Consider the following 144,179-nt stretch of genomic DNA (forward strand, 5'->3'; position numbering starts at 1 on the left):
ATAATTTGAATTAGTTTAGTTAGTTGCGAGCAAAGATAGAGATGTTTAAGAGATGATATATTAAATATTTTACAATACAGAGTATCTATAAATATTTAAAAAAATAAATTTATCTAGAAATTTTAATATTGTTTAGATCAATCTATATAATAATATATAAATAACTGTTACGAAATACGAGAAAAAATAAAATGAGTAACATGAAAGTAACCTGTTTGCAATCAAGTTTAAGAAATAAATAGAGTCCGAATAAAAGAAAGTATTTCTAATTAATTTTATACGCAAGAAGCGAGTAATGTTTAATATTTACCAACTACTTATATCAGTATCATATTAGCTATTTTTGACATATATTAGTCTGCTGTAGGCAGTTTAACTGAAGTTGTCCTGTCTTGGATGAATGGTCAGATGGATCGAATCACTGCTAAAGCGCTTGACAGCAACTACCAAAAAACTATAAAAAAGCGAAAGTTGACTTACAGACTGAGGTTAAATTTTAACTTCTTGAGAGTAATCTATCAGAGAGTTGAACTTTCTCGATTCATGCTGCCATTTTCTCTCTATATATATTTTCACTAAATGTTTTTCTCTTCATTAGCCAATCTATCCTTTTAATATTAAATTGAAAACTTTTGGCATTCAATCTATCTTTTTTAAATTTTTTTCTTCTTAATTATTTCATTAATTCAGATTTTTTGGTAAATTTATTCAATTAATCTATTTTATTTCAAGACTGGAAAGCTAACTTGATAGTAACAATATACAGTCAAACCTCTTAACAACGGCCACTGACAGGAATATAAGAAATCTACGTTGTTCGGAGGTTATTTTGTATGCATTTTTGTTCAAAAACAAAGTTTAGTTCTTGAAAAAAGTCCAGCAACGAGTTGCTTAACTTTTCCGGCAACATTTGTGGCGCCATCTGTTTTAAATACTTTTTATATTTTTTAACGATTATAAAATGGCAAAAAGCTTAATTTTGAGGGTAGGAATAGTTCTTATAAAAAAAAAGAAAGAAAGAAAGAAAGAAAGATGGAATGCTAATGAGTAAAATCATCATTAAGTTTGATCCTAATCGAGATACACACGACCTCTTTTATCTTCTCACCCCTCGACCTATAACTACCAAAATTTAATAGCATTAATTCCGCTAATAAGCAAACCTCCCTGTAAAATTTCAGAAAATTTCGACAAAAAGCACACCAGTTATTAGACACGTGAAGAAAACCTGTAAACTCCACGTGGCCAACTCACTGATTAGACCAGTGGTTCCCAACCGGTGTTCCGCGGAACACTGGTGTTCCGTAAGCATCTCCCAAGTGTTCCGCAGATTTAGTCGCAAATCGGAAAGTGTACAATCGTATTCGAGCCGCCGAATATCAAAAAATTAAAATCATAAAATTTTCATAAACTTAAATATATATGTACGACTCGTACTTATGGAGTGTACTACTGTTTCGAATAAGATAAAGGCAATGATAAAAACTGAAGGAAATATGTAAAAAACATCAGGCACAAGTTTCCCATTAAAGTTATTTAGGTATATTTTTTCCTGTCTTAGAATTGGCGTTAATAATATGAGTAGAGATTTTGAATTATAACTGCTCAATTCTAATAAAATAACTGATGACAAGCTTATGTATTTCATATTAACTTAAGTAAGTGTTCCGCTAAAGAAAATTGCTCACAAAAGTGTTCCGCATCCCAGAAAAGGTTGGGAACCACTGGATTAGACCAACGTTTATTTATAATTAATCTTACTGTAATATTTATTATAGCTTAAAATTTTATTCGAATAGATCTAATTTGTATTGAAATTATACGAAATACAAAATGAACCATTAATAAATGCATACATTTTTGTTTCTTTTATGAAGAAAATTATACGAAAAATTAAATTTGTGTATTTTTAGGTACTGTACTTCTAATTCTCTGATAGTGCCTTCAACAAGTACAATACATTCATTTATAACTGGATTTAATTCCTATTAATTGATAAAATAATGTAAACATAATTTAAATCTTATAAACATTTTAGAAAAATACTTTTTTGCTTTTCACTAACAAATAGTGGTATGTTTCATTTCAATGTTTTAAAAGTCTTAAATTAATAAATAGATTTATTAACGCTTTATATATATATTAATATTTAATGCCAATGAATCATTTATATGATGTATCGAAATCTAGTGTAGTTAAGTAACATTTAAAATATTTAATAACATCGAAATAACACCAAAATCTTCGTAATTAACTAATACTTATTTTTTTAAAAAAATTTAACTGATTATAGTTATAAGGTTGGTTTATTCTCATGTCTTAGATAAAATATTCTGTAAGAAATATTAAATTTTATTTGAAAAGTGTGAAGTTTGGAAATCTATTCTTAGCAAGTCTTCAAGGTCTTTTATAGAAAGAATAATATCGCTTGAATAAAACTTTCGTGAAAGCTATAGTATATTTTTTCGAATTCATAGCTTTTCGATTGAAGCCAGAAAACAGCTTTATATATCTTACATATATTATTGTATATTTATATTTATGAGTTTTTAAAAATTCTATTTTACACGATGTCGGGTTGAAAAATCAAATAAGTTGTATCCATTCCACATATATCCAGATAGTTCATTAATTTTCACTTTTAAATTTGAAAATGGAAAAAAAAAAAACTCTGAAATATTATTCTATAATTTATTACTCCCTCTGCACCATAATATGGTATATATTTATGTAAATGTTTCTGAATAAGGACCTTAGTAAAAAATAATGTGTTTTGATTAGACGATGTTAATTAGATGATTAGATAATTGTTTCGTGAGAGATTGCTCATTAAATCAGTGCAATTGAATTTTAAAGTTGTTGGTACAGCATTGAGCCGTGGTGTAATCAGTGAAGTTTCATCCTAATTTGGAGTTACTCATTTAACCTTTTCCAGAATTTGGCATAAGATCAAAGAATTTGGCATATGAAAAGATATTTGTGCTGGTGTTTTGTCTTTAAAAAAATGTGGCCAAACAATTAGTCCAAAAGGGGGAATTACTCTGACAATTTAAGAAAGGTTAAGTATGTCCCTCTCAATTGTAATTCGAAGTTTATTTTTTGTGATTGGAATTCCCAAGTCGACGAACTTTCGGATATTTCAGCAGTATAATCAACTTAAGCCATACATCGACCATAAGCCATTGTCGATGATCAATAGATCATCGACAATGAAACCAATGCTGATGAATCAAAACAAGAAAGCCCGACTGAAATTTTGCTTAACCAAGATAAAAATAAATTGCTTTTTCGAAGATAGGGAGGTTACATTAATTAACATTAAATAAAATTTAAATAAACTTAATATAGAAATTTCCAGTGTAAGACTTCTGTATACTACTATATTATGGGACAGAGGGAGTATTATTATAGCTAATTTTGTGATGTTTATATATAAAACATATCTATAAGAATTTTTTTTAAACTGAAACAAAGATTTAGACGAAATAAATTTCGGTGTCAATAATAGAAACAAATTGGTACTATTTTAGGGAAAATAGGGTACTATAAATGTCAGAAAATTATCAGAAAATGTGTTAGAGATTTTATATAATGTAAATTACTATAGTTCTAAAGAAGAATGCTTAAGTTTTTGAATTTATCATTTTCGAATTAGTGTCAGGGTAGAACAATGTTTTACTTTACATTTACAGTACATCACCTGTGATTATTGATATTGATATACAATGTCATACTTCTGTTAATATCTTTCGCCTGGTTTTATGATAGCAATGTACGTTTCTTATATGTAGACAATGTAATCTATACATACATAGATTACACTGTTACAGAGCATGTCTGCCTGTAGGCCTACTCTACCAGCCACGTTTTAATCGGCACTATGCAAAAAAGATGAATTCGGGCCACTCCACTATATACTTAATAACTATCCATAATTACATATTAAGTAAAGCAATTGCACTTAATACTAATTTTAGGTTAATTTATTTACAATGCAATAACAGCATAATAAAATTAGAATTAAGTTCATGTTTTCAAGTTCCTATGAACAATTCTATTATTACTTCCTCAAACGCAACGTTTTTCGTAATTCCCCCTTCGATAAATGATATTGAAAGTGAACGTAAGCCATTCTGTACTATTGTGCTGCTCATTTCACTCTCTAAAGTTGCAAACGACCTTCTTTCACTAGCGTTACTTGCGGGAAGTGTAAGGTAAATGGGTAGTAAGATGAACAAGTTCGAGAACGTGAATTCACAGTCTTTGATAAGCTTATATAATTCGACTAGGTTAGAGGTTATTTTTCCCTCAAAGCAAACAAATTGCCAAGATCATCTTGAAATTCCTCTTTCTAGACATTTTTGTAAAGCGTTTAATAAAATTCTGACCTCGCATGGATAACTTTGAGGAATGCAAAAGCACGGAAATATTAATTCTAGTTTGCCTGTTGGGTTAGCCAACGGGCCGAGGTATTATTAATTCAAATGTAATTAAATTGCACAGTATATCAGACAATTTATTTAACATTTATTAAAAGATTTCATAATTTTTCTTTTTTGTAAAAGAATATTGATCGTATGCCTTTTACATTTTCGGAAAGCTGCCCTGTTTTCCGGACCTTAGGCGTACCTAGTTGTTTGCCTAATAATTAAAATGGTCCTGGTATACACTTCTAAACACTTTGATTAGCTTAGTTTATTCGTATACGACAACGCGACATGGGCAATCTACCGAGAAAGGATGTCTCCCGGAAGGTCTTATGTGTGAAACAGGCCCCTATTTAGGTGTTATTAACGTAAAATAAACCCGGGAAATTTCACATGGCCAGAGGTGCAAACTCATGATCAGTGTTCTGTGGTTTTATCGAGTTTATTCGAGTTTTCTTTTGAAAATTTTTAAGAATAAAATCTGTTGAATAAATATTACTTATAAAATTATCGATTTTTAAATAGAAATTAAATTGAAATTACCGTTATTTAATATGTAAATGAAATCCTTTTATCTATTTGTAATAATTATTAGTTCGAAACATAACTTTAAAACACTTCAAATTGGTTAAAATTTTAAATATCGAAATAAAAGAGAAACAAAAGCAATTAAAGTAATCCTGGAATTTCAAATTAACAAACCAATGAATTCAGATAAAGATAGTGTTAAGTCTGAAATCGGAAAAGTAATAGAAAAGAGGAAATGCCTATTCAACAGAAGCATGCTTTTATCTATCTGCAAATAATAGAAATCCTGCCAACAAACTTTTTTGAATTAAATCCATTTATTTAAATCTCGGAAATATAACAAATCACTACTCTTTATAAATATAATTTATGTGAATTTTTGTCAATTTATTACGTTCATTCTTACAAACATGAAAATGCCTCATAAATTGGCACAGCTTGCAAATAAAACGTGTTTTTAAAATATTTAATAATATTCATTTTTTCAAAACATACTTCGTGAAATTTTATCTGCTGTACATTATACTATTTACTTGTAATTTCTTATTACTAAGTGTAAATAATAGAATTTTATAATTATAAAGTAAGGTAGCCCATTATGGCCACCAAGTTTGGACTATTATTTTGATAAATACCAATGATAGCTTAGCCATTTCTTAGAAACAAAAATTGAAATTTGTCAAAATAATAATTCAAACTTAGTGGGCCTCTATCTTACTTGAAAATCTAAAATATTAATAACTATAACTAACTTAAAATATACAACTTCAGTTGATTTGAACGCAAGTTTTAGAAGAAATTGTCACAAAAAATTAATGTATACATTTCAAATTATTATGTATGAGAGGAAAATTTTATTAAATTCATGTAAATACAATATTACTTTCTAGAAAAATAAAAATAGTAGTGTATTTAAAATAATTCAGTTTTGTATTTGATAAATTTAAGTACAGTCAAACCTCGGTTTTGGAACATAATTCGTTCCTAGAAGTTGTTCTAAAACCGAAACAAATTTTCCCATAAAAAACAATATAAAATGGATCAATCCGTTTCTGACCCTCAAAATTAAGCTTCTTTTTACCTTTTTAGCTATATTCCATGTATAAAAATGCCTACAAATGCAGTATAATATTATATATAATACATTTCTGTTATTTAATTTGACTTAAGCACTTTAAAGGCAAAACCGGTACAATTATGAATTCGAAATTTTGTTCGTGAACCGATTTGTTCGAAAAGTGAGTCGTTCGAATGCCGACATTTTTGTCTGTAATTATTGAAAATATATTTCTCAGTAAGTTTATAATCAATAAACTAAAACTACAATATAAGCTTCATACGGATCGTTTATAAATTACATAACGCTTCTTTTATACTTTTCAATTACCATTCCACCATTCGTAACACTGTCGGAGATGAGGGACTGGGACCGGCGCTCCCGAAACCGAAATAAAAACGTGAATAATTTAAAATCGACGCGAAAGCATTTTGATTATTAATAAATCTATATGCCAAAATTCAAACTGAATAAAAAATTTATTTTCGAGATAAAAATATGGAAATAATTTATTTCTATTTCGAACACGGCGCCACCCAACAGGGAAAAATAAAAATTCACATAACGTTTCAAAAAAATGGCGAAATAACAGTAATTGACTGATACACGTGCTCGATGTATTTGAATAATAAATGCATTCGTAATCTTTAATTTAGCTTCGTCTTAATTAGAAACAACATATACACGTTAAATTAATTAGAGACAACATACATGCATCACCTCTAATTGAAATTAAACATAGGTATAACATACTTATATTGTCTCTAATTAATTAAACGTATGTACTGTACAGTACATTGTTTCTAATTCAATTGTACCGTATAAAAATTCAAATTTTAACTAAATAAAATTTAATATAAGTCTGCAAAAAACGACAATCATCCTTCGATACTTATCCTTCTCTATGGGCTAACAGGAAAAATTCCTTTAAAAAACGTTAAAAATACTTTTTAAAACACGAGAACGAAGGTAAATGTCATCAAAGTATAGTTCCGGAATAGTATTTTGGACTTGTCTTTAAAATATTTCAGTTATTTCGAACGTAGAATAACATCATTTTCACAAAGGGTTTAAGCGGATGTCAGCGTTAAAACAGTTGAGATGCAGTAAAACCTGTCCAAAACGGAACCTTAATAAAACGGAAACTTGCTAAATCGGTACAGTACGAGTCCGGCTTACACAGGTTTCACTGTATTTGGTATATCTTGTATGTCACCTTCAAATATACTAAAATCAAGACAATACAGTGCTTCTACATTAGCCAGTCTGACGTATACCATAATTACGATTAACTAAGCCACTATATTATGATAATTCTAATTAATAAATTTTGCTTTCTTCTGTAAATTTTTTTCACGCGAAGAATAAAGCTGGACGGAAAAAGAAGAAAACAGAACTATCGTCAAACTGATTTTTTTTTTACTGTGACGTTTAGTCTCATCTGTTATTGACTTTAGCTTCAGTGTTAATTTTCGCTGAAAATTCGATTTGAGTTTACTTAATTTAATAACTCTTTTTATCATTTCTTTTACTTTGGAATTATTATTATTATTATTATTATTATTATTATTATTTATTCTATTTGAAGTTTCAGAATCAAAATTTCTTATTGTCGAATAAATAATATTTAATAATATTTCAGCCGCAGTAAACATTGGTTGAATTTAGCTGCATCATCATTATTGTTTATAACATGGTTACAAATAGAATATACAAGTTTTATTTGTGTGGACAATACACAAACGGTGGAAACAATCGCCCTTTGGGCATTTCTTTCTAGAAACAAGAATAAATTGGCTTCTGCTTTCAAAGCGGAAATAAAAGATTTTTTGATATTATTTTATATTGAATAGGACATATTTGAATAGTTTAGGAAGTTATAATTTAAAAGATATAATAAAAATGATCCGTTTTAAAAAAAACTTTTAACATTAAATTGTATTTTTACACTTACGTTTGTTAAAAATTTATATCGTTTTACTCGCATATCCTTATTCTAACAAGGCATGCAACAAGCACGTTTAGAATCAATACCGAAATCAAAACAATATAACAAGTAAAACTACACCTCGTTAGATTTATCAAAAATAACGCTTGGTCACTTACTTAATATTCAAGCTTGGCTGCAGTTCGTGTTGTTATTATTATTATTATTATTTTCTTGAAAAAGACTCCCTGTATATAGGGATCACGGAGTTTAAAGACGACTGTGTTAAGAAGATAGAATGATGCCACTATAGATCCTAAGAAAAAAAATTTAGGCACCCCTGTACACTCTTTATATACATATATACATACATTTCAGCCTAAAATCGGCTTTAAAAACTTTAGAGTTGAAACTTCGTTCTGGATTCTCATTAAAGAAAGCGATTGGTTTAAGGCCATTATTAATTGAAATTTGCGACAAATAATAATAAATTTAAATATAGTTAAAAATTAATTTCTGAAACAACTATAAATAGAAATTATTATGATCCCAAATTAAATTTCTTGAGTAATATTTAATAAAAAGATGTAATATTAATCAGGTAATTTCATTACAATTAATTATTAAATTGTAATAATTGAGTTAATGATTTTTTAAATAAACAAATACTCAAATTACAAAAGCGTTATATCGAACATAAAAGCGTTATTACGAGGATATAAGTTCAAATTTCATTCAGTGTTACATATTTATTTATTTATTTATTTATTTTTATCTGGGTTTGACAAGAGATTAAAATAGTGTATGTTATTTGTATATCTATTAAATATTTTACAGTATTTGAAATATATATATTAAAAGTGATGAAAAGTAATTTGACAGTAATAATATTGATTCTTTCTAGAGTTAAAAAAGATTCCTTTTTTTACGTTCTTATTTTTAATGTATAATTTTTCTAGAATGATTCACACATCAATCTTTCAGCTTTTGTCACATATCAGTTATTTTTAATTGTATTTTTTACATAATATAATTTCTGTAATAAAATTGTCATATACCCTGTTAAGATAGCTTATAAATAAACTTTTTCTTTGGATATGGCATCAATACGGGCACTAAAAAAGGTCTTTCGGAAGGCCCACCGTCAGTTCCGTCAGTTTTTAAACCCGAATTGTACTTTTAAAATAACTTACAAACACTTTAATCGAGTTTACGAACGGTGAATTAATTAAAATGAATACGTCTTCTCGGAACTTACTCCGAAATTTACAGAAGAATTACGATATTATCAGCAAGTATAGAAAGCCAAGACGAATATACAGAAACTTAACTTTACTATTATAAATATGTTTATCGAGCACAGTCGACAGCGACACACTATTTATCAAAATTATTATTATTTTAAACTGTGAAAGCAAAACTTGCTTTCTCACGATTGATGGTTGTATCGTGTCAGACATTTTGAAATGTAAATCAGAACTTCAAACTGAAAAATATCAGAAATTTGTCGGGATACGTTTCATGTTTTTTTTTTTTTTTGTGAAAAATGTTTTCCTGAATTTTATGAATAGTTCAATATATAATTACTTTTTTTCGTTAAATTTCTTTTTTTAATCGTAAATTACTTTAAAGCACAATCTCATTGTATATTTGACAATAATGAGAATTCATAAATTCAAAATGTTTGAATGATGATGCATTTTGAACATCCTGTTTTGTCATTGTTAAAGTTGCGATACATGCCAACATAATTATCGAGTGTGAGAATAATTTCCGTGAAACTATTAACCTTGATGGCAGGAAGACAATTTAACGATATTTTTCGACGGAACAAAAATGAGAGCAATTTCTTTTCGGATATTTATAAACTTTTAAAATTATACATTCTATGCAATTTTCTTAAAAATTCTTTATAAAATTCTTTAAAAACAACTTTTATTTATTGTCGTTAAACTCTAAACTACACTATTTACATTTTTTTTTCTTTTTTTCTTTTACTTCTCTGGCTCTGTTATATATCAATATATAATAGAGGGAAAGTATGGCGATCGGTCAAAAAATGATCCCCCAAAATTTTGGGTATCGATGCTATTAAATTTTGGTGGTTAAAGGTCAACTGGGTGGGGAAATAAAGCGGGTCGCGTGTCAGGGTCGGTCTTAATGACGATTTTATTCGTTATTAGCATTTACAATTTTTTTTTGATAAAACCCATCCCTACCCTCAAAATTAAGCTTTTTGCCATTTTGTAATAATTAAAGATATAAAAAGTTTGTTTAATAAAATAGCGTAACAGATGGCGCTACACGCAGTTTTAAATGTTGCCGGGAAAGTTAAACAACTCGTCGCTGGATTTTTTTTTTTTTAAGTTTGAAATCTATATATCACTCGGAAATCAGAAAAGATAACAAGATGAAATAGAATGCACTAAAGGATAACTGTTGCAGTACCATTTTTTTACAAAGCTATTTCTAGTAATTTACAATATAATAAATAAATATTGTTTATTCTGACGTTCAGTTAACAAAACCATAAATTTTAACATCTAATCGGAACAAGTAGAACTTTAATCGTTACTTTTGTTTTCCAATTTTTAATCAAGCGTACAAATTACACATTCCATTTAAAAAAGTTCGAATTTTATTACGTAACTTAGATCAAAAGTTTTAATTGAATTACTCAAATAAATCATTTTATAAATCAACTCTCATATTTAAGTATCGATGGGTTTTTTCGTATCTTTTTAAAACAATGAAAATAACCTCTCCGAATCGTTTAAATTGAATTTTATTTTGAAGAAGAAAAATTTACTCGGTTATTACTGCATTTCAAATGCTTTATAATGACGATAAAAAGAAATCAATATGGAAGAACGGACATAGATTCCGTGCCATTGATTACTTATAACCTGTCCAAAAAATAAGAATAAATAAATATTATTTATTCAGTGATAATTTATTTTAGTTTTTATTATTGTAGTTCGTATAATTATAAAATTATTTATTTATAAACTTTTTATAATTAATTAATGGCTAAATAATTACTCATTCAAGTCAATCAATAAATTATGCCGTAGCCTTTTCTTTTTCTTTCTTTTGATATTTCGAATCTTAGAATATTACTTTCTATAACCCAAAATTCTCTTCATTGATTTTCTTAAATGTCTCCAGACTTCTTGAGAAAGAAATGAGGATAATCCTCATAGACGTAGTTTAATATTATCTCGATAAATAAAGTTATTATATGATTTCTCGACGTAAATAGATGATACATACATTTTAATCAGCAACGAATACAAGTATCTTGTTAATCTATATATAAATATTTATTGTATAAGTTGAGATAAATGAATTCGTACCGAACAATTATCAGTTTTAATCTTCTATTTCACGTTATAATATTCGAGATTTAATTATTAATTTTATTTTTTTGTGTAACTTATAATACATTTTCAATTGTAGAGCATATATTTTTCGTGTTACTAAGTTTTGTGAGTAATCAATTTGATATGTGTTTAGTAAGCCTACACAGATGGTTTTAGGAATGAAATGATATGATTTCTCATTATAATATAACTAGAAATTTTAGTTCCTTAAAGAAAATATGGTAAAGGACCCTCCGATGGTATAAAAATTTAATAAAATTTAATATAGAACAAAACGGGAAAGAAGAATTCCAAAAGACAAAATAAAAATTACGAAGTCATAAAGAAATTATAAAAATAGGCAATATATTTCGCTAATATACTGTTATAATTATAGTACCGTTACAAAATATCTAATGGGATAAACTGTAAAAATCGTCTAAAATAAACAGTTTATATTCACTTAAAATTAATCATGAAAACAAGCCAAAAAAAATATTAATATTTTTCTTTTATATAATTAAAGAATTCTCATATTTGTATCGTTCCGTAAAAATTGTGCCCAGGGTCTGGTCTGAGCGTCATTACGTAAGGGCCCTTGGGCGTTGTTTAAGCGCGCTTAATATTAGTTACGCCACTGTCGAATCGAGATAAATTTAAATAAAATATTTTAAAATTTACACTGAATCTTTTAAATTTTAATTCGACAGAAAAAAACATTTTTTTTTTTGAACTTTTTAATAAAATACTGTACATCTACGTGTACTTTCTAGATCCGAAAAATCTGGGTTTTTATATGAAAGTAAACAAAGAGTAAACGTCCTTTCGATTTTAAATATTACACGTACTTTGTCTTTATCGATTATTTTTAAGCAATCGCTTTATATTTTTTATAAAAAAAAAGTTTAAAAATTGGACTTTAGTAAATTGAAGAACTTTTTAGTTCTCCAATTTTCTAAAACAACTAAAAAACAAAGAGTGTCAACTTGCTTGGTAGGCCTATACATTTTAAATTTATTTCCAAATTAAATCGTTTGTGAAAATGGCTAAAGATAATTTTTTTTTTCTTTTTTGGCTTGTATACAGTAGATTTTTTGATAAGGTTAAAACTGTTGAACATTAAAGCAGCGGAGTGTGCTTCCGATGAAATTGCTGAATGGGAAATACTTTCTACACATTCCCATTTATAATGTATTAATAAGAGTATAAAATTTAAATGATATTTTTCTAATACTATATTACTTTATATGTTGAAATTTTAAATATAATTTAACGAGTTTAAATGTGTTTTGGGAATTTTATTATTAATTTTACAAAATATTTATGAAAAAATTCAAAAAATTTTATTATTTAATAATGTCAATTTAAAATGTTTCGTTAGTAAATTCAATCATGGAATAAAGAATAAAGTATGGAATATGTAATCGCTTAAAATTGCACTATAGATAATTTATAATTATTTTAAATATATTTTCCATATAATCTATTATCAAATTTCTCACGTAGTAATCAAAGCAGTTATCTAGTGGAGCCTAGGTATTGGAATTTTCAAATAATAAGACTATATAACGGATACTTTAATCATTTTATGTTAGAATCAAATTGAATGTTATGTAATAGAAAATAATTTATTTCTGAGAAATACAGTCAAAATTCTGCACAATTGGCCAATAACGGAAACATAAAAAACGGCCGTTGTTCGAAGGTGTCCGTTATTAGAGGTTCGACTGTATTTGAAACAAACTTGCAAATTATAAGTTGTAATGTGTTTACATTAAATGTAAAAATAAATCTATATAAAATTTTATTAAGTTTAGTAAATTATTTTTTTTTTAACTGAAAAATTTCAATAAAAGCAAGCTGCATTCGATATTTAAAGATAAAATTTGGGAGAAATTTGATTACTTTGTAAATATAAAAGAACACACTTCCTGTTTATTCTATGAATAGATCAACCTTTAAATCCTGATTAAAATCCAAAAATGGTTTGAATTTTAATCAGAATAATAAACAACAATGTAATTGAATTTTTAATTGACTAAACAGCTGCTCTTCACTAAAATAACGTTCATATTTTAAATAATTCATAATTTAGTTAATAAATAGAAAACATTTGTAGCCAAAAGTAGAATAATTGTATTTTATTTATTGTAGAAATGTTTGTGGATAAATAATAAAACGTACGAATCCTTTCAAATTTAATCTTTTGGCCCTTTATTTTTTTAAAAATAAAATCAGTTTGTAAAGTAGTAAAAGAAAAAAAATTTAAATAATTTTGTCTTTGAACTAATTCATTTCAATTTACAGTAAACTTTTCCCGTTAAGATTTTAAAATTCTAGAATCAGAATTTTTTTTTTTTTTAAATTTTCGGTCGAAGATGCTTATGAAGAATATATGAATGGAGATAGGCTGATTTAAAATTTGATATGTCTCGCTTCAAACGGAGATGCTTTCATCCGTGACTGCATTTGCAGACCAAACATTACGAATATTAGATTCTAACTAAAATATTTCTTCCGCTAAGTATTAAAGTCTAATGGTATATTGGTCAAAATAGAAATCAGTTTTATCTCTTTTGTTTGGGATGTTGATTTCGCACAATGTAACAAACAAGGAACAAATGGAAAAAAGAAATAACAATTCCTCTGCCAAATGTCAAGTTCACTCGCTGCTGATTCTATACTTGATTTAGCCTCTTATACTATATTATTTGTTTTTGTAATTAATATATAAAAATAGAAAAATCGCCACTGATCCTACGCATGATTTACCCTCATCTGCTATTTGTGTTTTATAATTAATGTATACAAAAATAAAAATAATTAATATAATAAAATCTATATTAATTATTTAAGTGTTTTCTATAAGTAATATTAAAACTTTTATTTCACAATCAATGTTACAAATTAATTAATAACAATTAAAAATTTTAATTATAACAATATTATTTAAACATTTATAAATTGTTTTCACAATGGAAAAGTCCCAATAGACCTAAATTAATTATAAATAAAATTTAAAATGCTTCATAATTTATTATTATTATTTTTTAGTTATGTTACTATATCTTATTATTGTTTTCTTATTATAATTTTTAAAATTTTATAAAGTTTGTGTATAAAATAATAATAATAATAATAATAATATTTTATTCCAAAGAAAAATTTTCAGAATTTATTCGAATATTATCAATAAAAAATTCAAAATATTTTGGCTTCTACTAAGAAATGCAAAAGTCAGACGTGTATGCAGCATCACATTTTGATTTTTGTTTCAAATTTCATCCAAATTGGCTTACATTCAAAAGTTATTGGATAGATTGACAGGCGGACTACTTTAATAAATTCTATTTCAACATAACAAATCAGAACAAATTGATAAAAATATATATATATTTACATTCTTTTAACCTATGGACGAATTACTATTCCTTTCGTTTATTCAACTATATTCTCGTCTTATATAAATCATGAATACCAATCGTATTGCTTACTTCTCTGATATTACTTTTAAATTATTCATAAATGCTCCATTTCATTTTCATGTTTTCGTATTCCACCATTTTTTATATAAACTATAATATGTATTTTTGTATATTTTGCAAATAACTCGCGAATAATGCATCGAATGAGCAAACTCTCGGGGCGAAGTCCTATAAAATATTTTCAAATATTCAATTATAAATGAAAAATATTAGAAATAATTTCGCTTAGAATTGAATTCATAGCAATGTTTTGGTTTGTCTTAATCCTATTTTAAGTATTTTTCTTTTCACTTGGAAGAACTTCTCACACCAATTATGTCGATAATAATTTTATAAAAACAGGAAATAAATCTATTCAAAAATATATTCACATTCTTTACAATTACAATGAAAAATGTATTTATTAAACTAAACAAATATACTCTTTAAATATACAGGAATAAATGTAATTGTGATCGATTTTATTTTAAAAAGTTCTAGTATTTAGATAAAAATCTGTAATAAATTTACTTGCAATATAATTATATTTTGACTTATTAAAATATACTTTTAAAAATAGTTATATCATGCTTTCCTTTTGTTTCTCTCTGCTCTTATAAGAACTGAAGAAACCTTTTTAATCATATCAGTGTCGGATTGTCCATTAGGCGAGTAAGGATAATGCAAAGACTCGACCCGAAATTATAAAAAAGAAAAAAATAAAGCAAGTTTGCCGTTACAATTGTACGTCATAAGTTATAAATAATTCTGAAGCTACAATTTATGTAATTAGTTTGTCATAAAATTTTATGTAGGGCTCTCAATTTTATGTTCCTAGAGCCTCGAAAGTCGATCACTGGTCATACCCATTACGGGTTTGGCCAAGCCCACATTGGAAGCAAGTGATGAGTAACGTGGCCCGACATATGCTTGACTTACCACATCTGAAAGATTCCTGAGGTGTTACTCGCCTGTATTCAATCCCGAGTCCCACAGAATGGTTCCTAGGCCATCCGGCCTTCTAAAGTATTATATATGATGCTTTGATATACTTCCTACATAGGCCTACGTTTTATAGATGCAGCATTTTTAAAAGGACGTGCTCGTGTATACACAATAAGTCACAGAATCATAAAAAACACTCTTAAAAACGTAATTTGCATATTACAGGAAATTTTTTACAGTTTATTTGTGCAATTGTAAGAATATTTTCAAAAGTTTTGCAGTAAAATAAGTATAACAATAACAAAATTCGGTCAAGGCTAATTGTTTTCCGACAGGAAAAATATTCATCTAAATAAAAAAAAGAGAGAGAGAGATGGTTTTTAGACTCGCCCATTTAATCTAAAGTTGCGATTTTTTTTTTTTAACCTGATTGTATATAAGTAACGTGTTCATACGCTTAGAAAAATTGCTCTACTTACTTAAACTGTTAATTATGATAATGTTTAAGGTTGTTATCGGAAAATGTTTTACGACAATGAGCTCTACCAATGAATAATTTACGTACATGTTATTAATGGAATTCTAAATGCAATGATATATTTTTTTATGTTATACATTCAAATGTTATTGATCTGCTTTTTAATATTTTGCTCACATATCTCGCTACAACTATTCTACAATATATATATATATATAGGCCTATATATGTATGAATAAAAATTTGCCAGTTTTTATGATAAGAGGACCTAGAATTTATGTCATTTTTTTATAAGAAAAAGTTACATTTACTAAAAATTTTATATAGAGCCTAAAGCATATTCGATACATTATAATTTATTACCTTTAAAGTTACAATTCGGTACTTTATATTAGAATTTTATTAAAAATCTAATGTATGCTTACGTAGCGTAAACTAGACCAAAGGTTAATTTTTATATAAGAATATTTACTATAAAATTTTTGTTTATAAACTTATTCTAAGATATTTATCAGAAAAATCTTCGAAATAATTCAATATGCAAATATATTGCCTTATAGTCAGAGAGATAAAACTACGAACAATTTTTAAAAACAATCCTATTAAACATGATTTAATGGCGATAAAAACGTCATTAGAAGTAATATTTCATAGTAAGAAGGATTTTATTAAGATTAATAAATTTTTATTTTATCTTTCAGAATCCTGATAAATGACTAAAACTATAAATAAAGTTTAGTTTTATTATTGTAGTTTTCACTTTATGTAACGGTATTTTTACTTAAATAACATTGAGTCGTTAAATAACTTCGCAAGTTACGGTTCTTATACATAAGAGATTTGTAAAAAAAGAAATAAAATATTGAAAATTTACATCCTTTTACAACTTTTTTGAAAGACTGTAAAGAAGTTTATATCGTATTTCATCCAGAAATATAACACCTAATGTATGATCTTTAATTCAAAAGGATATAAGAGCTAATATCCATATATGATTTATACAAGTTACGCATCATTTTCTCCTTTGTTTCCATTAGAAAAATATGTATATATATATATTTTAATTTTAATATTTTTTAAATTCGTAGATTTTCCTTTCCTGTAACTAATATTAATAAACTTACACACGTAAAAAATATCAGTTTTTTTTAATCAAAGAAAAGTAATGGTGTAGATACGTAATATTTTTACACGAAACTACACAATCGATCACATTAAATTAGTTAAACGTGAGGAAAATCGGCATCAGCAGAACTTAATAGGAAGCAAGCGAATGTGCGTTATCAGCAAAACTCTAGAAGTAATAGATCTATCGTTTATAAATGAAGATAACAATAACGTAACCTGGGTCGACCCCCCCCCTTACCTTTATAAATAAATCAAGAAAAAAATCAAATAAGTACAGGAAGATTTGAATGTGAAAAACGTACTTATACATGTGTATATACAATATCTAGCAGTTTGCTCTCTTCTTATCTAGTGGCTACATCCACAGTTTGCACCCTCTAATATCGGTTCTATTGGAAGATGTTGATTTAAAAATTTTACATTAAATATATATATTTAATAAGATTACAAGAATATGCAACTATATATTATGAATTATTTTATTTAGTTTTACACGTATAGTACCAAAATCGCAATAAAAAATATCAATAGTATCGGTAGTTCGTACGGCATAACATTTCGCAACCATAAAACTCAGAAATATTGAGTTTAGTGAAGAAATTTAGAGCTAACCCAACATCAATTTAGTTTACGTCAGCCAGTCTAGCGACTAATAAAAATAAAAAACACTTCTGAGGATTTCATCTTATGAATATATGCATTAACATATTATGAATTTGTTTTTATCATACATGAAAGGAACACTTTTTAAAGTGATAAACAGTTTTTATAAATGATACTCATTCTATAATCCCAAGAAAACAATGTATTCTTTTTTTTTTTTTAATTATTTAGAAATCTCTGTTTGTATTTTGTAGAAATTTTAGTAAAATTTTATATATTATCAGAATTGTTGTTAAATTTATAATTTCTAGTGTTCAAATCATTAGCTTCTGATGATAATAGCCTATATATAACTGATCTATATCGGTTTTTCCTAAACGATGGGAACAATTTACTGTATTGTTTTACTTGAAGAAGAAAGACTTTCACTTATAATAAATCCTACCAATCTGACGTGAAAGTTATTTTCAAATAAATCACCAAAAAGGGAAGTCATTAAATCTTCTATCTATTAGAAAATCGATCGATCACAATCGGATAAAGCTGAAGAATTTGACAAGCTGAGAAAAAGAAAAATGGTCGCTCAGTAATTAGTTTGATTGTGCTTTGCCAGTTTGTTTCCATCGCTGTAATTTTTTGATTAATTGAGTTTCCTTAAAATTACCGATTGTCAGTTAATGCGGATTTTGAAATAATGGAAGGATGTGGTTTATTTTCTGGCTCTTAAGCAATAAATTATGCTTTCTGCGATCGATTAGAAGCGTTGGTGCATAACCATACAATTGACTACCATACATTGAATGAATAATGAAGATGTAGCAAATACAGGCTTAGTAATTAAATATCACCTTATAATTTTATAGATTATAAATCGAAAACATTCAAGAATGTTAATGAATTATGTAAATTTTATCTTTAATTTCGTTCTTAATTACATAAACGGTCGTTTTGTCCTTCGCTTCGACAATTATATAATGATCCAGCTCGTTAAATGTTAAAAGAATAAAAAGTTCACTTTTATGATAATTACTTTTTCGATTATTATTATATACTGCCAATAAGTGCGTTTTTCACTTTAATATCTCCATCTACAAAATTCTTTAAGGCAGAGAGAGATCCATTTATAAAATAAAAGGGCTTACATCGGATGTTGATCGCCGTTCTCCAAATAAACTTGGAGACAGTTCCAATAAATGATTCATCAGACAAAGTCACCGGGGAGTCACAAACCTATTATACTTGAATTCATCCTTATTGGATAAAATGAGAATCGTCTTCATTTAAAACTTTTCTCCTAAAGAAATGATGTATGATGTGAAAATTCTGAAATAAATGACCCTTCTCCTATTATTAATTCCATTAAATATTCAATAGAGGGGGTCAAACCTATAACTTTTACTTGTTGACCCCGCATTAAACACCGTACACAATGCCTTATAACTTTATTCTAAACATTGGTTACGTTAAGAACATCACGTCATTAAAGTTATTCTTCTCTATTATTTGAATTTTAATGTAGATTATTCAGACTTCCATTTAAAAATTTTATAACGAGAACCTTCATTAAAATAATTTTTGAAATATTTTACTGGCAAGAATTTAGAAAAGTAAAAAATTAGTAGCATTTTTAAACTTTATGGTCCATTATATTTCGGTAGAGTTTCCAAATATAGCGTATTAAGTTTGGCACGATATATTCTAAATTCGAGTAATAACTTATAAAAATCCTTCTGTGACACAAAATAAGTCTAATAGAGAGGCATATATCTGTTAGAATTATTCAATAAAACCCAACCTTCAAAGGAAAAAATGAGAATTACTTATATAACTATATTTTAAGTAGCCGAGCAGCTGTTGTTATTCAGACATCGGTTTATATTATATTTACGGGAATAATATAAGAAATTCTGTTCATAAATTATTTGAAGATAAGTAGGGTATCTCGATGTTTAACCATCAATCGATATGTAGTTAATATTTAAAGATATTTCGCGTTTAATTCAATTTTTTTCCAAGAATATCTGGACACGCCTCGGAACACTACGACTCATTTCGTCTTATTAATAATAAACAAATTAATTCACTTATGGTAAAATGTTACGATGAAAGAGGATCACGTATCGTAACCAAACGTCATACGTGTTAGACGTATCGGTATTGAATTGCATCAAATTTCTGGAGTATTTTAATTAAATTTTCCTCAAAAAAATAAGGTTTTTAGGTAATGTTAACAGTGTTTCTTTCCTTTTAAAATACATCTAGTTTCTAAATTTCTAAACAGTTGCTTCGATTTTTTTTTTTTTTTTATTTTTAACGTGAATCTAACTAGAAATTATTTAACTGGTATATAAGTAATTTCGATGAAAACAATTTTCTACTACAGAAGATATAAATAAATAAATTAAATCGATAATATAATAGATTCTGCTATTCAATTTTTTAGAATTTTTCAATGGAAACCTGTGCATCATTTCGTTCGATCCTTACCAAAACTTGATATGAGAGTGTTACGTTAGATCTCTAAACCTATCCCGAAAAATTCCAGTTCCCATTTCTAAAGGTATTTTCAAGATATTTTTCGAGCAGATAGAGATAGACGAATGAAGGAAGCGTTAACATAACCATGTTTTTAAATCGTCAAAGTACATATTTATATAAAGAAAATTGCGAACGAAAAATTTATTTTCGTCCTAGTTTATATAAAAGTTTACTTGTTGAATATTTGTTTTGTGGAAAGAACAAGAGGTATCCATTTACGATTACACGATAATGATACGGTGTTATCTCCATTAAATTTAATTTTATTATATTAAAGAATTCAAAGAGGAAGATAAAATTTTCAGTACATTAAACGTAACTTAAAGGGAAAATATGCTTGGTGTTGCTTAGAGATAACAGAAATTCGAAGCAAGAAAACCGTTGACAACTTGACAGCGCTAGTCGACAATGCTGTAATAAATCGACTAGCACGATTTTAATAAAATGACGTTTCCTTAGATTCTTCATTAAATTTTTTAAGATTTAATTTGTATTTTATGTATTATTTTTACTACTAAAATATATATATATATTAAATGAGTTTTCTTTAAATTATTTACACGAGAAACTGCAATAATAAGTTATAACTTTTATTACATGTTTATATAATAAAAGCTTACAAATATTTGTTTTTAACATTCGTATAAAGACAACTTTGTCAGTATAAAATTTGCTTTTTCTTATGTACCAATTTGTATATTTCGAAAAATAAACCATGTTTCGTCGTGCGATAAAATATCCGCTGTTAGGAATGACCATTAAAATGTACACATTTTGAATTACTTATAAAATTGCCGAGATGTCGTTCAAAAATTAAAAAATCATTTAATTATGATTTACAACAAAATAAAGTTTTTTTTTAATCCCTGATTATTGCACATTTATGTATCTAATATATAAGTACATCATGTTACATATATATGTATATATGTATGTGTGTATGTATATAATATCTATGATATTTCAGAAAATAAACTGCAAAAAATCACAATTGATATAACTTAAGTTAATCTGCATTGATCGATACAAACGTTATTTCCATCATTGAACGGATTAATAGATCATTAACTCACCTTTCCTTCGATACTTGGTCCCTATATTAAATAAATTCATTCCAAATTATTTGCATTTTAAACCAGGATTTTGTAAATCTGTCCATATTTTTCTCATATCTTTTACGCTAACGTGATGTCCCGTAATGGAATTAAGAAAAGAACAACCAGAAACCGCTCTCTTGCCGTGTGTGAAACCTTTAATTCCTAGTCTTTTAACACCAGCTGATTGAGCACAGAGACCTGTGATGTAAACATCTTCCATTACCATAAATGATGTTTCCAAAGACGAGTTAAAAAGTGGATCTACGGAATCTCTGGTCATGGCATACGCAGTACCGGATAAATAATCTGGAAAGACTGTACCAGAAAATTGTGCTTTTGGTACGTACCATTTTGAATTAGGATTTCTATCTGGTTTGGCTTTTCTAAAAAGAACACCAAATAGAATTCTCGAGCGTGTCCCCAACCTCTTTAAAGACGCGATTAAATTCTGTACATTAATATACATATCATCATCAGTCTTCAAAATATATCTGACATTCGGACAATAATTTTTCACCCACTTTAATAACATTACCGATTTTAAAGTTAAATTATTGTAAGAATCGATAAAATCCTCCTGGATGATATCATTATGACGTTTCGATTCTTCTAGCAATTTGGAAGAAGTATCATTTTCTGCAGCACCAATTAAGAATGCCATCCTGAAATCTTCGTTCTTGTTAAAAGTATTTGTTGCTAGCGATCCCCACGTTTCTCTAATTGTTTTCCTTTGTTCATAATTTTTTACGGAGCTACAGACCAAGATCAATAACGTGAAACTATCATTAGAACATAAATTATCATTATTTAAAATGAATTTATAAGGATGAGGATGTATATGGGATTCGGATAATTGTTTTTCCGCCATTTCGGTTGCTGGTTCTTTCGCTGGTTCAGTTTCTGTTGTGATGTTAAGAGTTGTGTAAGGAATGATTCTTGATGTTCGAAGATAAATGAATCCAGCCAGAAGATTAATGAAAAGAATTGTTGCTAAAGTCAACAGACAAATTCTAGGCATCGCCAACTATGAACCTGAAAAGAAAAAAAAATGCCGATATTAAATACCTGAAAACTTTCAGACGAAATTACTCGTTTCCTCTATCAAATTAATATAAAATTCTAATGAAAATAATTAAAATTACGACGCAAAATTTGACGAAAATTTACGAAATATCTAACGCAGTTGTAAAATATTTCAAACTCAGCATATTTTATTAGCATTACTTTTTAAAATATTTTATGTAGAAAAGCTTCCTTACATCATCTCTCTTTAGTTTCGCTACAGGTTGCATGATTACCTGTACAGCTTGAAAATGGGAGCTATCTCCACCTGATACTGTCGTCATTAGAGGTAACGAATCTCAACTACAAGACATAATTACACGATGTATCTGACTTGTGTAAAAAGTAATCTCTTTAAATATCGAAAAGACCATTTATATTTTACTTTCACTCGAAGAATTGATTTCTTTCCTATTATTATTATTTTTTCCTTTGGAAAAAATTGATTGAAGAAAATTCAATGAGAGTGAAAGAGCGAGAGAGGAGGAGGAGCGGATGAGTGCCAAATGTTAAAAGCCATGTTAACTTAATTCTAATCGTTTAGTGAAATTAAAATAATTAGTTTAACTTTAGATTTAGACTTTGATTTCAACGAAAAGCAGATTTTTAAATATTTCAAGTACTCAAATTTCACGTAATTAACTTAAATTGTAATAGAGTTATTTAATAATTCTAGTTAAGAATTATAAATAATTAAAATACGGTTAATAACCTTATAATAATAATAATAATACAAATTACAAGTATAACTAAGCAGATATTCCGCAGATTAATATTATTAAATTTGATTGAAATTTTCTTATTGTACGTAACAGAATAATATTGTAGTTAAATAAATCTGGCAGTGTAATCTGATTACTTCAACTTACCATTAGATCAATAAAAGGTGTGATGTATAAATTGACTTCCCGTTTATTAAGTGAAAACTAAATTTCATGAATATGTATTACTTATAAAAGGTAGCTTGTAAGTCAGTTTCGCATCTTTATTTACATTAATAAATACTAAAAAAGTATTCCTGGCTCTCCTCTTAAAACGTAAGTAATTAAGTTCATAACTGGAAGTTCTGAGTAATAAGAAACCAATATTAAAAAAAAATATTTGATAAATATTCCAAGAACGAATGCAAATTTATGCAAATAATAATACAAAAATTGCAAACGAATGCAGAAGAAATTACTAAGTTGGTTGGTTTGTTAATATTTAAATATATATATATATATTTCTTTCTTTTTTTAGTTTACGATGGAATAAAATAAGACACAATAGTGACAGCGATGGAAAAATGAATTTTCTTCAAAATTACATCCAACATCTGTCGAAGGAAGACAAACAACGAACAGCTGTTCGAAAATATCAGGTTCAATGGCATTCACCCTTTCACGTTTGTTCTAACAATTGTTGCAATATATACTGGAAAAAAAAACTGAATTTATTATTTTCTACCCTTTCATTACGTAAACTTTCAAGCAAATGAAATGTTTTCATTATTCTCAGCTCTAAAACCCATTAATTCATTAAACGAAGTTATAACAGTTGGACGATAAAACAATTCGGTACGTCAGACAAGCTATTGTATAATAAAAAACGTTTCTGAAATATTCATGTAAGACAAATGTAACAAAAGAAAATGCTATACAGACTAACAAAACAATAAAATGTATATATATATATAATATATATTTATATATATATATATATATATATATAAATGCTTTTTTTTCAGATACAGAAACAGCATGGTAATGCATATGTTTGAAAACAAAAGTGACAGAATAAACCAAGATCTCAATAAAATCAATACTCAATACTGAAAGAAAAAAAAAATATACAGAAAATTCGATTTGTAAGATTAAGTACCTGCCTATCTGACAATACGTTCTGTTCTGAGTGGCTATAACTCACAGTAAGTTCCCCCCTTTCTTTTTTATAAAATAAATCGGAGGAAGACGTTCTCGGAACTGTTTCCTATATAGCTTAAAAGCTGAAATATGGAGTTGTAAATGGTATGTTCTATCTCAAAACTCGAGATATTGCTGTTTGTGTCTAGATCTCGTGAAACGTAAAAATATAAAAAAAAAAAAAAAAAGTTTCATGTAAAACAATTATTATAACATTTATCTAAGGTTTCATTTAAAATAAATGCCTGAAAATTTCGAAATATGATGAGTAGTGATGTTTAGAAGCTCTAAAATCGATTGTCGTTTAAAAGTGTTATGAGTTATAAGCCGTACATTTCCATGGCAACTTAAATTTGTTTACTTCAGTCTTATTATTTAATATTTCCGAATTTTCTTTCTTTTAATTTGTACAGTTTTAATAATACAGAAAATATAACAAATTAATATAAAAATCTTTTTAAAATTATTAAAAAAATATATAAACTGGCGATTAATTAAATTAATAATTTTTAATTAAATTGGAAGCGCGTAAAAGAAATATATAAATTTAGTCGAAAGTATTCAGGAATACGTCACTTAATTTTAATGAAAGTGGTAAAGATTAATGTGGATAATTTATTTAAACAAATATTACACTTGGTTGTATTAGTTATTTCGTACGTTTAATGAGTTTATTGTGTATACAATGCTTTTTACATTAACAAGGTATAATTAGTGTATTAACATTTGCCACCGTAATTATTATTTTCAATAACACTTACCGAGTCGATATCAACCTCTATAACTATATCCAGAATCATCATAATTTATTTTCAGTAGCAGTTACAATTGCAATAGTCTACGAAACTTATTACTGCATAACGTACGAACAATACAATTCAACTAGGTTACATTATTAAAGGCAGAGAGACTAATTATTGGTAATTTAATTTTCTATTATAAATGTAGGTCCATTTATTGCATATGCTAATTATTAAAGCCTCATTAATAAAACTTTATCGCATTATTTTTCTGTGTATAATTTTATGATAAAAAAATTGTAAGAGAAAAGAAAAATAAAAGGTGGTCCTTGCTGTTGCGAGTAATCTCCAATCTTCTGCATTGAGAACTTAATATTTTCTTTTTTTTATTTTATTTTTTTAAAGAAAAGACGGATTTACTGTTGACACTTCAATCGATTCGACTTTTTCCTGGTCCGAAATTGCTTTAATGCTCTTTCTGAAAGAGCAAGATCAGCTTTTCATTTCTTACTTTTTCACGTATTCTAAAGCCGCAAGCAATTATTCGAATGCATTTTAAAAGTAATTCAAGGGAGAATTTTTGAAAAAAATAAAATAAAATAAAAAAAATTATCTTTAGTTATTTATCCTCTCATAAATCCTTATTAAATTATTTTTAAATGTAAAGAAATAATAAAATAATAATGACAAGAAACTTAAAACCAATCATGTCCGCCTTAGTTTTATGTGATTTTTTTAAAATAATTAATTAATATTTTTTTATGCGATATTCTCGATTTTTGCAAGATTTTGATACATTTCTATGCATAATTCAAGACACGCAATTTTTTTTTTTTTTTTTTTTTTAAAGTTTCCCAAATACGTTTTCATTCTTTGAATAATTTAATACACGAGCGAAGAAATTTAATTCTTAAACAAATTCTATCAAATTTTTCTTAATAAATTTACCAAAAAAAACCCTTTTTTAAATATATATATATATATATATATTCGATGCTTTAAGTTTAGAATTAAAATGTAATTATATTACATAAACTAATATTTTTTAAATTTTATTACTTTTAAGTCTATTTAGAAACTAATGCTGGAAAGTAAATATCCTTGATACACCGATCACCAATATTGCATAATATACTATTTTTTTTAAAAAAAAGAATGAAAAAGAAAGACATTAGGTGCTTCGGATTTCCTTTTACTTGCCTATTTAGAATTTTATTATCCATACAAAAAAAAAGGGGGAGGAAAGAAAAAGCAAATGTTAATGGAGTATTATCTATCTTGCTACGAATCGCATGCAATAGGAGAGGTTTTACAATTGTGCTCATTTAAAAATGAATCTACTTTGTGTCGCGTGAGTTCATTCAGTTAGAATCACGTGATTTTAGCAAATTTTAAATAATTTTTTTTTTTTTTTTTACATTATTTAAAATTTAATACTGTATTTTGTTTAAATTAATTTTTCATTGCCTTATTTATGAATTCTAGAAATCTCTTATGTAGTTTAAACAGAATTTTTTTAAAAATTGAATTACAAGTGAAATATTAGTAAAATAAATTAAAATTCCAATGCATATTTTATAATTATTGCTTTCGATGTTTATTATTTTATAATTAGGAGAAATTTTTATATATATATATATTTTTTTTTTAATTAACAATGAGGCAAGTCGGTGTTAAAGCACTCATCAAGCGAGGACATCTCCCAACAAACGAGTCAAGGACAGTGTGTCCTTGTGTAGTAAAAACTATATCACGTTTCTTATAGGCGCCACAATGTTGATGGGAGACGTAGGATAATAAATACATTATCTTTATACTCACGATACACGAAACTTAAAATCGAAGTAACGCGTTACACAATATGGAAAAGTTATAAATAATAAAATCAAATGTACTAAGATGAGATAAAATAATAATAATTACTATGGGAGGAAATTGAATATAAATTCGATATAGTTTATTTTAAACTAAATAATAAAAGACGTAGGCAATGAAGTTGTATAATTTATCATTTAGAAATTTGCTAGAGCTAAAATTTGATTTGTTTTCCATTTTAATTAATAAATAAACTAAATGGTCTCTCGTTAAGCAATTGCTGATTGCAACTCTCTATTTATCTAACGAAATAATACTTTACAGGATTATTATCCTGTAAGATTTTAAATACGAGTTACTTTCCTTAATTTAATTTTTAATTAAAATCAACTTCACTATGTTTTATTTCATATTCTATAGTCTATTATTATTAACCTTTTGTTTATTAATATTCTTAAATTTCCATTTAAAATATAATTTTATGATATTATAAATTACTTTTCTTTTTATCGCCTTAAGATAAAAAGAAAAGTAATTCTTGAAGATAAAAAAAATTGTTTCCATCTGTTAACATGTGTAGAAAATTTGACATATGATAGTCTGGTTTCCTAGGTTTTTTAGATACTTCTGTCTAGACCGGAGATGACTAAAATCAAGACGAGACAATTATAAAGTATAAATTAATCTTACTCATTCAGATTAATAAAAATAAATTTGCTACAAGTATCTTTGAAATAAGTAGTAATATTTTCAAGATTTTTCTATACATATTTATTATGTTTATTAATATTATAAATTAAAAAAAATAAAAATACATATAGCTCTACACCTCTTGTGTATAGAAATATACAGGGTCGGTTTGTACTGTACGTAAGCTAAATAAGGGCCTTTTCATTATTTGGTAGAGGAGAAAGGCCTGCTATATGTTGCAGCCTTGGGTGACAACATGTCTAAGACCGTAACAGATAAATATATTATGTAAAAATATATGTATATAACAAAGATGTAATCTTAAATTTCCAATGAAATTTGTACTCGATTGTGACCAGGATATCCTTAATTAAAACATAAACTTTGTGTTTAAATATTAAATTACTAAATTATTTATTATTGTAACCTATTTCTATTAATTACACTCGTAAACATAAATAAATATAAATTGAAAATTTTTGAATAAATTCGTAAATATAGTGTCATATTAACCTTAACTATATTATTATTATTGACTTGATACTCATGTAATTTGTAGAACCATACATTATACATAACGTTTGTTATAATCTGTAAACTGTATGACAATTTTATGGACCATTAACGTAATGTTCCACTCGTGATAAAATAAGAATAGACTAAATAATAAACGCATATACAGTCAAACCTCGATATAGCGCCACCATTTGTTTGCCTCTGAAAATGACGCTAAACCGAAAAATTCAAATAAAAATGATTTGAATAATGAGAATTTGGTGATAAAAGGTCCTCTGGTTAATTCAGAGATAACGAAGAATGGTTCTAAATAGTTACGAGGAAGAACTGTTTTCACGAGCATTAATTAGCGCTGTAAGAGCGTGGCACTATATAGGAGGACGTTATATCGAAGTTTGACTTTATAAGCTATATATATATATAACATTGAATTTAAATATCAATCTAAATTTGCCATATTGATTTATTGTTTGAAATCCAAGTAGCATTTCTTTTTATCTTTAAATTATAGAAGATAACTTTCCATTAACTTATAAAAAAAAAATATCAAAAATAATAAAATATTAAAATAAAAATAAAAAGAAATATGAAAAATGGATCAATTCGAAAAATATTATTATTATTTTTTTTTGGAATCTGAAAAAGTGTCGGATTTCTTTTTCCGCTCGAAACAAACTATTCAACAGAATTTTTGCAAGATTAAAGCAGATTTGCAACAACATCAAATAGGATTACCAGTACTATAATATGGTATTATAATCGAGAAAGAACGAACAAAATAAATTAATAATACAAGTCGAAAGTTAAAAGAAATAAAATTGAAATTCAGTTATTTGATAATGTATTTTTAGGAAAATCAAGCACTTACATCTTTCTTCTTCTTCCTCTTCTTTTTTTTTTATTATATATATAAAGCTTTGCTAAAAGATGAAAGAAAGAAAGAGAAAAGAAAAATCTCATCACCTGTAGAATCTCAAAATCGATTCGCATGAGCGATTACTATAAAAATATATATATATATATTTCCCTCCTATTTTCTACACAGTAAAAAGGAAGAAAGGAAAGAAGTTTATATAATTATATTGATATTTTTAACCAAGATTGATTTTTAATAAATTATTTCTAAATTATACATGAAAGTAATGTATTGTTTTCTCAACTAAAAGACTCAAAGATCATAAAATGTTGACGTTATTTTATAAGTTAAAAAGAGTTTTAACTTATAAAAAATGAATTCAAAAATATAATCTTGTATTTTATAGAAAAAAAAAAACACAACTAAAATATAGAAGTTTTAATGCATTTTCTAAAATTGAAAATTAGATTTAACAAGATTAACTTTTAGTAAGTATTGATTGAGTCCTGGTAAAATTTACATATCATTCATTATTTTATATATTTGTCGGTGTTTCCCTGTTAATTTATTTGATAGAAAGCGTAGGTCTAGGAATTTTCAATCATGTTAATGCCAATTTATTCAGTTCAAGAAAATTTATGATCATTTAGATAATTTGATAAATAGGCAATAAGCCGTATCGACCAGTTTATGATTTCTTACACATTTAAGAAAGACGATATGAATAATTAATTAAGGCAAAATTTCTTAGATCCAAATTTCTTTATTAACACATTCAAAAAAGAAAAAAGTTTCCTGTCATAACACTTTAATAATATATTTAAATATTAATTATATCTAACCTTTGATCCTAATAAGCGTTACTGTTAATCATCACAAGACAAATTAAATTTAGATTAATTAATGATAATGCCATAGAACTGCAAGATCAATTTGGAATTTCCTTGGCTAAAATGTAAAAAAATGAAGAAAATAGAGAGAAAAATGTATAAAGTTTTGCATATTTTTGAAAAAGGAAAATTTAAATAACAGTCATTTTTCTAAATTAAAACAATTTAAGATAAAAATGACTTTGTCTGAAAATAAATCTGGAAATAGTTTTATTGCTTGATAAACATGATTTTTAAGCAGACAATTTTTTTCTTTTTGTGGAAGCGAAGCTTATTTGCATTTGTTTTGTTAACTTCCCTTATAAGCGTATAAAACTTGTAAAAATTGAATAAAATTTCAAATGAATTTACCAGATGGTTCTTTGCCATTCTACTTTATTTATTTTCCTGCAAGATATGGGAAATTTTTGATTAGAAATATTTAAAAAAAAAGGTTCATTTTTAGTATGAAATCTTGCTTTTTAATTAAAACTGAGACTTTTATGTTTACAAATTATAATGTAACCAAATTTCCAAATTTTGACGAACTTTTCCTAATTAAATTCGGAAAGTTAACGATAATTTTTTTATTTTTTTATACATTTAATTGACTTATTTTCATTAAGGAATTTGTTTAAAGTTTCTTCAAGTCTTAAATAAAAATTTCCGCATTAAAAATATTATTTAAAGGTAAAATTTTAATTGTAATTTAATAGCTTTTCTTTCGTAACAGGCAGGATTCGTTACATGGTTTTAACTTTCGTAATTGTTATTTTTTTAACGCGTAATAAGTAAACTTTTAAAAAACAATTAAATATAATTGCTGAAAATTTAAATTTCACCAAATATATTTCATAACAAATACTTAACTCTTAATCCTTTAGACTTTTCGAGACAATTTACAGCAGTAATTTATCGACGTTAGTCCACAACAGCGTGTCTTATTCAACCGCACGTATCAGGTGTCTGTCCGCAGTGATAAACAGTTTATGTCGAATTTTTAACATATTGACTATATTGCAAATTATTTATCATATTGTGTCATCATTTTAATATATATGTTAATACTTATACGGTCATGTTTAAGTCATATAAATAATTTTAAAATCGTGTTTTTAATACTGTTGTTTATGTACGATTGCTTACGTGTATATCAACATCCGTACTTCGTTTTTTATGTAGTAATGACTACCTTCGAGGCTAGGATGCAAGATATTATATTGTACTGTACATATATATTAGCATATTATTATATACTACCTGTCAATATTTCTGGCATGGTCATATTTCAAGAGTTAGTTCGTCATCTATTTCCTAATTCTGTCATTTTTCCACGCATATTTTAAAAAAAAAATAATTTAAATACATTTATTGTGGGTGGTCTGTTTAGTGTTTGTTATATTATCTTTTACAAAAGGAAAAAAAAAAAATTAAACTTTACTTACAAACTGCATACTAAATAATTTCTTCTTTACTAGACCTTTTTTTTTTTCCTTTGACAGCCGTATGGTTTATTTATAATGATTTTTACTTTCAATTATTCTTATGAAAAAGGAAATTATAATTGGAGTAGAAGAAAAAATCAATTATGTTTGTTATTTTTAATGATAATTTATCATACGACTGATTAGTCTGTGCCTGTTAAAATACATGTGTTATATTGTCGAGGGATTATTTTTGTATAACGAAATAATAGCGTAAGACTAATGAAATTTTTGCGTTTTCGAGAATAATTACGTCTAATCTGTAGATTTCCAAGCAATTAGGAACACTACAATCTATTTACAGACCGAACAATTGATTGCAAATGAAGTAACTAAATTCATTTAATTTAAAAAATATATATATTCTTTTTCGATCATTTGTGTAAATTTTGATATTCTCATCTCGTTTGGAAGAGATGAAAGTAAAGCATGAACTCAGGCTAATCTTATTAACAAGTGTCAATAAGCTGAGTAGGCTGTGTTACTTAACGTGGTCTACTTTCGCAATTTTTAAGAAACAGAACGCAAGTCATCGAATTTCCTGACACCCGAATCCTAAACAAACACTTACTTTATAGGATACGAAAGAACACAATACTATTGCTTGTATTAAAACTGAAAAACAAGATAAATATATAGGCCTAATGAAGAATTCCCTACCTAATGAACCGTGAATCTGTTAATTATGAAATAGTAAATAAAGTTTCGTGAATGCCTGCTCGAATTTTGAGTAAACGGAAATAATTTTTTACTTAACTAAGATAATATTTACATTCACTGCGATACTTCTTCGATATAGATATAATTAAAACAAGTTAACTGTATCTAGTGTCTCCTTTATGGGTTTACAAGTACTGAAGATCAAAAACTGGTTGTTACGCATAATTCGACATTCACAGTAACATGTTACCGAAACATTAAAAACGGTTAATGATTTTAAGTATTTAAAGTTCTCAGTATCTGTTGAAATAAGTCGATTTATTGATTACACTTCATGTATCCGAAGCACTATCTCGATCCGATGGCGTTACAGCTTTAATGATAAGTCAATTTATACTGGTAGTAGACTAAACTGAATTTTATTTTTATACGCTTGTTGAATTTACTTTATCGTGGTATGTGTTATTTTTCATAACTGTAAATAAAATGCTATTAAATATTCATTTTTCAAGCATTTCTAACGTACACGTCTCTCTTCTGGGCTCGTTCTTTTGAATCTTTGAGCGAAATTTTAATGGGTAAAAATGCATAAAATGATGAATAGTTTCATTTCCTTCTACAGTTTACAAACAGTAGCATTATTAAATAACGGATATGAAGCAATTATTTCCTTTTCTCGAAAAATAAAAGGAAAACAAAGATATCTAATACGGAACTCACAGGAATTTATTTTCTTAATTGCGGTCACACGTCCAAAAACGAGTTAAAATTAATGAATTCAAGCAATGAAATTCTTAAAACTAAACGCGTTACGATTATAAAATCAGATTAAATAAAAAAATATATATTAAATTAAATTAAATACGCAACGGGGAAAATTAAAGAACTTCCACTTCCTTAATTTTCTCAACATGTTAGATGTCAAACTTTAATTGATTTTTGTAATAACAGATTACATAATATAATTTGTAAAAAAGAATCCCATTTTTTAAATAATGTATTGTTATTTAAAAAATGGTCGATGTAATAATTTTAGTATATTTACTAAAATAATACGTAACACATAAGTTAACGTGTATATATGAAATTTTTTAAAGTTTTACTTTAGATAATCAGTAATTTAGCTAATGCCAACAGCGTTTCGAGTAAGAAATAATTGAAGAGAAAATACTAATTAAATATCTATACATAAAAGGAAGATTAAATTATTTACGTAAGCTGGAACATGACCAAAACATAATTACTTTCCATTATTTCGAATACTATATTTAGTTCCGGATAGTTAAATGGACAAACGACAAAACTTTCGCTAGTCTTTAAGGCATTGACCAATTGTTTGGAGGTTGATGGTGCAAAACTTTACAAGCATATCTGATGTCACTTTATACTTTACGAGGCACCTGCCGGTTGGGAGGGGTCGTAGTACGACCTTTCACCACAGCCTCACTGGTCGTATGACAAGATCGATGGAAGATCCACCTTACCAAGCATCAGATAAATATCAAAGATTTCGATTTATGCTTTGAGAGACAGGACAGTGGTTTGCGATCAAAATAAAGAGTACAAGGTATACTAACCTGATACTTTTTATACCCGAGTGACGGTAAACTTGCTGCTTTAACCGTCATCCTAACGACAACATCCCACCAGAGATACACATGGCTCGCACATCGACTCCAGACAGTAGCGAACTGGAGAGGTGCTTGGTCGTTCCGCGCGGAAATTGTACGTGTTTGAACGAGTCCACATTTACACTGAGGGGTGGCAACACTTGCTGAGAACTCTAAACATCGTAGGGTGAGACGATTCCGCTAAAATAACCTCTCTTGACTTTGACCTAGGAGATACAAACAACAAACGACGTTCATATTTACTATGTCGTTTCTATGTCATAAGTGACAACGTGTCTCGAAAAATACCAATAAGACATACATAAAACCGTGACGTTTTCGTATAGTCTACGGCACGTAACAAATACTACAACATCGTGAATTTTTTTCATATTTGTGTTTAGTTATGGCTAAAAATTTACGTCAATGCTATTCAGTAGATTCGTGTATGTTTATTATTATTTAGAGTAACCGCTTAGCAATCAATCGCTATTTATCAGATTGCGTACGCTCTACTTTAATATAAAAATCTTTTTCTATATGTTTAAATGTAATATTTATTTTTAAAATTATATTTAATAAAGTCGAATTATATTTAATTTTAATATATTTATTTATTAAATATTAATCGGAAATCTTAATATTTGTAAAGGTAAAAATCGATTATTCTGAATGAAAATAAAGAAGGTATACTTGGGTATTATTTTTTTTTATAAATTTTTAAATGCTTTTTTCTTTTTAATCTTATTGGATTTATGTGTTTATAACATATAGCTCCATCTGTTGATATAACGATTAAATTATATATGAAAATCTGGAGTAAAAATTAAAATATCGGAGTAATACTATATCTAATACAGTTTGGATTCGGTTTAATGGTGAAAAAATTATGTCTATTTAAAAATATAATTTTTCATTGCATTATTTGATTTAGCGAGAAAAACAATTGTTCAACGTACAAAAATTTAGTCCACTTTACTTTTAAATATTACTGATAAAAAAGAATTCTAAGTTTATAACATCTTTATACATTTCAAAATTATAGTTTTTATGCCAAGTTAGCTGTGAGATTCGTCTCCTAACGTGTCCTGTTTACACTCCTCCTGGGTGCCTCTTCGTGTTTCTACATCCTGCTTAAATAATTTAGGATCCAAAGGTCTTCAGCCGGTCCTCAATTCATTTTAACAGAAGCTGTTTTAATTTATATACATTACACGTTGAAATATTTGTTGAGATTTCTATATTTAAAAAAAAAATGTTCTAGAAAAATGTTATTGACACAAGCATTATTACAAAACTTATAGAAAAATTGTTAGATTTTTTTCTATAATAAATAATACATTGTGCTAGAAATACTTGCAAAATATTACTATATTTTAAAGTTAAAAATCGAATATTTCAAGTCTTTTTTACTTGCTGAACTTTATCAACTTTAAAAATTAATTACCAATTACAATTAATTAGAAAATATTAAATTATTTTATGATTTTACAAATAATTATTACTTAAACTTTAATCATTTATTAAAGAATTTAGTTTGAAATAAAATATTAAATTTTATTTAACTTATAGTAACTATTTAATTAAATATTGAACGGTAATTAAAAACAAATATTTTATGTATAAAATGGCTGCTTTAATTACTTATTTACTTAAATAATTTAATTTTAGGCAAACTTTTGGCAACTAGTAAACTTTAATTTTTTTGAAAATAATCCTATCAGACATTTACATTATGTTCTAGCATCGTAGAAGTTTATAGTTTCAGTGATATTTAACCTGGCAACTCATTAAACTTTGCTTCTTTTTTTTTAATTGATGAAGCTGACATTTTATAAGATTACAGCTTATCGAATAAATTTGTAAAAATTAAATATGCTGCAATTATTTCCTAAGAATAAAAGTGAACTTCAATCTTTAATTTATGTGAAATAAATTACCATGAAAAGTATTACTATCAATGAAATGTTAAACTTATAAATCTTTATTCTGCAATAAAACTTCATGTAATAATTAAATAACACGTAATACAGTCGAACCTCCAATAACGTCCAAATGCATACAAAAACCTCCATTTCCTTCGGTGGCAGTTGTTCAAAAGTTTGACTGTATTTAATAATTCAGCCATAATAAAATATTAAAATATTATTTAAATTATAATGTCTATCCAATATTAAATAATCATATTTGAAATTTAAATCATATTCCGTTTCTATGTTTAGCATATAATTATGATTTAATTACTTGAATATGTTTGAAATGGTAATTGAATATTTTTAATTGGGCAGTTAATATGGAAGCTGAAGAAGCTCTTTATTGAAAAAAATTTATACATTTTGTTACTATACACGCAAAAAAAGGGGGAAAAGTATGATTTAGTGAATGCAGAAAGTATGACACACGATCAGCGATCGTCATCAAAAACATAAATTCTGGAAAAACGTGCAACTCAGAAACATGTTCAGGATATCCGGTACAGCTGGAATTTAAACGTAAAGTAATTTTGTGCCTATCGTAAAATAAATAAAAAAATATTATAAATAAATTTTTTAAATACAAATAATGGCTTAAAGTAAATGATCAAGTTTAATCTTTTACGTCACGCAACGGAGGAAAAAAATGATACAAATTATATTTATATTTACATAAGAATAATTAAGACACAATGATAGATTTATTACATCTCATAAAATTTATTACCATGCCATAAAAATAAGATGGCTCGTTATCATAAAAAAAAACAAAGAAGGAAAATATTTTTAAGGTGCTTGGTTTAATACATTTCTTCTTCCAAAAAGTAAAGAAAATAATGTATAAAGCGGGCATTTTTTTGTGTGTAATCATCTATACAAGAAGCATTTTGTCAAAAAATCGAGAAGCGTGCTATTTAGTCTTCAACAAGCTATCCACCTACCTACTCACTACAGAATGTTGGATAGAAACCACGTGATCAACTGTTCTAATCAATATAATATCCGGAATATTTTGACAGGATAAAAACAGTCGCATCTTATAATAAAATCACTTAAGAAATTATTGTTTAAATATATTGAGAGATCAAAATTAGCATATAAAATAGACACTTTAGCACACTAATGCCAATATAAAACGTGAGCATTAACCTCTCCATGCTCAGGAAATTATATTGTGAGGAATTCTTACAAGGTTTTTGCCGCTCTATACATTATTTAACACTAATTTATTAAGTGCAGGATAAATGAAGACGTATATAGATTAAGAGGAGGATTTTCCACTAAAGATAAGCTTTTGTATCGGCTTTTTCGTGTCTAAAATATGCAATGACTTATCATTCATACACACCACCTTTAAATAAAAAAAAGGTAACAATCGCAATGAATATTTATGAGATTATCTAGTTTTCTCGATTATAATACCAATAGCGTTGTAATTATAAATAAAGAGGACCATCGACCTTTATAAATAAATTGTATTATCTCTTTTAATAAAGAAAAAAACTATGTACTAAATTAGAATACTAAAGGTAACAGGGGTATAATACATATTACAATAATTCCAAATATTCATGAGTTGCGTCGTGTCTAGAGATAAGCTTATTAAAATGGATTGAAGTAACTTAATTTAAATATAATGATCTAAGTAGAAGCTTTAAGAACGTTTTTAACGTTTTAATAAATCTAATTTATAATTCTAGAATAAAGAAAATGAATAACCGACTCGAAAATCTTGAAAGTTTAGTGGATGAACGTGCCCAAAGGGTTTTCGGAATAATAATTCATCCGGACAGTTTAACATTGAATTCAACACAATAGCTTACATCGAGAAGAACGGGGTTTTCTTAAATTCTATACCATTTCAGTTAGGCCCCTCCTCCTTTTTAACAGTAGAGAGGACCCTACATTCTGAGAATCTTAAAGGAAAACATCTGTAGAGTGCCCATTTCAAAGCACAAAACAACGACTTTCGATTGTTGATAATTTTATTATAGTTACTCCAAATTTCATAAAAAATATATATATTAATTATTAAAAGTAAAATATATTTTCCGGTTGTAATGTTAAACAATACAATACAATACATTATCGCGGGTAGAACCATCGGTTCCGCAGTTATTTATAGAATCTCTTTTATTTGAAGTATCCGACTTGTTATACAGATGAGGGTCAATTTTACCTTTCGGGTTTAAAATTAGTGCTATTCTTCCTGATAATAATATGAAATATGAATTCGCTTTATTAAATTTTAGTTTCATCTTAAATAGTACTCTAATTACAATTAGTATTTTATCTATAATGTATTTAATTAATATAAAAAAAAGGCAAGAACGATATTTCTTTATTTTTAAATACTACTTTTAGAGATATTTTCCGGCAGCGCCCGGCTAGCTCAGTCGGTAGAGCATGAGACTCTTAATCTCAGGGTCGTGGGTTCGAGCCCCACGTTGGGCGTAATTTTTACCTTTTTTTTTTTTTTAAATCAAGAGTAATTCTTTTATATTTAATTATATAATATCTATTCTACAAAATAAAATTTAAAAAACGGATAATTTTATATATAAAATAAACAAAAATATCACCGAAATAAAATCTAGCCTGAGGAAAATTTCAGTAAAATTTTCCTCATATCAATTTTTTTTTTGTGTGTGTGTGAAAATAGTTAAGAGCTTCTTTTATTATTGTAGGTTATTGACCAACTTCGTGTCTCGAGCCTCCAAGGGATAATACAAATTACTTGTTTCGTACCTCATATATTTATAGACAAACAATTGACATACCCGAAATTAAAATAAATGAAAAAAAGGATACCACAATTTAAAATTTTAATAAGAAAAAGGGTATAAAATATTGATGCCATCTAGTGAAGATAAATTGAATTTTTATAGTTATTTCATTTATTTTAAAATTAATTATAGACCTATATGTATTATTATTTACGATAAAAATATGCTTAATAAATATGTAAAATTCGGGTCATTTTTTTTTTAAAATGAATAAACGAGATCCTACTAACACACTTTACATTTTTGTATGTAAGAATTTTACAAATATATATATTGATAAAAGTTTGGAAGTTATAAACATTTATAAGAGTTTTTAATAAATGTTTTCGCTTATAAAAACCTCGCGATATTTAATAAACCAATTGAAAATTGACGTTTAGTAGATAAGTTAAATAAAAAATACATACCGTATTGGAAAGAGTTCAAGTTTAAAGTTTTATTAGACGATATATCTGATGTAAGTACATAACTCCAAAGTGGATTTTAAAAGCCACGTTGAATAGTACATAACACTTGTCTAAGCTAAAAGCTGTCGAACAGCTGCAAGCAACAAAGAGCTGGACACCTTTACACGCATTTAACTGCACAAACAGAGAGGGGAAAACAACGATACATAATCTAGTTCAACCATTGGCCCATTTAAGTTTTTTCTCCACCCCAGAGAATAATTTAAACTTGAAATGCTTAGGAAGTTGATGTCAATTCAGAAAAACTAGAACTACTTATATTTTTACATTGCAGACAACTGGAAATAAGTGTATGTATATTTAATTTTTCCAATTACAAAATGCCTTAATGCCTTAATAATTATATAATGAAATAATGTTTAAAACGTTCTTAATGATCTGTTTCTTTAAAGGCTATTTTATAGAGTTGTGATATTTATGAAAGGAGAAATTACACGCCTGACTGATAATACATAACTAATTATTTTAATGATTGTTACAAAATGATTCATGCAAATTACATAATTTATTTATTTTTAAGTATTTCGTGCCCAAAATAATTTATTTAATAATATTGTTATATAATAATTTATATAACAATAAAATTTTATTATTTCCTCCTGAAATTACTTAATGATCATTCAGTATATTTTTAACGTTGTTCTACCAGCATGACGTAATATTTACTTGTTTTCTCTTCGATCGTAGCTCGAAGGCAAACATTAATCTGTAGATAGATCGAATTTTATGTAGAACGACCCGTTTTATTCAATAGTTATTTATGAATTTTCAATTTTTAAGACGTTTTTTTCTAAACCAATCAACGATAAATATAAAGTTAAAATTAAACACTTTTATTAAATTAAAGTAGAATAATTCTCGTATAATTTCAATTCGCAATATTTATTATATTGTTTTATTTCTATACGAAATTAAAAAGAATTCTTGCAGCGTGAGACGATTTTCATCACGCAATAGCCCCATTTTTACATGTGTTTTCTACATTATGAATATTACATTTAGTAAATTTTATTTTAATCTACACATTAATGTTCGAATTAACATTAAAACAAAAAATATATTTTTAAAAACAATAATAATATATATTAATATGCTTGTAATAAGTTTTTTTTTCTTAATTTCTGTAGTAAAATAAACACTCCCTTATCTATAAATGACATCCTCTCTCTTATTATAACAAGGAAGATACACTTTTTTTGTTATAATAATAAAGAAGTAACTTCACTGTTTTTAGTGTGCGTGATGCACGTGTATTCACGAAAAAATGTATATATATATATAAAAGCAAAAATTCAATAATTTCCAAAATAACCCCACGTGCATATGTATATACAGTATAATTTAACTAAAATTAAATTATTGTTATAATAAACTTGAATGTTTTTGCTTTAGATGTGAAGTTTTCAACTTTCTTCTTTCTTAAAGGTGTTGGAAAAAATTGTAAACAATCGACAGATTGTTGGAACAATTTTAGAATTTAAAGAAGCTAACTCTCCGGAAAATAAATATTTGCTTTTCTATTTTGTATTCACTTTAGGATATGTAGTCAGTGGCGTAGCCATGGCTCTATTGACCCGTTGACAAGAATTTAACTCAGGTTTTTCTTAGTACAGCAGCAGGTAAAACCCATTTATTTTTAGGCACGTTTACCAAAAACTTTTTAAAGCAATTTAGTATTTCTACTATGGCATGTGTTTTTCTTTTCTTTTTTTTTTTTGGCAATATTTTTAAGATAACTAATTTTCAGTAGCATAAAAAATTAAAATATGAGTAATTGTTTCTCGTGTTACTTCATGATAAGTTTTAATATTCACTCTCAATATTATAATTAGGCTTTAGAGAATTTTATTCAGAAAATTTGTTTACGTTTAATATATTTAAAATGTACTGTACATAATTACCGGAGAAGGATTATAAAATGTATAGAAAATGTCTCCTCAAGTTATTCAATAATTTACTAATATAACGCCATATCGGTAGCACGACCGGAAATGATATTGGAGCATGCCAACCTAAATTCATCCTTCATCCACAGTACAGTGCTATCACTGTACTGTAGATGAAGAGTAAGCTTCTAGATATTGTACAGTAAAACCTGTGTATACCGGATTCGTACGGTACCGAATATTTTCCCTTTTAGGCAGGTTTCCATTTTATTAATGTTCCGTCTTGAACAGGTTTTTACCGTGTTGTGTGAAAATGCGTTTATCATATTGCAATGTTTTTTCTGTACTTATTTGACGTTTCTCCATCTATTTACAAAGATAAGAAACACCGGGCCTCCCGAGCCCCTAATTAATCTCCATATTACTGGGAATTTAATAAATTCTATGAAAAATTATCATATTTTGTTCCATAAATCATGTAATTTAGATAAATAATTATTTATATCTGATAACTATCTGCATTTGTAGTTATGATGAATCGAGTTAACGTGTTATTGCTTGAATAATTTGACACGATATAATTATAGACATTGATATCTATTAGACATTAATTCAATCTTGTAAAAGAAATGCAATTCAGCAAAATAATTCCGTGTAAACTTTTTCTTTTATACAAGATATCGATCGAAAGACTAAATACCTGCATTTCTAGTAATGAGATTATTGTCAATTCAACAACCAAACTTCTTATTTTCTACTTTAAAAAAATATATTATCTATTTTTTACAGAATAAATTATAAATTTTAATTAAAACTTTCGGATTTAGTTTGTAATTTTAGTTAATTATAATAAATAACTTACTTGACATTATCGGCTTTTTAATTATTTATTTTTATTATAACTTAACAAAATAAAAATTTTTAAATTCGGTAAGAAAATAAATAATCTAATATTCTGATAATTAAGTTTAAAATATAAAACATTACAGCTACATTTATATGTTTAGATAAATTATTTTCATATTAAAAGGATTAATAATGATATGTTTATTATAGGCCGAGGCGATTCGGGCATCATCTGCCTCTGTGAGGGGGGACCCGGATTCGAATCCGAGCAATAGAAAATTTCAAGAATTCTCCAGAGGGCTGGTCTGTCCTCCTAAAGATTCCATTAACTTCCCTCCTTCCGTGTTGACCTAGCCGAATTTACCATGGGCTTGAAAAAAGGGCACTAAGAGGGCTTGTAAAAAAGATCCTTTTATATGCCCGAATAGTTTCTTTTAAATAATATTTTTACTGCCGTTATAACATTTAAATTATTAATTTTGAAACTAAAAATTTTTATAATTATAAATTATTCTATGAAAGAATTAAATTTTCAATTATTTCCGTAGATTTTATCTTTTCGTTTTTCTAACGATAATAGAGTTTTAATAATGGCAACTTATTTTCTACTTGTCATATATGATATGTTATTACAATAGAAGTGAATTATTCACGTGGAAGAGGAAATATTAATGTAAACAGAACCTCGTTTGCGATAACATATGACTTTTGTTGTAGTTTTCATAGTTCATTTGCCTTTATTATACATAATACTACGCAAAAATCTTTATTGTTGCAAGATTTCTTTGAAATAAAAGATACGACCCGGCAGTAAAATACATTAACGTTGAAAATAATCAGACTGGAAAAAGTGCATACTTTCTCTACCATTTATACACGGTCACTGACACACGCTTAAATGTGCTGCCATCTGTCAATAAACAGAATAACTACATTTTACATTTTTACGCGATTTTAATTATAAATGGAACGTATAAATGATAAATAAATACAAATATTTCACTGATAAATAAATGTATTTGTTAATTAACACTAAAATAATGCATTAATTTTATTTATAATGTTTAAAATAATATTTTCAATTGAGTGTAACAATTATATAATATCAATTATTTAATACTGTATTTATAATAGTGTATGCATAATGCCATTGTTCTTTATTGTAATTACCATAGTTTTCTATTATAAATTAAGTAAATTATTCAAATAGAACTGTTAAACCTCTGAACAATGGTCACTGATGACTCATAAAAAAATGGCGGTTCTTCGGAGATAGTTTTGGCTTAAAGGTTGTTTCGTATGAATTTAAAAAAAGAAACACCTGAAAAAAATGGCCGCCATTTAGAGGTGACGTTTATAGGAGGTTCGACTGTAATTATTTTTATAGCTTTAACTCTATACTTATGCATATTTAAACATTTCAGTTATAAAATAACCGATATATTTAAATATTTATATTTACATTTAATAAATTATTAGTATGTTAATTATTTTCGCAATCACATGTTTAATGCGATTAATTTAATTAATGAGAAAAACTTTTTAAATATTTAATAATTAAAATTTTTTCTGAAAATTTAAGCTCAAAATAATGGTTTAGATTTCTTATATGAAAATTAATATTTAAAAAAATTATATAACGTAGAAAGTGGATTAAATGTAGCTATTTTTCTTCAATTGATCATCGATAAATCGATACGTAAGAAATTTTTAAAATCATCCATCTTACGTAAATTTAAGCATATATATAGTTGATACGTATATATAGCATTAAATTATAATACAAAGCCTTGTTTAACAGAAAGTATTAATTAAAAATAAAGCTTAATTATAATGGCATATAATTTATTTACAACTTGAGATTTTATATAATGTGGCTAATTTACACTTACGAAATTTTCGTAGGAATAATTAACTTTCTGACCAACAGATGGAAGCATAATAGCATATTATACAAAAGATTAAAATAAAATTTTTACACAATATAATAAAATTATTAAACAAATATTAATTAAAACTTATTATTTATTAACTTATAACGCAATTAAGCGAGTTTATAAATAAAAAAAACGTAATTTAAATTATACGCTGTATCTCCGGGTGTGATGTCATAGTGGGTTTTAGAGCATGCGCCACGCCGTACTATAATGTCATACCAGTACGTGAATCAAAATACACATTTACCTTCATTGTCGATGTAGGAGCTTCTGTTAACGAGGCAGGGAAGGTAGAAAGAGTTAAGCCACTCATCAAGCGATGTTTTTTGTCGATACGGACGACTAAAAATGATGATTTACTGATGATTGTAAGTATGTTATTATATTATTAACCAGTAACATAATTTAATAGTAAATTTGGTCGTAACACCAAATCTTCGTATTGCGGATCACGTTGAATATAGGTCAAAGAGGAGGGTTTTTGTTTTTCTTTATATACTAGTAAAATTGACCGCATCTGCTTTACGCCATATCCCGTTTGTTAGCGTTAATAAGCATCTATTGTTATCATCCTTTGTTTAGAAATTTCTTAATGGTCTCTGTATTTTACTCGCTTCGTGTTTCACGTGAATTTTCAAATCGATTTTTGTATAACATAAATTATGATTGGTTATTGTGGGTGTCGGAATGTTCCGACACTTTCGATTTATCTTTATGTTGACATCTAGTTTAAATAGTGGTTTTTGAAGGTTAAATTAATTGCTTCAGATCCTATTATTGTTTTCTTTTGTTTAAAACGAGTGGAGAAATATAACTAGCTTTAAAGAAAGGAATGCAGCTTTGCTAATGATGTCAGAGAAGATGAACGAGCATTAAAAGACGAGTATTTCAGGTTTGTTTTTAACGCTTTACTGGTAAATTTACTTTTGAATTTTTATTTTATTTTATATCTTTGAAAAGTTAACTTCCAATGGGTAACGCCCTAAAGTTGTAGATTGCGTGAGTTATCCAGCAAACAGTATTAATTCCGGAGTGAACATTTGGTTGAAAATTCACGAGTTGGTTTTGATATTTATATTTTAATTCTAATCATTTCTACTTTTTCCAATTAAGGTCATGGTTAGACGTCCTTTAATTCACCAACATTGGAAATATTTCGTTTTATCTGTACTCGTGGAATTTTTCTTTTATCGTATGATTTTAAGTTTTTTGTTTTGACAGTGAATGTTTCGCGCCATTTAACACCATGTTCAATAGATTGTAAATTTTGAACTTTTATAACGTTAACACATGGCTTCTTCTAAATAAAGATACGCTATTTATTTCTAGTGTAAGTGTAATTATCTTAATAACAACTTTGGGAGTCTCCTAGCTGATAACAGTAACCGATTGTTAACATTAAGCGGGATAAGTAAATAAGACTACAATTAGAGGAAGTGCTGGTTTCACTGATGCTAACGTTAAAACAATTTAAAAACGTATAAGTTGAAAACCTTAATTATAATTATTAATTAATAAATACTTCGTACAGTAATTTCAACAATAGCTAGCAATTTAAACTATTTTATTGTGAGAGAATAACGATTAAAACGATTAAAGTACTGGTAGCATAAAAATCATTATCATTTATTGTTATCAGCCACATGTTCAGGCTGCCAGAGAAAGGAAAACATAAAAACACCACGTATTTACCCGAAGATGATAACAATAACTGAAGTTTTATGGTTTATAATAAGTTGGAACCTGTTAATTTTGATAAATAACTGGACAATCCGCGATTACAATAAGCGGAGTATTGTATATATGATAAGTGTTTAAACTTTACTGTATAACATGTAAATGGCCCTCTCGTGTGAATTTAGTCATGGAAATAAATCTCATTTAATAATTTAAGTTTCGACCCCATATATTTCGGTTGTAATTTGTGTCAGAGTTAAAAGTTGAAAATTATTTTGGTTTAAACGCTTCATCATTTTTATCACTTTACGAATTTTAATTTCGTTATTTTTTTGAAATATATCCAAGTTTCTTATCGAAAATGCCGCAAGAAAAAAAGGATAGTTTTTTGGAACTAATCCAATAATTTTAGGCGGAAATTTTCACTAGGTAATTACTACATAATATTCTAACGAGGTTTCAACTACTAGATTAAATTATTAATGAAAAAAAATCATAAATATATTATTAAAAACTTTTTAACTATTACAAAATATAAATATATTGTTTGAAATTAAAAATAAAAATTACAATTATACTCTTTATTTTTTATAATTCTGAATGTATTGGTAATTATAGAGTACAATTCTATGTAAACAATTGTATTTTCCTTTTGTTGGAACTACGCAAACGATATATTTTAATTTAAAAAGTTCCATTTAATATAATATAAAATTCGAGTATTTAATCATATTTTCCGTGCCAAGAATTTTATTCATTTTTTTTTAAATTTAATTGTTATTTGTATATAAAGATGACTTTACAGAATTCCTCATTTTCAATTCATAAATTTTGAGCGAATTAATTAAATGTTGCAAAGTGTGCTTACTAATTAAATTTTTGCATTTCTCAGGAATTATGATTGTTATAAAAGTAGTTTTTCATATTTTACATATTAATATAATAGAATAAAATCGCATTATTTTATTTTATTGCAGTTTGGCATGTAATAACTAAGCTCATAATTTATTAAGAAATAAATCAGAATGTGTTGTTTAGTTTTATCGATCAATGATGAGCTGCTGATAAATTGAGTAATTTTAGTTGTGGTTTTGATTTTGTTTTCGTGATTTTTATTGTTGTTTCTTAGTATTTAGAAGTTGTGTAGATGTAATTTCTTCGTACATCCGGTTCAAATTAGTTTGTCCACCTCCCAACAGATGTTTCATTTGAAACTGTTCTGATCAACGCTCTGTAAAACCACCTCATACTTTAATAGGATGAATTCGGTAAATTTCGTTTGTTTTGTTTCGAGTTTGGGATGAAAATTTTAACATTTTCTTTGAAAGAATTAAAAAAATACTTTTAATTCGTTTTATTTAAATTTTTAAAACATTTAAAGATGAGATTGGCATTGTTAGTTGTAGGAAACTTCAAAGCTTAAGATATTTTCCTTTAGACATATTTTTTAAATAAGAGGAAATAATTTTACAAATCCCAAGAAAATGATAAATTTTGAAATGTTTTCTTTTGGGATTTGTAATTAATTTTACACAGCATACGCTTTTACCAAGAAAAATATTAATAGAAAATTTGTAGGATATTAAAAAAAAAAAAAAAAAAATTCCAGTTTTATTAATTTTTTTTTCTTTTTAATGGTTTATAATTATAAATATTAATTGATATATTGATTCGTAGATCATTCGTAAACATTTTTAAACTGAAGTTCGAGTCTTTAAATTCGATAATCATCATCAATTTATTAGAATTTTTTAAAATCATTTTAACAGTATTATAATAAAAATATTATTGTTTTTATAATGTAAAGTATTAAATTTTTCTTATATATAAGTGAAATTTACATCATCGATCTGTATTTAACGATCTCATGTTTTTACATTTCCAAAACTAAATTGATAATTTTTTTTTTTTTCCTTCAATTTAAATCGTATTGTTAAATTTCCTTCAGCAATTTTTAATTTTTACACCAAATCAATTGTACGATTTGTAAAGATTTCCTCAGTTTTCTTGATATAGCTCATGCAATTATTCTCAATACAAATTATATGTTTTGCATTGGTGGATAAATCTATTATCTGAAATTTTCATGTACAGTAAAACCTGCGTAAACCGGAATTGCACGGCACCAAAAAGTATATTTTCGGTGTTTTTTTAACTTAGAAAATCGCTTCGTTTTCATGATTTTTTCCCCTCGTTTTGGACAGGCTTTACTGTAATTATTTAATTTAGAAACTTTTTTTCCCTCCCCCGCGTAAGTTGAATCGTCTTCATTACTGAATAGCAACAATATATAATCGTTTTCTATGTAAATTAGGTAAAAATTAAGTGTATACCAATAAAAAAAATTTATAGATTAAATTCAATGATTTTGTTGTTATAATAAGCCAAAGATTATTGGAAAATGGGAGATGCGCTGGCGTATTGAATAGCGTATTATTATCATCTTTGATATTTATTTATAATGCTTAAGAGTTATTTTTTTCGAATATAATCAATACAGTTAAGAAAAACAACTACGATTCTGGATTGGTTTGAGTCTTTTATTTTTACTTCTGTTTTAGATTATTTCTATTGTCATTTCATATTTCCTCGAGGCACTTCTATTGTTTGGTCTCGAGCTTTCTTGTGTTTACTCCTTTATTTTTCTTGATTTTAAGAAGCGAAGACATGGAAAGAAAGTTGTTTTTAATTGGTTCAATATTTGGTTAATTTCACGATCCAACAAATTGACATGCGGGTGTGGAATTTCTATTTGGATAACCTTAATAGAATAATTGCGATATATTCAGGACCCAACCTAGCTACGATGTAAATGAAGCGCATCATTTTCAATTGCTTGTTTACACTGCACCGCAGTGTATAATTAATTTCCCAGCAAAATTACTTTATAATTATTTTTCCAATATGATTCTTCACGTAATAAATAAAAATTCATTTTCGTGATCCTGTTTCGTGTGTAGTAGATTTATTAACAAACTTTGGCTCTTAGCCATACAGCTAGTCAGGTAAACAGTGGTTTTTATTATTATTATTATATATTAATTATTCTAATTATTAAATGGAATATTTTGTAAAAACTGTATGGATGTGATTTTATGATGAAGTATTTGGAAAATAATAGATTCTGACTATTCAAATGGAGTATTTGTAAGAGTTTTGAATCGTTTGGAGTTGATCCAACTTTAAATCTTATTATTCTTTGATTGGATGCGCTGATTTAAAACGAGCTGTAAGCTTAGAAAATATTGATGTTTCCTTTCTTAAATTCGTGTTATCATGAACACGAGTTTTTAATTTTATTAATGTATTCGAAAGTTAGATTATTTTTTGAGAATATTAAATCGCCTTTTAAATTAACTTTTAATCAAAACTAAATTATAAATAAGAGGTTCGTGTTAATTTTACATTCCGAATTTATTTAAAAATCGTATTTATAATCGTTTACTCTATATTTTTCATAATTGTATGGCTACAATACTAATAAACATAAAAATTTAACCATTATAGTAAATTGTTTTTTTAGTTTAGAATAAGATAATTTTGTTTCAAACTGATAACATTTCTTTTTTTTATAATGTTAAGAATTCAGGGAAAAAACTAAAGGAAAAAAGCATTATTGTAACATAAAAACAAACATTTTAGTCAGTCGAATGAATAGTTAACAACAGATTCTGAATTTCCCACAGATTTGCTACCCATTCCTATTTATTTTCTAACGATTATAGTTGAAAAGTCAAGTTAAGGCACGTATCTAAATTCGAAAAATATCTGTGGATTTTCAAATTTATATACTGTTTTATATAGTTTAACGTTTAAAAAATTGTATTTTTTACTATGATTTAAAAGTATTCAATCGATATTGCAAGGAAGAATTCTACTGAAGTTGAATATACTGGGTCTAATAACTGTAGTTAACATTAAATTATTCATGAGTTAAGAAAAATAAAGTTCTAATTTGTGAAGAGATGCAAACGTGTTATTTTTGAAGTAAAGTGATTTTAATTTAAATATTTATTAAGATTTTTTAAAATAATTAACTAAGAACAGTAAAGATTTAATCAGTTGTAAAAATTTTAATAAAATTCTACTTTATGAAATATTAATATTTATGATTTAAGAAAATTGTTATTTAAATTGTTTTCAATGATTCTTTTATACTTGGATTATACATTCAACTGTAGGTAGCGAAATTAATACTAATTTCCCATAATTAATTTTAATTTATGCAAATATAATTATAGATAAAATAATACCTAATTAAATGATATAATTAGCTCTTATCTATATGATCTTATCTCAAATTTTTCCAATCAAACTGATTGTATTCTATGATATTTAAGTGCGCTCAACGTTAGCTATATCATTTTAATATGAAAGTAAAATATATTTCCTAGAAAATCTCCATTTAATATATGCAATTATTTTAAATCTCCAGAGAATTTTAATTTAATTGATTGTTATAAAATTACGCTACGCTAGAGTTAGTTGTATATTAACATACATTTACTGGAGCACAATGTTTCTGGGATATTTAAATGAAAGATTGTTGAGTATGACAATGTTTAATTAGCTATTTTAATTTTGTTTACTGCAGCATCTCTCCATCGTTGACCTTTGAAGTGAACATATTTGAACGATAGTTATTATTATTATTATTATTATTGCTTACAGCTGTAATTTTTCTTCAAAGATCGACAAATGCTTTACGAAATTAACAATCTCTCATTAAGTAAATGGTGCAAAGAACAGTTATATTATTCATCGATTATCATATTTTCTATTATAGCTGTGTTAATACAGGTTTTGTTAACCTAATTTACGTAACAGTACTGTATTTACGAACTCTGGTATAAAGGTTAAAGGTTAATTCCTACTTAAGACTTAATTTTAATACTTTTCGTATGAAGTGTTTTTATTTTATTATACATGAAAATTCATACGACTTGTTATAATGTAAAAATGCTGTATAATGACCTAAAAAGTGAGGAAATTCGAATAGTTCTTCTAATTTAATAGCACCTATGCTTTTGATGGAATCAATTATTTCGTGTTATAAATTGAGTTTTTTCTAAGAAACATCTTGTATATTACGAAATTTTAAACTAAGTAAACGATATTGGAAGAAAATAAACACCGTGTACTCTATATAAACAGATATTTTGGGTTTAGGTTATATCAAGAAGAAGAAAAAAATCATTCTACTATACACAGATCTATATTTAGTTGCTGATGCCATTTTGGTCTGAAAACATTCTGGCTTCCCTTAAAAGAGACCGCCTATGTAAAGTTAGAAGACATTTTTTTTTTTTTCCTATTTGCCGAACTTCTTAAAAACCAGAGGGTTTTTTCGTGTAAACAAAGTTATTTACAGTAAAATTTCTCTTAAATTATGGCTGTGTAAAGAGTTAATTAAATGCGTACCAAGTTGTTAGCATTTTCAGCGCTCCAAGACCTAAATAATAGAATTGAATAGATTTATACTCTCGTTTATATTTATCTCAACTCTTAAGTGGAGAAATTAAATGTATCTTAAATAAGGTTCATAAATTTTTCTCAAATTTCTCGAGTCAATTAATATATTTATTGTATTTTCTTATGCTCTATATTACACAAATTAAATCATTTTACATTTTTAAATGAGTTATTGCTTGATCAGTGATTTGATTTCTTTTATACATAGAAAAATTTTATAAAAGTATAATTTCATTTATTAAATATTAAATTTTAATTCAATGAATTTTTAACTGTTAAACTACAGTATTAGGATAACGTGCCACCGTCATTTTCCAATGGACAAGAAGGATAATTGCCTGGGGCCTCCACCAAGAGGCCCCAAACGAATCTTTTATAAGAAAATATTTCTCCAAAAAAATTCCCTGGAAGAAAAATGTCTAAAGTCAACGCTGTAGACTGCAATAGGCTTCAAATTCAAATTTACCTGGGCCCCATGAAACTATAACGTGCTACTGGAAAATGAATTAAAAAGAATATCTGGAAGACGTTTCTAAAATATTCTTTTACTTCCATCAAATACATAAATAAGCAGTTTCAGGAGAGAATACCAATGCTTGCTTCTCCTATCGATTATATAAATTATTAAAATGAGTTGAATTTTTATTGATTTATTCTCTTCTATAATTTACTAGTATACAAGACTATATATTAAAATAATAATAAGTCCTTGAAAAAATAATTATTATTCTGTAATAATAAATCTTTGTATTTAACAAAATTTATAAGTTAGATAATTTATTTTAAAGGAATAAAGTGAAAAATAATTAAAAATAAAAAGGAAATTAGTCAGTAGATTTGGTACAATACAACAGCATTTTAAAATTTTAACTGCCATCTAAATTGAATGCTTAATTGAAATTTTATAAATATTTAAATTAAATTCAAACTAGTAAATTTTTTAATATTTAAATATATTCAATTCCTTTTATTATTTGTTACAAAACAAGCATCAATATTGAACGTTGTTCTTTACATAAGCAGACAATCGATTACCCGCAATATGGATCCTTAATTTTTAGAGTGAAGCTAATAAAAGCAAGATGATTATTTTATTAATTAGAATAATAGTGTAGGATACGCAAATTATTGATTAACTTCCTCCGTAGGTTGTACATAAAGGATAATGACCGCTTATAGAGGGAGCTAGTCATCGTTTAATTCCTACATTTTCCCGTATAGTCGGCTACTCTGCTAGACAATCGTCTTGCCTGGCGTCACATTGTCCCGCCAGTTCTTCTAATGTTGCAGGACAGTTCTGTCACCAAATACACCGGTAAGTCAATAAACATTGCTGTTAATTACCGATCCAATTAAATGCTGGATGTATCAGTTACAGAAAACTTAGTACAATATACTGACTTTTCGAGCCTTCTATAACTAATATTTAGGTAAAAAATGAAATAAAATGTTCGCATGTAATAGTAATTAATCGATTGTCTTAACTATAATTGATCAATCGATTATATAAACGCTTTTATTGATCGATATTTCAACTATTCTTTATCAAGGTGAAATATTTGCATTGCACTATTTTTGAATTTCTAGTGTTTTATTTTGTGTTTATAAAAGGAATTTTTTTTACTAATTAACATGTTTTCAAGTATTTAAACTGTTTCATTTGATTAATCAATCGTTTCAAACTTTATTGTATTTTTTTAATGAAATGTTTTTTATTTTAATAATGTTTTAGTTGCAGTTCCGGTAATTTATTGCATCCGGTCTGTAAAATATGTAAATTTATGTTTCCAGGATGATTATGATCGAAAACTTTAGCTTTTTGAATGTTTTTTTTTTACATTATTTTTCATTATATTTAGACAATTTAAATATACTTGTTTGGTTTTAAAAAATTAGAGTATAGTTAGAGTACGTTGCAAATGAAATTACTTAATTATGTAATCGCCAAGAAAAACAATTTGTAATAACCGTTACTCGTGGTTACTTTGCTTCCTTTATTGCTTGATGAAGTAACCTTTCTTCTCCCTTCTTCGGTCAATAAGTTTTATCAGTTAATTCAGATGTTTTGCTAAATGTTAGCAGAATTTTCATTGGATATTAATATGTTCATTTCATTTTGATTTTCAATGAAAATTACTATTTTTTCGTGTCTTTTTATAGTAAAAGTTTTCAATTTTATCTTCGTTATTCGGTGTATAATTCATAATTACCGAAAAGATTTCTTATATATATGATGATCTCCTACAAATTTATACTAAAAATATTTGAATTTGACATAAAACTAGATTTGCGGAATAGCTTTATTCCCTTGTATTTGGTCATCCATTTTAATGAAACTGGATTCCAGTTAATATCGGTATCTTACATTATTATAAGAATTTTAAAGATGATAGTGGAATACAGAGTAGCTTATACATTTTAGATCAGATGCCCCCAAAGAAGTCGATAAAGCATTTTCGGGGGGAGGGGTCAATTGAAAAGGTTCATTGAAAATTATTAGTCCACTTGGTTGTGTATATGACAGTTCAGGATATTGTGAATTTGTAGGAAAAGAGGGTTGATAGAGGTCGAGGAATCCTCAAGACGTCAACAAAGCTTGGTAATACCATTGTTTTTGATTGTAATGCTTATAACTTTTTTATAGAACAATTGAGCAAGCTCAAAATATTTATAGGGTTTCATTGAAAGTTAATAAGAATCAGTTAATTATTGTGATTAACCTGTCGATGTTCCTGGCAGATTTAGACTTCATTTTCATACAGATGTCTTTTAAAAAAAGGACAATCGTCAAACCCCATATTTTTGGCTAGGTTCCAGTTCTTTATACCAATGAATCTTTTATAGAATGTTTTTTTACTTTTTACTGAAATTTGACCATTTCAGAACTCTCGTGTCACTGATCAAATTCTTCAGGATATTTTATATGAATAATAAAATAACGTTTTTAGTGTTGAAAAGTACTTATGAATAACGTATTGGAATATTATTTTTAGTTTTTTACCCGATGTGTATAAATCTTATATTTGGCATTAATTTATAATTAATTTTTTGAAAAAAACTCATTTGAGATTGATTCTATTGGATTTTTTGTTATGAACTATAAGAATTTTTAAATTTTAAATTAATAAATGTAGCAAGTTCTGTTCTGAAAAATTGTTAATTCAACTCGAACAATACAAGAAAGTGTTCACTGAATTATTATTTTTCTTGGCATGTTGTTCCATGAGGTTTCATTCGTATGTCAATGATGCATGATGATATTTCGTCAGTTCATTATACGATCGTTTAATCCTGACGATAGAAATGGATGGATAGCATGTAAAGTATTGTTAAAATAAAATGCATAAATTGAAAAAATTTAATTGCTCTAATTTTATGATTCGTTTATTTTAACGTTTTATTGACAAGACTGTCTTGTTTATAAAATCGTGCTGCCTGCTGTCTTATCTGCTTAGAGGTATGAAGGAGTACATGTCAGGAGTTTAAATTTGGCAGAGAGTATTAGGTGCCCAAATCATGCGCGCATAAAAAAAAACCAGACTCTTAGATAGTCAGGGGACCGAGAACCGAAACACAATAAAATACAAAATGGCGACACTCTCTACAAACAGGCAGTAGTGCGAGATTTGCGCGTGCGTTGCTGGTTGGAAATTCGAATATTGTGAAATCGAATTTTGACCAACACGTGCGTTGGGAAGTTCGAAAAGCGAATGTTGCTAAATCGAATTTTGACAAACGAATCTTTGAAAAAAAACCCATCTACCTGTCCCGTGTTATTTCCCACATATTTCTGGTCGCCACGTGCGAACTTTCACCAATTGACCGGAGATACCTCGTTTCATCATCTGAACTTTTTGAAACTAGATGGCGCGTCGTTATAATTTTATATTAAAACTAACTTTCGAAATATAATTTTTTCTTTTTACGTTTATTAGTGTATATATATATCGTTTGTGCAAAATAAAAAGAAATAATTGCGAACGATACAATAGCCACCATTATTTTTTTTTCAAAAACGGGAAATTTTCGCATTGACAAAAATTCAACCTGGGGCGTCATGCAACGGAGAAAAATTTCAATATTCTATAGGTTAATTTCGATGAAAATGCATCGTGAAAGACCTCGTGGTCGTCGCTGTGGCCGGCGAAGTTTGAATGATCGCGCTCAAAACCAGCGATACCAAAGATGATTGGAGAATGAGAACGAGACCCGCCGGGAGCGTCGAAATGATCCCGCTTAATAGGGAGTTTCCGAGATAGTCTTGTCCCAAATACGGCCTTGCCGTTTTACTTGTTTATTTATAATTTGGTGTATTCGTTTTAAACCTTTCGAATACAGCTTTACTCGAATAAGAATTCAGCTTAATTTTTTCATGCAAATACTTAGTTTTTATACAGGAATTATATACTGGAATGAAAAATTACAGCTAACCTTTATCATTAATAAATTACGTCCTGTGTTTTAGACTTAACTTAATTTCCTGATTTTAAAATTAGTTTTTTTTTTATAAATGCTAAATTTGTGATTAATGTTGAATTACTAATCGCTATTATTATAATTTTTAATTTATTGAGAACATTTTTCTCTGAGTTTTAGATTTTTTCAAAAATATAATTCTAATGATTTAACAAAGTTTTTTATATATTTTTTTAAAATTTGAATACATTTATGAAGAATTATTGGTTTCTAGCCTAAATACTAACATTAAAAGCATTCATTGTAAAGTTTCAAATATTAAAACACTAATTTATATTTTGTCAAAGAATTGATTAATTTCAACCACTTTATTTTGTTTTTTCGACATTACAAAATACATATATTGGTTAATTATGCATATCATAACATCTGCTTATGATGTGAATAAATATTACTGTATATAATGTTTTTATATTTTTTAAAACCTTTCTGCTCTGTGGGCACAAGAAGCCCTCATCTTGAAATCTCATTTCGAATTTGGCAAATTCCATAATGGGGGCGGCAGAATGGTTATGGACTGGGCTGACGTATCCCAAAATTCCTCCTCGGCCATCCAGCCGTTATGTTTACAAGTATATTAAGAAATTCGACCTTGTATCATTAGGATTATTGGTTGCTTGATTACATTTCCATATATCGAGACCTATAATCATAAATACTACTAACGTAATCAACTAATTAGAAAAGTTTAGGAATACTTAATCGATTGAACGTTTTTATTCTTTAATATTATAAATATTTAGTGAATGCAGACCTGTTTTTAATATGCTAATTTTCAGCTATATTTCATTTGTTTTTAATTGGAATTTTTAAGTCGTTCCCTATTTTGTGATTTGTGGTTAATTCTGATTGCAATCACGATAACCATTTGGATTGGCGTATGAAATGACTGCCGTAACTCGACCCGATAATACTGACATATATAATTGAATATCGGCCTGCTGTCAATTGTTTTGAAAAGGTCTCCTTCGTTTTATCGCTATCGGCGAGACACGTGTTTTTAGCACAGTCGAGATTTTTAAAATGTCACACACAAATTGGAAATTTTCGTCTATCCAATATTTCATTTTTATATTGAAAATTATTGATTATTATTACACACATTTTTCCAGTTTTTTTTTAAGGCTTAGAGCTATCCAGATAATTCTTAAAATAATGAATATTGTGCGATATATACATACATATTAATTTAAATCTAGAATACTTCATTATTTATTTGTTTAAACCTTAATGAGGAATTATAACTATATTCCTGGCACGAGAATTTTTCATTAAAATACAGCACTTATGTAGGTGAAAATAGCATAAAAGGAAATTAGTAAACTTAAGTAAATGTTTAGCTTGGGGTTTTTGTTTTTTCGAGGTTTTTATTGCAATTAATTTACTCGTGTGTCGGTTTAATTGATGAAATGAAATCCTGTTTAACTTTTTTTTAATACTTCGGACTGTTCTAAGAATTAGAATTAAAAATTATTAATTATTATTAAGTGTAGATAGATAATAAGATCGATGATAATTATTATTACATCAGAGGGAGGTTGCCATTGGTCTTACGACATTGCCAAATACACTGTAATAAAGAATAGAATCTGCTTTATCTGATCTACTTATGATTTAATTGATTGAAATGATAAATTTAGTCGCCTAATAATTGCAGTTATACAGAAATTCGTGTGATATAAGTATTTATAAAAATTATCCCTATAAAAGGCTTGGTTTTAAAAGGAGATAAGAAGAATATACTACTTCTTATCACTGTTTCGAAATAATGATAAGAAGTAGTATATTCAGATGACAAAATAGTATGAAAGGCGGGATAAAATTCCTCAATCACGAGCTTCACTTGGGTCACACTGACGCCTTGCAGTGTCCGGAAGGAAGACGAGACCTTTGATATTCACCAGCATAAGTTTTCTGGATCAGCTCATTGTGAAGAAGTTGCAGCTGTACCTAGAAACTAGTACTGTAATTTGTTTGTCCGTAGAATGGGAATCCGAAATAGATGTTAGTTGTATTCCGTCAATAGGCAGCAGACTCTTTTGTTAGTAAATTACAGACTTCAAACGGAAATATACTCGGATAATGATGATATAAACCCAGAAAGGATGTCAATTTGTCTAAATATTAGTTATAAACTGCACGAAATGTTTTTTTTTTTCATTCATTCGATAGATTATATAATTTGTACCTTGTATTGTATATATCATGATCCGTATCTGAATAGTCGCCGTTAAGTGTACCGAAATTTTATGGCATTTTTAAGCATTCAGAATAAAATCTATAATCTCTAAAATAGCTTTTGATTTCAAAAATGTCCTCTTAAGTGTAGAATAAATTAGCGTATCAATGAAATGGTTAAAAATAAGACCAAGGAAACCTCCATTTTTCTCCGTTTTTAAAGAGTAATCTTAGAATTCATTCAAAAAACAAATAGTTGTTTTGATAGGCCTCTCGCTTATTATAATGGTTTGCATAATCGATGTCGGTTTGTTATTTAATGTGATTGGGCAATCGATGACGATCGAAACACTATTTATAGATTGAAATCGATCGATCAATAATTTTCCGAGAAACTCTCAAAATTTCAAGTTTTCATGCTTTTAAAATTAAAAAATAATGCAGTAATTTTTATTATAAAAATCCATGTAAACAGTTATCGATTGAAAAGTACATACCGTATATGTCGTTCATTCATAGATAACAGAAACAGTTGATTATTTTATACATGACTTATTGAAATCTTACAATACATAGTTAAAGTTAAAAATTGAATATATATATATATATATATATATATATTCAATTTTAACTTAGCTATTTATAATTGATATTATATAAATATTTATAAAGTCTGGCTTATTTTCTATGTAGTAATTTTTAGTTTTCCACTTTTATGCAGGTTAACTTTGAAAATATTAACATATACAACGCCCTTTTTGTGAATTTATTTTAGAAAATCATAATTATACATCGATATTTTTTAAGTTTCAAGGATCTTGTTAAATTAACTCTATAATTTTTTTTTTTTTTCCTTGAAAGTATATAATGTATGAGAATCATTTCCATAACAATTTCTAGAATAGATTTAACATAAAATCACGTTTAAAAATGTATACGATTTTATACACAATTCTCAGAAAAGTTTTTGTATAATAAAAGGTTTATTAATTTACGTAAATTATTAGTATTTATTTATTTTAAAACATTTTTTTATTGATGCAAGTGTTATGTAATTGTGATAAATTGCTCTATTAAATATTGATGTATGGTGTGTCATATTTTACAATACGAAATACGTAATGAAATAGTCAATATTTTAATAATTACTGACTTTTAAACTCTAATGTAGCGTGTATTTATATAAATATACTTCGTATATCTTATCTAGACGACCTGCAAATACATAGAAACCTATTGTAAAATTTTATCATATATTTTATCATACATTTTAGAAATTATTATTCTTGATTACAGAATATTTAACTATAGTACAACAGGAAATCGTAAGTCGATAAAATACAGAAAGAACATTGAAAATTTTTATTGCTTTGATAACAAAGAATTTTTCAATTTATTTTCTGATTAATTTTTTAAATATTTTAGATAAGACTAATTAACTCATCACATTTTTTTTTGTTTTCTATAATGAGATTTTAATACGAAATTTATTTATGTTTAGACGAAACTTTTCGATACTTTTATGCAAACAATTATATAGAAATGAAATTTAACGTCACGTAGTAATAGATTAATACTATAACATGCCAACATTTTGATATAGAATTGATATAATTCATTTATTGATGATTTGTTTTCCTCATTGCGTTGCCTCAAATTTAATTTTATTCGAAATTTCTTACGTAACATTTCTCAGAATTCTGTGAGAATTAAAAAGAAATAGAGATTGACTTTTGTTTGTTTGACGCTTCCTTGTTGTCAAGGTGAATTTTTTTTTTATATAATTTATTTATCCAATTATAAACACTCAAAAGATACCCTTTTAAAAATTTATTCTGTAGAAAACTAATAATTAAATGCAGGATATTTCTATTATTAATCTATATACTTTTACGTGTACCCAGCAATTAATAGATTTCATAATGTTAGATACAGAGACGATACAATTTTTAATACTTCCATTATCATTGGAATTTAAAAAAAAATATATCCATTTATATATAAGTAAAAAATTTATATAATAATAATTTTTTAAACATTAACATAATGATTTCAATTATAGACGTTTATGTAGGATTATTTTTATTATTACTATTTTTTAATTCAAGTTATACAAATAACAAAAGTGTTGATTCAGTTAAGATTTTAATATATGTATACAGTATATAGAAGTATATAAGATACATTTTAGGAAAAGTACAAGGAAAAGTAAAAGTAATTTCAGAATTGCACATAGAATGAATCAGTTTAAAAACTAAATGGCAGAAAAACATTAATTGGCTATTTGATATAAACCACGGCATCGGGTTTGTATTGAAAGTTATGAAAACGTTACATTCTGTTCAGGTTAATAAAAATTAATGGTATTTTGAGTGCGTATTCTATTACATAGATCGTATGTTTTCTTTGTCGTCAGTGGGGGGGAAATATGTGTAATAAAGTTTTAATAAAAAGAATTATATTTATTTATAAAAAATACTTTGAGAGATTTAAAAAATAAACCATTTGAAACTTATTTTTTCCAATACATATTCAAATAATGTTTTTTTTTTTTAAATTTTATAATTAATTATAGAGAATTTTGAAATTTATGTAACTTTTTTCCTGTTAATATGAAAAAGCCAAGTTTTTCCTTTTGAGTAATTGAGTAATAAGAATAGTTTAAGTAATGATACGTCTCAGATTCGTCTTAATAAGTAAACTAGTCAGATTATTTTTGGCTTGATAAAGTTATGAATGCTGTCTTAATTTCAGGATGCCTATTACTAAGCTTCATTCCTTTCATATTGCATCATTCAGCCATGTCAAACGTACAGTACAGTAAATACACGGTTCATTGAGCGCATCCGGTATTTTTTTTTTTTTTTACTATTTGAATTTTGTCTGTTGTTCTGGATGTATTTTTGAATGTTAAAAACTTTTATTTATTTGTGGCTGGAAAACAATATAAAATAAATCAAGAATTCAAACGCATGTTATATTTGTAGGATAATTTACATATTTATTACTTACATTAATATCTTAAGTTTATATATTTATATTGATATAATTATTAATATATTCTTATTTTAATTAAGTGTGTGTGTGTGTGTGTGTGTGTGTGTGTGTGTGTGTGTGTATATATATATAAAATTCGCTTACTTTATACTGAGAACTGTTTGAGTTTTCGGATTTTCTTACGAGGAAGTAACTGCACTCTGAAAAAAAATTTTTTGATAAATGAATAGCAACTTATTGGTTTATTCATGAAATAAGTTGCTATTCATTTATCAATTTTTTAAATATCAAATAAAACCAGTATTTTTTACTTAATATTTTTAACTTTTAATTTAATTACATAAATAGCACGCTAATTAATTCTTTTGATGACTTCTCATAATCAAGAGATTATTTTAAATAAATATTTATTTCTAAACTTCCACGAATAATCGAAGCAATTAGATTTTATTATAAAGGCGTAATGTAAAATAAAAATTTTCATTTGTTATGTACTAAAAGGAAAATTGGAAATTTTAAATTCTTTCCATGTTTACAACAAAAATCAATGCTTGATTTTAATTATTTTTCTTGACTTTTGTATTAATTAATTTAAAACATAACAATTCTATTAATTTAAATGTGTAATAACAATATTTCTTTTTTGTAGCCAATTTAATCGAATTATCCTTTACTAGGATTTAACACTTCTGCATATAAGTCTTTAAAATAAAATAATTTGCCTATAATTGGAATTTCTTTTTATTTTATAATATAATTACGATGTTAAAAATAAATCAATATAAAAAATTACTCAATGTATAAAAAATAAATCCAAATTTATAAATTTTAATATTAAAAATTAACTAACAATAAGAACAAAACCTGTTTCAATATTATACGAAGTAGGCCTAATTAGTTTGTTTCCTCATAACGTATTAATTCTAGTTTTTAGTCAATATTTCTGAAGTTTACTCAATTTGGAAGAAATATATATAAAATGTGCCACCTATTCCGTGAAATAAGTTTACATTTTCAGAGGCTCACCCAACCATTTCTTATGTAGTTACGCCTATGGCTTATTCATTCCCAGATAAAACCAGTTTTAGAAAGTTCGTGTTTATCATGGGAGTTAAATGTTGATCGACTGTAACTCCGGATATATGAATGAAAGCTTTGTGATAGTAGAATGAACTTTGCTATCTTATATGCGACGGAAATGAGCAATATGTATACAGTCAAACCCCTTATTTACTACAGTTCCCTCCTTGTAAAGCGCCATGAATAGTTGTGAATGGTGTTATTAAATGTACGCTATTGCATTGCAAAGGACATTCAGTATCATCAAATCACGTGATTTCAGAGTGCTGAAACTGAAACGTGTGTAGAAATATAATTCGAAGAATTTGATATTGAATTTTAAAATGTTTTTTTTAAAACAAAAGCATTCAGAAATAATTACTTTATAAATTCTGGTTTTTGTAGAGAAATGTCCTTCTCTCAACATATTTGGAAGTTGGTTAGTAAGAAATGTATCAATTTGCGACTCAGTATGGGTCTATTAGTTCAAAAACTACTTGCTATGCACCGAAAATAAATTGTCTATCTCATCCTTTTATTCCAGAGAATTCCATATTTTAAGTGTTTCACCTGTTGATTTAAAGATAGAAATGACAATAAAATTTTAAAACTCTGAAAAACAATGAAATTCTCTGAATTCGAAGGCACTATTTTTGATTTTTAAACAGTCGGTCATGCAGTAAAAATATTTTTAGTTAATACAGAATACAAATGCAGCAATCAACTGTAATTCAGTACTATGCGTCAGTTTCGCTAGATGCAAATGACAGGATGCCATTTTCTCTAGTTATTCTAATGGAACATGAATTAGAAAAAAAAAAAAAACTATTTCGAGACATAAATTACGCATTTTTCAAATTTTGTTGCGTAGTTTTCGGGCGTTCGTGTTTTGTATGAAACTTTTAATTAGAAAACTTTATTCTTTCGAATTTTATAATTTACATTAATATTACAGGAATTAGCATTAAAATTTTTCCTCTCAAACTACTGTTAATTGAAATTTTTAAATTTTTTAAGTGATGAACATATTTGAAACTCACAAACTTTTAAAACTCAAATTTACAATTTAGGCGTATATAAAAAGGGACAATTTTTTTAAATATGGAATAAAGATAAATTTTCACTACAAGAAACAGAAGAAACCAAATTTATGTGTAAGCTGTCTATTTGGACTTTGTTTATTAACAGGACTTATACTGGTGTAGTTTTTGTTAACAGAGAGAGGAGATCTTAAATATCTTATTGTTAGAGAGAGGAGATCTTAAACTACACCAGTATAATAAGTCCTATTAATAAACAAAGTTCAAATAGACAGTATATACACAAAAATGTACAACAATGACATAATTTGGTTTCTTTTTTCCTATATTTACCTGATTTCAAGTATTATCACAGGAATTTGGCTATCGTGTGATAGATACGTTTTTAATATAGTAATAATAATAATTATTATTACTATATTAAAAACGTTTCTATCACACGATAGAGACGACAAATAATAATTATTATTATTATTTACTATTACTATATTAAATTGCTTTTGATATAATTGCTTCTGCTTAAATTGATACATTGCTTTTTCAAAATGAATAATAAAATATAAACTATATTGTAATGAGCAATTATTTATTATGACGTTGTCACAATGCCGGGTTGCAATTTTTAGTCATATTTTAAATGTATTTAACTTAAAATATAGCCTCCCCATCTCAAATTAGTGGTGGCTTGCCCCTGTACATCATACTTTTCCTTTTTAACGATAGTCGTGCCGGTCATTTAACATCTTTCAGGGGAAAATTTTTGAATTGAAATAACATGACTTCTGGTCCAACCGGAAGTTCGGATATAGTTAATCAAAGCCTCTTGCCCCTAAGGTTTCTATATTTGTTTAGGATTTCGTCTATATAACTCCGTTTTCGAGATTAAGGAAAGACAGACAGGCACGACAGTGGGAATTTATACGTCTATAATTTTTTCAAAGTGTAACCCAATAATCGCGCAACAATAAACGTAAATTTAACAAACTATCTTTTTAGGGTATTTAAATAACATGTTCATCAGGAGACGTTTTGAATCTTTTTATCCTACATGTTTTGTAAATACACGTAGATTTAATTTCTATCTTTTCTCGTTTAAAATAAAATATTAGGAAAATTTTAGAATAAAAATCTAAACTAAAAAATCAGTAGCTAAAGAACAGCTTAGACTGAACTTTTTCAAAATTAACGTATAAAGTTAGTGCCACTTCTCCTCCTGGTGTGCAGTTATTTTTGCTTCTGCGATTCTTTACATGCAGATCAAGCAAGCAATTTAGCTTGTATTATATTGGTGCGATCGCAATAAACCACTGCTAGTTAGGTGATAGGTATATAAATAGTTATTCTGAATTATCTACATATTCAGAAAATATCTCTAAATGTATCCAGCTTATTGTATTAAGATGCTGGTGAAAGGAAGATCTTTCATTTTGTAATTGTTTCTTCGGAATTACATAAAATTACATTCGCGAATTTCGCAGATTTTTAGTAAACTTCAAATATCTATACTATAATTCATTCAAATCTTTTCTATGCCTTGCCGAATATCGTTTTGGTTATTAGCCAAAATTTTGAATCAAATTGGATTGACCTTACATATACAAGTTTATACAGTTCTCTTATTAAACAATCAGTTGTACTTATAACTTTTATATACTGTATTTAAAATAATACGATTCCTAGGTACATTTTACAGATAATTATGTCATTGTTTAGTTTTTTAAATACGCATTATTTGCATTAAACCATTAATTTGGTTTGCATCTCACGAACTACTGATCAGAACAGCATGAAACTTAACTTACAAGCAGAACATGTTACTTTTTATGTAGCAAAATAATTGAATAAATCACGTCAAACCAAAAATTTTCCAATATGTCGATGAAATTTTATGGTGTCATCCTGTTAGTCATTTGATCTATTTTCAATAGTATATTGAACACTTATTTGCTATAATTAATATTAATTTATTAACAGAAGTTAATCATATAGTTTTTATAGGTAAATATTATAACAACTAATTAAATTTTACATTTTTGATGTATTGATTGTGATTTAATTAATAATTTAGGAAATTTATTTTAGGAACTCGATATAGGCATCCACACGGATTTATATCTAGTGTTTCTTTTTAATATCATAACGTTAGAAAAAGAGAGACGACAGATTGAAATCGTTAAATTGATTTGCTCTTAAAGAAAATTTAAATATCTACAAATGGTAATTGTTTATTATCTAGATAATATCTTTGAAAATATTTTTATTTTATTTATTGTAATCGTGATTTATAAGTGAGTTGTTAATAATTGTTTTGAATGAAAATTTATTCAAGATCGTTAGAAAATTTTCTAATTAATTTTATGTATTTTTATTTATTTTTTTTTTATAAATCGTTCAAATTTAATTACTTCTGATTTCTGTTTATTAATTTTAAGCATTAAACCTAATTTCTCGAATTTTAATTCTGAATATAACCTGTAATAAATAATTTTTTTTTTCATAAATTCAGTTTATTTTTATAATTAAGATTAATAACAACATTTCTTATCGTTTTTAATTAATTTTTAATTAAAAAATTTTTATTTTTTAATAATAATTAAATTTTTTTTCTTCGAGAATTTTAATTATAAATGCTAAAATCCGAAAAATGTTTTTAATGTCGTGCGATTTAATTAACGTTAATTAAATCAAAAATTTTAATTATTTTTCTTAGCCGACGAATCACTTAAAATTTGAAATGTTTGATTTAAAGCTCACAGATTTATTACATTACGCTTAAAAATCATGTTTATCTTTTTAATTATGTATAGATTTTAAATAAAATTTGAAAGATAACGTGTGATATTGATTTTAAAAAAAATTTTCTGATCAACATTTTATTTTATCTACTTAAATTCTTTATTTAAAAATGTTAAGTGTTGTAACAGCTGCTGTCTTTTATAAGTGTTCCACAGGTGTATCAGATTAATCCATATCACGTGTAACTGATATCTTTTCGTTGGCTATTAATCAAGAAATTGCGTTAAGTTAACCAAACACGAAACAATTTCATATGATCCTTTACATTCTTTGTACGATTGAAATATTTATTCTCTCAAATTTCACTATTTTTCCTTTGTTAATATTTCAAGGCCATCGAATAATATAATCAGTCTGAAGGGCCATCGAAAGCTTGATGTGAAGCCCAAGGGTAGACATGGCCTCTTCCCTATGTCTAAGAAAATAAAATACGTAGAATGCTGTTTGTTTATTTTTTTTATTAATAATAAAGATTGTTAGAGAGAATAATATTAGGAAATAGTAGTTTTTACCCCTATAAATTATGTATTCAAAAATCCTTAGCTTCCTCCCTCTACGGTTCTGGCAGTCAGAATGATTTGATGGGCATGTAAAAATATAATTAGATTTTTATAAAATATCAAACGTGGGTATATCGTAAAGAAATTATCAAAAAATTTCAAATATATTGGAATTATATTTACTTTGAATTTTTCAAAAATTCTATTTTTGTGTTTTTGTTGTGGTGAGATGATTAATTTAATTAAAAATTATTTTGGATTTTCAAGAAATGTTTTTTTATTTACATAAAATTAATATTTATTGAAAACTTTTAAATAAAAATTTTAATAGATTTCATTTAAATAAGTTAAATAAAAGCTATTTAAATTAAGAGGAATGCAAAGAAGCGCTTAATATAGTGAAAATACTAATTCTATGTAAAGCAGATTTTTTTTTCAAACTTTCTAAATGTAATTTTTGTTGTGTACCGGGTGATTGTAATTAAAATATCCTGTTAAACACTTTCTAGAGATATATATTAGCAATCCAAATGCAACCAAATTTGATGGCATTTTCTTATGCGAAAGACAAACTGTATTTTACGGAAGATTCATCACTGTAGCACTTTCCGCGCTGCAAGCAACAAAGATTTCATTTGTCGGGACACCTAAAAAATGTATTTTATTGTGGGCATTTTGCAAATTTGATAACCTTGAGAAGTACGTTGAGAACACTAGAAAATCAGTTATGGTCGGCTGTTGAATACACTGTTCATCACCTTCAGGTTTTAATCTTTAGAATGTGGAACACATTGAGCAGTATCCTCTGCATCACTAGTCTCTGAAGTGTCTTATACAAATGTTTATTACTTACAGCGCCAAAAATACCGTAGTGGCGAATTGGATACTAAATTTTTACGTGTTTGAAAGGACCCCATACCAAATTTATTTAAAAGTCCAAATGAAATTATTTCTCTATACAGCGAAAAGGATTGGCGTAGACCAAATTTTAGTGAAACTAGGTATGTTCAAATGATTTATACTTAAAGTATATATATATTCAATACTATGAAAATTGCTACATTAGAGATTAATCTTATCGTGCCCACAGTTCATTCTTAACATTTCTTACTGATAATAATTTACGTTGTTTTAGATATAAAGTGTATTTTCTCTAACATTTTCTCCACTATATAACCAAGAATATTCACTCTTTAGAAACTTTTTTAATGGATAAAATGATTTGTCTTCTGATATTTTAAAATAATCATTAGTGAAACTTTATTAAACACAGCGCATATTTAACGTGAGTGCAATCTTTATCATTGACTATTTTTCATATTCTAGGATATTGCCGACGAATAAACTATCGTCTATTCTTCCTATCTCTTCCATTTCTCAATTGATATATTGAGATAACCTAATCAGAGTTCATATGTTATCGGAACGTATGCCATATAGTCATATTTTTCGGAATTTGTCCATTTCTATTGAAAAATATTCCGATTTGTATTTAAAAACAGCCAAATATGAATTGTAAGCTGCAGGTGTCGTGCATGCATGCACTATTCTCACACGCCAAAAGCCTTTAGTAACCTGTAACGTCCGTATAGCACTGCGCCATGGTTTTGAACCACTATATACATGGATCAATGGCTGTCTGGCTTTTTATTTTTTAATCTTTCTATTCTGAGGATACGAATTAAAATTAAAATCATCTTAGTGTTTATCATGTGTTCGGCCTTGTCCACGATGAGGTAGCAGGGTTTTCTAACAACAAAAAAAAAAAAAAATTAGTTGAGATATACAAAACAAATAAGATTGGTTGAACAGATGATAAAAAATATTCAATACTTCATAATTCCATAAAAGTAATTTAGTTAGAATTATTTGTGTTTTTAAGAGCAGCTACTGCCTGTCTAATCCTGAGTACTATCAAATTTTACCAAAATGATACCTCAGTCCCGATTGTTGATTTCGAGCTTATGGCAAAACTAAAAGTTACCAGAAAGAAAGTCCAATAATTTTCAGTTGTGCTAAGATATAAAATTTAAATAATAAAAGCTTTAAAAAGTTTTTTTTGTTATTTATTTTTGTTTTTTTAAATAGAGAAATTTTTAAGTTTAAAGCACACAGATACTAGCTCAAAAGTGAGATTGTGTGTAGCGCCATCTGTTGAGATTTTATTTTAAAATAATTTTTATAGTATTATTTATTATATAAAGGCAAAAGGCTTAATTTTGAGGATGGAGATGAGTTTAGGAAAAATTGTAAATGCCAATGAGTAATTTTAAGTCTGATATCAACACGACATATAACACGACCTTTTATATCTTCCATCTGCTTGATCTTTAACAAAATTTAATAGTCCGGTTGTATTGATTCCCCATTCATAGAAATACCCTCGCGAAGTTTCAAAATTTCTGATTTATCCAGTCCTGAGATATAATGCAAAATAGACGCTGATACATGCATACAGTTTTTAAGGGTGTTAAAATACTTTTAGGCTCCTAGAAAGCCAAAACGTTGAGAAAATGCAAAAAAGGGGAAGGCAACATTCCTTTTTTCTCTATAGAGAAAAAAGGAATGTTGCCTTCCCCTTTAATTTACATGTTTCCCCTTAAATTTACATGTATATCCGTTAACAGCTGGGAAAGTAATAAAACATGTAATGAAATATCTTAAATTTATTATGATTTCATCGTTTGGCAAAAGCTGAATTACCGTATTGACAAAAGTTACACAAGAAGGAAGCATTGAAATCTAATGAAGATAGAGTATCACAGCAAAGGGACAATTTCCTATAGAACAACTGTACTGTTTAAACTAACTACATGCGCACAACCTCTTTGGTTGGATGCATGTTGCAATGCAGTCGGGCATGGAGGTATGAGGTATACGGATATAGCATGCTATCCTGCAACAGATTTTTTTTCCATGCATGTTGCAACTGTCGTCCCAGATCTCACATTCGTAGACAGCCAAAGCTAGTGCAGATTGGGCAGGCTAAGGAAGTGATATTGGAAAACCCTACTGTGTGAGCCAATTTTTTGCTGGAAAACGATTATTGTTTGCAGCTCTGCCGTGAAAAAGCAATACCTGAGGTATTAGGATTTCCTAAACTTACGACTGTTTCGTTAGCGTCCTTCGTATTACTACTAAGGGATGATCGATTGCCTGACTCTCAGACCAAAACGTCAGAAGTGGGAGCAATGTGCCACTCAATAGTAAAGGCGGGATTGAAGCTCTAACTTGAAGACTTATCAATGGTCCGCCACATAGTTGTCCGTTCCCAAACAGATCCAGGATTCGTCACTAAAGTAAACACGTTGCCGGTCTGCAGTCCACGGGATACCGTTGAAAACGAAGACAATGGTTCGATGTTGAGGTGCTAATAGGGAGGCTTCCACCTGCTTCTGGATGGTGAACAAAGCTGTATCAACTATTCTTGCTTCAAACGATTATCTGAATGTGTACCCTCGCATATCTATGGCCCAAACCATCACCTTAGTCAGGTCTGAATGATCCTGATTGAGATCGTTTAGACCAGTGTTTCTCAACCTTTTTGGACCAAACGCTTCTTAATTCGCCCCCCTATAAATTTTAACTGATAAAAATTGTACGATAATCCCTAATATAAGGTAGATTACATTAGGCGTTAGTAAGATATATCCAAAGAAACTTGAAAGGAACAATAGTAGAATAACATTTATTAGTTATAAATTTAATTTAATTTACAAAAAAAGTAAGATACATAAAGTAATGTGTTTTAATTTTAACATAACAAAGAAATAATAAACTAAATGAAATTTTAATGAGAACCTTGAGGTTGGTGATCTTGACAAAGTTTAATAATATTGGGTTCCTATTAATATTTCTTGAATGTGCGAAGGAGCATTAGTAGGATCAGCACTAAATGGATTAATAACCCAATCAGGAATATGAATATTTTCAACATCTTTAAACCGAAGTTTCATATCTACAATTAGGCTTTCCAAATGCTTATAATAAACTGCAATATTTTCGTCCTGTACAATTATATTACTTAAACAGGGAAATAAAAATCTTTTCTACCCATGTTATTTTTATAGAGACTTAATTTATTTATAAAACCAATAATTAAACTTTTCACTTTAATTATGGTCACATTGTTTCCTTGCAGTTTCAAAAGTAATTCATTTATTTTTGCATATATATCTGCCAAATAAGCTATGTCACTCTTTAAAACAGATATCTCCATTGGAAAATTATAATTTGTTGATTCTAAATAACTAATGACTGTATCAAATAAGTTGAACATTCTTCTGAGGCAACTTCCTTTAGATAGCCACCTGACCTCCGTGTGCAATAATAGGCGCTCATATTCTTCATCATTTTCATGGCAAAGTTGCCGAAATAATCTATCATTAAGTGGGTGTGCTTTTATTTTGTTAACTATTGATTTTACTAAATTCATTGTTTTATGTAATCTCCCGCCAATGGATTTGGCAACCAAGTGTTGCCTATGAATTATACAATGAATTGTAAAGATATTTGGATTTTCTTCCTTCAACATGGTTAGAAAACCACGATGACGTCCTACCATCGAAGGGGCACCATCCGTTGCACAGGCCAATATATTTTTCAAAGGAATTTGTTTTTCATCAAAATACGTTTTAAAACATTCATATATTGATGTGCCTTTCGTATCAGTGACTAAATGTCTGCAGAATAACATTTCTTCGATGATTTTTGAATCCTTTATGTACCTAACATAAGCCATTAATATTGCATCACTATCCCGTACACTACTCTCATCCAACTGTATAGTGAACTCTCGTGTTTGGAGATCCGCAGTTAGTTGATTTTCGACATCATTGGCCATTTCACTAATCCTTCTTGATATGGTATCATTACTTAATGGAATCGTTGACAAAATATTGGCTGGATCTGCTGAAGTCATGAAAAGAACTTCCTTTATAACCGGTAATAATAATTTCTCTCCAATATTATGAGGTTTCGTATTTTGAGCTATTATACGTGAAATCTTATATGACACCTCCAATCCCTTATTTATATTTGTGGTTGCTGTTTTGAATACATCCGTTATTTTATTTCTTTTGGTAATCATCGTTTTTAAATTTTCGAAATATTCAATGTCTTTGTCCTGCTTGTCGGGATGTTTTCTTTTTAAATGTTCAATCATCCGGGATGGTTTCATTGCTTCATTAGAAAATACCTGATTGCACAGCAAACACATTGGAAGTTGGCTATTTTGTGGCGAAGAAATAAAACCAAACTTTACATATTCAACAGAATATTGCCGGCATTTCTTTTTCTGGGGCATTTTTAGAGGTTGATCTATAATTCAAATTTTAAAAAAATCAGTTTTAAATATATAAAAAATAAGAAAAATTGAAAATATTTATTTACTCAATGGTTAGAGGAGAACTGCCATATGCGTACCACTTAATTTCAAATGCGATTTATATATTATTTAGTAATAATTTATAGGAATATTATAATTTGAAACCAATCTATAACTACCGAAGTTGCTAATTGACCACAATTTTTTAATTATTATTGATAAATATTTGTGATATAATCATTTTTCCAAGACAATGCATACAGTATGCTTTCGGATACCGGTATCCTAAAGCGTATCTATATGAAAATAGTACTTCTTGAATAAGTTTATATGTAAGTAAACCATTTTATTCACAAAAATATATCTTATAAAGAAAGCTCAGAAAACTCACCTGATTTCTTCAATCTCTTATAATTCACAACAAAACAATTATTGTAACGGAATTTTTGTTCCTACTTTATCGATTTAATTAGAACTTACAATATAAAGCCTTTGTTTAGAAATAAATGACCTAATACGCATTAGGTGACCAGTATGCATATGGCAACTCTCTCCTATAAGTAGTAATTAACTTACCTATGATATACGGAACAAAATGAAATATGATATTTGCATTATTTTTAAAATAAACGTATATGGCGAGAGCACAACAGATCACATTAAAATTCAAATTTAATAATACTCATTACTGACTGCTCGACCAAATGATTGAAATCGTTGCACACGCAAAGCGAATCTAAGACATGCGCACTAGGGATTGCAATACCGGACTGTACGATGCGACTTTGTATTCACAGTCCAATTAATTTTGCCCGTTAGGGAGACATATAAAACATTGAATATACATTGTAGCAATTAAATACCAAAGGATAACAATATTGTTTTACAAAATGTTTTATTCGCTTCTTTCGCAACGCAATATAAAAATGCAGCGGCCCATCACTGCAAGCGGGTATTCAAAATGATTTCGCCCACCCAAAATGACTATCGCCCCCCAAAAGCGTATAGTCAAATAATCGCCCACTAAGTTTTCGATCGCCCCCCAGGGGGCGATATCGCCCAGGTTGAGAATCACTGGTTTAGACCATCCCGCTTGTCTCTGCTTTGTTATGCGGTCCTTTCTCAAAATGAACGTCTGACTGCATTCTAGACGTGCTTGGCGTTTGAAGACTTCCCGATAACAGGTACACTGAAATTTCTGAACCCAGTGAGTCTTTTCGATGTTTTTTTTTTTAAAGATTCTGGGATAGAGAATTTGAGGCCCTCTAGTGGCATTACCTGTCTGAGATACTGCAAAACTCCGCATACAGCTATAATTGGACAATTCTATCTGGGTGCGTAACTTTTTTTTTATTAATGTGTGTTATAATTTAACAATAAATGGTATCCAGATACATTGCTGTGTATTTTATTCCCCATGTTTGTAATTAAGTCAAAGTATTGTACTTTGACTAATTTTAACATTGCAATAGGAAATCTCTTAACTGTGTACTAATTTACTAATCATTTACCGTCTTAAAATATTTTGTAAGGAATTACCAAATAAGTTATTTTTAATAAAACGTAAAAATAATAATTTTCTTTTAATTCCCAAATCTGTAGTTTGTTTAAAATCAGTAATGATTTTTTAATATTTATTATTATTATTATTATTATTATTTAGTTTATTTTCAGTTATATTATTTATTATTTTGTGAAAAGGCTGGGTACAATTTGTTTCCCGACCAAAAAAAAAAAAAAAAAATCGCAGAATAAATCATTAAAAAGCTTAAACTTTCTGAATATTTAATATACATAGTTGCATTTAAAAATTCATTGTAAAGAACAAAATATTTTTAATAGGAAATTTTAACAGACATGTGTAATCTGACACTGTTCTGTCTAAACCCATTGTAATCAAGTGTCTTCTTTCCTTCTACATAGATTATTGTGGTTATTCTTAGTATTGGGAGAAATAAGGGTAAAAAATGCCAGTTATTAATTTCTAATATTAACGATTTGTAATAAAAGTTCTTTTTTTTAAATCAATCTAATCAAATAGCTAGAATTTTCTATTTTAAAGATTTTTTTTTTTTTTAAATCTTATTATTCTGAAAAAGAGAAGTTTTGTAATAAGGAAGTTATCACCACTTTTACATGAGTGTTAAGTCTATTATATAAAATTTTTAATTGGGAATATAGTTTAAATGTAATTTAAAGTTTATTGTTTTAATCAGATAATAACACAAATTATTCGCAAATATTCGTAGAAGTTAGTTTGAAAAGTAAAGACAGAACAGTTTCAGATAATATAAATATTTTTGAAAAATAATTAAAGATTAAATTAAAAAACTACAATATTTTCTAATTAAAAGAATTTTAGAATTTTCGAGCGATTAAAATCCTTTTTCAACGAAATTTTTATGAAATGTAAAACCTTTTTCAGTGTTCACGCGATTTTTTTTTTTTGTAAAGTTATTTTGTTACATCTACAGGATATGTTATATATGGAAGTGTTATTAAATTCCATTTTAAAACTATTTGCTTTCCACGTTTGAAATGTTTATTCTACCAGCAAGTTTCTATTTTTGATATCTACAGCTGCTTAATTGTAAACGCAAATGTTCTAACTTCGTACAAAAGTGCCAGTGACTAAAACTAACTCATTATATTATAATTTATGATTAACAAATAGAAACAAAACATCAGTTACTGTACTTAAGTCGTATCCGAAAGATTATTATAATCTAAATATATTTACATATAAATTTACAAAATAAATGACAAATTTCAGATAAGAATTTTTAAAGAATATTTTTAAGTGAAAATAAGAGTACACTATTTTTAAGTACCGTATAATTAACTCTTCCATGAAAAGGTATTAATCGTTTGATGTATTTTTCTAGATTTAAAGATGCTCGATTTGTTTCATGTATTTTGTTTGAAACGTTATGATTCTATTCCATATTATTTCATTTTTGTTTAATTGTTAGCTCTCATCATAACCTATTATTATTAGATCATTACAACCCTAATAGATGTGATAATTTGATACATCAGATGTAATGCTTTATAATAGTTTTATTTTCACATCAAAGTATAAAAACGCCTCTTTCTATAGGAAATTACGCATATGATTCACAATAATAATGTTCCATGTCCTAATATACGGTCCCCAAGGCTTCGGCAACGTAATTTAATTTTCCTTGTTATGCCATTATGTAGCCCTAATTAAGCTGATATTCGTGACAAAGATTATTCAAACTAAACTATCAGTGGAAAGATGAGAATAAATTATACATTATTATTTTGCACATCATTAGCTTATATTTTAGTATCATTTGTATGGCGGTAATAAAGTATGCCCATAGCTGAACCAGAAATCTTTAAATAGGTGGTGCAGAATGAAAGCAATAGGCCTTACAAAGTTTTTTTTAACTGCTTGAGATGCCCGGTTATATCCGGAAAAATTCCCAGAAAGGGTGGAAAGGAAATCAACGTACTGTAGGAAAGGATTTAGGGGGCTGTTGCTGGCTTAATGTCTGCAACTTCGTAAGAAAAAAAAATAATGCACAGGCTCGCTGGAAGCCTGCGAAGTTCACTTTCCTTAATTTGCTTTTTCCTGGATAATTTATTATCATTAAATACATCATTATTTACTTTCATAACTTTTAAAGTTTATTCAAGTAGTTTATAGCCTATTTTAATAATAATTGTACATAACGGACTAGATAAATTCCACAAGAAATTCTGTAATTGAATAAATTTTAAATTATCTGTCTTACATTGTATTTTTTTAATAACAAAATGTTTTCACAATCTTGCAGTTGATTACCTTTTTAACTTATTACAATTCTAATCGAAATGGAAATTACTGCAGAAAGTTGTTCGATTTTTTTATTATTATTTGTATTTTCAATTTATTTCGGTCACTACATAAAAATTTATATCTAAACGACATTCCCGTAGTAGTTTTTTCAATATTAAGAAGAAATGAAAAAAAATTGAATTGTACTTCACTTTTTTTCAACAATTCAACGTAATTTCAACTCAATGATATTCAATTAAATTCAGAATGTTTTTTGTTTAAAAACATTTTGAACGTAGTAAAATATTAACTGTCTCAAAAAAGAATACCACATTGTTGTGATTTACTCGGCTTATTTCTCTATTTTAAGATTCAACTTTTGCTAAGAAATTTTACTATAATATTTTGCATATAATTTTTAATATTTACGCGAATAAAGTTGATCGAGAAATCGAAAGAGAAACCTTACTAACCAACTTCTACAATATAGACCTCTACGATACAAATCTCTAGAACAGTGTTTCTGAAACTTTTTGGTCCGCGACCCCCTTTTGCACTTAAAAATTTCAAAGGACCCCCGAAGAATGAGTATGTGTAGAAAAACATCCCAAAGGGAGGGGGGTTAATTTAAATTCAGGACGAGTTAATTTTTGTTTAATTAATCTATTCCATGTTGAAATTTCTCTCCGTTGCGTGTCGCTTTGCGTTGAATTTTTGTCAATGTTAAGACTAACGAAATTTTTTTAAAATTATTTCTTTATTTTTCACAAACAAAATAAATATATTGAAAAATATAAAAACAAAAAAACATTATATTTCGGAAGTTAATCTAGTCTCGAAACGTTCCGATTCAGCACAACACAGTCCTCAGAAAAACAAGCAAAACTTACCACTGACGATGGGAAAAAAGTCTCGTTCAAATACTGGCGCGTCCTTAAGTCCCTCTCATGGTCGCGCCAGTGTTGCCAGCTAAAAACGCATATCAACTAAAATAATATCGGAGTATCCCAAGACATAGCCAAATATTGTGGCGCCACAGCACTAGCGGAAATTCGAATTTGCCGACTGAAACGCTTTCGGTTGATCGGTTTTCGGATAATCGACGCTCTAGCTAAGTCGACTTGCCTACAGACGCAACGCTGCTAGCGAACATCGTTCCAAATGACAACGCTGTTCTATCATAGTTTAGGCGGAGAGTGGAACTCGGGGATTCCCCAATAGCGCACAAATTTATGAATATTATATTTAGGCTCGTATTTAAATATTTATATTGTTTTTATTTATATGTGCAATTTATTTAAGTAAAAATTATTTTATATATTTTCTATTTCTATTATTTCTAAATATGAATCTATAGTAAATTTATAAAATATTTGAAAAAAAAATTGATTTGGCATCAATTTTTCAGCGACCCCCCAAATATTTTTCACGACCCCCTTTAGGGGTCGCGACCCCCACTTTGAGAATCACTGCTCTAGAAGATAATTAATTAATTAATTATATTACATTTTACAATTTGAAACCGTGTCTTTTATCTATGTTTATCTGTATTGTACAATGAAGCGCCTTCGATAGACACCAGGCTTTACTTTACATCCCATCTTCTGTGAGGCTTACAGAATTGTGTTCTTTCTCAAAATCCGTTCGATCGATTTTGATTAAAGTTTTGCCATTTTCCGTTAATCGAGACGAGGACTCTAGAAATGTAATCTTAATCTATTTAAATCTAAAAAATCCAGCAACGAATTGCTTAACTTTCCCGGCAACCTTTAAAATTCTGATGGCGCTATCTGTTACGATATTTCATTTTTAAAAAAACTGTTTCTGCCATTTATTTAATAACAATAAAAAATGTAAAGCTTAACTTTGAGAGCAGGAACGGGTTTTATTAAAAAAAAAAAAAACTGTAAATGCTAATTACGAGTAAAATCGTCATTAAGTCCGACTTTGCTCGAGATATGACACACGACCACTCTTTATCAACCCACCCCGTCGATCTTAAACCACCGAAATTAAATAGCATAAATTTGAAATTTTCGAAAGCACGGGAATTAAGTTTCAAACAGGATAAACAAATTCGTGCTCCCCCCACATAAAAGTGTCGTGTTTTAATATATGTACTGTACTTGGCCACTGGTGCGCATACGTAGTATTTAAATATGAATTTTCGATATTTCTTTTTTAAAATTGTATTAGTAAAAATATTTAACTGCATAAATTGTGGAAAAAATTATCGTACACGAATGCATACTCAACGTATTCTGTGGAAATACTGTACCTTGTTTGGAAAAATATTTTGTTCTTGATTTGAGCACATTCCACGGATGTAACCCCACGTAAATCGCCATAGTACTGTGTTACGTAGTGTAATTCTTCTAAGAAGGTCAATATTCTTCAGTCTATGCAGTATCTTTTCAAGGTCAAGCTATCAAACTCGTTTTCTTTTATAGAATGTAGGTCGTGCTTTAGAATTGAAAATATTTATTTAGATACTTATCAAAAATTTTTAATTTTAAAAAATTCTTACTTTAAAAGGTTGTAATAAATGTTAAAATCATGTTAAATTTTTATTTATTTTTATTTTGATTTTTCCTTTATTAATAATTCTTTCTTATTTTACAGAATACATTGTTTGAATCGATGCGGCGACGTTGGATTACTGTCAGCGGAATTTTGTTATCCTCATGGATTCTAATATATTACATATTAAATAATTACTACGAAGTTCAATCAACAGATTCACCTTTTGATCTTACTCTTATTTATAACTGGATTGTTCACAGAAATGATTATCAGAATATAATTCAGTCCCCCAAAACTGTACCTACTCTAAGTCCCGCTGCACCTTGCCAAGATAGTCCTCTTCTAGTCATTATTGTGTGCTCATCATTAGTTAATTTCGTACCTAGAAAAGCTATCAGAGATACGTGGTCTCAAGATGCAGTTAAATCGGGAAATTCTAAGGTTTTCTTTTTGGTTGGAAAGACCAATGATACTATATTTAACAATGCTCTGGATGAAGAAAGCCGTAAATACGAAGATATCATCCAGTACGATTTTATGGAAAGTTATCACAACTTGACATTAAAATCCGTCCTGTTGTTAAAATGGGTGATTAATTATTGTCAACGTGCTCGTTACGTAATGAAAGTTGATGATGACGTCTTTCTTCATGTCCCGAATATAATTCGGTATTTAAGTAAGGTTTCGAAGCCTAGATTATTAATGGGAGTTAAAGTATATTCTGCAAAGCCTGTGAAAGATACTGATTCCAAATGGTACATGCCTTTGGCAGAGTATCCTAAAACAGTGTATCCAAATTACTTAGCTGGTCCCGGTTATGTAATGGGAAAACATGCTATAGAAATATTGTATCGAAATTCTTTCCGCAAACCATTCATACGTATGGAAGATGTATACATTACTGGAATTTGTTCTGAAGACACGGGATTGTTTCTGGAAGGGCATGATATGTTTACATACACTAAAATTCGAAACGATCCTTGTCTTTTTCGCAAAATGTATGCAACTCATAGAATGTCTCCTGAAGAACTTTATTACATTTGGACTAAAGTTCACGATTCATCTTTGTTGTGTTATTGGTGGTCGCAATGGATATATTGGAGGTGATAGATAAATTTGCTGTAAATAGTACGTAAAATACTCAACTAAACGTTGTTGTTGTCATATCATACTTCCAATGTTCCTGTTCTGTATACAAAAATGATTGTATTCTTTTATATAAAACAAGTCTTTCGAAACAACATGGAAGATGATCTGAAAGAGGTTAAGATCTAAGCATGGAGAAGGGAATTAAAAGTTACAGCTAGGATGAAGGCAGTACTTTGAGTTACATACAAATATCAAGTGCCTAAATAGAATAAAAATCTTCAAGCAATAACTTTTAAAGTAAATTTTAATGTACGTAATTGTAACTTTATGAAAAATCTACGTTTAACTAGTTATTAGTTCTAACATATATAGAAATTGTTATCTTTATTTACTATGCATACGTAAAGTAAGACTCTGTGATTATACAGTGCCTACATGTGCAAAATATAAATGAAGATAATATGACTATTATGAATGAAATTCGGTTTTCGCTAGAATATTATGCATGTTGAAAGCTTTCTTGCAATTTCAGCTATGGTTTATGCCTTATGATATTGTGAGGTTATGAAATGTTATGTATATAATACGTTGTAATTCTATATTACATATAAAAATTCTCCTGGCCATAAGATTATGGTAGAAAAAGTTGTACCATTAAATTTAGAAAATATGAGATGTTAACAAATACAATTGTTGTTCGTTTATTGCATATAAACCTACACGAAATTCTAAACTGTGACTATGTGAAATTAAACTGACATTTTCAATGCGTGATAAATTAATCGTAATATACAGTTTAGTTAATTTGTCTAACATAAGCATTAAAAAGATTATTGTATAAAAACATAATAAAATATTAAAGTTCCTTGATTTATCCTGTCTAGAGATGTTTGGCAGTCCAAATGCAGCAAAATATGGTGGCATTTGACAACGTGTCGAAGACATTTTCATTAAAAAAAAAATAGTGCACAACTCGCCAATACGGCACTTTTGGCGCTGAAAGTTATGTAATCCGTGCGATATTTTGTTGAGGGGATATTTTAAGAATGATTTATCGAGAACATTTTCCAAAGTTGGTAGTCTTGAAAGGCACTGCATGCGAAGAGCATATAGAGGATCAATTAAGGTCGCTCGTTGAACACACCTTCAGAATGGGGATTACATTGAGCCGTACTTCCTGCATCGATAAGGTGTGGTCTTGTTCAAATCAAGGTCTATATAAGAAGGCAGGACACGCGTACCGGAGCCGCCATTTTGGGACTCTGAGACGCATGTTTAAAACTTGCACGAGCAGTCAGTTTTATACGACATTAATTAAACTAAGTTATGCAATTTTAGTTAATGTCGTATAAAACTGACTGCTCGTACAAGTTTGTTTTAAACATGCGTCTCAAAGTCCCAAAATGGCAGCTCCAGTACGCGTGTCCTGATCTTCTTATAGACCTTGGTTCAAATGAAATATTTGATATTTTTGGCGATGCGAGCAACGTAGTAGTGTTTCGGTACTAAATTTCTAAAAGAAAATGTTTTTTCCGCATGTCTTGAAATGTATGCTTCCAAACTTAGTATAGTAGCATTGGACTGCTAAATCTCTATACCAGGGGTGGCCAACAAGTCGATCGCGCTCGACCGGTCGATCGCAAAGCCAATTTTGGTCGATCGCTAGCGATGTCTTGACTTAATGTATTATAATTGTAACCTAACGCAACTGTATGCATGCAGTTATGACTCGACTCATAAGCAGTGAGTGCACTTCGTACTGAAACAGCGTATAAACATAGTATGTATTTCACACTTCTCCCTCCCCACTTAGACTATGCCTATGTCAACAAGTCGATCGCGACACATTTTTCCGATAAAAAGTAGATCTTATGTGCACAAAAGTTGGCCACCCCTGCTCTATACAATGTAGAATAAAAATACTTTAATTCCGATCAACAGGTATTTAAGCTGATTTTTACCGTAAATGTTTCACTTAATATAGAATATAGGAAAAAGTTTCGAACTGCGAAGTAATTTTTAAGAATGGATATAGATGTTTACCATGTTTTAATTTGAATATTAAATGATTTTTCTATCTTTACGTAGTTTTCTCAATTTAAAAAATTTAAACAATACAGTAATTATTTCTTTACTGTCTTGGAAAATATAGTTTGACACCAGGATAACAATCTGTTTTTTAAATGTAAGAATTAAAATAATAGTTAAATGCAAACAAAAGTATTAAACTTAAGTAACATTGTCGTTTAGCCATTGATTTAACAAGATTATGGAAGGAAACCTAAATAATGTTATGTCTGTTTTTAAGATCAGAATTAATTATTGCTCTTACTGTTATCCTCCAGTATAAATTACTACAGAAAATCTTTGGGGAGACATATTTAGATCAGGGCTACACGCTGGCCACTTTAATTTCGTTAGCAGTGCTTTCTCAACAGTAGAATAGTTTAACCTGAACTGGATTACTATTTTACTGAAAAGTAAAATTTTTTTAGCCCTTTATCATATGAGGAAAGATTATTTCGTCGCATTCACATGATTATCAGGATAGTTTAAGAAACTAAGACCATAGCCGATTTCTCCTATATGAATGCTACTCAAACCATTATTGTGCCACTTTATTTCACACAAGCTGATAGCAGATAAGATTCTTGACGTAAATCGTGCTAGTAATATTTAATTAAAATAGTAATAGCACTATTAACATTTTAACATTATTTAAATTAGTTTTTCTATTTATTACATAATCCCACATTTCTGAACATTCAATATATTCAGTTGCGAATGCTAAGTTTTAGTATGGCTAATCTTTCAATATGGCTAACTTTACTTCAATTTCACATTCATATATTTACGATTTAAATTTTACTAAAACGTATCTTGTTAATCTCGAACTGATAGTTGGCTGGAATCATACTATAACTTCGGATGGAGCAGCACCTGTCGACAAGACTATTCTGATAATTGCTTTTTTTTTTTTATCTCGAAGTGAGCCATTTTGATCTATCGCATCGCCGTGTTTTTCCGTAAATTTCAGGGTCTTTTAAATAATTGTGGTCATTTTTTTTTCATCTTCCAGTAGGCCTAAGTGCTGCAATAACGCTCTGATTTATATACTTTCGGTATTTAGTTGTCTCTTGTCCTTTTCTTCAACCCTTAACGTTTTCCCACCCCATTTTCGTGAAATAAAGGCGATACTACAGAGAATGTGTAAATTATGCAAGTACTGTATGCATATTTTTATTCTCGAAAGTTGCAAAGTTGCACATTGCTGCTCAAAATTTTGACCAACAAAATTTATTTTAAACATATGAAAATTAATAAATGGGTATTGATGTATGGTAACATGTTACAGAAAGAAACTTTTATGATGGAAATGACATTTTTATTTCAAAAATTAATGCTAGAAAACAAAAAATGCAATTTTTAAGCTTTCAATAAATATGACTAGCTACAAAAACATACCAAAATAAATTAACTTTAACAATTTTGTATATTGCAGTGTAGGTATTACAAGAGTAGATACTTTACTAATAAGTACCGTAAGATGTTTTAGCAATAATAAAGAAATCTTGCATGGGAAAGAGCATGCAGAATCTCATAAATATGGTGTTTTCACGGTACTAATGGTCACGACGTCAAATAGTTGCAAAACTTAAGCTCAGACAATAGCTCAGCATGCTATCCAACGAGAAGTTTCACTGGCAATTCGATAATGTCCAGGACGAAAAAGGAGCTTTTCTTATGTCTTGTTAACATAAGAAGACTCGTCCACTTAATAGAAATTACCGGAAAAAGTCTGCAAGTGAAATAGCTAACCACCTCCCTAGATATCATGGCAAACCATTTCTCTTATTCCAATGACTCTAACTTTACAAATCTGGTGATCTTAGAGCCAAAACCTACATTGATATAACATAAAATAGAAGTGCGCATGGAAAATGCAAGACGGTATCAAGTGGGACACAGTTTATTCGTTGAGAAAAAATTTAATTTAAATAGACCAGACGGCATACACTATTATTGGCATGCTCTCGGAGGTCTTGATGAGTCGTCAAAAGGTGATGTCTGGTTTAGGGAACCGTTTCAGCTAGCGGGAAAGTGATTTAGTCATTGTACTAAAAACAATAAACTCGAAAACATTATCAACATTCTTGACGTGCGGTTAGCAGCCTTTGCCTGACTTCTTGATGGAGAAAATTTATTGTTTTGTCAGGATAATGCTGCGTGTAACACCTCCAATGCAATGAATGAGTGATCATGGAATAAATTGCTTACAGTGGCCTGCACGATCATCTGATTTAAATATTTATTGAAAATGTGTGAAGCTATATGATTCGTTATATAGAAGAGAATTCTTTATTGTAAATTGATTATAATTGTAAATTACAATCAATTTCTTTTCGGAATTCTTTATTCACTGCTCTTCTAATTCAAAACTAATCTCCAAAATCTGCTGCAAAATATGCCAAAACGAATTGTTCAATGCGTAAAAAATGAAAGGAGGACCAATATCATTCTAATCACCACATAAATTAAACTTAAAGACATTTCCTAACTGGTTTTATAAATTGCTTAAAATTTTATTATTTTTAAAAATATGCAATTTTTAAGCAAAAACTTAATGCTAAAACAAACCATTAATTTTTGAGGTAAAAGTAGTCATATTTTTACCATAAAATGGTTCTTTTGTAACATACATTAACACCCATTCAATAAAAATTTCCATACTACAAAATTTGTTACTTTAAACGTATCTTTTAATTTTGATCAGCAGTGTAAACAAGAAAATTTATTCCGAAAAATTGAAATCAAGATCAAGCACAGGAGATAATTTTGAGAAATTTATTAAATAAAAAAAAATAATATAATAAAGAGTATTTTATCTGTTTTATTTTTCTTATGATGTATAATAAATAAACATGCGTAATTTTCGTCAATTCTTAAAAAAAAAACTTATTAAATTTCACTTTGTGATCTCAAACTCTTGCAATGCTATAAATTAGATATTTGTACTATGAAGCTTAATCTGTATTGTTTGTCCGTTTATTTGTCTACTAGCGCCATCCAGTAACATAAATTAGAAGTAAATTAATATAATTTGAAATTTATTTATCAAATTTAAATATATAATAGATGTGATAAAGTAATAAAAATTTTTAACCATAAATTAAATTATTGATATAAGACATATATTATCTAAAATATATTTAACAAGAGTACTTTTTTTATATAAAATCTGGAAAAAAATCATTGGAAGAGGATCAAAAGTTTCAAATGTTTGTTCAAGCTTCAAAAAAAAACTTCTTTGTTTTATATGTTCTCTGACCTAGTAGCTAAATTAGATCGACTATTTTTACTGAGTTGAATATATCCAATGTTTTTTCTGTTTGACTTTGTTTTATATTAAAATTTGATAGTTAACCAATAATTGGATAATTACAACGTATATTCTGGAAACGCTATTACGCGAAATTACGGAAAGTCATATTGAAATGGATTAAAAGATCCAACAGAAATTTATTAGACTCCAATTCTCAATTACATATATCTTTAGATTTTAAAATGTTAATTGTAACGATGTATAATCATTTTCATTACGATTTTCATAACTTTATTCCTTTTGTAATTATACATATACCAAAGAAACTGAAGCCGATACAACGCTGGCACTTGTGGTTTCTGAAAATGCCTAAATGTTAATAATGATTTTCTACCAGTCTCTGGAAGTCAGGTTTTGATCAGATCAGGAACCTTTGAAATTTTTACTGTATTCGGGCATTCTACATTACGAGCATAGCCAATGCTGCGATTGATCGAAAAAATCTCTTAGTACTCTCAGAAAGGGATGTTATAACGAATTTTTTGTAAGACAAAGAAAAGGATGAAGATATTCTCATGTCAAGTGTTACATTACATTTTTTTTTTTTTTTTTTTTACTTATATCTGTCAGTGACGCCCGCAGACTACATAAAAGGGAAGTACAAGCTGTAAAAAGGGCATCGTACATTATACCAGAAGCTTCTAACTGTAATTCAACGTGGGATCAGCGCTTCCACAAGTTGGCACTTGGTTTCAATAGAGGCTAATTTGGCCTCCAAAGCAAGGAACATACGTCCATTGCGTGGAACAATGGACAAATAGTTCATAGGTTTCTTTCATATTTGCGGAATAGATCAGAAGTCGTAAATTTTCTATTGTTTGTCGATAATGGAATTGGAGAATGGGAAAAGAGCAACACAAACGAAAACGGAAACAGGTACCCCAAATACCCGAATGTACGGGCGCCCCTGGTTCGGTGTAAAATTCGGCTATACGATCCTCTTTCTGATTTTCTTTAAAACTACGCGACTGGCCGAAGTTTTTAAGGAAAGAAAGATATTCAGGAATATAAACTGCGATAACTCGAACAGCTATCAACAAACTTGTAAATAATATGTTTTCAGAAACCGATATAATACTGACGCAACTGCCTAACTGTCGTTTAATTATTTTGAAAGTCTCTATAATTTCTAAAATATAATATGAACTTTTAAGATATTTATTTGTAGCCTAACATATATAACTACTAAGCTTATTAATAATATAGAGTTTTTACCACAACTTTTAGTAAAGAATAAAATACTCGATTATTAAAAACACAAGCGATACAGAACGAATATATATTTTTTTTCAGGAAATTATATATTGTGAAAAGAACAGGATTTATTTAAATTAAGATTTCAGTAAAATTAAATAAATCTTGTTACAGAACATAAAAGTTCGTATTTAAACTAATAATACATATACATTTTCATATCATTTAAATTTTCATAAGTCAGATTGATTTTTGGAGTATTTTATGTAAACAATTCTCTTAAATTAAAACGAGAGAGTTAAATTATTTAGTTTTTTTGATAAAGATCTGTACTTTGAGCAATTCATCAATATCATTTTCATTACTTTCTATTATAATTTTCATTTATTTTTCAACTCATTATAAAAATAATAACACCAGAATTTAATTACTATTTACGAATTTTAGAAGTCATCATTAAAACGATAAGAAAATAATATATAAACCTTTAATACAAATTAAAATTAGCAGAGAAACATATTTACAGAATTATATGTATTTTCGTGCTTTTATTTAAATATTTATTTATTTTTACATAACTGAAAACGTGACTAGAAAACAGTGGCGTGCCGTCTGTATGGAAGCTGTGGAAGCGCTGCTTCCCTTGTATTTTCTAAAATATACATGCATATTGTGGATATTATGCATATTATGCATGCATATTATTTTCATATTTTAACGTACTTTGAATTACTTAAAATTAATATTTTATTATAACCGCATTATGTATTTTATTACAAATTTCTATAATGTGAAAAACAATGCTAACGCTTCCAATGATTCTATCCATTAGCCACTCGTAGAGAGCTATTTGACTAAGTGCATTGTTTTAAGATTTAACAAGTAAAAAGATTAATGTTATTTTTATGTACGTTTTCTTTACAAAACTATATTTAATTATAATTTTATTTTAATTATGATTATATTGACAGATTTCCAGACATAAAATCTTTAGAATTTTTATCACTTTTAGATTTTAATTATTATGAAAAACCATTTTTCGAAGTGAGTTTTAATTCTTTAAGTGAATTGTATGGATAATTTTTTGATTTGCCAGTATCTAAATTACGTAACGAATTGCAATATTTATATTCGTGTCCAGACTATATTGGCAAGTCACTCTTAGACATAAAACATATTATAATTAATGCCGATGTAAACATAGATGTAATGAAAGAATTATATGATTTAATATAATTAATTTTTAAGGTACCATCTACCAGTGGGTCTGTTGAGCGCAGTTTTTCGACCACGAAATGAATTCATACATTCGCAAGGAACACCCAGTTGAACGAAAAGGTGGTCGTCATTAGCGTTGTTCCAATAGAAAAAGAGCTTTTAAATACTTTGATGGAATCGACGACGAACGATTTTTATGATAAAGTAATTAACGACTGCGGAAAAAAGTCGCCGAATAGTTAGTTTATAAACAAATAATAAAAACAAGTTTTTATATATTTGTTTCGTGTCAATTATCTATATTAAAATTAAAACTAAAAATAAATAAACTGTTTTATTTTTGTCATTTCTAGTATCTGTTTAAAATTTTTATGAAAACAATTTCCCTATCATCAAATGTCACGGCACGCCACTGCTACAAAAATACGAATAAAGAGTCTACACTTAAGAAATCCAAAAACTAGTAAACTCATTCCTCTTTGTTATCACCCATTTTGTACTAAGGCCGGATGGCCGAGCGGTTAAGGTGGCAGCCTACCACTCTGGAAAAGCGGGTTTAACTCCGGACGAATCGAAAAATCACTGATGGCTAATTATAGAACGATTTCGTAGCCATAGTTCTGTTTTTTACCACGAGATGTCGCTACTTCGTGACGTCAAGAAGCTCGACAAGCATATTCTAATAGGGGAAAAAAGTGATCACGTGACATAGGTGTCGCGCATATCGATACGGTTGTAAACAAGCCGTTCCGTTCGAAGGATAGGTTACTTTATAATAATGGAAGAACGTTTAAAGAATTAACAAATCGTACTTTACAACCGACAACGTATCGCTTAGTCTGTTTACAACCTCGTCGATACTAGCGCCGCGTGCGGAGTAGATTTCACTTTTTTCCCCTATTTACGGTCGGTTGTGACGTCACTGAATTACGTGACGGAACGCAATCGGTATAAATACACTACAGTCAGAATTAATGTGTTACAAACAAAATTTGCTACTGTTCGTTTCTCGAACGGCAAATTTGTCTTTCGTGTAATATTCAATGTTTATATTGCAGCTTTAAAAGATGACTATTGTTCATTATTTTTATCAAAATTTTTTAAATTATACAGTATATTATAACAGTTATTCTACACAATATGTGAGCTTTCCTTCTTAAATTCTTTTAATCTCAAGATTTTCCTGCTGAATTTTCAGTCTCTTACTCGAAATTTTTATTTTCTTTTGTATTATTTAATAAAATTATTCATTGCTTTTTAGAAATAATTTAAACGTTTTATATTAGAAAATTTGCGAATATTTTATTTTACAATTAACGTTTATCTTTGAAATGTTCCACAAAACCAAACTCAATTTTCTCCATAGGCATCCTTATTTGGTTTTCACGAGATTTTTAAAAAACCTAACCCTGGCGAATACCAAGAGTTAAGTGTATCTTGTGTAATTTGAGTAGTCTTTTGAATCAGTAGTTTAAATCCATCAACAAATTATCATCGTCAGTAAAATATTAGTGAACTTTTGTAGCCTCATTTAACAGATCTGCAATGATTCATTTGAATGTTAGCTAAGAAAAAAAAAAGCTATTCATAAGAAAGATGTTCTTTGATGAAAAAGATTTATTAAAAATTATACATTTGCAACATTTTTATATATACAATCCGTTATTGAATGTTTTCCTTTTGTAGGTACATTTCTGAATTAAGTGTAGTCATGATCCCATGTGCCAGAGCCGCGCGAGTAGAATTTATAAATTCCATGATTTTTTAGACAGTACGACATAGTTAACTTTAGTTGGTTCTCAACTCCTCTGTGGCTTTCCATTCGTAGAAATCTGTCAAATACAGTACATAATATTTTTATTTACTACTGTATGAGCTGTTAATATTTTAAGATATATTAATTAAATACAGCATTTTTAAATTTCAGAACAGAATTTACTTACCCTTCATATTTTTGAATTCCAGCTTCTCAATTTCACAGGCAAATCCATGTACGAGTACAGTACTTTCTCCAAATGGTCTCGTAATCGAAGGGAAGTAGAAAATCCTTCAGAATATGAAGTCTCACGATAGAATATAGACTTTTCCTCTAGGATTTGCTTATGTTCTAATCTTACACGCTTGTTAGTAAGATTTCCTTTTGAGGAGAAGCGCTTATCGCGATAACAAGTATTTTCTGATATATCCAATGCAATATTCTCCATAACGATTTCTTAGCAACGTAGCAGGAATACTTCAAAACCAATTACTGATGATAAAGTCAGTGGCGTAGCGAACATAACTGGCGGCCGGGCACGACACTTTATTGGAGCCCCCTCCTCCTCCAGAAACACATAGTTTGTCTAGGAGACCATTTGGGCGCCCCTTTGCGAAAGGCGCCCGGTGCATGATACACCCCTTTGCACCCTTGAGCCCTAAGTGTCTTCTTTCCCCAACATTTTGGGATAGTGTGAAACATCTTATCATTCCCGTTTGTCTCCTCTTTAGCCAGTTGATCGGCTCTTTCATTTCCACTGGTATTATAGGAAATGAAAGAGCCAATCAACTGGCTAAAGAGGCGACAAACGGGAATGATAAGGTGTTTCACACTATCCTAAAATGTTGGGGAAAGAAAACACGTAGGGCTCAAACAATAGAAAAGTGGCAACATAAGTGGACAAATAGCACAAAAGGCCGTAAGACCTTCGAATTCGTTCCAAATGTAGAGGAAAGACTCTCCCATCTCAATTGGTTCAGGATAAAGCGGGAAGCGATGATATGTCTCTCTGGACATGACGGTTTAGGAGAATATAGAAGATTTAACCTAAACGGCGAGAATACGTGTGTATGTGGAAAGGAGATAGTGACCCTCAATCATCTTGTGTACGAATGCATTTATTGGCAGTTGGAAAGGCATTACCTGGAATTGACTGCAAAAGAGGAAGGGATGCAATGGTCCTGTGGGATTTATCATTTAATCAGAAGGGAAAAACATATAATCAACTCATTGACTTTCTAAGGAAGATATTAAAGAGCAAAGTAGCTCATATTCATTTGTAAAACAACTTCCTGGGCTAGTAGCTCAGTAGTTTGTAATTCCTATTTTTTATATTATCATTGTAACTTGGTTATGACTTTATGTATAAAGTACCTAAAGCCCCATTATGCGTTAGCGGTGCGGGGAGTCTGTTCCCCGAAAGGGGAAATAATGATTCCAAAAAAATATAAAAAAAACCCCTTTGTACACCCTCGCTATGCACTGGATAAAGCTGGATAAAGGTGTTTAAGCTAAAATATCGACAAAAAATTCCAAGCACACTGTACAGTACGAGGTATACACTACCTGAACGTCACGACACTAGCGGAATCTCGTGGTAAAAAACAGAACTACGGCTACGGAATTGTTCTGTAATTAGCCGCCAGTGAACAAAGCCTCGTTCCAATACTGGCGCGTCCTTAAGTATTCTCTCAGTGCTGCCAGCTAAAACACGCACACTAACAAAAATATTATTGGAGTAGCCCAAGACATAGCCAAGGTCTGTATAAGAAGGTCAGGACACGCTCCCGTGATTCTATGCGGCAGCGGCCATGTTGGGGCATATCGATAGAGCTCACTACACGTGGTTCCTGCGCGAGTCGACTATTATTGCGTGTATGCGTACTCAAAACGTTAAACAATGGGTTATTGTGTGGCACCTAATTATAAAAGTAAGTCTACCGACGTTCGATTGTTTAGGTTTCGTACAGAGAAGGAGGGGAAGCGAAATGGGTGCAGAACTGCAGACAGGCTAAGTGGCAGCCAACTTTTCTGTCAGTGAGATTACATATTTTTGCCAGAGATATGAACAGTGCTTTGAATGTAAAAAAAACTGTATGGAAGCAAAAGCTCATTTATGCATACTTCTGCTAACCTCCAAAAATAGTGTTTTATTATATTTGTATCTTGTGTGTTTACAGAAAAAGAAGTTATGTCTTAGATAAGCTCTGTTAAAAATATCATTAAATTGTATTTAATATTTTGATTAGATTTTATGTAATTAGGAAAATATGACGTTTAAGCCTTTGTAAAGCCAGAAATGTTCATTAATTAAACGTTAGTCCAGTATTTATTTTTTTAATGCATGAATATTGTATTGGTAAATGCTTTAAAATAAAACTTTGGATAACTTATGTTATTGCATTACTTTACGAAGTGCTTATATAGAGGAGAGGAGGGTATTATAAAATACCATTTACATTTCTAAAAATAACTGTACTGGTTTTTGATTAAATCCCCAAAATCATCATGAGTACATACTATAACTAGTTGTAATGAACTGTCAGTTGTAAAAAAATACTATTCATTTTGTTGTTATAAAAAAAAATTATTTATAAAAAGTCACAAATGGAGGTTATTATGAAATAGTCGGGTAATATGGAATAGGTGGTTTAAACCATTTAAAAACTAATTATACCTCATAAAACATAGTTATTTTTAACTATAAAAACCACATTTTTAAGATTATGTGCATGTCATTTCTGCTTCCAGTCTATTTACAAAGTCACATATAATTTTGTTTTCTCTGCTCCGGTATAGTCAAGGTGAGCCCACAGAGAACAGCTGAAGCATTGAATCCAAATTTCTCCTCTTTGATTTTCGGAGAATTTTCCGTTACAGAAGATTCATTTAGCGTCTTCGTTTTCCAGTTATATGGAATACTACACTTTTACGTCGGGTATTATGAAATACCTAATATTCCATAATACCCGACACGCCATCTTGGAGAATGAACCTCTACACTGATGGACAAAACATTGTCAGCTAAAAAACGGCCACAGTATAACAAACTACAATTCTTTTAGTGTACATTATGCTTAACATCAATGTTTAAGTCACATGTGTACTAGTAGCTTAAAATGTTTGAAAACTTGCTTGCAAAAACTCTTGAGAATCACAAAGCACACTTTGTTCTATAGCGAGTGGTACGACAACAAGCGGTCAACTCTCACTGCACTGCATCATAGGAGTCTTTCTTGAGTAGTTTATGGTATTCCCCAAGTGATAGCAGCAACAAACAGAGCCAAAACCTCGGTATTCCATATTTTCCGACTATTCCACAATATTTCCTCTACGTAATTGCATCAGTTTTAGCGCCTATTTAATTAGTTTCAATCATGACAGCAAATGATATAGATCATTGTTTCTTTTAAACTATTTAATCGAAAAGTTATATAAAATTGGGGTTGCATAATCATCCGAAAGTATTATTATATTTTTGACTGGAAATGACTGTATTTATGCAATTTTAGTTTAATTAATGTCGTATAAAACTGACTGCTCGTACAAGTTTACTTAAAACATGCGACTCAAAATACCCCAAAATGACGGCTCAAGAAGTAAGTCACGCGTGTCCTGACCTTCTTATACAGACCTTGAACATAGCCAAATATTGCAGCGCCACAGCACTAGCGGAAATTTGAATTTGCCGAGTGGAACGCTTTCGGTTAACCAATGTTTCGTTTGATCGGTATTCGGATAATCGATGCTCTACTTATTTCTAAAGTTGTTATAATTAACGTTTCGTTATATTTAAACCAGTTTAATTACGTCGAGAACATATAATTTACATACATCTTCTATACAAAGTAGTATTAGATAACACTTTATTAATTTAGAAGACATAAATAAATTTAGAAAATTGGAAAATATTTTTAATTATTAAATTTAACACGAGATGGAGGCATAATCGTCTACCTTTAGACCAAATTAATCAGTACCTTAATTAATTAATTAGCCATATTATAGCCCAAAAGGATTCCGGGTTGTATCGTTTAATATATTTCACTGTCTAAAATAATAAATATTCCTGTATAAAAATAAGATAAATAGCGATAATTGTGTGAAATGGTAATTTAATTCGAGTTTAATTAAACGCAAATACAGTACCTACGACTCAGACAATTCATAGACAAAGAGATGATCGCGATGACGTAAATTTTTTAAATGGCAAGTAATGATTAATTCGTTCGAATAATACAGTAAAATAATTTCATGTTCAAGCCTACTCATCACTATCGCGTCTAAAATAAATGAATTTCTAGAATATCCTTGAGAAAGAAGTGACTAAAACACACAGTTGTGTATCAAACAACCAATAGTGTGCGATACTTAATATCTGGTATAAAATTGCTTTTAACAAATACATTCGTATTTATCTTCAGTTTCAACCCATAACATGTAGAAACGTACTGTACAGTACAGTAACGCAAGTCCATAAAATTGTTCTATATTCGTTTTACGAGTTTGGAATAGGTTCTTCATCCCTCAAAACTTTTTAAATTACTTTTATTTTTATTGTTTACTTTTTAAGAAAATAAAACTCTGTCAATCGCATCTCTAAATGAATTTCCGTTTCGCTTCATTTTCCTGGTCACGAATTTTAGACTCGTTAAGCATTGTTTACACGCGTGGATTATCGTGGCGTATAATTATAGTTTCGAGTAATGAAATAGACTTTTTTTGTATTTGTAAACAATAGTAAACGAGAGACGTCACTAAAAGTTAACGACATTTTCGTTTAGAAATGGCCTAAATCCTTTCTTCTTTTATTCAAAGGTAACGTTACATCAAATTCAGATTAGCTCTTTAACGCAAGAATCACTCGATTACGTTATTTTGTGCGACGAAATAATACTATTATACGCGTCGTATAGTATGTCATATTACGTATTCCCATACGCGTCGCGACGCGCTCCAAACTAATATGGCGTAAATAACTTATGTTTCAACGTCAAGTATCGAAAGAGACTTTAAAAAATTTTAAAAGCCACATTTATACTTAGAAAAGTAAAATAGAAGAAGGGTATCGATATTTTATTATGAAGCAATGAATTTAATTTAATATCGTCTTGTTTTAAAAATTATTACGAAGATATTGCTAATTTTAAAAATACAAATTGTTATTTTATCGATTCGTTAATTTATTATTGCTACGTTTAACAGGGAAGTAAAATATACGCCATGTCTATAATGCGTGTTTATGCGTCGCATCGATACTGCAATATTTCATTTCCCGCGACGTTGATTCACCAAATATATTTGTAGACTAGAGAAAAAACTTTGACACCTTAAATAATCTGTAGAGGCCAGGATTTTTATATTTTATCTAATAAATACTGTTATGTAGGGTAATCTTGTTATTCAATAGTAGTAGTATCCAACTGCACCACATAAACGTATTTATTACGATTGTAAGTAACGACAAACCCTGATGTGTGCGGCTTCAACAAAGAGCCTTTAATCCGAATACGTATGTACTGTAAGTGCCGCGGAGAAAGAATTTAGGGGAATCTCCGCAACGAATATCATTATAATTCTTTAAACATAAAAATTAAAAAGGATACCAGACTACCAGGTGTTCTCGAATTCAAATTGTGCGCTGGAACCGGAAGTTTATTTCACACAGTTAAATCTGGAGCGGTACTTCTGGGTCAGGTCGAGATGTAATAGCCGATACAACTTCGTATTATTGACTACGTAAGGAGCTCTGTAACGTTCCGACGCACCATCTATGCGCTTTATCCCCGGAGAGTGGATCAAGAAGGCATTATCTAAGATGCAGAAGTCGTAGTCCATGAAACACATTTCCAGAACCTACAAGTCCAAAGTAAGGATTCAAAGAGGGATAAAGGAGGAGGATCTCTTAAATAACTTGCCTGAGGAAACTTGTCTTTCTTCCCTTCCCACGTGAAATTCTCGTGAAAAGTCGGCTCGTTGTTGGTTCCTATGTAAAATGGTTCCCACAGTGGCGCGTGCTTAACAGTAGAAAAGATAGTCGTAGAATCTTCGGGAGGAGTGGTCTTCAGCCAGCCATCTCTATCCGGAAATTTATGACACACATCACACACGAATTTGTGAAAGAAAACAGCCTTATTGTTGGACATCATCTCTAATAATTCCTTTTTCGTATCGGGAACTTTACTGTTCTTCTCCACCTCGAAGACTGGTAATACGTAGACACGTCGCCAGGAGACATTTTGTTTGAGGACCATGTCCAGAAACCGTGGAACCAAGTTCAGAGACGGGTACAATTCAATGTCCGAGGCCAAAACGTAATGGGTCCGAGCCATCTTTCGGGCTACGTTACGAGCCAAGTTGATGGGATAAGACAATTTGTGCATTTTTCGAAAATTGGTAAAGTTGGAGGTGTCATTTTGACAATTCACCGGCATCTCTCGCGCTTTTATTGTATCCTCTCGCGTAGGCGCGTGCGTCTTATCGACGATAAGGTGCCAAGTTACGTTGGCCTTCAAGCAGAGGTGTCGACACCGACGTAAATATAGAATTCTCTGCACCACCGGATAGAAATCCCCACCGGGTGCGTAAGCGGTTATCGAAACAGGTGCCTTCCAACGAAGGCACAACTGCTCGACGTGGTGCAGAAATTCGTAGGTGCCTTGTGTTGTCAAGGTTACGCTAGAATTTCCGAGGTAAAATTTATCTGCCGCTATGTAGTCGTACACAACTAAGTAATTCGCGTGTTCTTGCGTGTGTAAAGGTTGCGTCAATTTGCTTTTGGGACTTTGGGAGGAATTCCGCTTCCAAATTAGGGAGATATACTCGGAATTATCGAAGTTCCTGTAAACTACACTACGTTCGACCAGGAAGTAGTAGAGGATCATACCAAAAATGGAAGAAAAACAAAGAAAATAAATGCTTTTACGAACACACCTGATTCCAGATTTTACTTGGCAGCACCTACGAAAGAAAGAAGACTTAATTGTGGAAGTCTCCCCGCCAATTAGGCCATCCGACACGGCGAAGGATACAGACCCGTAAACACTAAATATAAAATTGAGGATCACTTACTGATCGTCTGTGCGAAACATCATAATTTGATCTTCAAACAGAATGTGCGGAGGGAAAAACAGTCTCAATTTAACACGACGCGATTGGATTGGCATCCAATACGAGCCTCATCGCGCGACTATCCAAGATGGCGGTCACTTTCGTTAATATCGCATCTTTGATTGCTACGCGGGAACATTTCTTTGTAGGTGGAATAAGGTGTCAAATTATTCTCTATACTTCAGACTACAAATTATTCACCCGCTACACATTGAAAAAAAACACTTATTAAATGCAACGATTTAATTTACATATCCTGTAATTATTGTCATTTAAATAGGCCTATCAGTTGAGGTTATTTATTTCAGATTTAGAACGGATATTTATCTCATGGAGCGACGATGAAATTTGAATTATTCACAGCAAGAAATAAAGGATGTTTACACGTTATTTTATTAGTTACGTAAACTTTTCACCGGATATTTTTCAAAGAATAACACGTTACAGTAATTACATATATTAAGTTAGGCGAAGTAGCGAATTACGTCACGTTTCTCGTCTGATAATTCTCGCATTTTGAAAGGTTCCAAATTTCGTAGGTCCTATCTCAGGGTCTTCAAACTTTGAAGCTCGTTAAGACGACAGTCCGACTTTCCCGTGAAAACGCCTATAGAAGCTCGTCCCTATTTAACGACGCCCGTACGCAACCACCAAATTCGGTGGCGGGACCTTTCTCGAAGTTATGATACGTTGTTTTTACGTACGGGAACGTTTACGTGACGTAACTAAACGACGGTCGTTCATTATCACATATGGTGGTGAAACTGATTAATTTCGAAACAATTCGATAACGGAAGAGGGATTATAAATGTTTTCATGTATCCTCTGATCACGTCCTCGCCCCGCCAAGCGGCGCATTCGAGCGTGTCGCACTCGGGCAAAATTATTAATTCGTACAAGTCGAGATATCTAGACGCGTAATGAGAAAATAGTAATTACAACGAATGTAACGCCATCAGACACGCGTTACTACGAGACAGGCCACGACTTGGTTAAATAATTCGTAAGTACGTAACATTTCGCGTTTCTAAGAAAGTAAATTCTGCAGTAACTATTAAGAAATTTAACCGGAGAACATTCCGAACGCGTCTAAAATTCTTTAACCTTTCCCCTTTGCGGGTACAAATGTTAGTTACGTTACACTAAAAATGCACCTTGACCGCAATTAGAGACGGTGTCCGGCGTTTTACCGACATCGGGGATCGCGTATTAATTACTGAATCGTAACGTGTTGATACGAATTACTAAATACGGTAACGTCTACTAACCTGGCCCGCGCGTTCGATCTTCTAAAGAGCCAAAATTTGGCCGTATTAGAGAGAAAGAACATATTACTCATTGACAAAATCGACTTTCTTCGCCGCATCATTTTCCTCGTCGCGACTTTCGATCGCGGACTCCATGACTACTAATTGCCAAGTGTAGAGGCACCTGGCGAAGGTATACGAAAGGGCTGCATTAATTCCGAAAATGACGTGACGTTAGCTTTATTCTTTCATAAATACGAGTTAATTTACATATTTACAGGTTTGCCAAGAGCGTTAGCGGCATTTGCGCTTGTGGCCGTACCTCTTCATCAGATCCCGTCGAAGACTGTTGTAGACGCGTCTGTTAGCCACCGCGAATTTGGCACGACGACGTTCCAACATACCGTTCACTTTCTTTATCATACATTCCAAACTAACCTCATGTTAATAATTTATCTCGGGAAACGACAGTGGTATGTAAATTACCATAATTTACCTGTGAAATTAGTTTAGGCTTGTATATCACTATATAAATTTAACAGTATAGGTGGGACTCTTCGGAGGAATCCGCATTTGAATTTGGATGGGACTTTGAATTAATAGTTTTTGGATATTTTGGATGAAGCTCTGCTTTCCAATTTTGCTTTTGTATTGGCTAAACTGGTTGCGGATCTTATCTGCGGCAATTAAATACTTTGGAAATGCATCGTCCGCAACTATATTCCATTATTTCATTAAGAGCATAATTGAAAATACCGCTACCGAACGGAGCGTGCAAAGACAATCTATCAGAATTCGTGCCGTGAATGTCTCCGGTCGACGACAAGTAAAAGGTAATGACCGAATTTAATTTTCATAAAGACGTATGTGACCGTGCAACGCGTTTTGGCCTAAGTAACACAATCATTTCGCAGTATCTTGTCAATTTTGAAAGCGTAAACAGTTTGATAAGATTCTCTACGAATTACACTAGAAAGGTAAAAGAAGATTTTATAAAAATCTGTTTCGAACACCTCTTATGCAATAAAAATGATCCTTTCTCGAACTGAATTGTCACGAGACGAAAGTGCACCCTCCGTGATGATCACAAATGATTTTCACATTGGCTGGATGTCGACAAAACCTCAAAAAATAAGGGAAATTTTTGATTTCGGATTAAGACTATGATTAGCATTTAATGGCATGCAACCGGAATAATCCACCGAAGCTTCTCGAACCTGGTGAGATTGCAAACATAAAAATATATTGTTCTGAAATAGGATAACCATTGCAAATGTCATTAAGGAAGTCTTGGAAAGCTAAAGATTAAGGAAGCTAAAAATTCTAATTTTTATAAACAGAATACATAACCTTGTCTCCCATTGCATCTAGTAATACATTCTATAATGCACCAAAATCTTCGGATCCAGTCTGTGCCAAGAGACTCAAAGTCCAGTTTGTTTGAAATAAAAATTAAATTTTTAAACTGAATGTTTTTTAATATAGAAATAAAGTGAGCTGTCATATATAATTTTTATATACATAAAAAATTATTACGTATATTTGTGTTATTATTACACTTAAATTGCTTTATTCGTTTGTCTAGAAGTACTTTTGGGTAATTATTTAATAAAAAGGTCTTAACAATGTCTGTGATCTCATAATTCTTTTTATAATCAGAGGTAGTTTTATTAAATATCTTTTTGATAAAATTAACAAAAATGTTTCTTTTTATGAACAAGGGGGTATGTGAGTGGTAGTCCATGACTTTATTAACGTTACATGATTTTTTGTAATTTTCCATTTCAAGGGTATTAGCATGTCTAGTAACTAAAACATCCAGGAATGGTAGTTTATTGTGAAGTTTGTTCTCTATTTCAAATTTAACATTGTTATCAAGGCCATTGACAGTTGTAACCAAGTTATTAGGGTTTAAGATTACAGGGTCATAGATTATAAAACAATCGTCAACATATCTATTGAAGAATTGAAGGTGTTAAAATTGACGAAGGATGGCATAATTATATCTTTTAAAAACTAAATATCTTTATGATGTTACCACTACATGTTGTTCAAAACTGATGGAAACTTGCAATTGTATCATATGTTGTCACCACTTGTGCACTGGATATGGACTTTTACACACCTCCCTTACTACCGCTCCCAGCACCTTGTTGTAAGTTGGCACCTGCAACTCTGTCGTCTTACTTGTTTTGGTATGTACTGTACAGTACATACATTATCTGTCTGTATAACTTTAGTTCATAACTGTAAACCAATAATTGTCTAACTTATAACTGTTTTGTATCAGCACCTTGTACGTCACACCACCATGCTACGTTATGAAGATTTATTACACCTGTCTACACTGATATGCTTACTGCTCATACTGTTATAACGGCGTTTTCATCTTTATATTGTATATCTTTAGGCAAAGTTTTAAGTTCACCGTTACCTTGTATAGTTTTTAATATAGCATTGCCTTTAGTTCATACCAATTGATGAGGGAGTATTTCCTATCGGGAAAGTAGTCCGAAATGCACTTCGGGTTTTCGTTTTCATACTTATGTAGTAATTTTTGTGTTTATTAAATTGTTTTCACTTGATCCTTGATCCCTGAGCGTTTGTGTCTATCATTGGTCTGATAAGCCCTCACTATTATCTGCTTCGCGGTTGTTGATAATTTAATTAATATATATTATACCAAGGAATTTACTAGAAGCAACCTTTGTAATAATTTCACTACTAAATAATATTTACCTCTCATTTAATAAAGATTTGTAATTCGTAAGTTTGTCTTGTTAAATGGTTTAACGCAAAACCATTTGTTTGTACAATTTAAAAAAAAAATACCATTGAAAAATTTTATAATTAGAAGGGTATGTTAAAAAAATAAAAATAATAATTATAAAATTTTGTGTTGAAGCCATTTGGCAACACTGCGCGTGAGGATCACGTGGTTGAGGCGATATGCAATACACAGTCGATAAAAAACTTAAAAAAGATAAACTGCTATCTTGTCGATCTCTTAAAACCTTAACAAACCAAACAAGTTGACATGTAGATTTATTTTTTAAAAACAAAATATAGACTAATATTCAATATGCCAAATATATTTGTTCATATTATGCTTGCAGACTCGTAACGAAGACGTACAATGGACAAAAAAGACTTCTGAACCTGCAGGAATAAATAAAATAGCCAGTAATTAGCTTATAATTGCACTACACTACACGAGCGGTAACCTCAGTTAACGGCCATCTTGGATTTTGACCTTGATTAATGGTGGACAGGGATACGCTGCTTTTTATGTAATATAGCATTTACTCTACGCTTCTATATAACGAATATTGAGTGCGAACTACTATGTTTGATAGTTAATTAAGCTTTGTGACGTAAAATGGTTTATTAAAATAATTTTTTAAAATCATATTTAATTCTTACTTCGGACAGAATTAGTTTTAAAAAAAAATATTATCATCGTAACGTAGTTCTTCTTATTTCCGTTAGAGGGCTGAAGTAATAAATGATATAAGCATTATTTCATAAGGAAATTAAAAATAACTGATCAGAAAAATATAAATTGATCTTTTATAGTATTTTTATAAAGAAAATTATGAAATACGAACGTGAATATCTTATAAAAATTACTTCGATGTATAATTCAGCTAAGTATTTTCCAAACAGAAGAAAATATTATATGTTATTTTGAAATACTACGAATAAAATTAGCGTGCCTTCTGTTATATATGTATTTTTTTTAACATAAAATGGCGTTTAATGTAGGTTTTACGCAAGATTGTATTGATTTCCCGGTGAAGCCATGTTCATTGGATAGAGGTAAGCGTAATCAAAACCATTTCTTCATCGATCCGTTCAATGCTCTAGTTTTAGAACAGCACACTATGAAGCTGTGCCAATATATGTTATCAGTCTGTAAATTAAAACTGGATCTCTGATTTGATGAGGTATTTATTGAAATTAGTCGTGTTTCAGTTTATCCTTGTATTGAAATTGATGGTTATATGGTTTGTTCAGGTTTTCTTTTGTATTTTAATTGTATTTAGTTAAATTTTTATATACAATCATCTTTACTACACTTGAACAACAAAAAAATTATAAGTTAATATAAAATTGATAATGTAAACGTATCTAAATACTTTTATAGAAGCTTATTTCCTTTGATAAATTAAAGTTTTTAACTGAATATTCCTCTATTTTTAAACCAAAATTAATATTTAACATGTGGAATTCGACGATTTGAATGATATTTTCTTATATTTTTAAATAAAAAAAAAATAAAACTATTTTTATTGGTTTCTAGAAAGTTAAAATCGCCTTATTCAAATAATACAATAGAAGAATATTAATGATTTTTTTTTAAATTTAGATAAATCCTATATATCCTAAATCCTAAGTTATCTTCTTTGGCACACCTGACAGTTTTGTTTCTAATCGATGTCAGTCGTTTATCGTCTTCAAAGACATTATAACAGTTAATGTCATGTCTGGTGAATGTAAAACAAGATATAAAATAGAAATTTTATAGTTAACTTTATTTGTCATAAACAGAATTACTATTTGGATAACTTTATAACAAAAAAAGTAAAAAAAAAAATTTAATTTGTAAATATTCAGTATAAACCTTAATATGAATTTTTATCATTTTTGATGTTGCATGTTAAAATATTTTATGTGTCGTATTATTTTCTAAATAAAGAAATACGCGTAGAAAACAATACGAATATGCTATTTTGATTGATCTTATAACTTTACGGATTTTTCATATATACAGTCAAACCTCCGAACAACGGCCACTGACACTATCATGAAAAATAGACGTTGTTTGGAGGTTATTTCGTATGCATTTTAAAAAGAAACCTTCCTGATAAAATGGCCGTTGTTGGGAGGTGACCGCTATTGGAAGTTACCGTATTTAAATAGTATAAAATATATTATTAAAAATATTTTAAAGACGAAGCACTTACAATCATATAAAAGATTGTAAATAAAGTAATTCCTATTTAATTTCGGTTCAGATTAATGATATATTATGTATTCTACTTGTGATGAAATATTTAATTATTATTTCATTTTTTTTTATTTTCATTTGAAAGCAAAATTTAATTTTCGGAAAGAATAAAATATTATTTTATGTTTTGTAAAAGTTTTAATATTTAATTACAAAAATAAATTGCTAAAGTTATTATTATTATTTTTAATAACAGATAGATAAACTTAGCAATTGAACATTTGTGAAAGATATCTTTTTTAATTTACAACGGAAACAACAGAAACATTTAGAACAAAAACAAGTGAGAGTACTGTTATATTTTTAACGAATTTAAATTACTTTAACAAATATTTATTCTCGTTTATAAATACAGTCGTGTGTTTAATAAGATTTTTAATTTTTTCACATTTATTTACAATATATTTGACTTTTTATTCCTATTGAGAGATTATAAGTAAATATATTATTTTAAAAATTATTATTAGCATGTTTGTTTTATCATAAGTAAAAGTTAATTTAAACAATAATAAAATTTTATTTCATACACAAATACTGTATATAAATCTCAAACGAATGGATTTCTTTATCGGGCTATTAAGACTAAGTAAATTATTAATTTTTCCGGTTATTTTATTTTATTTTATAATATTTTAAATAATCTTATTATTATTTTTAATCGGGTTGGTTATATTTATTATGTGTACTGTGTATAATATTTAGTATATTATTTGTTGTCGAATTTCTATAATCCAAATAATTATGCAGTACTCGTGACTCTTTCAACATTCCTCGAATACTCCAAAGTGATTCTTCCCAAGATTATAGAAATTCTCTAAATAACCTAAATAAAAATGATCTCTATTCTCTGTATAATTATTTCATTAAAATTACAAAAATGTTGTAAATCTATGTCAGTATGTCTAAATATATCAACATTGTATAACTTTACCATTATTATATTACTGTGTTTGTTAAAATAACTGTTTTTATTTATGTTAATAACGAAACAATATAAAACCAATGTATAAAAACGGTTAAATATTAATAACCTAGTTAATTTTTTAATAATACGAAAATTTATAAGTCAATTTTGTACAACCCCCTGCAACAGGGATAATCCCCTTTTTGTGAATAAAGATTTTGTGAATAATTATGCAGTACATAAAGAGATTAAATTTAAAATTTAATTACTTTTAACTAATTTTAAATATCGACTAAAAAAATTTGTTTTAATAAATAAATTTAAAATTAAATATAGATTTGACAAGCAATTTATAAAATAAAAAAATATATATAATTAAGAAAAAAGTCTTGAAGGAGTTATTAAATAATTCAATTTTTTTATGATGTGAAATATAAATTTTAATTTTTTTAAACTTTTAAATATTGACATACTTCTTTAATTGCTTCACAATACATAATAAATGCAATTAAATTAATTTTTATTTATTAAATCTGTATTTATTTCTTAATGTATTTATCCAGTAAACTAATGAATTATTAAAAATAATGTATTTACTAATCAGATGTATATTTTCAGATTTCACAAAGATGGAATCAACACCTTTTAAAGTTTCATTCAGCTTTATCAACACAAACTTATAAATGATCAAAAAATTGATTTATAAAATCACATGTTGCATAAATATTATAAAGGATTGATCATCCTGATATGTACTTTTATAATCATACTGGTCTATCAAGTCTTAATTCAGAAATCCGATCCAAACGTTGCTATCCGAGTATTTATAAACAACAGTGAAATAAATGATTGGGTAGCACAAAGACATGCATATCAGAAACTAGTCCAGCAATCGAATACCGTTCCTATATTACAGCCTAAATTTTTGTGTCAGTCAGAAACAAAATTAGTAATTATTGTTTGCTCATCAATTGGTAATTTTCTTAAAAGAAGAGCTATAAGAGATACTTGGGGTATAGATGTTTCACAGGCAGAAAATACCTTATTTTATTTCTTAGTAGGTACTACAAACAATTCTAAGATAAGTGATGATCTTCAAGAAGAAAGTCAAAAATATTCAGACATTATTCAATACAATTTTATAGAAAATTATTTAAATTTAACTATTAAATCCGTCCTACTGTTAAAGTGGATTGTAAATTATTGTAAAATATCTAGATATGTTATGAAAGTGGACGATGATGTATTTTTGCATATCCCAAATATCATTAAATATATTGAATCGGCGAAAGATGTAAAGTTGATGGTTGGTACTCTTTCTTCGAAAGTTACGCCAGTTAAAAATCCTGCTCATAAATGGTTCATGCCCACAAATGAATACCCCGAACCTATGTACCCAGATTACCTTACTGGAGGAGCATACATTTTAGGAAATTATGCTGTATCAGAGCTTTATAATAACTCGTTAAAAATACCGTTTATACGTATAGAAGATGTTTTTATTACAGGACTGTGTGCTCGTTATTCTGGTTTGAAACCCAGAAATCACGATAAATTTTTACATATCAAACTAAATAATAATCCTTGCCTTTTCAGAACTTTATTTTCTGTTCATTCTGTTTCTGTTGTAGAGATGTATAAAGTTTGGAGTCAAGTTTTTGATCCTCGTTTCATATGCCACTGGTGGTCTAAATGGATTTATTGGGAATAGTAGCGTTTTATTATAATGTAAAACACAGGCCATTTATCCAGTTCAATTTGTTAAGTATTTGTATAAATATCAATTCTGCAATTTTCTGATTACCAATTTCACATAGAAATGAACTCTTTTAAACAAAGCTTTTAAATTAATTTCCATAAACTAAAAAGTTAATAGTTTACTTTAAAATTTTCCAGTCATTTTACTACGTTACTAATAAAAATTAACCAGTAACGTAATTCATATTATAAATTCTAATCCAAAGCTATTAAAGTAAAATAAATGAAGATGGATACACTCTACAAAATGAAATTCAAATTGATGAGAACATTTTAATAATTTATTCTTTGTCGCTAATCAGCACAAATTTTTAAAAATATGCAATTAATTGTTACTGAAAGTTAAATTAATAGCTTTAACTCATAAATATAATTGAAGCACTTTGTGAAATATTGCAATAGTGAAGATAATTTGATTAGCTCAAAGGAAGAAATATGATTAAATAAAACAATATTATAACTATAAATAACATCGTATAAGAAACATATCACATTTATTATAATCGTAGTCTTCCTGTCTACATTAACTTTCATAGATACTGTGCAAAATATTATATCATTAATATACATAAATAATTTTATTGACTATTTAATTAATTTACTTCGTTTATAATTATGTATTTCTTTTCTCAAATCTTAGTCAATTAGTACAACAATGTGGTACTTTCTTTATATATAATGGTAAAAATTAATTGGAGAGATAGAAAATGTGTGTAATTAATTCACATATCGATAAAATTCATTCTTATTAATGACAATCATTAATAATGTTATAATGAAGTATACACATTTATTCGTTGATGGAAAAATTACTAGAATAAAATAGCATGGAAAATTTCTCAAAATATTTTCTTCTGCCTGAGGATGATATAAATTGAATAGGATAATTTTAATCTTGTGTGCAACATTTAAAGGTATATCCCAGTTTAATATTATTTCATTAAAATCTGTTCAATTATTTGCATATATTTTTTATAGAAGAGAAAACAGTTCAGTTAAATCATCTAGAATTTATGCAATGAAATGAAGAAAAAATTAGACCAGAAATATTTCCCGAAATCAAATGCTAAAGAAATTAATTTGTATAAGTATCTCGTTATATATCGTATCAAAAGTGGACATTATGATAATACTATTAGAACTAGAAAAAGAAAGAAAAAAACAATTATTTACAAATAACTATACAAGCTTATAAGAAATTATCAATAGTAGAAATTAAACTACAAAAGAAAAAGCAAGGAATGATTAAAAATATTAAGATAAACGTTAGTTGTATGTCATTTAATAATATCTGTAAATTTTAATGTGTATTCTAAATACAGAGAACTTAATCATATCATAACTGGATGCAAAACAGATTATTTTGTGAAAATTGTAAAAAAAAATTATTTTAAAGGATGTAGATCATCCGCTGAAAAAATCTATTAAAAATAAAAATTCTATTTCGAACTGACAGTATCTCTCCTTAAGATACTATCTTAAGGAGAGATAAAAACCCAAGTGAGTTATACAACCGACTTCAGTTTTATCAATAGTATCGCACGTCCTATTCATAATATACTTGTTTGAAGAATAAAAAGTCTTATAGGAATAAATCCATAAAAAATAAAGCACTGGGAGTCAGAAACGGCCGAATTTTTCGCGACAATAACAGAATCTCTTACCGTGTGATATGACTAACATAGATTGAAGGTCATCATAAAAATATAAATATACGTACCTGAAAATAATAGATATTCTTGTTTATCAGTTCAGTTTTGAAGAAAATGTTAAAAAATATAACTTATAAATTGTATTCTTTAAGGTCTTAATTTTGGTTTTATTTCCTGACTAAGTGTGAATTGTACTGTACTGTACTGTACTGTACATCTTGTCTATTTTCCTTCATTTATAAATGATTTAGTTGGATCAAGAATAGCTGCTAAGTTAAATATATTTTCAATAATGAATTAAACTACATTTTCTGTAATTATTGGAGCTCTTCTGGCCCGTGTTTGCGTAATTCTACTTATTTAAGAATCTGATAGCTGTTTTCACAACTTTAAAAATGTTTTCTATCGTAGATAAAATATTCAATTAATTGGAACAATTCACATATCTGACATTTTATTCTCATATTAGTCATGTGAAACATAATACTCGTAATTAAAAAAATATTTACCGATCCCTTTTGAACCTTTCTGGAAAATATAATACAATAGTACAAATATAGATATGTGTAACCAGTTGACAGTACAACACTTATTTTCTTCGATAGTGCTAAAATTGGCTGGCAAACATATCGAAAAATTGGTACACATTGATAGATATAGGGAAAATGTAGAAGTTGAAATAGGAAAAAGAAAATAAAATGCTTTTGATCAATATACAGTCGAACCTCTAATAATGGCCACCTCCCAACAAAGACCATTTTTTCAGGAACTTTTTAAAACAAAAATACAGAATAACCTCCACATATCGACCTGTTTATGTTCCTGTCAATGGCCATTTTTCAGAGGTTTGAATGTATTATGAACTCTTATAAGTAAATTGTATAAAATATTTATTGGATTGATATTATAACATGATGTTAAATCATAAATTAATTAAAATTACCTTTTTGCAAATTAATTGTAGCGAAAGAAATTTAAGAAATATTTAAAAATTATTTTTCTCGCCAAAAATTCCATTCGAAATAAGATGAATACAATAGAAATTGTATAAATTTATTCATTCATTTGATAAAATAATAAATACGAATGTAAAAAAGTAAAGACAAATTAGAATGATCAATGAGGAAGAAAAATGATTGATTTTGCTATGAGATTCAAGCATTTATGAAAATCTTCTTCAAGAAAATATATTTATGAAATAAAATTTGGCAAACAAGTTAATATAATGAATCAATATTCTTAAATATTATAAATAATACAATATTATTTCTAAGTAAAATAGATTCTAGATTAGAAATCTAAAGCTTTTTCGTTTCTAAAAAAATTTGAAAATATATTTTAAAACGTAAGATTTAAACTCTAAAAAACTATTATACAAATCAATAGTAATATTACAATTAAAATTACGATATTTTTATCCTAGAAAATTCTAGATTATAGATTATAAGTTGAAGCTTCACTAATAATAGCCTATATTTATACATAGAGTATGTAATCGTTCCGTTCAAATGGATTTACTGGAGCCTAAAAGATAGCTTTTATTAATTCGTTAATCCATCCAATTGCCTAAAAATCGAATTTTCCATCGATGATATAGCCTAAAGCTTTATGCTAAACATAAATAATATTGAATAACAAAAATCTAATAGAATTATTATTACAATTAGCTATACAAATATATATTTAAAAAAATGTTATACTAAAACTATTAACTAGATAGTTTGCTCGGATAGTTGAAGCCTTTGGATTAAAATTTACTGTTTATTTTTAAGTTATTATTAAGGCTAGGACATCTATACGTTAAAAATCATATAATTTATTACTTATAAATAGTTATGTGATTTTTATATGTTGTTTAGTTACTAGATATCCTAGCCTTAGTCATTATATAAAAGTTAATTATATGAATAAACGTTAAAAGGCTTAAAATTCATAAATTTGAATTGCATTTTTATAATATTGAATTAATTATTTTATATTTTCTCTTAAAATTATCATTCTGATATGTCTTTGGATTTTTTTAAATGGGAAACAATACGTAATCATCTTTATCTAATTTGTAATAAACTTAATGTTCACTGGCTGTTAAATGGTACAAATTATTATTGTATTGCATTGTATTTATGTATAGTTTATATTTATATCTGTATGAATTGATCATTGTTTTAAAAAAGATGTGTTGAATGACTGTTAGTTCTTTTAGATTTTGAATAATTTAATGCTGTATTGTTTTAATGTTAATGGATTTGGAAATAAATTATGTTTAATCCTAAAATCTTATACTTTAGCCATTTGATTAAATACTATGTATTATGTTGCTCAAAAGTTTCTGAAAATCACATGTTAACTTATGGGCCTTCCATTAATTACACGTTCAGTTTAAGGGAAGTTGCGAAAAGTACATCATTGTACATAATAGAGATAGAGCGTGTCTAGGCATTGAACTTTTTTTTGGTGGTATTAGTGGCATACGAATTTGTTTTTATAAGCCTACTTAGTTGTCGTGTGAATAAACTATCAGTTACAAAATATTTTAACTCATTTCTTCCGGGGATCCACGGGTAAAGGAGAAGAGGCTAAAATTGGCTCAAAACCTGTACACGTAGTTAAAGGAAGGCTTATTAAAATCATTGTTGTGTTAACAATGGATACATATGTAAGTTAATGTATTACGAAAATATTGATTTCAATATCCGTCTTCCATTTGATGTTTTTAAAATATTTCATAAAGTCTTTTCAATGTTTAATATTTTCTCTAATTTTCAATAGATCCGTTAGTAAACTACAAACTGTTTTAATGTAAGATTTGAAATACGTTTATTTATAACCTGTTAAAATTTAAAACTGTAAGAAAACTTAAAATTGTTTAAAACTTGCAACATAAACGACATACTTATAGAATGTTTACATTTGATATTAATATTGTTAATGTTTCGAAAATAAATCTAAAAACATTGTTCCCAGTGTATCGGTAGCAATGTTATTGTTATGTTAATAAATAAAGAAATAATCTAACATGGTTGGCTTTCTTAAATGCTTATAGAAACGCTGTAATTAAAAATAACTTTTTTAATTAAACGGGCAAAAATATTTTATGTTTGAGAAACATATTAGCAGTTTAAAAAATTTTATGTGGCGTTATCTGTTATGAGATTTTATTTAAAAAATAACGTTTATATTGTTAATTATAATAAAAAGCAAAAGGCTTAATTTAGAGAATATAGAAAAGTTTTTATATTATTAAACTAAAATTTTGTACGAGAAAAAAATTCCTTAACTTGGAAGCTTTTTGAGATATGGCTTTACCCCTTAATATCTCCCGAACCATTGGGCCTACTTTCCTGAAAATTTCTGAAAACATCTTCCCCTAATACATAAATCACCTTGCAAAATTTCAGAAATTTTCGACAAAAAACATAGAAATTATTAAGTTTTAAAGTAGGTGGAAAAAATTTTGCAACATATACACACAGACACATCCATACATACAGAAAAACCTCAACTAATTTTTTTTTTTTTTTTTTTTTTTGCATTTCTCGACGTTTCAAGGTTTCCTGGGTCCAAAAATCAAAAATCTAAAATCCTTAGTGTCATTTTTTAACCGATCTCTATACTTTTCCTCTGTTACATCCGGGAAAGAAAAAATGATTTCAATTAAAGTATGAACAAGTTTCACAAGTTTTAAAGGAAGCGATAACAAGCGATCAGTTTATTAATATTTAATTTGTCAAATACAACACACGGCGTTTATTGACGAAGTAAAAGTTTAATCATTCTGTTTGCAAGTTGTAGTAGTGACAAAAATATATATATATTGAAGTTTGGAACATTTCTGCTAGAAAACTAAAATAAAATAACGTGTTATCTCGAAGCATCCGAATCCGGGCGTTCGAAAAATCCCCAGGAAGTTTTTGGAGAGTCGTCTGTCCCAGATATGTCGGGCCCCATCTTTTACCACTCGATCCTACCATTGGATCCTGGCGTGGCGAACCCACGATGGGCTTGTAAAAAAAAGATATCCTCTTATTGCCCACAGAGCGGAAAGAGTAAAAATAAATAAATAAATAACATTATAATTATTTAACAATTACTTGTATCTATAATGTTCGTCTTTAACAAAAATTTCCTTCATGTTTGTTCTTATTTAAATATACTCATTCCTGCTGTCATTAAAAATAGTGTCCTCAGCGGTCAGTGGAAACACCACTGAACACTAGCGGTTGGTCGCGGGTTCGCTCTCACCAACGGGCTGGCCAATGTTTTTTTGGGTTTTCTTCACGTGCCTAATACTTAAATAGGGAGAAGTTTCTCATAGAATAAGTACTTCAGCGAGATATCCCTTCTTGGAAGATCGCCCTATTTCATCCCGCCAAACCTAAATTCTTATATCAGCATGATATCTAATAAATAATATATGTATGTATACTGTAAGCTGAAGATAAATTTAAGTATAAATGATATATTAATATGTAAACATAACAATTAATTGACTATGCATATTTCAATATAGATTGTTATTTATAGGTGTTCAATTTAGGGTCCGTCCATAAATTACGTAAGGGCGATTTTGGCCATTCTAGACCCCATTCACCCCTTTGTAAGAAACCGTAATATTTTCTTTGATCCCCCTTCCCTTCCCTATCTTACGTAATATTTAAGCATGATTTTATAGAAAGATTTTAACAAAAATAAATATTTTTAATGAAACCCTAAAAACCTTAGGTCCAAAATATATAATTATTAATTAGTTAGTTAATATGTGCTATTATTTATAAAAGACTTTATGTGAACAAATTTAAAAATATAAAGATTTAATGAATTTGAATGAACAATTTATTTTAAAAACTTTATTTTTTAATTATTTACAATCTTTTTATTATTATCATCACTATTCAACGTCATAATATTCATTTTTATATTAATTTTAATTTTCACAAAAGGACGCAAAAAACTTTGACAGATCGACCAGCTAGTGCACGTGTAAGTAGTAGTGGTTTGGGCCATACTGATCACAAAAATAATTTTCTAATTACAAATTTGAATTAAATTAATTTTATTTTAACAATAATGCAAAGTTTCTGTATTAATTATTAAATGTTTTTACAAATTTGAATTAAATTATTTTTTTAATTATAAATATGACACAAATTTGAATTAAATTAATTTTATTTTAACAATATTGGGAAGCTTTGATCACAAAATTCATTTTTAAGATTTCTTTTAATATAAAATTAAGTTGCAGTGATAATTTAATTAAAATTTGTCAATTAAATTTAAAATATGACAATTTGAAATAATATTTTATTATTATAAAATTAAGTCGCACTGATCATTTTTAAAATAAAAATTTGTCGAATGGTATTATTTCAGATCACAAAATTAATTTTTCGACTAAGATTACAAATTATTATTTAATTTAATTAATAAATTATTATTTAAAATTATAAAAGTTTGTCGAGTAAATTAAGTTAAGATTACAAATAATTTTTGAGGATATAAATATTTTTTTAATAAAATTATTTTCAGATCAAACATTTGTCGAGTAAATTAAGATTACAAATAATTTGTCGAGTAATAGTTTTATTATCAATACTGAAATCAATTTTCTTGATTGATATTCGGGTACACAAATTAATATAACACCGAAATTATTTTGAGAAGGTTTTTACATTACAGTTTATTTAAGTGTTTCCACTTTTTCCTTCAGTTTATCTAAAGTAAGACGTATTTCTGCAAGTAAATGCAGGAATGACTTCACGATTGCTGACGATAATTCTCGATTTAATTTTTGATATTTTAAAATGTGACACGAAGAAAGTTCGTTTTGAAAGTCGTCAATAAATTGCTGGTCAAGTATTTGGTAATGAGAAACATAATTCCAGTTTAGATAATCTTTTAATATGCGTAAAGTCATAGTTTTTAATCGTTGGTATTTTAAAATTTTTTTAATATCTAACGTATGTATGTATCGCCTAATAAAATTATCGGAAAGAATTTGAAATTCGGCGACTTTATTCCAATCAATTAATTTTTCAAGAGAAATCTTGTTCACAAAATTAAGATTACAAATAATTTGTTGTGTTTAATTTTCAAATTAATTTTTCGGGTTATAAATTATTTTCAGATCAGAAATTTATCGAGTAAATTACAATTATAAATAATTTTAATATTTAGAAAACTTCTCAATCCATACAATTTATTCTAATATAAAGGATAAATTAAAACACGACAACTTAAAATAATACTTTAACAATCAGGCAAAGTTTAATAATTTTTTTAATTATTAAATTATTAAATTAATTTGCAATAATAATTTTTACAATTTGTTCTAATATCCAAGTAAATTAAAACACGACAACTTAAAATAATATTTTAACAACAAGACAAAGTAAAATACGGAAATAGTTCAATATAATAATTATTTAAATTATGTTTCTTACTTATTTATTAAATACCTATACAGTGTATTCATTTTGAAAATATCTGGTTTTTGTTTAAGAACTGTTGGTAAGATAGCATATCGCAAAAGGAACATTTCTTTTTAATATTATCCAATCTTAAACACCCAAGAAGTTCGATGTCTAAATAATTGTAGTTCCATTAGTAAAATAAAAATTTCTATCTGTCCAATTTTTGAGGATTTAGGTACTCCCAACTTTTCAATGTCAAATGATGGAATTTTTATGTTATATATTGCTTCGGTTAAGTTTAAAAAATTAAATTCAATTTGCCCTCCCTTGTAATAAATTATATCGTACTTTTTTATATAAATTAAATAAAATTTCATATACCTTACTATGAATTTCTAACATCCAAAATTATGTTTTTTATATGATAAATACAGCTCATGTAAAGAAATTTCCAAATTTAACAGATTTTTTTATTATCTCGTGGTGATAAATTATCGAAAGTAATGAATTGATTATAAAAATCTATCTTCCAAAAATTGTTTGTATGTCTTGCTTCAAACCCAATTTGTCTACATAAGATGTTGAATGGAAGATTTTCGTCTCGGATCGTGAAAGCTTCGAAGACATGGGTAACTCTTATATCAGAAACTATTACTCCATGAATGTTTCTTTTTTTCTTTTTTTGGTAGTAAAATTAACTTGCCATTGATCTTTCGCTCATAATTGATACTTTTTAACGGAATCCATATAAAGGTCTATTACAGTTCTATAGGAGTGTCTAATGTTTTTATGCCAACAGTCGATAAGTTGAAATGCTTGAAAATCTATTAACATCGCATTCTGTAATTTTATATAAATAAAAATTAGGATTACTATTATTTTATATTTAATAAGAAAATAACGAAAACATTTCATACATAAACATTTCTTACCGACCATATAGAATGTTCATTGATGTACCAAATGTTGTCTCGTCTTCCTATTTTTGATATTATATCGCGATTATATTCAATTATTTCATCCATTTTATCAAATTGTTAATGTGAAATCTATAAAAATATAATTTTTAAAATTTATATTGTAATTGAATTGAAATGAAACTTGTTTTTAAAATTTACAAAATTTAGTTACCATAATGAAATGAAAGTAAAAGATATATTACAAGAATTTTACTCAAATTGTACAGTAGCAATAATGATAATAATAATATTACAAAATGGTCTTTCTTCAAATCAAATTTGTACTGCGTGATTCAACCTATTAAACTTTGAATTACTATACGGTTTATACTAAACCATAATTTCTTTGAAATAATATTTATTTAACTGACAAACTCTAATTAAAGATATTAAATTTATAAAATGAAACTGTGATTACATACATTTTTTTTATTTATTATAAACTCATTTCACTTCAATGAAAATTATTATATATCAACGAACTTTAAGAATAAATTTTACAACAATAAGGTGGTTTATTTTAAAAACAACTTATTTAATTAAGCTAACTAAAAACAATAAAATTGTAACACTATCTGTATTAGTTATATATTATAGTACGTAAAATTTTGCAATAATATTATTATTGCAACTGATTTGCAATAATAATAATAATTTTTAAAACAGCAATTTAAAATAATATAACATTAAAGTTTCGTTGATTGTAACAAAAAATTACAGCTCTATTTGTACTTAAATTCAAAGGATATTGACAGGTTTTTTACTACAATAGTTATAGAATGAAGCTGATAAAATTTATAAAGCAAAATTTCAAAAATTGTTTGTGGAATAACATGGTTCATCTGAGTTTCATATTTTATAAACTCATCAATATAGTTTAAAATTCTACCACCTCCATAAATTGATGTTAAACTTGTGAATTTTCGAAATATTTACTTTTATCTAGAAAAATGTCTAACCCAAACTTTTGGTCTAAGGCAAACTTTTGCTTTTTCAACTCGTGATTTTCTATATTTCTAGGTTTGGCCTCGTTTATTACCGAAAATTGTAAACGAAGATAATGTCTATATCAAAAAACTATATTATAATACACTGTATTAATTTTAATGCAGGCTATTTGGGAATTTTTGAGAGTTGAAATCTAATTTATATTAAAGTATCTCAATTAAATATAGTCATACAAAGAAAAACGATATTTATTATAAATTATTTTAATACTTACTACAGGAGAATTTTATAGTACCAGAGTATATGTTGTCTAAAATTTAAAAAATGATAGATTCATTATAAAAATGAATTTCTGCAAGTAAGTGAAGTAATAAACTTTTGCTGACTTTAAGTAAATTATTCGTAATTCAGAAAATAAATTATATAGCATCTCGAAAACTCTATAACTCTCTAAAATTTTGTTTCTCATATGATAGATATAAACCATGCAAATAATTGTCAAATCTTACCGATTTTTTATGTCTAACTGTTAAATTAAAAAAAAAATAATAATAGACTCATTATAAAAATCAGTTTTCCCGAACTCTAGACTATCTTGTTACAAACCTAAACTCCCAGAACTATGTGTTAACAAAGATTTTCATTGTGAAGCGCAAATGCCTCAAAATCAATAATCACACATATTAAATAATAATAATAGTAATAAATACTTACCTTCAAAATTTATTAAAACAGAATTCAATATCACATGAAACTAATTCAGTAATATTTCAAAATAAAAAGTTATGCATATATTAAAATAATAAGTCAATGAACTTTACTAAACCTCTAAAAGACGTATTTTAAACATTTACACAATTGTCTAAATGGTCGTACATTGCATTAAATTTTACCACCTTACATTGATTCTCTTATATTTCTTGATGTTAAACTTGTGAATTTTTCGGAGATTTAGTTTTATCTAGAGTTAGGTCTAAGTCAAAGGCAAACTTTTAAATAAAAATACTTACTTTCTGAAGAGGATGATCTTGTATAAGAGGTTCTTGCAAAAGAAGTTCTCGGCAAGGTATTGAACCAGTCTCTTATAACCAGTATTTATACCATCTCTTAATGCAAAAACAACGGAAAAAGGATATATCAAAATTAGCAACTTTGAAAAACAAAAGATATATATATATTATATAATATATTAATATTTTTAGATTATACCCTAAAAACAGGAAATATAAAAATGAATCGAAAACAGTTAATTTCCAATAATACACTATCTTTACACCATACCTTGAATAACAGAAATATAAAAACGGATCAAAAACAGTTAATTTCCAATAATAATTTAAAAATAAAACAATTTCATTTTTGTACTAATATATATATATCTTTTGTTTTTCAAAGTTGCTAATTTTGATATATCCTTTTTCCGTTGTTTTTGCATTAAGAGATGGTATAAATACTGGTTATAAGAGACTGGTTCAATACCTTGCCGAGAACTTCTTTTGCAAGAACCTCTTATACAAGATCATCCTCTTCAGAAAGTAAGTATTTTTATTTAAAAGTTTGCCTTTGACTTAGACCTAACTCTAGATAAAACTAAATCTCCGAAAAATTCACAAGTTTAACATCAAGAAATATAAGAGAATCAATGTAAGGTGGTAAAATTTAATGCAATGTACGACCATTTAGACAATTGTGTAAATGTTTAAAATACGTCTTTTAGAGGTTTAGTAAAGTTCATTGACTTATTATTTTAATATATGCATAACTTTTTATTTTGAAATATTACTGAATTAGTTTCATGTGATATTGAATTCTGTTTTAATAAATTTTGAAGGTAAGTATTTATTACTATTATTATTATTTAATATGTGTGATTATTGATTTTGAGGCATTTGCGCTTCACAATGAAAATCTTTGTTAACACATAGTTCTGGGAGTTTAGGTTTGTAACAAGATAGTCTAGAGTTCGGGAAAACTGATTTTTATAATGAGTCTATTATTATTTTTTTTTTAATTTAACAGTTAGACATAAAAAATCGGTAAGATTTGACAATTATTTGCATGGTTTATATCTATCATATGAGAAACAAAATTTTAGAGAGTTATAGAGTTTTCGAGATGCTATATAATTTATTTTCTGAATTACGAATAATTTACTTAAAGTCAGCAAAAGTTTATTACTTCACTTACTTGCAGAAATTCATTTTTATAATGAATCTATCATTTTTTAAATTTTAGACAACATATACTCTGGTACTATAAAATTCTCCTGTAGTAAGTATTAAAATAATTTATAATAAATATCGTTTTTCTTTGTATGACTATATTTAATTGAGATACTTTAATATAAATTAGATTTCAACTCTCAAAAATTCCCAAATAGCCTGCATTAAAATTAATACAGTGTATTATAATATAGTTTTTTGATATAGACATTATCTTCGTTTACAATTTTCGGTAATAAACGAGGCCAAACCTAGAAATATAGAAAATCACGAGTTGAAAAAGCAAAAGTTTGCCTTAGACCAAAAGTTTGGGTTAGACATTTTTCTAGATAAAAGTAAATATTTCGAAAATTCACAAGTTTAACATCAATTTATGGAGGTGGTAGAATTTTAAACTATATTGATGAGTTTATAAAATATGAAACTCAGATGAACCATGTTATTCCACAAACAATTTTTGAAATTTTGCTTTATAAATTTTATCAGCTTCATTCTATAACTATTGTAGTAAAAAACCTGTCAATATCCTTTGAATTTAAGTACAAATAGAGCTGTAATTTTTTGTTACAATCAACGAAACTTTAATGTTATATTATTTTAAATTGCTGTTTTAAAAATTATTATTATTATTGCAAATCAGTTGCAATAATAATATTATTGCAAAATTTTACGTACTATAATATATAACTAATACAGATAGTGTTACAATTTTATTGTTTTTAGTTAGCTTAATTAAATAAGTTGTTTTTAAAATAAACCACCTTATTGTTGTAAAATTTATTCTTAAAGTTCGTTGATATATAATAATTTTCATTGAAGTGAAATGAGTTTATAATAAATAAAAAAAATGTATGTAATCACAGTTTCATTTTATAAATTTAATATCTTTAATTAGAGTTTGTCAGTTAAATAAATATTATTTCAAAGAAATTATGGTTTAGTATAAACCGTATAGTAATTCAAAGTTTAATAGGTTGAATCACGCAGTACAAATTTGATTTGAAGAAAGACCATTTTGTAATATTATTATTATCATTATTGCTACTGTACAATTTGAGTAAAATTCTTGTAATATATCTTTTACTTTCATTTCATTATGGTAACTAAATTTTGTAAATTTTAAAAACAAGTTTCATTTCAATTCAATTACAATATAAATTTTAAAAATTATATTTTTATAGATTTCACATTAACAATTTGATAAAATGGATGAAATAATTGAATATAATCGCGATATAATATCAAAAATAGGAAGACGAGACAACATTTGGTACATCAATGAACATTCTATATGGTCGGTAAGAAATGTTTATGTATGAAATGTTTTCGTTATTTTCTTATTAAATATAAAATAATAGTAATCCTAATTTTTATTTATATAAAATTACAGAATGCGATGTTAATAGATTTTCAAGCATTTCAACTTATCGACTGTTGGCATAAAAACATTAGACACTCCTATAGAACTGTAATAGACCTTTATATGGATTCCGTTAAAAAGTATCAATTATGAGCGAAAGATCAATGGCAAGTTAATTTTACTACCAAAAAAAGAAAAAAAGAAACATTCATGGAGTAATAGTTTCTGATATAAGAGTTACCCATGTCTTCGAAGCTTTCACGATCCGAGACGAAAATCTTCCATTCAACATCTTATGTAGACAAATTGGGTTTGAAGCAAGACATACAAACAATTTTTGGAAGATGGATTTTTATAATCAATTCATTACTTTCGATAATTTATCACCACGAGATAATAAAAAAAATCTGTTAAATTTGGAAATTTCTTTACATGAGCTGTATTTATCATATAAAAAACATAATTTTGGATGTTAGAAATTCATAGTAAGGTATATGAAATTTTATTTAATTTATATAAAAAAGTACGATATAATTTATTACAAGGGAGGGCAAATTGAATTTAATTTTTTAAACTTAACCGAAGCAATATATAACATAAAAATTCCATCATTTGACATTGAAAAGTTGGGAGTACCTAAATCCTCAAAAATTGGACAGATAGAAATTTTTATTTTACTAATGGAACTACAATTATTTAGACATCGAACTTCTTGGGTGTTTAAGATTGGATAATATTAAAAAGAAATGTTCTTTTTGCGATATGCTATCTTACCAACAGTTCTTAAACAAAAACCAGATATTTTCAAAATGAATACACTGTATAGGTATTTAATAAATAAGTAAGAAACATAATTTAAATAATTATTATATTGAACTATTTCCGTATTTTACTTTGTCTTGTTAAAATATTATTTTAAGTTGTCGTGTTTTAATTTACTTGGATATTAGAACAAATTGTAAAAATTATTATTGCAAATTAATTTAATAATTTAATAATTAAAAAAATTATTAAACTTTGCCTGATTGTTAAAGTATTATTTTAAGTTGTCGTGTTTTAATTTATCCTTTATATTAGAATAAATTGTATGGATTGAGAAGTTTTCTAAATATTAAAATTATTTATAATTGTAATTTACTCGATAAATTTCTGATCTGAAAATAATTTATAACCCGAAAAATTAATTTGAAAATTAAACACAACAAATTATTTGTAATCTTAATTTTGTGAACAAGATTTCTCTTGAAAAATTAATTGATTGGAATAAAGTCGCCGAATTTCAAATTCTTTCCGATAATTTTATTAGGCGATACATACATACGTTAGATATTAAAAAAATTTTAAAATACCAACGATTAAAAACTATGACTTTACGCATATTAAAAGATTATCTAAACTGGAATTATGTTTCTCATTACCAAATACTTGACCAGCAATTTATTGACGACTTTCAAAACGAACTTTCTTCGTGTCACATTTTAAAATATCAAAAATTAAATCGAGAATTATCGTCAGCAATCGTGAAGTCATTCCTGCATTTACTTGCAGAAATACGTCTTACTTTAGATAAACTGAAGGAAAAAGTGGAAACACTTAAATAAACTGTAATGTAAAAACCTTCTCAAAATAATTTCGGTGTTATATTAATTTGTGTACCCGAATATCAATCAAGAAAATTGATTTCAGTATTGATAATAAAACTATTACTCGACAAATTATTTGTAATCTTAATTTACTCGACAAATGTTTGATCTGAAAATAATTTTATTAAAAAAATATTTATATCCTCAAAAATTATTTGTAATCTTAACTTAATTTACTCGACAAACTTTTATAATTTTAAATAATAATTTATTAATTAAATTAAATAATAATTTGTAATCTTAGTCGAAAAATTAATTTTGTGATCTGAAATAATTCTATTCGACAAATTTTTATTTTAAAAATGATCAGTGCGACTTAATTTTATAATAATAAAATATTATTTCAAATTGTCATATTTTAAATTTAATTGACAAATTTTAATTAAATTATCACTGCAACTTAATTTTATATTAAAAGAAATCTTAAAAATGAATTTTGTGATCAAAGCTTCCCAATATTGTTAAAATAAAATTAATTTAATTCAAATTTGTGTCATATTTATAATTAAAAAAATAATTTAATTCAAATTTGTAAAAACATTTAATAATTAATACAGAAACTTTGCATTATTGTTAAAATAAAATTAATTTAATTCAAATTTGTAATTAGAAAATTATTTTTGTGATCAGTATGGCCCAAACCACTACTACTCGTGTAAACAGAAACTTCGTACAAAATAAAACAAGAAAGAATAGAAACCACATTCCGTTGCCATATTGGTTACATCTTGGCTAAGGCCAAGAAAATAAACTACATGCTGATAAAATGTGTTAGGTGCACCGGGAGACTAAATCATAAAGCTTATAAAACTCTATATAATGGGGCAATACAACCAATGCTACTTTACGCGGCCTCTAGCTAGGATCATGTAACTAGTAAAAATTCTGTAGCAAGTAAATTACTCTCTCTTCAAAGACAGTTTGCCATCAGAATTTCAAAGTGCTGCAGAACTGTTTCTACTAATGCCTTTCTGATTCTAGCAGAGCTTTTTCCTTTGCCACTATGTATTGTGGAAAGGTTCTGAACTACTACATCAGAAGGCTACAAACATCAAGGCTCAACAACGGTCTCTACTCTTATCTACGGCTGTTCAAATGCTACCATATTGCAACTACCCTACTATCTCTGATCATCACCCTGTAAACAAGGTTATTCCCAGGATACATTTGGTGAATTCTGTTTTCTCCATGGATAACATGCAGACATTAATATCTACACAGATGGTCTAAAAGCCCTCTTCATGTCTGCTCAAGTATCTGTATCTTCCTCTAAACTGGACATATTTTTTGCCCAAAATATGTTAGAAGGTACAGATACCCTCACATATCAAGCTGAAGAAGATGCTGTCTACCAAGCTGTTTAGTGGGCTACTTTACTACCAAACAAAACTCTGTCTATCAACATTTACAGTGATTCTTAGTCTGTCCTAAAAGCTCTATTTAATCCCAATTGCAATAGCAATAAAGTCACATATATCCAGCACCATATTAATAATCTTCTAAATAAGATAACTTTTATGTTTGTTCCTGGCGATACTGACATACTAGGAAATGAAAAAGACGACTTTGAGGCTAAGTCAGCTGCAAAGGACACTGACTTGGACTACACTCACATCCCACTCTCACGCAGCAGCCTTAAAAATTACATTTATGACAACGCTATGCAAAAGTGAAATCAACAATAGTTGAGCAGTAAAACTGGTAGAATAACAAGACTTTATTTTCCTAGTGTTGAATGCAAGTTCTCATTACCACTTAGAGATTTAACGTTTGCTACTGCTCAACTACTTACTGAGCATTGTATAACCGGGCAGAAACTGCCTCTTGCTCTTGCTCTACAAAAAACCTAGACGCCGTCAACCATATGATCTATTATTGTTCAATTTACGATCAAGATAGATTTATTCTGAAATTAGAAATCTTGACGCTTGGTTTCTGGTGGCCATATCCACTCGATAAGCTTGTTCAGAAGCCACTGTTTGATGCTTTTTACAATTATGTTCAAAAAACATGGGAGATAAGACTATTTATAATTTATAATTTCTAGTTTTACATTTTAGTTTTCACTAAAAACCGAATACTAATTTTATGTTTACTTTGTATCATGTATTTCGGTTTATGTATTCTTAGTGTTATACGCCCATAGGAGCGGTGCACTTATTCAAATAAATAAAAAAAAAAGAAAGAGTGAGAGAGAAACCAACACACGGTCTTTCTCCCATGATAAAAAAATGTCTGCTAGCGTTATTATTCTATCACGTCACACTTGATGGCGTTAGTACAACGAGAGTTCTTAATAGAAACCGCCAAATTAAAGCCAAATTCAAAACTCCACCACTCAACGAGATCAAAAAATAAAAATAAGAATATTACGTAAGACGAGATCTATTATTCTCCTACCCCCGAGTAAGAAATCGTAAAAAATCCTTGACCCCCAGCCACCCCAAAATACCTTACGTAATTTATGGACGGCCCCTTATAATAATAAGATTACTAACGATTAAAATTCATAATTTGTTAATGATTTGAGAAAACAATAAAAACAGAAAATGTCGACAATCTCTCTGGAATAGTCCATAAATTCTGTGACGCTGTTTTTATGGTTTTCCAGCTATCATCTGTAACACTTCGTAACACTGTCGCATATAACTACCCCAAAATTACGTAATGCACATCTTTAATCAACCTCCTTAATTGTACTAAGAAATAATTTACAGCGCTGATTACCGAACGTTACATTATCTTATTAATTACATATATAACGTACAAAGCAGTGACATAAACAGTACGGTTCGCTATGCCATACTTCACAAACAAAAATGAATCGTTCTGTTACCCGAGGGTTAAGACCCTAGCAATACGTGACATTTGTGTAAACACCCACTTTCTTAAAACGTATAGTAACGATCGTACCTATCCACCTATATCTGCGTTACGTAATTTATAGACAGTCCTTCTCCATTAAAAGAAAAAAATAATAACGTTTTTTAAATTGTGTATTACTCTATAATCAGTGTTTCCCTCTTAATCAATATCATCTTATGTTTTTTTTTTTAAGAAGAAAGTAATTCTAATTCTTCTTAGCCAACTCTATTATGAAATATCGCCTATTTAATTAAAAAAAATTTGCAAGATTCTTAATTAATTTCTTGTCAAATAAAGAGAATCATGAACTTCCTTAAATCTACTTAATTTTACTCTGTATTTCATGTAAAAAAAATAAAATAAATATAAATTAAATCAAAATTATTTGTTCAAAATATTTTATTTATCAATAATTTTTGATCTCTTTACGAAATTCTTATTTAATTTATAAAACAAATTATTGTACTTTTTACGTAGAAATATTAAACATGATATTCTTCGCTACAAAGTCAAGGTAAGTACTTAAACCACCGAAGAATTTAAATATAAAATCAGAAATATTATTTAATTTATATAATAATATCTTGGATTTTCTTTATGAATTGATGACTTTTATATTTAACAATATTTTCATTTCTTAAATCATTATTATTTAATATAAAGTAAGTAGAGACATGGCAGAGTCTAAAGCTAAGAATATCTGAAAACTACATACAAGATATTGTATTTCTATGGTGATACCACTAATTGACTAACTTGTATCTTATTGGGCTGCAATTTGAAAAAAAAAAAATTGTAGGTGCACCTATAAATTTCCACTGTCGTCCGTGTGTCTATCTGTCCACCCTAAGTAACGTTATTTTAATTCAAATTTTTCTCTCGTAAGGAGTTAGATAGATGACGGCACGACTCTGTTGCTAACAGGAAAAATATGATGTACAGGGGTAAGGTACTACTAATTTGAGATGGAGAACATATATTTTAAATTAAATAAATTTTAAAAAATACGATTAAAAATTGCAGCCCGGCATCGTGACGATGCCACAATACATAATTGCTCATTTTTTTGGGTTATAATGCTGTTTTCTTCAGAAAATTCGTCGTAAATCGACACTAGATCATTTAAACAGTAACAACTTTTTATGAATATAAAATCAGAATTGTTGTATATGCTGTGTCTAATTAAAATAAGAGTGTACGTATTCAGTATCTATCAAATAAGGTATCATTTTTTCTCATAGGTCTAAATTTTTCGCATCTTCCGATGAATTTAAATACTACTACATTTTATTTTTTCTTTATATTATTTATTTATGTCACGCCACATTATAAATAAACAATTACGAATAATGAAAAATATATGCTCTGTTTAAATTAGATTATTTATTTTTAGCGTAAACTTTTTTCCTCGTAGATTTTGAATTATTTATGCATTTATTTCCGTCATAACTAGTAAATATATGAAGAAATCTACTACGTCTACGTTAATTTAAATGTTAAATAATTATAAAAGTTACATTAAATAAATAATTTTTATAGAAAAAACAAATTAATTTTATTGTCTTATTAGCGTTTTTAAAACAGTTTTAGAGAATAAAAATAAACAATAATTTATGTTATATTGTTTACAACGCGTTTAAAGATTTAAAAATATATTTTTGATATTCAATTATTTTCTTTGAAATTCAGTTAAATTGTTCTGTTTTCATGAATTTTCTGAAATGTATTTTTGGCATAAAGGTTGATTTTATCTCCTACTTCTTCCCAAAAATATGCGAAATTTAACAAAACACATTATTAAAAATATATAGAAAATAAAATCAAAATATTGATCTCGAGTATGAAATATCTGTATACTAATCCCAGCATTGCCTAGGCAAATAAGAAACAAACATTAAGATTATTATATTCTTTCGAACTTCTAGCTCTTCCATTATATTACATTGTAGTATTTGATTTATATAACCAGAAAGGTTGTATTACGTAAACGTATCTATCACACCAAGTGACCAATCTAACTCATTTTAAAAATTCTTTAAATTGTGTACAGTAGAAGAATAAAGAATTTTAAAATATGTAAGATCGGTCACTCGGTGTGATAAACCCTTACGTAAAATACCTTTTGTAGTTATATAAATCAAATACAATAGACCCTCGTTATATCGCGCTTGTTGAGAGACAAAAAATAAGCGCGATATAACGAAGAACTACTGTATATAACAAACACTAAAACGAAAATCGTATCGTCGCTACATGTAAAGCCAGCGAATGAATGTAAATAGAAATTAATTGATATACAGAAATCGATATTTTGGGGTGATACTTATGACATTATCTAAGTTAGAAGTATGTAAACTTAACTGTCGAGTTTTGTAGCAATTGGTCGACGTGCGTAGCAAACGAACAAACAAACAAACATCCTCATTTATATATATATATATATATATATATATATATATATATATATATATTGTAGATGTAATGAATAATAAAAAGATATATGCGTGATTAATGCATAAATTTCTGTATAAAAATGCTTAAACCACAATATCAGGCTAAATGCAATATATGAAAAATAAATTTCATAACTAAAGAAAATATTGATTCAATCGTGTGCTATAGCAAAAAGTACTCTTTTTTTATTTACGCATAATTATTGGACTGCAATTTGAAAAAAATTGTAGATCTATAAATTCCCACTGTCGCTGTCTGTCAGTCCGTATGTCCTTCCTTAATCTCGAGAACGGTGTTAGAGAGATGAAAGTCGAGACCATATATGGAAAGCGTAGAGGAAGGAGTTTCCAATTAACTATTAAATTAACTTCCATCTAACGAAAATCATATGATTTCAATTTAAACATTTTCTCCAGAATTGAGTTACATAGATAACCGACACGATTTTGTTATTATCGGAAAAAGTATGGTATACAGGAGTAAGACACTACTAATTTGAGATGGAGAGCATATATTTTAAATTAAATATATAAATATACAAATATGATTAAAAATTATAAATATAAAATATAATATAATAAAATATAGTGAGAATATAAAATAAAATTATAACTTTAAATCCTTTCTATTATTAAAACAATTAAGCTATACTAAAAATATATTAATGTGGCACAAGATTTAATCCGGAAAATTTTTCTTGAAATATTTTTACATTATTAAAAATACGAAATTCTGTTAAGTCATATTAAGTTGTTAATATATTTCACCTTTTAATCCATTTTCAAGCTGTTTATTCATCATTGTAACATTTACATGCTTCGGATCAACTCATGCAGAATTTACTCTTTTAATTATCCTTACGAACTAATGCCTTCTAATTAATGACAATAGTGTTAATTAACTAGCTTTATATAAACCAATTATTAATATGTGGCAAGTAATTAACAGATTCTAATTAACTGTTTTTGTAATCTAAATTTATTTCTACTTTCACCGTTGGTGTAATTGTTTTCATAAAAATAAAATGACACGTGACATTTTATGACATTAAAACACCTTCGCACTTCTTAACTTCATCTATTATGTTGACATAAATTATATTTTACGTTTAATAGTTTATTTGGAATTTTCTTGAAACGTAAAGTGCATGTTATTAGCCACTTGATTATTATTTTAAATTTAGTAATAAATTAGGTAAAGAGCTATTACTTGGTCACATGGCCGATTCGATTAAGGCGTAATCGCACTGGAGAATCCGGAATTGAATACAGGTAAGCTGTTCCTCAGGAAATGGGGCTCATCCCTTACCATCTGGTCGTATCCATTGTGATCTGAAAAAGCCACGATAGATATGGAAAAAGGGGACTCTTAATGCTCACAGGGAGAAAAGAGAAAGATTTTAATGAGAAATTATTTATTTGACATAGTCGGGATGCAATTTTTCGTCACAATGCTCTCAATTTTACTAGTCTTGCCCCTGTACATCATACTTTTCCTATTAACGATATGGTCATGCCGGTCATCTATCTAACTCCGTTCATAAAATTTTTAATTGATATAACGCGACTTCCGGCCCAAATCGGAAACTCGTATATAATTAATCGGGACCTCCTGCCTCTAAGCTTTCTGAATCTGGTCTCGACTTTCATTTGCCTGCCTCCATTCTCCAGATTAAGGAAGAACAGACAGACGCCAATGAGAATTTATAGGTCAACAAATCCAAAATTTATTTCATGACAATTTTTAATTACATAAAACCCAACAGGTATTATGAAAAATATGTAAAAATATCATTAAAAATATCTACATTTTTTGTATCAAAATAATCCTAGGTAGATAGAAAATTGCTTTATATAAAATACATTGTATTTTACAATCGTTTAGAATTTTTCTTTACAATGTAAGAAAATTGCTTTGTTTAGCTTTAATTTATATTATTGTTATTATTATGGTAAAATTATCTCAGTAAATATTTTCAAGTATACAATCATCAAATAAAAATAATTAAATTGTATTTAAATTTTGATTGTAATAAGAAAAAAGTTTATCCCTTTACAATGATAATTTTTAATCGTTGAATTATAAATACGTGGCTTCCTATTCTCTAGTATTTATTTTTAGTCACATGTGAATCTTAGCAGATGTTATACGCTTATTTAAATGATAATTTAAAATGATAAAATTTAATTTTCGAATAATAAATTCCGAACGCATTTGTTACATTACAAATTGTCATTGAAGTTATTAAATTTTTCTCTTAAATAATTTTTACGTAACTATAATTGAATATTTCATTGAAATAATAAATTTCAAAAATATTTATGCTTAAACGTAAATTTGAATTAGACACTATGATTTTCTCTATTTTCAGGAAATATCAATATTAAACAAGCAAAAATTATTGTGACATCACAATGCTAAGCTGCAATTTTTAATCATACGTTTAATTTATTTAATTTAAAATATATGATCTCGATTTTAATAGTGTCTTGCCTCTGTACATCATACTTTTCCTGGTAACAACATAAATAAAGGACCGGTATGACTAACTCCGTTCTCGAAATTAATGAAGGACGAACAGTCGGACGCCAGTGAGAATTTATAAGCCCAACAACTAAAGTTTGAGAAAAACAACAAATAAGATATATGGTTTATTAGATTACAACGTATGCAAATATCTAAACTATTTAAATTATATGTGAGTGTAAATTATAGATAAAATAAATGATAAAAGTTACAAAAATAAAAAAAAAAAAAAAAAAAAAAAAAAAAACATAGGCTTAGTACAAGGGCGTCAGCAGAGAGGGCAAAAGGGGCACTTGCCTTCCCCTAGAATTGAGTAAAAAATTTCCATAAATTCTAATCGTAAAAGTAGTTGCGATATGTACACCCTCCACCAAAATTGTATTTTATAATCTATTTGTGAAAACCCCCAAAAATTAAATAAAAGTTTATTGATTTAATTATTTGTCTTTAAGCTTCCCCCCTCAGAAAATTTTCTGTGGACGCCCTGGCCTACTTTATACATAAAATGAAGATAACAATGAAAAAGATATTTAATTTTGTTTAAATTTTACAATTCAAAAAATGTCATTTTTACCTTTTTTTTTAAATCTTTCCGCCCTGTGGGTATTAAGAGGACCTTTTAATCATACTCATAATTGGTTCTGCCAAGCACACAACAGGAGTAGTCGGGTACTGAAGGTCGGGGCTCAACGTATCCGGGACAGACGGCCTGTGAAAAATTTTTAGGGTTTTTGACTTCTCGAATTCGATCCCAGATCCCTCAGACCGGTAAAATCAACGGTTTCGGTAGGTTCTCTCTTCTGGCCACAAGAGGGGAGAAGAAAATAACCAAAAATTTTGGTTTTTCTAAAAATTATATATTTATCATGAATGTCTTAAATTACTGAGTTAGATTGTAAAAGTTTTTATATTCAAGTTTATTACAATATCAAATTTATTTATATTTTAACGAGCATTTGAACGAATTTTCTGAAGAAAACAGCATTATAACCCAAAAAAAAGAGCAATATTTATTGTGACATCGTCACAATGCCGGGCTGCAATTTTTGATCATATTTTTAATTTATTTAATTTAAAATACATACTCTTCACCTCAAATTCGTAGTGGCTTGTCCCTGTACATTATACTTTTCCTTTAACAATAGAGTTGTGCTGATTATATATCTAACTCCGTTAAGGGGGAAATTTTTGAATTGAAATAACGTAATTTCTGGGTAAAAACCGGTAATTCGTGTATAGGCCTTCTGCCCCTAAGCTTTCTATATCTTGTCTCAATTTTCACCTATCCAACTCTGTTCTAGATATTAGGGAAAGACAAACAAACGGACGGACGACAATGGGAATTTATAGATCTACAATTTTAAAAAATTGCAGCGCAAAAAGTTTATAAAATAAACACACCAATAAGAGACCACTTTATTAGCATTTTTATCAATTTTTTATATACAGCGCTATTTATACATTAGGAGCAATACGCTACTGCACTTCACGGGAATTCATACTTCGCATTAAATGTAGAATACGTAAACTTTTGATTAAATTAAAGTTTAATACAAAAGACTATATACTGCAATAATATCTACTGCATACTCGACCAGCTCTTACCCAATAGTTGACTTCCTTTTACTACCAGTGCTTAATAAAATTAAACACTCAATTATACTTTTAATATATTTTTTAATTTATAAAAATAAACTCAGCTATATCTAATTAGATAAATATGTTTTTAAAGTGTTGAAAGAGGAAATATTTATTTTTACCTCTTACTCGTTAGTTAAGGAAAGAGGCTATATATTTTTATGAAGTAATCATAATTTTTTAATACAATGACTTTAAAATTTCTCTATTTAATAATAGATATTAGTTCTTTTTATATCTTGAATAGCATCACTTATGTTTTTCTGTTTAAGTAGTCACAAAACACAATTTTTTTTAATTGAGTAGTTTATTTACAGTTTAGAGTTTAATTTAGTATCGTAGATAATAATAGTAGAGTAAGAAAATATTCTATATTAATTTTCTATTTGTTCCAACGGCACCCTAATGATGCTAATAAATTATTAAAGAAACTTAAATTTTTTTAATTGTTAAGAGACATAACGAAATGTTTCGATGGTTGAATGGCTCAGGCGTTCAAGGCGTCAGCTTACCGCTCTCGGAGAGCCGAAATCGATCCAGGAGGGCTACCCCAGCAATTTTTCATGGGATCGTTTCCCACCAATCTGGTCAGTCTCTTTGTGGGACTCCACTAGTGGCCAAGCGAATAAAACCATTGAACACTGCTAGTTGGTCGCGAGTTGCCTGGTTACGTGGAGTTTTCCCGTTTCCCACCAATCTGGTCAGTCTCTTTGTGGGACTCCACTAGTGGCCAAGCGAATAAAACCATTGAACACTGATAGTTGGTCGCGAGTTGCCTGGTTACGTGGAGTTTTCGAGTTTTCTTCGCGTGTCTAACGCTTAAATAAGAAACAGCTATTCAGAAAAGTCCTCCCAGGAAGCATTGTTGCGTTATCTTATCCCATCAAACCAAATCAAACCCCGCTGTGGGTTTAGCCAAATCCATGATGGACATGAAAGAAAGGCCTTAGTACCCATGGTGCGAAGAGGAAAAAGCCAAATGTTCCAGAAAAGGTTGAATAAAATGAAAGAAACATATAATAATTATTTTTGATATTAAAAATTTGAATATAAAATTTTTGTGCTAATTACATTTAATAGTAGAAATTTTAAGAGGACCACTACTGTCCAAGTGGATAAAATCACTGTATACTGGTAGTGGGTCGTGGGTAACGTAGAGTTTTCCGGATTTTCTTCACATTTTTAACACTTAAAAAGGGACTAGTTTCCCATAAAAGACCTCCTGGAAGGCATTCCCCTCGACAGATCGCCCATGTGTCGCTCTGCTTTATACGAATAAAATAAAATTAATTTCAATATGAATTATAAAATTATAATAGCCTAAAGCAATAACTTAAGTTTATAAATTGGCTTAATAATAGCAAAATGATAGATTATTTCAGGGAAATTAAGCGAAAGAGATCTGGATAAATTGAAGTCGCTCGTTAAAAGCAGCCGCGTTTAAGATTTTGTCCAGTCTCGACTGAAGGAACTGTGTCAGAAACATAACGTTGGTAAGTCGCTTGACACGACTAAAAAGCATATATTCGATATAGTTATATAAAACTTGAAAAATTTCCGATGGGATGAGAGGAAGGAGTTGAGCCGGTCCAATCCGGAGCGGGGTCAGTAGCTCGCATTCGGGTTTACCTTAGTCTAATATAAGTTTATTTTTACGTAAATTTAATATTTATTTTTTAAGAAAATAATTATAAAACAGTAAACACCAAATATGTTTGTACGAATGTTTTTGTCTTGATAAGAAAGAAAGATCTTACAATCTATTTTCGTTAATTATGCTTAAAGAGTAGGATCCCGGTGTGATACTTCCCGCTATGCTGACCCCCTCCGAATAAACCAAACCGCCCGAGCAAAGGACAAAATTGTTTTCTCTTCGCCAACCGTTAGGCCTGCACCACATTAGTGTATGTAGAGTTAACATATTTTCAGAAGATTTCTTAAAATATATCAAAAATTGCTAAATTCCTTTTCTGCTACTGTCCCAATCAAGCGTTTAAGTTGTGTATTAGTTTATTAGTTTGGTTTCCATTCTCAGAGAATGAAAGCAAAAAGTCTACACGTTAAAAAATAATGACAAAGTCCACATTGTGTCAGAAGCTTCCCGTTATTAGAGCTAGGTAACGTGACGCCATCTAGTGGTGATGAGGAACGTAAATCTGGCTCCCTTTTCTTAGAACTTGGATAACTTTTTTAAAGGTCGACCGAAATTCACCAAACTCTGGAAAAATATCAAACAACTGTGAGGCATTATACTCCAAAAAACAGCACCCGAAAATATCGAAATACTTTTTTGTTATTAAGCGTCAAAGAGGAAAAAGTCGATACTTTCGTTTTTTGAGTATATCTTTTCTCAAAATGAACAATATTTTTCAAAAGATAATTTATGCAGAAGTCAGTGTTCTACTGAGCATTTTGACATTAAAATCATCAAAATCTAACGTGAAAATTTTTTTAAAAACTTTGGACAAAAAAAATAAAAATGTTACCCCAGTAGCATGTGCTTTGCCCAGGCAATTAGCTGTGAATTAACATCATTGAATGAAATAATATATATATATATTTGAATTATAATTGAAATACTTATAAAATTTAGAATAGGCCTAATTTCAATTAATATAATGCTGTTTAAACTTTTCCTGTGTTAATATACATCTTTTGATGAGCAAATTACTTGCAGGATTACATGAGAATTATTGAACAGCGGCGGTTAGCTGTGAATAGAGGTGCATCACAAAGCACCATAGAACGCAATACTTTTCCACATAAATATAAAAAGTTATTTTAAAATAATGATTGAAATATAAATATTTATACTTTAAAAGAAAATTGTTTATTCTATTAATTTTTTGTTTTTTATTTATTTAAATTCAAAGGAGTGGTAATGGTAAAGATAATATAGAAAAATGTACTATTTGTTTGAGTGAATTTGAAGATAATGAAGATGTTCGGTAAAAGTTTATTCTATTTAGAAAATAATGGAATTAATTTGCTAAATTAAGCAAAATAAAGCTTTAATGTATTACATTATAATGACAATTTAACATAATTTTTTAATTTAATATTTTTATGACTCACGTAATCATTATATTTTTAGCCGATTGCCATGCATGCACTTATTTCACATTGAATGTGTCGATCAGTGGTTAACAACAAATAAGCGATGTCCTATTTGTCGAGTGGATATTGAAGAACATCTTAAGGAATTTGCTCTGTCTTCATGACTAGTATGTAAAATTTTTATAGGTTGTAATTTGTATATGTTTTCAAAAATTCTTTATACGTAATTTCTTTCTTGTTTCTAGGACACTTCTAAGTCCTCATTGATGGGCTGAATTTTTTGTTTGCTGCTGCTTTGTACCTTAGATACGTACATTGCTGTGTGGTTTGTGTCCATTTCAAGATCTTCCAATGTGCACCATCAGAGAGAACTCAAAATTATAGCAGAAAATTTTGATGATGCACATGCACCAATGGCTTTCAGCTTTCCAATTCTGTCTAAGAGGAAGTAAGCTATTAACAACATGCAGTTTTTTGCATTGCCCAAATCCCAATCATGGAAGACAAATTTTTAAATTGTACATACCTAATTAGTATATTCTGACAGTTGGTGTGATTAGGGTTTGTATTGATTTGATAGGTAGCCAGTTTGCAGAGCAACATTAATGGCATTAAGGCTGCCTACAAAATAAAATAATGAAACTAGGGAAAGAAATACACCAGAAAGGGGATAAAACTAGCAAATAACATCAAAGATTGACTTTTTCACAATAAATTGTGCTCAACTTAATGTTGCTCATTGTTATTTCTTGTAATGTTAAATTACAATGAAGAAATTACTCACAGTATAATTATCAGTATGTATTGTTTTTTACAATATTGACTGCAAAAAAGTTGAAAAAAAGAACAGTAATGTGTGTAATCTTGAATTTTTGATTTTTTGAGGCAATTATCATTTTGTTGAATGCCTAATACACATTTTGTACCAATTGGAGACCAGTCCATCGTGATACAATTGCCAACAAATTGTAATTATGTTGAAGAAATTTACACTGATTCTACAAGTTTTCAAAACTGTTTGTTTAATAGTGTATAAATAAAAAATCAGTACCTAGATTAGCTGTATATATAATGTAAAAATTGTAAAACATTATCATTTATCCTAAATACTTAAATTACAAGATTTTTATTTGCTTTATATATACAGTATATACTGTGTGAAATTTTAAAAAATATAAATAATTGCTTTTTATAAATTATATTTTTATTTTTTGTTAATCTTTAAATTTATTGTTTTACTTACTCCTGTAAATTAAAATAAAATTTAAAGCATTATATCATTAATGATATAAACAGTATATACTATATATTATTTAATATTAAAAGAATTTAAAATCTGATGATTCATTCTTCAGACTAAAAAACTTAGTTCTCTGCTTTCAACTCAATGAATTGGTTTCCGCATGATTTGCCAAGTATATTTTCTCTCTACTATAATTAATAAAACTAATTACAGTAGAGTGTCGATAAGTGGAACGTCGGTAAGTGGAATGGCCGGAAAGTGGAACGATTTTCAGTCGGACTGTGTCGTGCTGAATCGAATGTTTTTGATACTAAATTTACTTCTAAAGTATAATTTTCATGTTTTTTATATTCTTTAATATATTTATTTTGTTTGTACAAAATGCAGAAATAATTTTTAACGATACGATAGCCTCGATGATTATTATAAAAATTTTCGTTAGGCTTAAAATCGACGAAAATTCAACACGAAGCGACACGCAACGGAGAAAAATTCAACAGGAAGCGATACACAACGGAGAAAAATTTGAACATCGGACAGGTTAATGTATTTTTTCGTACAAAGTCGGAAACTGGAACAAATCATTAACTGGAAGGACCCCAGTCCCCAATTGGTTCCACTTTTCGACGCTCTACTGTAAGTATCGTACCTACTAATTTAGAAAGTTATCGGCCGAATATTTAAAAAAATTGCGTTCAAAACGTAATACTACATCAAGCAGTGGAGATAAACGTTAGAATGCCGCTTTATTACATGGAAACTAAACTGGACATTATAAAAATAAGTGCGATAGGTGAAAAAATGCATTTAAAACACTCGCTACTTAACAGTGGCGAGCGGGTAAACGAGCGCAATGTATTCTATTAAGTACATTATAAGATGAAGCCCTAACAAGTCCATTTGCGGAGATTTATTTTATTTTTAAAAACTCATTTATATTATTTTAATATTAGGAAATATTAAACTGTTGTTTTACACTAAAAAATATGTACGTAGATCTTCTATTTACATCACGTTATATTTACTTTTTGACACCTTCATACTACGTTACAATACAATTTTAACAATTGAATTCTGTTGTTGCGTTAACAATTCTGTTCTGTTCGGAAAAATGAATATCGGATGCGATTTTCTCAAAGAAATGTTTACCAAAGTTATAAAGTATATTTTGCACCAAGTTCGACCTGTTCGACTTGAGGTTAGTAAATAATTCACTTTTATTTATAATTTACTATAAAATTTGTTAAATTCTCACTCGAGATGGTTTCGACTGTTTCACTTACATTGCTTACAATACGTACAACTGTGCCGTTTGAAATTATAAAAATGTTAATTTTTTTCTATTCTAAATGATAATATGTTTATGAAATATGTTTTTGTGATATTTCTTGTGACGAACGAAACAACAAAATGTTTCATTTATACAAACTTTCATATGTCGGTCCCTTCCCTCACCACTCGACTGCCCCATTGTGAGCCTGGCCGAATCCATAATGGGCTTGCTATAAGAGGCCCTCTTAGTGCCCACAGGGCGGAAAGGGGAAAAATAATACAAATACAAACTTTCAACTGAAAAATTTTTTAAGTTGTTCATTCTGTTACAAAGACATCTTAATCTAAATGAACCTCAACAGAACAATTCAAAATAAATCTATAAACACCTTTTTTGGCTGTTGGGATTCGCTTTTATTTGGCAACCTATTCTAATAGGCTACCTCAGGCTACATTTTTTCTTAGAACATCTTTATTGTTAAATATCGTTCCAAAATAGAATGCAATAAAAGAATAACGTCTAAATATTTGAATATAAAGCAAAAATAACTCAAAAATATATGGTAGAAATGAGATAATTATGGTCTTCCGACAAACTTATTTTGTACAATGTATTTCCATGCCTTTGCCAAGCTGTCCTCATCGCTTCCATTAATGCACTTTCAACCTTCTTTTGTATATTTCAAGTTTTTCGGATTTCTGTGCTAACGTTGGGAAGTGTACAGACTTAATAATGTTTGCTTCTTCCCATTTTATCACCGAGTCCTCTGTCTGCGCCATCCTGGAGAGTACCGTGTTATTAGATCCCTTTCTCACATTATATTGACGTTCTTTGAGTCTAATTTTCGAGTTCCTTGTTGTGACACCGATGTAATCCCCCAACTGCATGTTTTCATATGGTACCCTGTACACACCTGCCATTTTTTCTGTCTCTAATCTATCCTTATCGTTTCTTAAAATTCAATACATGGGACTCTTTGTACAACCATATTTGATCCTTTAAGTTCTGCGAGTTCTTTCCCAGAAGAAACGAATTTCGCAATTCACTAGATTTGCTGTTTTTTGTCCTAGGTTTGTTATCTCAAACCTAGGACAATCAGACCTTCTATCGTGTTATTAGGTGTAATCAGACCTTCTATCGTGCTAGTTCATATCCTAGTATTGTGATCATTTGTTTAATTTTGTTCAGTTCCTTCGTTCTGTGTATTAAGTAAATTACCACAATATAAAAAAGCTCTTCTGACGAGTGCCCGGAATGCCACTAGTTTGTATTGAAAAGAATCGTTTGAACTGGAAGGGGTTTAACAGTAAGTTGTGTATTGGCTTGAGTGTATCTTTCCGTTTTTAAATTCTATATTTATGTCCAGAAATGCAGTTGTAGTAAAGTCTTTTGTTCTATTTTCAATTTAATAACAAAGTTATCATTGAATTTATTGATAAGATTAACAGTAACAAAAATGGGCTGAAATTGAAATAATTTAAAATATAAGCCCCGACACCTATGGTTTTTAGTTATGACTAACACGAAACTATAAATAGTGTAATAAAGTTAAGTGATGAAATTACATCGATATTTATGTTATTTTTCAGAAATTATATGAGAGATTGGCATTAACACTATATAATATGTTTCTGCCGTTATTAATACAAATAAAAGACTACGTACAGTACAAGACTACAGAAACTATATGGAGTACGTAGATACAATACATAATAATTTGAAAAGAGAGAGAAATATAAACCTTAATTTGAAAGATAAAATCCAATCGGAACAAATTTCTTGCCAAATAATTCACCGAGAAATACCAAGTACGGAATATTTGAATTAGTAAAAAATATATGAATCGAATACAAATCATTTCATTTAATCCATCTTGTAAAATGTAAAGAATTGTTATTAATAAAGTATAATAACTATTACATTATTTTATTAAATATAATTAAATATAAAAAAATCTAGCAACGACTTGCGTAACTTTCCCGGCTGCTATTTCCCCTTAAGTACCAAACCCGTATTTACCCTCATCCTGAGATATTAAGCGAAATAGACGCCCATACGGAATTTATTGCCGTTTTTTGACTTTTTGAGGTTCATGAGGTCTTAAACGTGGAGATTTGCAAAACTATTGACACGATTCTAATACTTTCACTTGTTATGTATACATAAGAACGGGAAAGTAAAAGTAAATTAATAATGAAAATTTTATTAGTAAAAGAATGGAATTATTTGGAAAAACAGTACCACGAAGAATTTGTTTTTTATTTGTATGCAATTTGTATAACGCATAACATTAAGGCATAGATGCAAAGTTGTAATCTGAAATTATTACAAAAAGTGCTTCTTCCAACGAAGAACATAAAAATATCCAATTTACACCCTCCCGTAAAATCGCGATTTATCGGTGGAAAGTAAACTTTACGCTTCGTTTTAAATGTTTGCATTTAATTTGAAATTTTAATCTTTAAGACATTGTTTTAATTTACGAAAGGGCTTTTTTAACTGCTAATTATATTGACATATTTAGTTCGGAGCGGTTTTAAGAGATACATCCGACCGACTGTCGCCTTCTTTAATGATGAATTATTTTCGAAATGTTCCAAAAATAAAACTGAAGATTCTCAAGACAAACCGACAATTGCGAAACAAGTAAAAATCTATATTAATTTCATTTATTTCGAATTTAAATTAAAACACCTTTATAACATAAACTCATTTTTCAGTCACCGACAGATTCTCGGAGAACAATGTTACAACATTCGACAGAATCCTGGGAATGGATATCTGTTTCGCTCCAAATTACACCAATTCGTTTCGGTGTTATTTATGCGACAGTTTGAGACTCGAGACTTTAAAATAAACTGCCGAATTTACGGATTATAAATTTTATCGCTTTGCATAAATGCAATTAAAATCAGAAATATTTTGATTATTTTCATATCAATTATATACGTATATTATATTACATTATTTATTAATGACTGGAAATAGTTACTGTATGATAAAATTAATAAAACGTTTTCGTTCTTTTAATGTTTTCGTTGTCGTAATTACAGTCATTGGCTTTCTACATCATTCCATAAATACAAGTAAATTTTTCACTTTTAATTTGAAAAATTACAACACTGCGCGAAAAAAATATAATACTTCTAAACCTAGAAATTGTTTCTCGCCAATGAAAAACATCTCACAATATCAAATTTTTAAAATTTTCTCAAACATTTTAGAATTATATTTTTAAATACCGGATTCTTCTCGACCTCAAACAATATGGAGAACTAAAAATCGGCATAACATCATACCGGATAGAACGCTTGTAATTTATTTCTCGTATTACTTTATGTTGCAACAAATAACATAACACACAAAAGCAGAGGATTTCCAATCGGAATCCACTAAGCAGTATTGAAGATTTTGAGAACAAGAGAGGACATCGAGCTGTTGCTGTATCACCTGAATTGTCACCAATTTGGTTCGTCTCTATAACAAACCTTGGATAAATTCAATATATTAAAATACAGGACCACCAAATTCTCGAAGTCCGTAACGCGCTGGTTACAAATCTAATCGAACTACATACGTAATTTATTATATTACATAGCTGTGGTATGTACTGTACAGTACACTCTTACAATTTGATGAAAGCTTTGATCATTATTCAAATGTTTAATAAAACATTTTACCATTTTTCTACCATTGTACAGAGTTATACAATATAAATTTTGATGGATAATATGGAAAATCTAATATAACAATCTTTTTCAAATAATTTAATGACAATATGTATAAAATACACAATAAACGTAATGCTTTAATTAACCACTTTGTAACTTAACCTCAACTCAGAAAGCCTCCTCCATAGTTTCAAATGATTCACTGAATCAAATGCAGCTCTATAACCCACAAAAAATTATAGGCTGGAATTGTGACGACGTCACAATAAATAATTGTTCGTTATCTAAATATTAATTTGGCACGCCTCGAATTCGTTTGATAGAACGGTTGAGGGTACAAACATGGTTCTGGAATCAAAATATAGCTCTTACTCTATAGATGATGCCGCCGATAAGAGAAATGTGCAATGGTTCAGGCATGGCGGAGTGGCAAATGTACAGGTACAATGTTAAGTCTACGGAAAGGTAAGCGCGCTCACACACCATCTAGCAATTTAGGTTCTTAACAGTTAGAGCAACCCGTTCCTCATCCCGTACTCTGAATTGCTTTGTTTGCTAATTACGCGTTAATTAAAAGACTTTACATTATTTTTAACACATACACTAACTATTTAATAAAATAAAAATAAGAATCACTTTTATTTTTTGAACCAAAGTGTTTTAATTTTTTAGAACCTGTAATCAAAAAGTATGTATTAGTAAAACGAGCAATTATTTATTGTGGTATCGTCACAATGCCGGGCTGCAATTTTTAATCATATTTTTAAATTATTTAAAATATATGCTCTCCACCTCAAACTTGTGGCTTGCCCCTGTACATCATACTTTTCCTTTAACAATAGAGTCGTGCCGTTCATCTAACACTTTTCAGGAAAATTTTTTGAATTGAAATAAACTTACTTCTGGTTTGTATGGGAAATTTATATATAGTTAATCGGGGCCTTCTGTCCCTAAGGTTTCCATATCTGGTCTCGTATGTGGTTCCTATTAGTTAAATATATTGTTTAATAGAACTTTGGTATACAGTATATATATACACCTAATAAAATTTAATGATAATTAATAAATTATCATTAAATTTCCAGAAAAGGAAATATTTGATAGGTGTGTTGTAGACACAAGACCAATTTTCAAGAGTTTTTCAAAGCTATAAGCTAGACTTGTTGCACATTTAATTGATTTTTATACATGTTTATAGCCTCCGGAGCTTTGGCTTGCCAAACAATACAATGACGTAAGGCAGACTCCAACCGTCTGCATTTTGGTGTTTTAGTATATTTCAATTGATCCATAAGGCATTCTGCATGAATGTCAACAGTTAGACAAAAGCACATGGTATGCTTTATATTTGTTTCATTACATATACCATTACGTTCTTTTAGTTGTATTTTTAATATATTATTTTTATATTGTAGTTGGTTATTTTTGTTTTTAGTCTGTCATATTTTGCTCAATGCAATGCAAACGATTGATCAGTGCCATGAAGTCAAAGTCGGATGTTTTTCTATGGATATTTAATCGTTTTTGACTGAATTGACTTAATTAACTTTTCACTACCTTTCTATTGGTTGCGAGTTATTTATTATTGCTTCTGTAACATAATTTGGTCTTTAAAAAGTCAATAGAAAAACAATGAAAAAATAAAACCGAGATCAGAATCTAACAGAAACAAACTAAAAGAGGAAGAGAAAACTATAAAATGTAATTAATAAGATTGTTCCAGCTTATTTACTGGTTTAATTTCTTGGGCAGGATTGTACGCATCGGTTCAAGATGACTGACATTTTTTCCCAAAATTCATATTTTTAAATTCTACTGTAGTATAATTTTATATATACTTGAATTTAGTCAACCGTCGGTAGGAAATGAACTATTCCCGTAGTAGCTGTTCCCATAATAAATTGGAGAGGGAGTAACATTGTTTCTCCCTCTCCAATTTATTATGTTATTCATCGTTTTATTGTATTTAATTTTTTTTTAAATGATTAAACCTAAATAAATTTTTGATAATTAACTAATGAAAGCGGAATTCTTTTGGTTGATTAAGACGTAGTATTTTCTTTTTGTACTTTTGAGAATGTTTTCCAAGGTAAATTCGTTATCCGAGCAAAAACATGACTTGTGAAATGTAAAAAAATTGCTCCCAAGTAAACACTGATGACAATTTAGATGACAGTCAAATGTTTTTTCTTATAAGTTTTTTTTTTTTGGTAATATTAAGACTGGAACTTTGAAGCGGTACCCATAAGATTTTTGCCTGTATTATTGTTTTCTACATGTTGCTTCCAAGTACACTGATGGGAAATTGCAGGAACGAATTGGGACAACACGAATTATGGTAAAAGGCCCCTAATAATTTTAGTTTTTTAGTCCGCATTGCATAAATGTTTGCAAGGATACGAGGCGTGAGGGTGCTTGATGCCTCGCACCCTTGGCAATTGCCAATGCACTGCTATGGGTGTGCTATGGGTGGGCAATTGCCAGTGTACTGCATAAGTGATATATTCAATATTAATTTGAACCATTCAGTTTAGCTTATAAGTCTCGTCCTAATTCCAGATATTCTTTAGTATTTAAAGAAGATAATGTAAAATAATAAAACTAGATTTTTATGGGTTTATGCAACGGCCACACAATAGTGGAAGTTTGTTATGAATTAATAATCATAACAAACTTTCACTATTTATAGTAATGATTTATAGCAGATGTTTTACTATATTTTTTTGCAATAAATCTAGACATTAGCATGTGGTAGAAAAGTTTGTTATGATTATTAATTCTAGTAAGCAGACATATTATTTTAATAATACATAAAATTCAAGGCCCAACAGTGGTCAAGCAGTTCCGTTCCCTGAACACTAGACGTTCGGTCGTGGGTTCTGCACTTCGCTAGGACGGACTGGCCACGTAGAATTTTCCGAAGTTTTCTATACTTTTTAACGCCTGAATAAGAGCCAGTTACTCTTAAAAAGACCTGAAGGCACCCCGTAGGCAGATCGCCCAATTGTCGCGTTGCCATAACTAAACGAACATAAAATTCAACAAGTTAAATATAACATTTAAAGTTCTATTTGTTTAGTATTTTTAATAAATATTAATGAACTTTTCTTAATTATTTCAGTAAATTATCTAAGAATAAATCATCTGATAAATTCAGAAAATGACAATTTTTTATACATAGAACGCTTTTGACCACAAGCCAAGCATGTGATCACAAATCCATATAAGAATCAAATTGCCTATACATAAAAATGACATTTATAAACTTAACATTACTTATAAACTGTCTTCGGTTATTGCTATTTGTGTACCGAGAAGTTTAAAATCTTTATTAAATCGAAACTTAAGTATTATTTGACAGTTGTAACCTTTTATATATAATATAATGAACAGCTAGTAGTATAGATAAATAATTTAAGTACGTTTGTTTCTTAAGTAAATTCATAGGAATTTTTTCATAAATACATCTAGTAATTGTCAAAATGCCGGGCTGCAATTTTTAATCATATTTTTTTATTATTTAATTTAAAATATATGCTCTCCACCTCAAATTAGTAGTGTCTTGCCCCTGTACAGCATACTTTTCCTGTTAGCAATGAAGTCGTGCCGGAAAATGATTGATTTAAAATCTAAAAAAATTTTAATATTGTCCTTGGAAATAACTGTTTTTCAACTAAAAAAATATATATATTTATAAAATAGTTTCTTTACGTTTAAAATTATAACCTTTCAGTTACGCAGTGACTTTACCTTCTGTATTTAAATCTCATCAATAATAATCGAGGAATAATTAGAAGATAATTAACTAATTAAAATGATACACAGCACATGGAATCATTCATAAAAATATGTCAAAAGTATTGAAAGTATATATCTTCGAATATGAGTATTCATTTATTCAAAACATTATCTGATTAGCAAATAAATTCGAATAAATATTATTATTAATTATTCATATTGGAGATAGTTTATTTTAAATCAAAATAAATTATCATTTTAATTTGTATGCATCGAATCAGAATTCACTTTAATAAAGCGACGAACTTAGATAGAAACTTTTATTTTTATTACAAGTCGAATATTTCGTGTGGTTTCGAGCCATATTAGGTTTGATGTATTAAATTCTTTAAAAAAAATAGTGATATTCGTTGGTTTTACATTATAAATTATTCAATACGAATGCAACAAAAACATTTAAATTATTTATACGACAGGAGTATCGATTAGAATATTTTATAAATAAAGTCACATTTGCATAACAGTATTAAATTAGAAATTTATTTAATAATGTTTTTTAATTGGGCTGCAATTTGAAAAAATTGTCGACCTATGTCGTCCGTCCGTCCGTCTGTCATTATTTAATCTCGAGAACAGAGTTAGATAGGAGATTATATGTAGAAACCGTAGGGGCAGGAGGCCCAGATTAACTGTACTTAAATTTTCTATGCAAACCGGAAGTGATGTTATTTCAATTCAAACGTTTTCCCTGAAAGGTGTTATATGATGGGCACGACTTTATTGTTAAAGGGAAAGTATGATGTACAGGGGCAAGCTACTAATTTGAGGTGGAGAGCACATATATTTTAAATTAAATAATTTAAAAATTGCAACCCGGCATTGTGACGATGCTACAATAATTGATTGCTCGTTTGTTGTGAAAATATGCTTCCGATTGTTCTTCTCAATAAAGGCATCCATCTAACTACAATTTTTATGTATTATTAGTACATATAAACTAAATGCATACACTTATGCAACAGGCAATACGTTATGCACAGTACATTCAGGTGCATAACTACGTTCCTAGATAATGGTAATAAATTAAATTTATGGATATATTACGTGAACTGAAATTTATTACCATATTGTTATTAGAATAATATAAACTTCACAAAAATAAAAGAAACACTAAAATAAGTTGCCTTTATGTTTCGTCCCTTTATAATACATCAGAAACATAGCAAAATCTTTTCCAATTACAATACATTTTTCTAAAACAAAATTACTTAAGAAATTATATTAACATTTGTAATAGAAGTGTCTGTAATTTCACACTTTATTCATCATACTTTATGTCTCATTTTATTAACATACTAGCAGATAGGCCCGGCGTTGCTCGGGCAAAAGTAATGATAGCGAAGATTAAGATTATTACGTTATAGTCACAGAAGAAAAAGAGTAATTTCATCAACAAACTAAATATTTCTAAAGAAAGGTCGAATTTGAAAATCGAATGTTCTAATATTGTTCGATTTTCACGACGTGTTCTGATTATATCGTTCGATTTTCATCGAATGTTCTAAAGAAGAAAAGTCGAGAAAAACCGAATAATCTGTTTAAATTTGAAAATCGAATATGTTCTAACATATTACTCTTTTTTTTTTCCTCCAGCGCCCGTGAATCTTGCACGTCGCTTTCTCTTGTTCTCCATTGTTACTTAACACTTCTATTGATACTTAACACTTCCATTGTTGATGGAAGTGTTAAGCCTTAATCCTGTCCCTCTCCCCGTGGGGAGAAATTTCGAAAAATCCCTTCTTAGTGTGCGTTTTTGTGACGTACCGTAACTATGTACCAAATTTCAACTTTCAACTCTTAACCGTTTGGGCTCTTAAAATTTCCATTATTACCTTCACACTTCCATTGTTGCTTCACACTTCCATTGTTACTTAACACTTCCATTGTTGATGGAAGTGTTAAGACTTAATCCTGTCCCTCTCCCCCGTGGGGAGGAATTTCGAAAAATCCCTTCTTAGTGTGCGTTCTCGTGACGTACCCTAACTGCGTACCAAATTTCAACTTTCAACTCCTAACCGTTTAGGCACGTCTCGATAATGTATATAGAAGCTTTAATCCTGTCCCTCTCCCCGTGGAGAAGAATTTCGAAAAATCCCTTCTTAGTGTGCGTTTTCGTGACGTACCCTAACTGTGTACCAAATTTCAACTTTCAACTCCTAACCGTTTGGGCTCTGCGCTGATTATTATTATGTTGGGTTAAGTTAGATATACTCGGTTAACACCGGTGGCTGTGTACTATGCCGGACCAAAGTCAAGGCATAGTAACCAAAACAGAAATTAAAAAAGTGTATCAGTGTGTGTGTCTGT

At 28.4% G+C, this 144,179-nt stretch overlaps 4 protein-coding genes, 2 long non-coding RNA genes and 1 other non-coding gene across 10 annotated transcripts; 5 read left to right on the top strand and 2 right to left on the bottom strand.

Annotated features, from left to right (window-relative positions):
* Nucleotides 1–21,026: 21,026 nt before the first annotated feature.
* LOC136982049 (beta-1,3-galactosyltransferase 1-like) lies at nt 21,027–33,912 on the bottom strand. The gene is made up of 2 exons (XM_067278477.1): nt 33,725–33,912; nt 21,027–22,586 (listed from the first exon to the last, which is right to left on the bottom strand). The coding sequence occupies exon 2, from the start codon at nt 22,570–22,572 to the stop codon at nt 21,577–21,579; it is 996 nt and encodes a 331-aa protein (XP_067134578.1). The 5' UTR covers nt 22,573–22,586; nt 33,725–33,912; the 3' UTR covers nt 21,027–21,576.
* A 4,199-nt stretch (nt 33,913–38,111) lies between these two features.
* On the top strand, nt 38,112–38,184 carry TRNAK-CUU (transfer RNA lysine (anticodon CUU)). Its single transcript has one exon. It is a non-coding gene; the product is annotated as a tRNA-Lys (tRNA).
* A 5,698-nt stretch (nt 38,185–43,882) lies between these two features.
* Nucleotides 43,883–79,262, top strand: LOC136982050 (beta-1,3-galactosyltransferase 1-like). 4 transcript variants are annotated; one of them, XM_067278482.1, is made up of 3 exons: nt 43,883–44,020; nt 44,421–44,544; nt 77,583–79,262. In XM_067278482.1, the coding sequence occupies exon 3, from the start codon at nt 77,601–77,603 to the stop codon at nt 78,588–78,590; it is 990 nt and encodes a 329-aa protein (XP_067134583.1). In that variant the 5' UTR covers nt 43,883–44,020; nt 44,421–44,544; nt 77,583–77,600; the 3' UTR covers nt 78,591–79,262. The 4 variants fall into 4 exon arrangements, with proteins under 4 accessions (XP_067134583.1, XP_067134582.1, XP_067134579.1 ...); XM_067278481.1 differs by lacking the exon at nt 44,421–44,544 and adding an exon at nt 51,950–52,116 and having other exon boundaries at nt 43,889–44,020; XM_067278480.1 differs by lacking the exon at nt 44,421–44,544 and adding an exon at nt 64,634–64,768 and having other exon boundaries at nt 43,915–44,020.
* A 9,835-nt stretch (nt 79,263–89,097) lies between these two features.
* LOC136982030 (beta-1,4-glucuronyltransferase 1-like) lies at nt 89,098–95,415 on the bottom strand. Its single transcript, XM_067278463.1, has 4 exons — nt 95,195–95,415; nt 94,042–95,083; nt 93,730–93,979; nt 89,098–89,132 (listed from the first exon to the last, which is right to left on the bottom strand). The coding sequence occupies exons 1-3, from the start codon at nt 95,287–95,289 to the stop codon at nt 93,779–93,781; spliced, it is 1,338 nt and encodes a 445-aa protein (XP_067134564.1). The 5' UTR covers nt 95,290–95,415; the 3' UTR covers nt 89,098–89,132; nt 93,730–93,778.
* Nucleotides 95,416–100,302: 4,887 nt separating this feature from the next.
* On the top strand, nt 100,303–104,160 carry LOC136982031 (beta-1,3-galactosyltransferase 5-like). Its single transcript, XM_067278464.1, has 2 exons — nt 100,303–100,427; nt 103,014–104,160. The coding sequence occupies exon 2, from the start codon at nt 103,108–103,110 to the stop codon at nt 104,104–104,106; it is 999 nt and encodes a 332-aa protein (XP_067134565.1). The 5' UTR covers nt 100,303–100,427; nt 103,014–103,107; the 3' UTR covers nt 104,107–104,160.
* Nucleotides 104,161–131,711: 27,551 nt separating this feature from the next.
* On the top strand, nt 131,712–132,943 carry LOC136982032 (uncharacterized). Its single transcript, XR_010881827.1, has 3 exons — nt 131,712–131,778; nt 131,925–132,054; nt 132,133–132,943. It is a non-coding gene; the product is annotated as an uncharacterized lncRNA (long non-coding RNA).
* Nucleotides 132,944–136,077: 3,134 nt separating this feature from the next.
* LOC136982033 (uncharacterized) lies at nt 136,078–137,344 on the top strand. Its single transcript, XR_010881828.1, has 3 exons — nt 136,078–136,211; nt 136,928–137,049; nt 137,124–137,344. It is a non-coding gene; the product is annotated as an uncharacterized lncRNA (long non-coding RNA).
* The last annotated feature ends 6,835 nt before the right edge of the window (nt 137,345–144,179 follow it).

This window comes from Centruroides vittatus, unplaced genomic scaffold (genome assembly GCF_030686945.1).
Source record: "Centruroides vittatus isolate TY-2023 unplaced genomic scaffold, ASM3068694v2 contig_801, whole genome shotgun sequence".
Classification (NCBI taxonomy): domain Eukaryota; kingdom Metazoa; phylum Arthropoda; class Arachnida; order Scorpiones; family Buthidae; genus Centruroides; species Centruroides vittatus.

Bases quoted from the DNA above. Each gene is read 5' to 3' on its own strand.
- LOC136982030 (XM_067278463.1), bottom strand. From the start codon at position 95,289: ATGCCAATCCAATCGCGTCGTGTTAAATTGAGACTGTTTTTCCCTCCG. The intron at 95,084-95,194 runs GTAAGTGATCCT...TTTCTTTCGTAG, and splicing joins ATGTTTCGCACAGACGATCA to GTGCTGCCAAGTAAAATCTG. The intron at 93,980-94,041 runs GCAAGTTATTTA...TTGGACTTGTAG, and splicing joins AGAAAGACAAGTTTCCTCAG to GTTCTGGAAATGTGTTTCAT.
- LOC136982049 (XM_067278477.1), bottom strand. From the start codon at position 22,572: ATGCCTAGAATTTGTCTGTTGACTTTAGCAACAATTCTTTTCATTAAT.
- LOC136982031 (XM_067278464.1), top strand. From the start codon at position 103,108: ATGTTGCATAAATATTATAAAGGATTGATCATCCTGATATGTACTTTT.